Here is a 141,751-nt window from a genome sequence, read left to right on the forward strand (position 1 = left end):
AATTAGACGAGTAGCCGATCGGATCGAAGGACCTGATGACCAGCGGCCGTTTGCCACGGCCATGGCCAGCGGGCAAGGAGCCACGGGTAAAACTGAACCCGATACCGGAAAGATACTCATCTGTCTGGTCCACGGTCATCCATCCGAGTGACTGACCACTCAGAAAAAGTGTCAATCGACTTTGGTGCCGGTTAGCAAGAGGATGGCTCTTTGTTCTTCCCCTCGGAAGAATCGTGATTCGCGATTCGCGTATTGGACGAGTTCTGGAAAAGTTTCGTTGCTTGGATTTTCCCGACTGGAAAGGGGAAGATAATTGAGATCCCGGTTGGGTTCCCGACGCCAGTCGTCAAGGTTATCTAATCGATCCCGTAGCGGGTCAACGTAGCATCATTCCTTAACCCCTGTATCGGCGTGGCGGACTGGCTGCACCGATAATGGGTTATTTATGCCTAACAAGAGCGGAGCAAATGAGGGCGATTTCTCAGACTCTTCAGATAATATGCGCAGGGCGCTCCGTATCAAGAAACGTTCAAAAATTCTTGTTACCAGATAGCCGTTATCGGATGGAGATATTTATGCCTATACATAAACGCCAAGGAAGGAAGGAAGGAAGGAAGGAAGGAAGGAAGGACGGAAGGAGAGGAGCAGAGACAAAGTGAAGAGATAAAAACACTGGAGGAGAAGTATTATAACGATAAACCTATTACGTCTTACGAGAATATTTTAATGGCTCGAGTGTTCGTTAAAATTATTACAAATTCCGTAACGCTTGGGAATGAAAACCCGCTAATTCATTGTTCGACAAGTACATATGTATATGACGATTTCGCGGTTGTATCTTTCAGTTGTACTACGTATTCCCCGAAAGTGTTTATCGAGGCTCTTAACACCGGTATTAACATGCTGTTTGAAGATGCCTCGTAATTCAGAGGCTATATTTGACTAATCGGAAATTCTAATCTCGCCCCGGAACAAAACGTCCATTCATTCGCTCTTTTCAGACTTTCATTCAAGTCGTGTATTCACGGATGTGAACAATACCATTTATTCACGACGCGAAGTGACCAACTCGCCGGTATTTTTAAAAACATTATCGCCTTTCAACAGATATACATATGTGTAGTAGATATAGGCAATCCAACTGTGTTTCGTGCTGCTTGATTTTATCTCTTTCTTCATTTTTCTCCCTCTTTCTCTTTCGCTTCTCGCCAGTTTATATACCTATACGGGGGAGGACAAATTGGCCGAAGTTTCCTGCTTCGCCAGACGAGTTCCATTTAGAGTGGCGTCTGCGGAGACGCGAACGGGGAAGAAGAAGGCTAGACCGTCGTCGGTTTCCCCGCCCTAGTTATTTTTTTACCCTGTAATTTTTTTTCCTCTATTGAAGAAGCATTTTTGAAAATAGCACATTTTATATAACCACTGCTTACACGCAGCGGAGTTATAGCTATAACAACCAACATTAATACCAAGGACTTTTTAACAGCTGTTGTATAAATTAACACAGAGTTTCAGAAAAGCTCTGCGTCCTACGGCTTTTCCTGTCGCGTCAAGAAAAAAAACCGTTATTCAATCCCCTCCACTGCTTAAGGTCGACCAAAGAAAGAATTTCATCTCCCTTGTCCTTTTTCGTTCTCTCTTTCTCCCTCTTCTCTTCTCATTGGCAGTCGCACAGCCACCGCGACGTACTCGCACGTACGGGGTATATTTCACTCTTTATTAACTCGCCCTCGGGCATAAAGACAGAGAAACTCGTTGCCCGATCGAAGGCTAACTTCTGGGTAGTAGCTGCGCATCGGGACCCGGGACTCGTGGGCGGAGAACTCCAGGAACGCATAAAGTTTCCCAGCTCTCGAGTCTCGTTGTTCCCCGGAGAACAAGCCGGTCACGCTTCGCCTTTTTCGCCCGCAAATCCCAAAGTGGGAGGAGCAGCTGCGGTCGTTGCAAAGAGCCCCCAAAAATTGCCGGTAAATTTCACCTCGAAGAGCTTTTCCCGGCTTTCCACCTCTCTTAAGTTTCACCCTCATATATGTACAATGTACATCCATGTACCTAACGCGTTTCGTTTGCTAAAATCGAGAATAATTTTTTCTCCCCGAGATGTTGTAACCGAGACGCGTGTCGTCGTGACGGTCATACCTCGATCGACGTCCGTCCTTCTTCCTGCGCTAAGCGTGGGCTGCATCAGGCGCCAGGAAGAGGCCGTCACGCGAGGCTCGTGAATCACGGAAACAGGAAACCCCGGGCCTCGTGACGCCAATCGGAATTAGCCAGCTGAGACTCACCGCGACTGGTGATCGAGGTGCACGAGTGCCATTTCCTCATGTTTACTCAATGAAATTTACCCGCGTTAAAGCACTTCCTCGCAAGTTCAAAGTCCCTTGAGATTTCCTTATGACCAGCTGCGAGTTCGTCGATAATCGGCCTTTCGATTTCCCCGAATAACCGGGACGAGGATGCGGCAATATTACCCCGCGTCCGCACGTCGCAGGGAATCCGAACCTCGAGGAATTCCGCGCTCGATCGAGCCCGAAACACGCGTCCCCTGAAAAATCGCTCGGGACCGATGATCGGAGACCCAAAACTTCGACAGGCGTGCCCAGCCAAGCTGCAGAAGATCTTAATTAAGGATCTGAAGAAGCTAGTCGAGGGTGCAGCCTCGCTGCTGTTGGTCCACCTCGGATTCCCCGCGGAGCCAACGCGGGAGTCAAACCGGCACACGTCAAAGGATATATTATAGGTAACGTGTAACGTTAGATTTTGGTGTAGAATTCCGGCTCGACGTCCACCACTACCGGGTGGCGATGGAAAAATAAGAATTCAAAGACCAAGGAAGAAGAAAACAAAAAAGAAAACTACCCACGCTCCCCCAGTCGCTGCTACGCAGACAATGGAAACTGGACCCTTTCGCCTCCGGCTATAACTCGATTCCACCGACCTTCACCCTCCGCTAATACGAGGTGGCAAGTCCCAGGAACGCGGTACGCGGCTCTCGAGCCAAATTTGACTCTCTCGTATCGTCGCCTGGCCGAAGTCTCATTCAGAACTCTAAAATTTCTTTTCAAAGAAGTTTTCAAATAGTTTGCAAGCAAGCGAAGATACTGTAGAAGCCTAGAAGTCAGCGTTTCGAACCACGCAATGGTCATAGTTTTTCCAGTCATTCTGTAATTAAATATAACGAAAGAGGGAAAATTGATAGAGAGTAGCAAGAACCGACAAGTGTTTTGCCCAACTGCGAAACTGCACGTGCAATGGAATAGGAAAAACTATGTATCATAATCGAAGGTAGTTACTGATATATGTATATATATTCCTGCATGCTGGCATGAATTCAGCCGGAGGATAGAAGCGAGTACAGGGTTACACTGCACTCTGCGCAGTTTTTGGAAGGAAGGCAACTCCCTCGATTCCTTGTTCGCGGGCGTTACACGCCATTTACCCGCCGCTTACTCGCTGTAAATTGCCCGGTGCAACGGAGAGGATATGCGGAGGCTGTGCAGAACGGAGTCGGCGAAAGACCGGGTCGAGCTGCCCGCGGGTGCCGGTGTCATTCTTGATATACAACGCGGTAAGAGCGCGATAAGTAGAGCCCATAAATTGAGCCAATCAGACGCGCCGCTCGAAACGCGCCGTACCGTTCTCGAGCGTGCAACGTGGTGCCGTTCTGCCGCATCTCTCTCTCTCTCTCTCTCTCTCTCTTTCTTTCTTTCTCTCTTTCTCGAGAGAGAGAGAGAGAGAGAGAGCAAGAAAGGACGAAGACGCAGTGCCAGAGAGGAGAAGAGTCGGGATCTCGGAGGCTGCGGTCTCCGCTGATCCGTAGGCGGACACCAGGCGTCACGGCCGCCAAAGTGTCGCGTGCAGTACGTGAAGACATCTGGGCGTTATTTTCTCCGGGCTCGATTACATCGGAATATTACCAAGCTGTACGGGGATTTACCCAATTAGCGAGTCTCCCGCCTGCCGTGCTTCTTCCCGCATCGCGGCCGATGAGTTATTACCGCTATTTTTCATAGAACTTGACTTTTGTATTTATATTATTTACATCTGCATGTCTACACCACGCCTCCATGTTCGTAATCGTGCACGTTTGCCGATCTCGGGATATTTGTCCTCCGAGTCTGAACTCGTTTTCGGGAATTTACTCTATTTTTATATCCTCTGTCGATGCGGTTTATGATGGTGTGCGTTTCATTCATTAATTTTCGTCCCCGCAACGCGGCCCAGTTTGTTGATCAACCAGATGCAATTTCCCAGAGGAGATTGATTAGCCCGGAAGGTGTAAAGGAAACGGTGATTTTTTTTTTTTAGATTGAACCGACTCGTCGAGAGAATTTTAATTTTTAAAATATTTACGCTGGGGACAGCTGTCCTGAATTTTCGGAAAGTTTTACAATATTTCGGATCGTATAAATTTTACAGGTTCAGAAACAATCGATATTATATAAATCTGTGTATTCTTACGATATTCCTTATAATCCTCAACCTGTACGACATTTCCTATAGCGTATCCCATCTACAGATTAAAGCTTGGCAAAAGCCATTATAGATCAATATTCCTGATACAGACAGACTTATCCAGAAGCGCGCAAAGTGCGCGATAAAACTGCGAAAAATTCTTGGGAATAAAATTATGCCTAATCGGGATAAATGAACCGCGCAATTAACACCGACGCAACAAATTGAGGAATGTTTTGAAAACGGCGAAACGTGGCTCGGGGTTAAAAAGAAAACGGCTTGTTACTCCTCGATGGCAGATCTGTAAATGTATCTCTGGTGTGCGGTCGTGCCTAACGAGAACGCGGTGCGGTACAGGCGTTAAACCTGGCCTGATTGGGGGCGAGCATGCCTACATACGCATAGGCAATTACTCTCTGTCGGGGATTACTTAATTGCAATTAATGCGAAAGCCTGTTCGTCGAGTGCTCGTGCGTACATACGCGTGTGAAATTTCACGGTTCGCTTTCACGAACACCCGGGAGATTAACGATGCTCGATTACTTCTTTTATCGCCAGCTCGTGCGCGCGAAAGAATTTGCATTCTAGCTTTGTCCCCGTGGAAAAACCTCAGGACTTCCTCCTCGATACTCGGGTTTCGCAACAGACTTTGTAACCACGCGCAAAATGCGGAAAATATACATAATTCTTTATTCTCTCTTGTTTAACTTACCGCCCATAAAGAGATTTCATTTCTCAGAGTAGATAGAAGCCTATCTCAATGCTTACACAAAGCTAAGGATAATATCCTGCACCCATGCACGCGGTGAGGATATTCAGCCGCATATCGTGAGCTAAATTGAGAAAACCGCTAAGCTATTGGTTTATAACCTGCGGTCGGCGGGTAGGTTTGCTCAGAATTATCATCGGCCGCAGATTAGTTACTGCAGAAGTTTATTTGCCGCATTATTTGGTATTAGGCAGAGTATATTATATGGCTATGGCGGCAGCAGCTGCTGCTGTTATGCGATTCTAACAGAAACGAAACCAGAGACGCTGCACCCAGCAGTCGAACAATATTCCGCCAAACCAATCTTGCGGACCGTTTCAAGGGTCTAATAGCCATCAGTATCCCAGGGCGATCCTCATCTGGCATCGCCAGCAATCATTTCCAAACCTTTACATTTCAATATATGTAGAATGAATCATCCCGCTATAACGGTACGATACCTACACGTACGGATTGTAGGCTTTACAAAAGAGATTGTGCATCTTATCGAAAGGATCTGCGTGTGCGGTTTAAGCGGGAAAAAAACGCATTTACTTTAATCCTCCAGCTTTCGAGGAATAATTGTGTGTATATTAACTCGGGATTTGTGTCGTTTCTATTCTCGCGCTGCACAAGCAAACGGAAAGACTATAATAATTGCGAAACGAAACCGCAATTTTGAAGTGCACGATTAAAATATGCTGAAAAAGTCGTTTCTCTTCCAGTCCGCGTGTCACAAACGTCTCATTTCGGGTCCACCGCATTCGACTGCGGCCACGGGAGGCAGAGGAATTACGGGCTGTGGAAACACGCCTCGAGGCTCTTCGAGACGAAGAACAGAAGTTCCGTGTGCACGAACAATAAAGCACGAGCCATTAGACGCGTCTTTCGACAGAGCACGCGACCGCGGCCCTCGAGGTGTCCAATGTCTTCGACCCGATCGAGTCACACGAGACACTGACTTTTTTTTCACACCGCCTTTTGCCACGCTCGAGTGCCGTGCACTCGTATTGCAGCTGCGACTCCGGCACGTAAGACGCGCACGTGTCCGTCTAACCTGGACGAAAAAATAAAATGGAAAATGAAGAAAAACGCAGAAAAGAACCGACGAAGAAGATGAAACCGAGCGGGAATTACATGCGGGAAAACCTACTCAGAAATGCTCGGTGCAGTTTAGAATCTTAAAATCTTGAAAAAAGTTGAGTGCGCTAATCAAGCTCAAAATCTGTGATAATCAGTTATAACTTTGATTAACGCTGAATCAATGGTACCATATTTTAGCCGAATTTCTCTGCAGAAATACAGACATTCGTCCAGAAGTTATTAGGAATTATATTCTTAAGATCTTGAAATGTGAAGTCATGGAGAACGTTTGAATTCCTACCGATTGAAAATGCAACTTTTTTTCATTTTTCTTCGAGGAAGGAGTTAGAAACGGAAGAATATATAACTAATACATCGTATAACCAATTTTCCAACCAGCCATCTATAAATTCTGCAACGTGCGGATTTGTGAAGTGGCCTCCGGATACAAGCGGTTAGAAAGAATTCAGATGATAGAGAAAAAAGAGAAGATTAGAAACAATTTTGAACCGACGATGTGTCGATGAATTGTATCTGTACGGTATTTTTTGCCTTTAAGATTTATCGCCGCAAGATTCCACGTTGTCAGACAGCCATCGATATTCGGTCGTAAATTCGGGTTTGAGCACGTGGTCGGGTTGTACAGACGTGACGGCATGAGTGCGTGGGCGATAGAGATCCGAACGTATATTGGTAACAGACGTATAGATGTATTTTTCTCAGTCGCCTTATCTCCAGGATTTCCCGTCGATCGGCTCGGACATATCAAACGCTATCAGGGGGCGCGTCTATTCGGGTTAATCCACTTTTATTCCCGCCGCCTCGGGATGTCGAAACGTGGTTCTCAGCTGACGCTGAGAGCTGGTGCTGACAATTACCCCAGGATCGATGCCCACTGCCGCAGGTCACCGATGATCCCGAAGCGTGGCGAACAAGAAGAGAGGAGAGGAGAGGAGAGGAGAGGCGGCGTGAGGCATCGTCGACGGACCCAAGCGTCGGGCCCGATCAGCGGGCCTTACGCTCTGCTCGTATAAGGCAAATTGCTGGTAATTGGCGGGCATTTATTTGCAAGAGCACACACAGTACTGCTCTCCATACGCCCACGAAATTGCGACCCTCCGGGCGTTATCGATCGCACTGCGTTTTATATCCTCGTGGACGCGATTTAACGCCGCTCAAAAAATATTCGCCGTGTCGTCGAGGGGGCCACAATTTAATAAATAAGCACTTTCACTTACTTCAGTTAGCTCCGGGTAGGAATTGGTTATATATGCAATCCCTGATAGATATTATACCAGAAGTCGACGCAGCTCTGCAGTGCAATTCTTTTATCTCATTCCACCTTCAAGTTCGTTGGGATATATTAGGTGATTAGAAATTTGGTGCGATTGTAGTTCTGATCAATTTGCCGTATGAGACCAGGTATTTCTTCTTCTTCAAGAAACTCGGCGTCTTCGTCACATCAATTAAAAACCTTGGCTCAGTAAAAGACCGCAACGGAGTCAAATTCACAAACATAATACCGGAACTCGAGGGAGACCCGCAGTGCAGGTAGAATTCACGAACCAAACCACTTTCTCGATTTCCTTTTTCCTCCCCGGAAATTACGGGGAGTAGGATGAGAATCGGAAATTTCAGCCTGATCTCGTATCGTATTGCGCGACACGCGGATTTTCAGAGGCGGGCGATGATCGGAGGCAGCATAAAAACTCTGCTTTACGTTTACGGCGCAGATCTCGCGACCATTGACCAGCCCTGACCACTCGAAGCAGGCATTGCTCCGCTGCAGACGTGGACCTCGGCTATGGCTTTCTTCCTCTCTCGCTTTACTCGGGTCGAGCATGATAAACCGAGCAATGTGCACCGCACTGCCACCCACGTGTCCCTGAACGCGGGGTTGACGGCAAGACAATAACGCCGGGTGCCTCGCAGCTGGTGCGACTCGAGTGTCCCGTATCTCGGCCCGTTTTCTGCGACCAGTTCTTCTCGACTTCTCTTAAATCTTGGGCAAAACTACGCCCGTGAAGGGGACCCGGCCCCGCAGCAGCGATATTGCTTTATACCACTCGTTACTCCTTTATATTACCGGCACGGGTGGACGCGTATTGCCGAACCCATACCGTAAAGCCGTGAGACATGTGTATACCTACTCTCGGATTTATCGTGAATGCGCGTATCCCACGTAGCGCGAATACGTAGGTACGTGTTCATGGGTATGTATACCTCTATACCCATTACCCTCGACACTCCGGATTTATCTCACCTAACCAAATGACCGATAAAGAGATCACTTCTTACGAGCATCAATTTCAACTCTCAGACGTTCACATCTGTACTCATCTTACACGTGGTATCTTTTTTAGCGAACGAATGTTCAGGGGATATAACCGAGGAACTGTAAGATATTGGCGAATTTCAATTTGAAAAACCAAATACTCCAGTCTGAAAATCGAACGGAAACGACTTCCACTCGAGTGACCCTCCGATCCTATGGCTTACAGAAGAACCTGAGGTGCGTCCAATCGGCGATCGGTACAAAGTAGGTACTCAATGAATCGTACCCGGGTACAAAGTCACTGCAAGACACTCCGAGTATACGTTTCATTGAGAGTGGGTATAAGGTAGGTAAATGGAGTATCCGAGGAAACTTATTTCGAATACCCACCAACACCGTTTACAATGACCTGCACGCTCAGGATGAATGGGACTACCTTCGACTTACCGCCGAAACTTCACCCCCCAGTACCGCAGAAAGCTGCTAGACTGCCAGGCTATTCTACGATATTCAACGCGGTTAAACCACGATCGTGGATTACAATGAGACGGTGAAGTTCGAAATGGTTTTCAACGACGGGTGGAACACCTTCGATCGTTCGTGTACGAAATACGCGAAACCCTGCAACTCCTATTTTCATTAATTTATTCCGGAGTCCATGAAATTGGACCTGGCTACGATTTTGTTTGGCTACGAAGATCAGGAGACGACTGACCACATTTATGGCCAGAGTTTCTAGACACCCAACACTCGTGTTTCGAATGACCCTTGAAAGACGAGGACCGGAGAAGAAACGAGGCGAGGTGAGATGCGGGGGAATAGGAATTTCCTGAAAAAGCCACACCGAGGGCAAAAGGCCAATTTCCCAATTCGGAAACGAACAATTACTTAGCCAATATAATGGTAGTCGAGTCAATTGTAGACGTGGACGCCCCGGGCTGTATTTGTCACGGCTACCGCCGTCTTCCCCTGAGAATTGTTGCCTGTGTAGAAATGGACCGGCTTGTATAAGTGCAGCGTACTTTTAGTCCTGCAATAACGGCGTGGCAACAAAGTGGCAGCAGACTGCAGATGGGCGATTCGTCAAACGTACTGCTCAGCCTCAAGCATCAATGAACTTGAAAACGGAAGGCAGGAATTTTGCGATGAATGACTTTTATTGAGCTCGCTTGCCATTGCTCTCGGCACCATCGGTTCTCAATTTAGCATCCACGGTGACAAAAACCTACAAGGTGTTGCGTTCTTCAATTATGAAGGACGTTTTTACATAAAATTATTAACGGCATATTTAAATCGGTATATTTAATCAGTCAAGTTTTATTTTGATGTTGATTCACTGTTGCAATCCAACAGAAATTGTGGAAGTGTGGATTGAGCGTCACTGTTTAGACGCAGAAAGCGAGGTGAGAATCGGTCCAGGAGCATGACGCGCGGGTCTAGACTCTTGGCGACAATCCGAATTTGAAAATGGTACACAAAGGAGGGACCGTAACGCCTTCCTGGGTTCGACGAAATTCGAGTGCACTCAAGTTTAAATTTTGGGACAATAATAAGCCAATATGTCCCTGGTAAAATTGTCATTTATTAGCAGCTGAATACCGGGTTTCCTGTGCGGTGGGTCGGGCAAAGTATAATATCAAACGTTGGAGAAAATGATTCTGGACTTTCTTGAGCTGCAGGGAAATAAGAGGAAATCAAATAAAAACGTGATGCAACGTGTAAGCCGGATATGTTGACACCGAACACCGACGTGAAATGTAGCGTAATAAATTAATGTTGAGGATTTTTTTTTCAATTCTCTTCCGCGTTTCAATTGTTTTTCTCTTCGTTTTCCCTGTACGGTTCTTTGCCCCGCGATTTGCCCGTGCAGCGGTAGAATTTTCATCGAACTGAAGTTACGCAATTACTGCACCCGCGGAGCAAATTAATCTGACAAAAGTAATTAACTTAAGGAGATCAGTGAACGTGTTCCGTCTGTACGGGTAGAGATATAACCGTACGCCGTAAAAATTTTTACACTGATTTCACATTCCAATCGGCTTTATCTCCAAAAGAGAGAACGGTCCTTGTTCCTTGTTGTAATTAAGACGGATCGCTTGCAATTATCTGAAATCGCACGGAATATCCACAATTCGCCAGCGTTCGCTATTCACCGCCTGCAGCCTGTGCAATGGGCATTCACATTAATCTCTATTAACCACTCGAAGAGTAAACAATTCTTGCTCCCAATTCCCCCTTCGCACTTAGCACCGAGCGCTTCGACGATCGGTGAATCGAAAGTAACCGAATATGGCTAAGAAACGTGAAACGAACAAAGAGGAGGAAGACTGAACTGCTGCTTTGGTCGAAGCATAGGAGATAGAGACGTAAAAATAAATATCAAATAAAAGACTAATCGAATTCACCTAGACTTTTATTGTCTTCATTCGTGGGAATAAATCAACGGTCTAGATGGAAAAAAGAATGTGTCGAGAAATATAGTTTTTTATAATGAATATTTGTGGGAAAGTTCTTGCAGAATTTCCAGAACCATTGAAACTCGATAATTTCATTTAAAACCCAAGCAGAAGAGGGACAGAATTATTCAATTTTTTCCGAGTAAATCAATTTTGGCTCGGAGAGATTATGGAAATGAGTTTATTCACTTGTTCTCTTAATACACAGAAGTGAAACGAATCAAGGAACTCCTTGCTATATTTAAATTTTTTTATCATTTCAAGTTCGAGAAACTCGAGTGAGTATAAAACGCTGTTAACTAAAATCTTCTCCAAACAGATCTACGGAACAAGGAAACAAAACAACTTTCTCCCTTTTTTCAAATCTCCAATTCCATATTCGATATACCAGCTATTCTCACCCCGTCTTCATCTAGTTCTGAAAATTCATAAACATCCTTTGAACGATGAAATTATTCACAAACGCTTCCTTGGGTGCGGTTAAAAGCAATTTGAAAACGAGAAACTCCCAGTCCATGGGGTGTGCACGCGAACAGCGTGAATGGGAGGCTCGGGTCTCTTCTTCTGGGAGCGGCAAAAGAGGACTACCGGAGATATTTCGCACATTTGTCACATCCGAGTAATGCCTGGTTTGGCGGCGCGGCAGCCAGCCCTGCAATCCCCTGCAATCCAGCTCGATCCCCCTGCTGCACTCTCTGCACCTGCCGCTCGGCGAACCTGAGGTAGAAAACGCGGAGACCATAGCCATTCTTATTTGTTTGTTTCGGTCGCGTATCTTCCGCTCTAATCGCCTAAGCTAAAAACTCGCCGAATTGCGGAGGAATTTTCAGGCCAGAAGCACCAGAGTGGATCTTGATAAAACCCACCGCCCCTCGAGACGCCTTTTTCCTCTCTTTCTCCTTCGTTCTTCTATTATTTTCATCCTCCTCCTCCTTCGAGAAAGATGGGAAAACCGTCAGAGACGACGAAACGGGCGAAACGCGTCTCAGATGAAAACTCTCGATTATACCTTGCAACGCGTCCAGAGAAACGCAACCCTCTTGCAATCGCTTAACTGCAGAATGCACACCTCAGAGTCGACGGTTTCGACTACCGGAATTAACGGGCGGATGAGATTCAACCGCAGTTTTAAGCGGTTGAAAGACCCGCTTATACAACGATCGAATCGTTCTACGATATTTTTCGCGATTCGCATGCGTCTTGGTATAATAAAAGTATCCAACCTTCCCGATTCGGCGTACAACAAAGTTGAACGAGGGTTCGTTTTATCCCTGGGAATATCTCGGCGGACATCTCGTAGAGCATCTTCTCGTCTGAAGAATGCCGAATAATTTGCTCCGGTTGTTTCTGTCGTGCGTCCCGCCGTTCGCCCCCTGTGGAAAGATAAGGGGGAACCGCAGCGGGTATTCGGCCTGTGGAATCCGAGGGATTTGTTGCGATAAAGTCGTGGAATTTCACGAACACATAACGCATCAGTCACGCGCTAATTATTTAAGGGTAGGTACTTAATTCCGCGGTGTTTCTTCACGACGAATTAGACGAGTGAGATTAATTGGGGGATGTTTTTGCCACTTCCACAGTTTGTTCTAAACGCATTGCTGATGTAATTTTTTGCCAATATTCAGTCGCTTGAAGCTTGATTAAGTTGAAGTAGAAAAGTGAAATAAATTGGTTTGGGGTGAGCGACGCTGCAGTCTGGATCCAGCTGATGGAATGTTTTTTCTACCTATCGACGGACAAAACAGGGTGCGTGATTGAAAACTCTATCTGAATAAAATATCAGCCACATCACTTCCCGCGAGCTTGTACCAATAAAGAAACGAGGCTAAATGGGAAAATAAACAATGCAACCTCGTTAACCAACTCGGATTTAAACTTTTCGAGGATACGGTAGATCACCGCGTGAAATCTACTCTAAGAGATGAAAAGGACCCTCGAACTTGGGCCCGTTTACCTTACCGCACCGTGCGCCTTCTAGTTCTTCTCCGCTTTCTTTTTCGCCTCGGCCTTAGTTTCATCATATCCTTGATAAATGGTTGGGCAACTTACGAACCTCTTCTAGAGGAGATGAAGAACCTGATTTTATATTTTCACGGTGAAGCGATCTTCTTACACCGTCGAGAAAAAGAGAGAAAGAGAAGTCAGAGAAGGAGAAAGTGAGAGAGAGAAAAATTCGGTTTGAACAAAGTGTTATAACCTCGGGAATAATCAGGTCTATTTTTGAAGAGCCATCACCGCAGCCTCCAATGGGTCAAGAAACACGAACTTTCTTCTTAATTAGCGTCGAAACTTTGAGGCAGCTGCTTCTTGCCTGATTCGCGCCCCGTTATTCTCATCCCGCAAAATCAGTACAGCCTGGAAAACGCGCGGAGACAGTCCGGCTCTTTACTGGACACCCTTGACACGACCAACGCTCAATCACAGTCTCGTCAACCGACGGTGTGGACCGCAGCCGAGGGGCAAAAGATTCATCAAAGTCTCACTCCCACGCAGAGCTCAGTGTCACGGGTCGTCCGCGTAGAACATTGCGCGAAGCCTAAGGCCGCAGCTGGTTTTTATCCCCAAGATTGATCGGCGCCCCTGATTGTTTCAGACAGCAGACGCTTCTCAGGAAAGAATTGAGAAAGACAAAAATGCGCTGTTGGACACTGCAGGGTGTTAAGGGGGAAGGGGGATGGAGGAGAAAGACGGAGAGGAACTTTCTGTGTAAATTTTAATGAATTATAATGCGCAGGGGGTTCGTCCGAAGAGCCCTGCAAGGGTGTGTTCATATGTCGACTCTGTTACTTCCCCACTGTTCTCACCTTGCAGGTTGGTCAGTTTTGTTGTCGCATAACTTGTAATAACAGAGTTGTACAAAAGCTGCGGTGAAGTGACGCTGCTGTTCTCGGTGTGACGTGTTTTATTCTTTCCTTTTTCGTCGTACCCCCAGCAGGAGCGCGTGATCAAAAGCAGTCGATCCTGTATTATAAGAGAGCAATTCGTATACAAATGCGATACTCGAGTGCATGCAGTCCATAACAAAGCCATTCCGACCCGGACCAGTTCCTAAATCGTTATACCCACTCGCACCGTCGTCGTTTTTCCCCCCTACGAAGCAATCCCCAGCGACGCGAGCCCGCAGGGGTAAAAGTCTCCCCCTGCGATCCGCCTCAGACAAGGTGCTTGACTTCCTATTTGAAAATCATCTTTTTCTGACTCGTATGCGTCGCGTCAAGTGTAACGGACTCGAGAGCCGGGAGAGAGGAAAGTTTCGATGAGGGAACAATCGGGGGAAAGGCGAATGCAGCCGACAATCGGGTGCGGATCTATTTGTCTAGTTTTTTCCTTGTGTTATAACAATTGTCCGGTTGATAATGCCGAGGGAAATATCACTGTAATTGATGATTCAGCACGCATCGCGTTTGTGCGGTACGAAGACCGAGGAACGAGTTTCGTTCTTTAAGAGCCACAAGACTCAGAACCGTGGGGTAATATCAGGCTGACAAACGAGGTGTTTATTCAAATAATTTCAACCCCAATTGAGCGCGATGTATGCCGACGCCGGGTTACTCACGTCACCCGTTTGTTGATTTTTTTTTTGTTTTTCGTTTTTTTTTGTGACAAGTGTAACGATCGCGAAGCCACTGCACGATCCCTGAGTTTCGACGCTTTTAGCCACTTGATGGATGTTCTATTTATGAAGATCGAATGAAGCGTTTCAACCCCTCGATCGTTTCTGGAGCTCGTAGAGATCAGCATTAGCATGTTAAGTTCATTATCTCATACTCCATTATTTTTTTGTTCCTGTTAGTCAACCCTTAGTGTGTAAAAAAATTGCAGTATGATTATGTGGGTATCAAGGTATTCATGGTTATACGTACTTCGTATGGAAATTTATAATGGCAAGCCACGCACATGATGAGGCTGAAGTTAAGAATAACGATCAGTTGGTAAAGATTTGTGAAAAATTTGTCGATATAAGCAGAGTCAGCAGTGAAAAAGGATATTATATCTACCAGGAACGACGTAAAAGCCTCGCCCATGCAGAGTTAAGAGGTAATGACTTTTGGTCGAGAGTTCACCTCATACCAAAGTAATTTATTGAGGTCTGGAGCCATTCTCGAGTTGGATATATGTATGAGCTTTAGTTATTCAAACAATAGCGCGGCCTGAGCTCGTTTGCGTCACATAAACTTCGGCGTTTGAAGACCGTGCAGCGGGGATTAACTCCGGAATGTCTAATTTTTATTCTGAATTTTTTTGAATTCCTAATCGCGGTGTGGTGACCACCTAGCGAGTGTGCGGAGATACTCGACGGGTCGTGTATCTCTATGTACAATGAAACAATCCTGCGTATTTAACCAGCAATCGACGCGTGTTGTATTCCTGAATATCCGTTATTACGTCAGTTGGACTCTGAGAAATGACCTTCTCTAATTGACTAGTTTAAATTCAATTATAATTATTTTTTCCCGGAGTTTTGTGTCGTGTACCCCCTTTGCCCAGCAGCAGCAGCAGCAGCAACAGCGGTGACAGAAAATTCTCTTATATGCTGCCGGATCGTCACCGATTCTTGCATATTTAATTAGCCGGTAGTATAGTAGCATGTCTTTAAGTACCTTTTTTTCTCACATTTTATAATACCTCTACTCTTGCTTAATTAAGATGCCACTCAATTAAGCCGGGAATCATCTGCGGAGTGTCCGCCAGTCAAATTAACCGTAATTAACGATTCAATTATTTCCTAAATGGCTGGATATTATTAATGGCGCGAATATATCACTCGGGACTACTGCGCAAGTCCGGCTTATATTTACGAGAAATAAAAACAAAAACCATCAAATTTAATAAAACCTGCACCGCGGTAACTTTAAGGCGTAAAGTTGCGTGTCGCAACTAGGCGTTACCGGGGATGCAAAATCGGTGCGCCCGTTGCCGTTGGTGAGTTGGGAAAAAAATTTGGGCCCCCCGTCCGCCATCATTAAGCCTCATTTAGTATCCACACCTCATTACAATATTGCGGCATGCAACCGCACCGGCGCCGCGGGTTCGGATTAATCAACAAAAAGCTGCTAACGACGACGCGTGATACTTGCGCGACACGAAAAACCCGCAGCCTCTAACCCGAGGCACTCGTTCATGATCTCAACGCTTTTTGCTCGTCAATTCAAACGCCTTTTCCCCCGTAGGATCAGCTACCTGTACCAGCCGGAGGTCCAGGAAGCAACGAAAGAAGAGACGCCCGCTGTAGCGATGTGCAAACAGAAGCATCCCCATCGGTCGGTCAAAGGGGTGTTTCAGACCTTTTTTTCGTCCTAGCTGAACGCCATTCTTTGCGATCGAGGCGTCGTCGAGCTGCTGGCTGCTCGAAAAAGTTTTAATCCGAGTAAATGAAGATCGCACCTTTACAAGCTCTTTGCTGACGTTTACGAATGACCTCAATTAAACGGGTTTATCCGCGCCACCGGGGGGTCCCCGACGTCGAGAAGAAGCCATTCCTACATGACAACGTAAGATCCCCACGGGGTGACTTCACGCACCTAAACCCTGGGGCCCGTCGGCCAACCGCAGAGAATGCGCAAAGTGGTCCTTCGAGCAGGGAAGGGTTGTGGTCACTCGTTCCAGCTCAGGAACTGGGAACTGGCCGGTACTCTTCTCCCTAACACTGAGCTTAATTTATTCACCAAATAAAACGCAAGTGAACCGTTGGAAACTGTTGAAATTGACGACGGTACTCTGATAATATTTTAAGGTGTGCAAGTTCTTCTTTACCAGCAAGTTCGTATCAGGATTATCTTTTTTAAGGGGCAAAACAAAGATGAAAAATTGTCATTTATTCGTTTTCACGCACCTAACATTAAGTGGGGTAAACCAAAATGTGATTCATCAGGCCTAAAACTTCTTCCGCGTCACTAACGGATAATTATTCTGAGGAATCTGATTTTTTTACAACATAATTCGAAACTCCATTTGTTCAAGTTGGTTGATACCAGTACCTTTAGCCAGCTGAGAAGAAGAGATTGTTTCAAATCCTTCTTACACGACTGTTTTAGCCTTGAAGGTGAAGGTACATAGGCTATACTGTTTAATACAAGCATATCCTGATAGATCTATAATACAGTAACTCTCCATTTGCCTGGCTGGCTTTAGGTTCGTAGCCGGTAATGAGGAGCGAGAGGCTGCATATGCTATTGATGGAATGGTCACGGTGTTGATAATATGCAACGTTCATCAAGACTGGTATTGATCGAGTGAAGCCAGCCCCGACGTAATAAGGCCCATTGTGATCCACGAACGTATTTTAATAACACCGCTAGGGTCGAAGATACTCGGCTTCCTAAGTCTGACGTGAGTATAAACTGATCCAAGTTAGACTAGGTTAGAAATAAAAATTATTCTTCAGGCAAATGGTTCGGGCAATGGTTTTACATTCGGTGAGGTTGAAATATGTCTCATCATTTTTCTACAGGTTGAAATAATATTCGAGGTGTTAATATCCAGTGATCTTTGCAGAGAACCGTGTTCTTTTTCTTTTTTTGTCTTCTTCTCTCTCTCTCTTCTGGTTTTTCTTCTCAAACACCTATTACCTGCTTCAAACGAGAAGGGGGGAAAAAATTAAGTGGGAAACGTGGCCCTGTATATAATTCCTCGAATAGCATGTCAAAATGGCGCCCACGCGCCTCCGTATATTGTTAGCTTTTCATTATCGTCTCGTTTTTATTTCAACCGTCTTAGAAGAACCTTATTAAAGCGAGGGACTTGTTTGCATTGTCTAACATTCTAACAACCAGCCAGCTGCTACGCGAGGAAATCAGAATTTCACATAGATACAGACATTGGTTAGGTGGAGGTTCTTCACTTGCTCACAATTTCACTTGGGTGAAATAACTATCGTACACACCTACGCACACATACACTGATATAACGGTAAAACGATATCGTGAGCAACTATTTTCTACTTCTTTGCACTATTGTTTTTTCTATTATATACTATACATTCGTTTTCATACAGTCTTGGCTCTTTTGGAAAGAAAAAATAGGCCATTACGTGCCGCACGGTAAGAATAATATTCCCGTTCATCAGTCACCTCATACCTACTCTCCTTACACGTGCTTGATGATGGCGATAGCGTCGTTGATGCAAACGATGATGAATAAAAGACCCCGTTGTCTATATCCGTCCTCCGCAATACGTGCACATCCATCGATCCGTCCAACGCGACCCGCGTGTGTATTTCAGACAATTAAATGTCCAGACACAGGATATCCTCCCACCTCAAACGCGCCCTGCATGTTTTTAGGCACAGAAGTAGAATTTCCGCTTCCCTTACACAGTGGTCTGCATCAGACGCAGCGCAAATGCAAAATTCGCATGGAATTATCGCAGATCGTATGACTTAAACCATAGACCCATAGACAAGCGTTATCAGCAGTCAGATTGGACCCTACAACTGGAAATCACTTCCTCCTCAGTCGACCTCTGAAATTGAGGTTGACAAGGGGGGGAAGGAGAATTGGCGCAAATCCTTCCTGTCGCAAACTGACGGGATATGATGCACGTACCGTGGACGGATGGACAAACGGACCGACGTTGATTGGAGGAGTTGCGCATGTCAGGTTTGTCTAGACGCTGTCTCGTCAATATTATAATAGTAGTTCACAATCTACGCTTCACTACAGAGACAATAATAACCGTGCTGCGTTGTCTGTGATTTCAAACCGCGATGAGATGATCCTCCAGATGCTGGATGGTCGATTATCGAAAACGATATTGCGGGAGGGACGTAATTACAACGCGGAAGAATCGAAGGTCTAAACGATCCTCCGGCCACTAAAGCGTGCCTATACTTGTAGGTAGGCAAATTCGAGCCCATCAACTCTTTAGTGGTATTTCAAGGAACTATCAAACGAGTATCTCGAAGGTACGTTTAGTGTCTATAAAAGCCGCGGAATTCCATGATCAAATTGAATAACTTGGCCACAAACTTGTCGCCCGGTTTACGGCCCCTCGTTGTATATAACGTCATAACGTTTATGGTAGCCAGTGTGTCAGTCTCCACGCTCGTTGCTCATGTATGGGTTGTTGCTGGACTCGTCTAATACACTCGGTTTCACACGTGCGGTCAGTCTTCGTCTGCGCAGCTTCGACGGTAGGTATAGAAACGTCACAATCGCGTATATGGCCACGGAGCAATAAAACTTCTTTCTCGAACCGTTTGTGTACATACCTGCTAGCTGTCGTATCGAAGCATCGCTGTTTTTCTCAGCGATCACTGTTTCTCGATCCGCGATCCCTCCGGAGATTCCCATGCACTATCGCTTTGCCTGCACCAGCTCTTGCAGCTTCTACGAAATCGCAATATGCAACTTCTCGCTGCTTCGACAGATTCGTCGCACGCTGTACGCATACCGGGTGAAATAAAAATAGCGAGATACCGAGTTTTCTAGATCCACCAAGCTTCACGTTGACTGTAATAAAAGTGGGAGAGAATCATCCCAAGTCCGTATAAAGTATCGGGTAGCCACATTCGGCGAGTCTTGAAACCCTCCTAAAGCTCCAGGTGTCCACGTTCTCGAACTCGTCGTTTCCGAAATCTTTTCAGCCACAAGATCGGACGATTTCACGATTTTCAAACCTCCGTACAGTGGGCACAGAAAAGCTGCGCATGAGTACGAGGCCACTTTTATGAACATTGCATAGCCGTTAATCGAGTCATGCCCCACAATAGACATGAGCAGAGACTCGGACGTATCGGGCTGCAAGTATAACTTATGAGATCAAACTCACGAGAGGAGGAATAAAAAAAGACCGTGGCTAGTAGGTAGTACGTGTCCTGTATATTGGTCGTCGCGGTGAGCTGCAGAGAACGCTGCAGAGATCGATTAATCAGAAAAAGATCGGTCCACATGGGATCCGTGAAGGCATTTCAACGCTCTCGAGACAAGAACGCGTGCTCTTCGTTCTCTGTTTCGATTGCGCGAGTCGGTACATAAATGAGAGTATAGAAAGAGAGGAAGAAAGAGACAGAGGAAGGGAAAGATCGACGGAGAGGAAGGGGGACAGGGAGGAGGATACATCGAGGGGCAAATAGAAGAGCAATATCTCTTCTGGAGAGGCCGGATGAAAGGCGCTGGCGGAGGAGGCGAAGAAGCCGAAGAAGGCGACGGAGGCTGCGAAGGTCCGAGAAAGACAGAGACGTGTACACGAGAGGAGAGGAGAGGAGAGGAGAGGAGAGGAGAGAAGAGAGAGGATACACGGCAGGTAATCTATGCTGCTATCTCGTAGCGCGCGCGTGTCCATCGAGATTCCCATCCGCCGCGTTGCTCGCGAGTCGAGGCCACCTGCCGTCTCCCATTCGATGGTGGGGATCGGGATTCAGAATTCAGGATTCGGGGGCCCGCGGATTCGGGACACCGCATCCTGGCTGAAACCACCTCCCATCTCCACCGACGAGGGCGGATCTTTGACAATCGCGGGAAGAAAACTTGAAGGTCAAAGCGGCGCGACGGATCCTGGAATTGCGCGAATCCTGCACCGGATGCAGCGAATTGATCCAAGGTCTGCGAAACATTGTGAGATCTGTTAACTGCGCAGGTTTTCTGAACATATCCTGAATCGAAGTAGTACCTGTAATAAGACGCGTTTCGTGAAACTTTTCCGTTTATCTGCAATCGCGATTTTTTCGAAATTTTTGCAGAAAGTCTATCGCAGAGACGCGCGTACCATGATTATACCGCGTATTATATGTCCTTGAATAATTTATTGAGTAATGGCCCGCGGCTGTTATGCCAATTGAGGAACAGAGGACGGGGATTTCACTGGTCCATTCACAGTCCGGCTTTGCTATTCAAAGTGGCTTTTATAGCACCGCGGGACGCTCATTTTTCCCGAGGAGAGATACCTACTCAACTTGCAAATTGGCAGCGAACGCCGCGGGTAAACAGGCGTCCATGAGTGTCCACGTTTCCGCGGGACAAACTCGATTGAATTGTATAATAACCTATAAAATATACATGCGAAGCAGCGATCTCGCTGTACTCGTTCGATCGCGCAACAGATTACATTACACCTTTGCGTATATTCCCGACATACGTTTTACGCGATTCAATTCATTCCATTAACCGCCGGTTTCTCCTGCAAACACGTCGGAGACGTGAATGAAGCGCGGATGTAATATTCGTTGTAAATATTTATATAAAACGTCGCGACGAAGCGGATGCTGCAAGGTGGTTGTTTTGCCGGGGACGCAACGTTTATGATCTGATTACGGCATGCCAGTCGGCGAGGCCTTGCCGCTGAGCTTAATATAACTTTTCGCGCTCAGCGACGCCGGCGGCCGCGTTGAAATTCGGAAAACGACCGGACGTGGCCGGATCCCAGCCCGCGAGTCTGGACCCCAACTTCTCCGACATCTTTTTTCCCGTTTGTAGCACGAGCTAGTGACACGGTCGCTTGGGCTCATTACATTTTTCTCTGCAGCTGATTGTCTCGTGCCTCCCCAACGAATCCTCGGTCTAACTTCCCTGCAGCGTCGCGACATCGCGATTACACGGACTACTAGCCGAGGAGAGAATCCTCCGGCGATATCTCAGGGCGCGTGCAGGACTCCGCTGGCAAGAACCTCGACGAGGCGGTTGATCTTCGCCCGGTTCCCACAGGCTCCAGTCGACCGCGTCTTCGTCTCGTCCCCGATCGGATGTGCACTGCGGTTTTGTGGTGCTCCAAATGAGTCGTCGCCGATTCGTGGGCGAACGATTTTACCACTTTTCATTCGCACGACCTTTGGCGCTCTTTTACTTCTCGTGATTTTTTTACTCCTCCCTTTTTGTCCACAATCTTTTTGGTTTCAGCACCTTCTACTGCCAGATGGCAGAAGCTATGCGGGAAAATGCGATACTCCGTGCTGGCAGTGTGTTATGTTAATCTTCAGGCGCATGAAAAAGGAAAACGTCTCGAACCCTTCAACGCTGACTGATTGGCGTATGTAAATTTTTTAATGACGGATCAGCCCGGCCTGTTGGCAGACGTGTGACGTCATGCTGGGCCCGAATATCGAGGCAGTTTTGATGAATACGAGAAGGTTAGCTCTTCTCCCCGAGGGCATTAGGCCCACTGCAGGTCCCTGCGACGGGGTCCCGAAGCAGTGAAAGAAGCGCTCATCTATCAATATTATACCCACTCGCCGTGAGAAGAGCCGAGTGCGAAGGGAGCTGTTTTTATTAATAATTTTCATGAATTTCAATGGAATCGAAAGCGACAAAGTCGAGACGTTCTCTTCGTGGCCGTTTAAGTTTGGCCAAAGCTGGCACCGATGTTCCCTACGGCCGGAATCGGCCCTGCGGAGGAAAGAGAAAAGAGCTTCGGATCGTAAGACGGGGAATGAAGTAAGATAATAAGATAATTATTATTTTCAGTTTACGAGACAACGAGCCGTGTAGACAACACTACGGTCCTCGTCTGCGGTAACGCGCTATCGCGAGATCAGGGCCATTGTGATGCCCCATGGCCATCTTTTATTCCGAACATGAGAGTTATCAGGTCTCATACAACGGCGCTCCTCCTCTGCCGACTTGTGAATATATATCATCTCCGATAAAATCGAGTTGCGCGGGTCAAGAATCTCATACCCGGATACTCGTGAACGACCTAACAGAGAGACTTCTTGAAACGACTAGATAAAATATCTACTCAGCGCTAACTCGGTCAATTATTCACACCAATTACTCAATACAGTCTCGATTAAACTGATGCAAATCGTAAAGAGACGCGATTGTCCTACTCGCATTGAGTCTCTCGACTCGGCGTTGACTGCGGCAGGTGAGATCTGCTCCCCTTATCGTGTCTGATTACATATGTCTTTGAGTTATATTATACATGTATACACGCGGTGATCGTTGCTTCTCATCAACTCAAACTTTACATAAATACATATTTCTGTGTCACATACTTCCATCTTATACGCACAATAGGCTGGAATGGTATGAGGGAATTTTTACGAAGCAAAATACAAGAATTTTATCCATTCAAATGACAGCGGTCGCATACCTAAAGTCTCACATGGGAAGCGGCTGGTCTCCTACTATACAAAGCTGGATGCGGCTGATTGTGGTTATTTTGACTCTTCGGTACAAATATTTATCTTCATCCCTCTACGCATTCACACACCACATGTGGTATTAAAACCCCCGATCATTTTATTGGTAAAGGCATTAATCTTGATCAGGAAAGTTTGAACGTATAAATTTATTCATGCCGCGTACCTACACACACCGGCTTGGGGTTGAGTCAATATTTAAATTATTACTATTGACCATTCTTTGATTAATGGCCGGCTTGCGCGAAGCATCGATATACCTTTCTGCGGCCTACGCCACGTTCCTTTCAATCTTAAGATGTCCTAAAAATAACGACGCAAGAAAGGAGCTCATCGCGAATTTCCTCTGTCATGCTCGGCTTGTGTGCAATAAAATTTTGAACGGTGATAAAGATGTGGCCCAGTCTTGCGCGCGTGTTAGTAAATGTGCAGTCGCGGCTGAACAATGCCAAGCGAATGATACGATGAACTTGGTACATGCATACATATACGTATACATATAATGCAGCTGCAGAAGAGTATTTATCGCCGACGGTTAAAGCTCTTGGAGACAAAAACGTATCGACGACGAATCCGGCTCCGAAACTGTCAGCCGTAACAAATTGTGACTCCGGTTGTTGGACGCCCGCCGTTGTTCCGTGATTAATTGTAACGACGTTCGTATGCTAAAAGAGAGCTTTTTCTGTTTTTCTTTTTTCTCACTTTTTCATTCATTCCTCCTTCCCTTTTTTCCCCACCCCCTCACGTCGGAATATTTGCATGTCAAGGTGGATTGATGCCCGGGCGTTCGGTATATCGAGAAGAAATGCATCTGAATACTCTACCGCGGTCACGAAAACGAGTCCAGAAGCGGACTCGGCGCTACTTTAACTTTCAAATATCCTCTGCCATGCCGGTCCGACTCCGATTGAACGTCACCTGAATATCGAGTCCGCGGCACGTCGGATGCAGGAATCGATCCTGCGGCGTATAATAAACGTGCATTCATGAAAATCAAACGCGCCCGTGAACAGCGCAAATCCCCCTCCTCCTCCTCCTCCTCCTCCTTCTCCTCCGCCCCTTCGTCCACCTTCTGCTGGTATTTTTTGAACCTCAGTCTCTTATCCGATATCGAAGAGAGGTTGTAATGCATTCGAATTCCGCATAAAGATATTCCGGAAGTAGATTGCGCCGCGCGTCTCGAAGGTCTCAGATTTTTCCATCGGCGCGAGCCGTCGAATGTCGCTGCAGCTATCCTTATTGTCAGTAGACAAGACACCGATACGGACAATAGTAAGACATAATTTAATCGCTCCTTTTTTTCGTCCTCTTCCCCGCTTCGCGTTCCTTCTGTGAAATGTCAGAGATACATGGCGTGGCGGTCGCGTTTGCCCGCGTCAACATAACTCGGAAAGAAGAATTGAACGAACGGTTATATGTGGGGAGTCTTCGAAGTCTGGGACGAAGGACGTGCCTGTCCAACTGCCCGACCATGCCACGGCGAGACTGAAGAAGCTGGTATCCACCGTGCGGCAAGAACTCGGAGGGATATTTCATCACGACGAACATCTGCATATTGCTATATCAACTCGAAGAAACGTCGAATGGTCCACGGGGGCATAAAGCATCCAAGGAAACATCGTAAACCATGTGATATCATCTTTCAACGGTGGTAGACCCGCGCGCTTTCGAACTTCGGCTTTGTCTCCGTATCCAGCATTCGCTTCCTCAGACTAAGCCGGGTACCTCATACTTTGTAGGTATCCTATCGTTCCTCAGGACCCTCCCGAATACCCATACCGAAAATATTTTCAGGAGCAGAATTTGCGACTCGCCCCCAGCCTCTATGGTCCCGGGTGACAAGGATGCGACTCCACCAAATATTAATTGGCCAGATACCCGCAAGGTATTGTCAGAATCTGTTTTATTTCATTTCCCTGAATCCATCTCGCGGATCGAAATAAGGGTGTGCAATCGGCTGTAGCCGTAGACCATTGCAGCCAGTAGTTGCCACAAGTCAGGTCACGCAGTGTTTCAGGCTAGCTTCCTGCAGTCAAGAACTAAGGTATAAAGTGCGCTAGAATTCGAGGGAACGAGGACCGTTTCACAAGCATTACACCTACTGGAGCGGAACCGTGATGTTTGTAGAGGGACCTTGTGAAGTGTTCCGGCGCAACTCCATGCATCCAGGCACTCTATCGATGATGCGTACCGGCGGAACCTCGTAAAACACCGTAATTTTTGAATGAATGCTTCGTTTTCCGTGGGCTTAGACGAGAGGGATAGGATGTGTGTATACACTATATATGTATACATACGTGTAGGAAGGTACCGTTTTCGTTGTTAACCCCGCGCGTCTGCGGAGGCGCCTCAATATTCTTACGAACGTTCCTCGGTCCCTTCGAACGAAAGCATCTTTGTCTGCCCCCCAGCAATAACGAGTTTCGTGGCGGCTTGACACGACTGGGTTTCGACTCGGGTTGTGCTGAAGATAGCCGGGCCCATAGTGGTTTTTGGGCGTGTGTACCGTCTACCCACCTACCTATTTTGAGAGAGAGAGAGAGAGAGAGAGAGAGAGAGAGAGAGAGAGAAAGAAAATGGGAGGGAGAGAGAGAGAGAGAGCGCGTTACACCGCCATACACCTGCCTACGCGCGAGGGGGCAGTTTCGGTAATAACATATGAAAATAAATACACAAACTCGCGGTGTAACTGCAGAGGTAACATTATACGGACATAAGGTCTAGCTGAAAAGTGACTTTTTGTCGCTGGGTTATTACGCCCCGGGTTATCTGGTGCCCAGCTAGCCTGCAATGGGTTGCGGTCCGGCAGTAGGCGAGATCCCCGGCTCGAGCTATCATCGAAGCGTAACTTTTTAATACGGGGCAAGATTCTAGAATGTAATACACGCACGGGGCCCGCTATTAACAAATGCCTTACGTCTAAGTGCGCCGCGCGGTGCCCCGCGGGCGAATCAATTTAGAATCAATCTTGTAACCGCGGTCGAAAACTCTCCGCGGCTCCGCACCATGACTCGGAGAATCCCCTGCCAGTGTATACGATCAAGGATCGAGGATGACCGCTCCGGGCACAACAGATTAGTTTATTTCTATTCTATCCTTTCCGCCGAGTAGCTCGGATTGCTGTCTGCGCTCTGGGATCGTCATCCTGCACGAAATCCTCGACGAAATCGTCTCGCGTTTCAAAATCCAAGTCGATTAGGAACTAGAAAAACTTCGAAATTCCCGAATCCAGGATTCATTCGGGTCCGATGCGGCTTAACAAATCAAACCGTGAACCCACCCCTTTCACATTTCGTTCACTGAGGAAGGGTGAAAAATACCACCGCAGTGGGGTGGAGGATCGATCGGTGTGCAAGGGCACGACGAAAAGGACCGGGATACAGCACTTCATTGAATGAATAGAGGACGAGATCCTGGTCCCTTCGGAGTGTTTTACTATCCTGTTGCCCGATCCCCTGAGAGTTTAATTATGCCCGGCATATTTACACCTATTTCTCTTTAGCGTTGACACGGGCTTGAATTTTTCCGGCGATTGAATTGCCGATAAGACGTTGTACCGGTCGACACCGCGCGAACTTAAAATTACTTATATTTCTTTGAAGGAGTCCGAACGACGTGAGCAGACCGCTGGTCAAACGGAACATCGGAAACCAATTAAAGAAAACAAATAAGCTTAGGTCTGGACGGCCAAGCTGTTCGCTGCCTGAATCGGATGCTCCCTATATGCGCAGAGGGTGGGGGCGTTGTTAAATTCGGTTCGTGGAACACCACGGTATTCTCTTCGGTCTAACGATATCCAGCTCTTCAATTAAAACTCGGAATTTAAACGCTCTCCTCGGTTCTAGTATTGATTTTCGATGTATCGGATTCAACGCGGACTTCTTTCATCCTGGGATCCAAGGCCCGACGACTGAGAAGATCTTTTCCTCCGGCGATGTCGAAGCTTTACCTGATCTGTGGTGGTCTGGAAGTAAGAATACGAGAATGCAACGGACTGCACTGAAATCATACACCATCCAGTACCTACGCGTAACACGAACTTGAGATGACATTTATACGTCCGTTAAAGATTTTCGTCAGACCGCGAAACTGAACGAATAGCGTGAAGAATCGAACGAGAAGCATTGCGGAGAGCCTGAATCATCATCTCCTTGACAATGAAATTCCTGGGTAATATTATCTTGTGGGAAATACGGCGGGTACGTGTATGCAATACGGCAGGAGTATCGGGGAGATGTCGAACGTCCTTTCGAGGCTGTCGGCTATTGTATGTTGTCCAGACGTTCGCGCGAGACAAAGTGGTGGGAACGGGAATCGTGCTGGAATCCACTGCAACGCCCATTGTTTCAATCGGCTGCATATTACAATAGGTATGGGTATGAGAAGACGGTGATGAGGTGACGAAATATAGCCGAACAATCAACAACCTATACCGTGCTGCACGTCAACCATCGCGAGATTGCTTCAGAGCTTAGGCAGCGTTCATACTGCGCCTTAATATTAAGAATACGTATGGAAGGTGTGCGATCAACGGTTAATTCCAAGGTTCATTCGATCTAATCTTGTCTCAAAAACAAACCAAATTCAACACTTTCACACGTAACATTAAATTAAAGCAATCCAAGTAACGATTGTGGAGCATTAGACAGTTGTAGAATAAAGTGTATGTAACAAATTTTTACACCTGTGATGCATCAAATGTAGAGCTTATGCTGTTCCTTCTTGTCACAATGCTTCGAATTATTTTCATTTGCATTCCGCTCAGCACGTACACGACACTCCCTGAAACGTGATTTCGATTTCTTTACCGCCTGAGATATTCTGATCGCTGACTCATTTGATAAGTAACTACTTGTAAACTCTGAGTCGAGCTGACGTAACGGACCGTAAGATTGACAGAATATCTTATCGTAAGAGTAACTCAAGGTTTGTTACCCGCGCAACACGTGATTCGATCAGTATTACATAATCACGTATTGGCCAGAATTTGTCCATCGTGGATTCAACCGGTGCAGAAGATGTGAAGGACAAGGGAAACGGGATGTTTGGACAAGATTCCTCGGAACATAACCAGGAATGAGGAAATAAAAACAACTTGTACCACTTTGGCTCTCCGGCTCTCGCGTTAGCTTGAATAGGATGTGATGGAAGCGCGTGGTGCAGGCGGCGTCCGTCCTCCCGAAAGGATTCTAATTCGAAAGTCACACGTGGCGAGCGGCATGGCACACGTGAACATCCGACCTCGGAGTCGCCCTCCGCCTACATCTTTACCCTAATATTCTCCAAGTTTCTGGGAACCCTGCCAGACCCCAGGAACCTCCCACCCAGTATGCGTATGCAGGCCTAACGTTTTCCCGCCGCGAGTTTCCCTCGGGACTTAATTAGCCCTAATTTACAGCGGAACGTTGCCCTCCGGCCCCGGAGACCAGGGCCTCTTCAGCGTGCGTTAACGCGAGTGTTTATCCACGTGGTGAGATGCGAGGAGGCGAGTGAAGATGTCTAATAATCTCGAACCGGAGCGGAGTGACGAATAAAAGTGTACGTAGGTGCTTGAAGTGGAGACGGAGAAAACAACACCGAACGATCGCTCCGCTATTCGCTCGCTCCGCGCCGAGACGAGAGACATTCTATCACTTTTCACTCCATGAAGAACAATTCCTGGCTTGGGCAGGCAAAAGACGAAGGCCGAGTGGCGGACCCAGAGAGAGCACTCAAATGCGAGGACAACAATGGACCCTCAACGTCCTCTCGTGATTCAATATGCATCTGATGGACGTGAAGAGAGATACCCCAAGCCTTTCTACTACGGTACCCTCCGCCGAACTACCGCGAAGACGTGGAAGGTCGGTTTACGTCTTCTCTCAATAAGCGATCACCTGCCTCGATGTGCTGGCGTATCGTGAGACATTGAGAAATCACTCTCTGCTTTCTCCCTCTCTCTCTCTTTCTCTCTCTTTCTATTTCTACCTCTTATTCCATCGTGGAAAAGGTCACAGGCTAACCACGTCCGGGCATCACCTCATCGGGAGAAACTCACGTCTACGGTTTTAGGATGACCATATTTGAACCTCGGATATCTAGTCGCCCGATGATATGTCTCAGGTCCACGGTTGATGTCTCAAACTCTATTTCACGCTTACGGGTTTGAAGTCGATCTCGGTGACCTGTTCTTTAATAATCTTCAAGTATTGTGGAAAAAACCTTCTCAAACAAACTGGAGACACGTGTTTTCGAAACGAAACGTCATAAACGTTGCGTCGAAATCATGTTGCTGGCGTTTCTCCGGCAGAATGAGGTGATTAGCCAAGAATCGGTAACAACAAGAGGACGAATGACAGTGAGCTGGTACTGCAGCTTATTTCTAATACCAGAAAAGTAGTCGGCTAACAGGGTGAAGATGCAACATGGCACAGCAGACAGCGAACGCGGTTATAATTCGCAAGCTAGTTGTACCGTCTACTAATGTCAACGACTCCGGACACGCATTCGCGGAGGATACAGGATGCCATGTCGCACCTTGGAGCGCGTGATCCGCTCATTAGAAGCGAGGCTTGTCGCAGTTGCCCACGTGTGTTAAGAGTTAATACAGAAGCCGCGAGTAAGCGGAGAGCCGTGATCCGCCCACGCGGATAAAGCGCTTATACACAGCTATATATACACACATATGTATATATTTAATTCAAATCCATCGTAGCGGGTCCGAGGATCCGCTCGACGGTACGGACACGGAGCTATACGCCAGCTTCCCTCCCACAACCCGACTACCAATAAATTCCTCTCGGCTAGAACTACCCGCGCCTTTTTCACGGGATCTTAATCCTTATCTACGGTAGCGCGGGGCCCACGGATGTGAGCTTTCGGTTTATAGGACCCAATAAAAGTCCCCGTACCAGTTGCCAGAAACTAATTCCAATCTCACCATTGTGCACCGCGGATGGCGGCGCTAAGTATGAAGGGGCAACGCGAACGCGGTGGACCTTTGACGGGGGTACGTGAGTTGGCGGAAGGGGGAGGGGGTGAAGGAGAGACGGAATTATAAATGCACGGTTCGTTGATAGAAAGGTTGATATAACCACAACGCAGCCATTGTCGCTCGGCGTCTCGGTCGCCTGTCCGTCCAGACGTCTCGCTCTCGCGGAGGAGGCAACTGAGATACGAACCCAAAGAACCGTGCTCGATGCATACAGATAAAAGAGCCAGCCGTCAATTGACGCGGAGTGTCCTTTTGTCCGAGAGACGCTGCCAGCAGACTGGTGCCATCCTCGAGTCAATGTCAACCGCGCCCGTCCCGGGCGTGTCAGAATGTCAATTATCAGTTTGTGTACCTCGTTCGAGAATGTCCTACCTGTGTAGGATACATCCATGTAGATGCATACATACTTCTATATGTGCATATACCACTGCGCGTAATGCGGTAGCGGCCAAAAATATATGGAGTCAAGGAACGCTCTGAGAGCAATTGTGTAATTTTAACTTGTTTTTCAACCTATCGAAAGGTTTCAACATCTCCTTATTCCAACGGTGTGGAGACACGTTTAGCGCTAGTCCGCGCACAATTGGTCAAAGTTTACTCTTCAAGTTGATAGGCGTAGAAGAAGTAGCCTCGAGAGGGCAATATTCATGTACCTATACCAAATCCCTAATTCAGGAAACGCTTTCAAAATATTTGACAAAAAATCCACTCAGCTGCAAGGGTAAGTTATAGGTACTATTGCTGCTTATCCACTCGGTCTGCAGTTAATTATTATTAATAGTAAGCAAATGAAGAGCAGCAGCAGCCACTTGAGTGGATACATAATTAGGCGTGTGGTACAGTTCGATAGGTTAAAACAAGCCGGTATAGTCGCCGAAAGAGCATAAATCCCCATTTACAATGCAGTCAGAAGCCCCGGGGGCACACGTGTCCGCGGGTGACTGAAGTTCGCCGCAAGCCTCGTCCCTGCCAATGAATGGAACTCTTTGACTGACGGACGGAGGCCGCGTTATGCTCCGTCTGCCAGGCTGAAGTCTGTTTCCTGTTTTTGGCTGTGCCTCTTTTTTTATCGAGCTGGCACAGAAAGCCAATACGAAGTGTTATTAACGAGGTTCGGTCGTGCCACCAGCAGCGGCCTGAATGCATCGCCAGTCGAGAGTTTATATAACTATATGTATTTTTTCTCCTAGCCCCAGCTCACATCCCTCTACTCGACGTTTTTCTTCTCCTTTTTTTTTCGTACTCTTTTTCTTCTTCTTCTTCGTTTTTTGCCTCTTATTTTCTTCCTCTTCTCTTTTTCTTTACCACTCGCTACAGTAGATATCCTCGATGACGCGATTCTCACTTCCACTGCACTGTACTCACACATCTTTTATTCATCTCACGAGAGCCTCTTTGACTTTGGCTCCTCGCTTCGCACTCTGGCTTCTGTTTTACGCCCGCGCTCGCCCACGTTAAACTTCCGGTACTTGGAATCCTCAAAAGTTGCAAGGGCCGTTTATTTATCGCGATTTCCTGTCTGCGATCTGCTTCCACTTTTTCTACCTGCCTGACACCCTCGCGTCAAACTCCACGACGTCTTACAGCTTGTCGGTGCGGGAGTTACGTCGATCATCGTTCAACCTACCATCCCATAAACACGAAAAATAGATAAGAGTAGAATATTTTTTACACTAAATCCGGAGATATTATTTCCACAAGACAGAGAACAACTAGGAGTGATTTTTCCTCCCGTGAGCAAAGTGAAGGGGCGATTTCAAAAAACTGCTCCATGCCATTCGACTTCAAGACCTCCGGTGGTAATTACAATCTTAGAAGAAAACCAAACGACAACAGTCGATTAAAGGATGGCATGCAGACTTGCCCCTCCAGTTGCTGTCGTTGACGTATACACGCGGCATTTAGTGAAAGAAGCATCTAATCGAAGGGGTGGTCCAATTCTCAAGTGACATCAGGATCGGCAACGTGCGAGGAGAAGCGGCATGAACTGGCATTAACGAGGCGTTGACGAACAAAAGTTAATGGGGGTAGAGTGACAAGGGAAAGCCTCGACAAGTACGAAGACGCGAAGGATATGGAGGACTCGATCGCGGGGTTCACACGCACGCGTTCCGGTTTCTCTTGTAGAGTATAATAAGGAATGCCGTCAAAGATGTCTCCACGGCGCAGAGGGCGAGATCACCGCCAGGTGCAGCCGCGGCGCTCGCGTCTCGACGGCCGAACGATTTTGGCAAAATCGGTTTCTTTTGCTTCGAGAGCGGCGATCGGATTGATGCGACTGACCGCCGACTGCCGAGGACAAAAACATGGCGGCACGCCGGCAATTAGCACCGGACACGACCCGCGCATTCCATCAGTCTCCGGTGGCCTCCGCGAAGGTCCAGTCCGGTCAGGAAACCGCGACACTCATGGCGGCCCGGCAACCGGTAGGCACAACAGATCGACGAATCGCATTTCTCGATTGAAAAACCGATCGCGGGGGTAAACGTTTCGACCAAAGCTCCTTCGCTCCGTCGCCGATTTCGTTCCAGTTGACCGCGGAAGCGGAACAGCTGTTGGCAGTTTTTTTAACGTTTACCTTCGTTATTATCCCACGGCTGGAGGACCCAGTTCGCTATTCTCTCGCCGCCCTCGAAGGACTATCGCGTGGGTGAAGCAAAGCACCGAATTTTTCGCGTGCACAAAGAAAGTCTGAAGAATCCTTATTATACTCTGTACGTGAAATCCAAAGCGCAAGAAGCCTTTGTGCACCACGCCAATTTTACCCCATTCCGTTCGTCCGCCAGTTATATATGTAGTCAGGGGGTGATTCTCGAAAGCCCTTATACCGTGTTATACCGATTTTTTCGTCAAACCTCGGAAATCGGAATGAAAAACCTGAACGCACCCATTGTACGGAATGCCTCTCACCGTTGTGCAACCTAGTCTTCCAATCCCACCCTCCCTCCCGAAAAAAACATCCCCCTATTCCCTGCAGGTGCTACCTAGCCAACATATCAACAGGTAGATTTCATCCCGAGGTCTAAATTCTCTCGGGTATAGATATATTCAACAGATTTTTAACTTTAATACTTGCCCCGGTTGTCGAGCGAGTCTGCAGTGAAAGGCTAAAATAATTTCAGAAACCCAACTCTAGTGTGATATCCACATGCGCGTTTACATAATAATTAAATTGGTCGGGATTGATCTCTGAAGGAAAAACGTATCTGTGTCACGACGAAATAATATTTCTATATAAAATCGATTAACTATGCATTCTACACTTTAATCACTGTACGATTCCAGGTCCATTCTATCCTGTACCCGATTTAAATTGAAAGTAAAATTTGACATCGTCCCCGATTACTTTCACGTCAGAGAAAGAATTATACGTACATGAAAGCCTGTATCCTGTGTGTTGTGGCAGCCTTGTACGGTGTGATTATATCCGCTTCCAGCTTCCTGAATATAATACAACGTGAAAAAACAACACGCAGGTAACGATAAAACGATTACCTAACACCATCGTTTTAATCCCACCGGGCACCTTGCAAACAAGTCGGCCTGACTTTGCCGAGGTGGAATATGGAGAATGGTCCTGGAAACTTGGGCGTCTGGTTCCCACGTAATCAAGTGGATAGGCCGGACCGTGAAACAATCGTACAGACCAGAGCACTATTGACTGGCTTGTGGCGCATTGTTTTTGCATCGGTGGAATGTCTAGGTGGCCGTGGAATCAATGCGCTACAGTTATGGGATTACGAATCGTGTCGAGCATCCTTTGGGGGGCGGATACGCGTGGCCGGCGACGATCTCAAACGGCGGCATCCACTTAGACAACGCAGCCGTGCATAATTCGGGTAATCGAATATACAGGGTTAGTTGGAATGAATCGGGTTAGACACAGTCGATATTATAAAATTAACCATCCTTCGAACGCCTGCAAGCCATATCCCTTCACGGCTTTGCCAGCAGCCGCGCTGCCAGGGTTGTTTGGTGTATTCATACCTGTTTATAATATATAATTCATAAATTCATCCCCACGGATATGTAGTATAATTAATTGAACGGTGCATGCCTGTTTAACCTACGACGAAAAAAGCAAGGTAATAAACAAACAAAACCACACATAATTCAGCTGCCGTCCACGGTGCATCGTTAATTTCGTTTCAGCTCATCAGGAACGCGCGTCCTGACATCGGAATTACTCAGTTTTTGAGCCCAGGCGCTGAGCTCTAAGCTCTGAAATACTATTCGAACATTTGTTCCGCGGAAGGAAGTTAACCGTGAATCAATATTTGGACCGACCGAGATCGAAGGCCTGATAAATATTTTCAAACACGCATGCCGGGTGAACAAATGAATGAGTGAAAGTCCCTTTCAAAGGATGCTTCTATCGCGAACGAAGGAAACTCCTTCGGCATATAACAAAAGCCTTTTTCTGCCTCGTGTCATTGCTGGCATAAGGCCGACAGTAATAATATAAGGCCTCGCCTTGGTCGACGCCTGCGTCCGCGTAGAGGTATATTGAATTTCCAAAAATCTGAAATTCCCTTGGCAGAGATTAAAATCGACAGCCAAGATTCCACAAGGGTTTTATAAGGGTTCGTTGCTTTTCTGGGTTATACACCTCGATTCGAAAGGGGCGAAACCTACGCGCCGGACTCCCTCTGTCCCACCTATACAAAATCCTGCCGACGCACATGGCATGTTTTTTTTTTTTTATTTTTTCCCTTTTTTTATCCTGATTCTTAACCCAGTGGGATCAGAGAATTCAATCGTGTACCGACTGCACAGGATTCTCACGCTGCCCCATTTCGAGAACGAGAAATTTCGTCCGCACTGAAAAATTGACAAAAAACGTTTTGAAATGATTGAGAAATCAAGAAACGCGGCGTGACCTCGAGCTCTCCAATGCGGAAAGTTTGTTATTGCAACTATTGAAGGATCCTTTTTTTCTAGCAATAAAATAATTAATTCACCGGAATCCATTTCAGAATGCTGTTGCAAGATTCATGCGTGGTATGCAGTAGTACACTTAAGGTACCGCGTTATAAAATTTGGAATAAAGTGGCAAAACATCGTGGAGGAATTTTACAACGAGGTACGCAGGAGCAGCAACAGCATCTCGTCTCATTTCGCGACGCCCCATAAAAATTAATCCCGATCGTTAAACTCGCATCGTAACTGTCAAAATATACGGCCCAGATCCTGCGCGAGAAATCTTTCCCAGTACGAGGCTTGTGTACCGCCATAAAATAATTGTTCGTCGCGAGCACACAACTGTCAACTGTGCACAGTGATGAGGAACTGATTCACCCCTCGATTCCCAATTCCAGTTCACTTTTTACAACACTATATAATATGACGGGTGAAATGTCGCTTTTTCTTCCATCATTGCTGAGTATTCAGCATTCTCAGTAGCCTGAAATATTTGTAAAAATTTTAGCAAGACTCGGAGGACGAATAACTAGCTAATAATTAATGGGGGAAACTGGGATTAATCAATTATTTTGAACCGCAGTTTGAATGGAAAATAGTGAGTCGTTGAAGAGAGACACCCTGTATGTGCGTGGAGATACAAGGTATGCCGGGATGCGCGAACCTTCCACGACTCGTCGGGGCTTTGTCTATGGCACAATTTAAACGTAACATATACGCACCACTATCGTAAAGGGGGATAATGGCCCTGAGGGAGCATTAAACCGAGGTATAAAGGAGCTCTCAGCCATACGCCATAAACTACCCTGCGTGCAACGAATTTGTAACATTTTATTTGCGAGGAACGAAAGAGCTCGAGCCAAGTGGGGAATAAGGTTATAGGCCATAGGGTACCCGGAACACGTGAGAGAGCAGATTTGCTACTTTGTACGTCTGTTTGACGACTGACATTTTTTATACTTATTCTCATTTTTACATTTACTTTTATTCCTTTTCGGACCGCTTCAGCCTAACCCGGGGGCTGTTTAGCAGCGGTGAAAAGCCCGGCGTTCATCCGGCTGCCAGAGTACAGATTTATACCCGATACCCATATGAGACACGAGGGCAGTTTTATGATCGGTTCCGTTACAAAGTTTACTCTTTGTGAAGCATCTTACCTGCAAGTCGCAAGCCACCGGCTTAAGCCTGACAAAAGCATCGCCAAGTCGTTAAACGTGCAACTCTCGTGCGGTAATACCTCCGAAATGCACTGTGCCTTTTAATTTGTCGGCTTCACCCAATCGCCTTTGCTTCGCGGCCGTAAACCGAACTCTTTTCGCGATCAAATTCGAGCCAGGTTCCTCCTGGTGAAAATAAATATACCTCGACATCCCGTTTCATCGTGATTGTACCGACGCGACGCGACGCGGCGCGACGCGCATTCGCACCTTCGTTAACCCGTTTTACACACGGCTCAAGCAGCAGTCCTCCTTAAACGCGCGTCGATTTCTTCGGACAACCGTCTATCCTTTTCTCACAATAAGGGTCTTATCTCATTAACGGTTGCTTCTCATCTAAAGTACCCGCAGACCTTTTTCTTGCCAGCTAAATGGCCATAGAGTCAGAGGGTAAAGGGCTGCAGCCGTAGAGATACGAACAAATTATGCTATCGGCGCGATGCACATGTGCACTTCGAGTCGTTGGAGGAAGAAAGTGGAGATTCGGATTGAGGATTCCCAGTAAGAGGGAAGAGATTTAAAGGAATTGATTACTTTACAGACTTATAGCACGATTCATGAGGCTCCCATTCCTCGAAATTTTTCATTCCTTTCGTTTCGAAAATTCATTTCTAATTAAATCGTTTGTAATTATAGGATTCTCGGAAATTCCCACAATTACCAGTTAATCCGGTGTTAATTTCAATTAACATTAAATTAATAGAGAAAAAATGTTTTTTTTTTCGTTCGCTTTCGTCCACGTATCGGATAAGAAGAATGGCAAACCTCAACAAAGATCCTGAGATTTGTAAGTACAAATTAGCCGCGAAGTTGGAGACGATTCTTTTCCTCGATGCATTCCGTAAAGCCGGGTTTGAATATTTTTTCGCTTGGTAAAAATCCAGTAGATAGAATCGACAAAGGCGCGATTCGAAGCCGGACATTATTGTATGCGTATGCGTGTATAAGATACACGCGGTGCAAGGCAACGCATCGCGTCGCCAATCGCGGTTTGCTAATCGGTAACCCCTGGCCAGAGAGCGAATATATCGAGCCGAAAGATACCAGGGTCTTATTTATGTAGCGTCAGCGTTGGTTGGCCAATTAGGCGAGGGGTTGGAGTAATAATTGGCGTCGCTAATTACGGTTCGGTTGCGCTCCTGCAGCCGATTTATAATAGAACCGCGTATGCAGGGTGGAAACTGCAGCGATGATCCGAGCGTGAGGTCTAGGCAAAGGACGTAATGACCGTTTGATTCAGCTGGACCAATAAATATAAAGATGGTACGATCGGCACCGATGCGCCAGCGCAGCGGAGCGCGGTTTATGCAGACATTCGCACCTTCCCCTGTAATTATCAACCTAAAATCAAGGATGAATTAACCGCGAATTAAGGAGCGTATAAACGGCCCTCGACCGTTATATACCCGCTTTGAACGCTAACCTTGTAATCATAATCACGCGATAGGTATACAACAGTTTCACCCAGAGTACATAAGCTTATATACCTACACATATGTAATACATACATTTTACAAACGCGGCAGGAAAATCTCGTGTATATACATCAAATTTATTACCCTAATTTACTCACGGGCGTTAGCAGGATACGTGCAGCGTGGCCAGAGAATTACCTTAACTGGCTCCTTATCCGGGCCATTAAGAACCTCGCGTAATATTCGCTCCGGATGGAATAATATTATCAAGCCAAGCACAGTACAGAAGCTCTCCTGCAGATAACACTTGCGGTATTCTGCGACAAAGCTAAGATAGGTACGCTAATTTCGTAGCGAACACTGCAATCTGGTTACTTGATAAGCAAAAATAAAAAGTAAACATTATTTTCAGTCACTTCTTACGAGTGATCATTGAATTCCAATTCCTTCTCGAAGTGAAGATACGAGGCGAACGGGTGCAGATGGTAATATATGTACATACGTGTGTACATGTCAATGGAGAATTTAGGGATCGATTCAGTTTTTTTCAGAGGTATTGCATCAGCGATGAAACTGCTTTTTTGAAGATTTATATCTGCTTCTTATTTGGCCGTATTGTCTTGCCGGGCAGAAAACAGTTTGTTGTTCGCATCGTTTTTTGCGGTATAATTGCAAATTCTGCAGCCCGCTGATCGCAGTTCGCTCTTTCTTTACCCAGGGGCAAGAAACGTTGCACACTGCAGGGACCGTCGAGTCCTTCGTGTTCGGTCTTCCTTCTTTCGATCCTCCGCTGCCTTCTCTTCCTCGCGCCCAGTCGGGTCCCAAACCACCTTAGGATTCTTTCTTTCTTGCCGTATTTTATCGCGTCGGTGTCTGCGGCTTTTTTGGTCTTTACTTACAACGAACCGCTTAAAAATCAGTTAGTTTTTGCCCCAAGAAACCATCGACTAATACGACAGCCCCATTCTGTTGTAGGTATTTTTGCAGTCGAGTAATTCCTGCACAGTGAAGGATAAGATTGTATGTGTTTATAACGTTTTCATTTTTATTATTCATTAATTTTTTTCGAGCTACCTTGTATTATATATATTATATACGACGCACCAGCTTTCGCGATGCGAAAAAATTATACGATTTTATTGCTGCAGTTTTGATTATCTTTTCTTTTTTTTTTCTCTTTTGGTTTTTTTTTTATCGTTAATGGATTTTTTTCAACGTACAGATAATTCGCGGCGATTTCTTCAAAAGACATAGATCTACTCAGTGCCGGAACTGGCACACTTTGCTTGTTTTAACGACCAGATAATTGATACTTACTTAATGACCCTCGATGTAGGTTGTACAGATTGAAAATATTCTCGCGAATTTATGGTGGCAGATGCGGTCACGTTATTAAATTTCATCCGTACGTTCGCGACTCTCTTAAACGCGTACGTAGGTATCAGTGCATTTGTGAAGCGATATCTCGGCACTCTTTACGAGGTGTGCACAGGTCGTCTGTTAATTATACGCATTAATTGCCCCACTGTTATATGCTATAGACGTTGTGGACCTGGGACGATAATTATTAATCATAAATTATTCGCATGAGCGGATACGGACGTATTGCTGCGGTTTTCTCGATCCTTTTCGATCTGCGCATCGCATATGATATTCGAGTCCTCGTTTCAGTCCCAATTTAAACGCTGCATCTTTGATGCTTATATATTTATAGCGACAGTTATAAATAATTGCTCGAATGGAAGAAATATGCCGTAATGGCAAAGTGCATTTCGATGATTTAAACGTTCAATTTGTTTGCCAAGTGCAGCGTGGTCTGTCGATTCCCGGTTATGCCATAAAAGAGCATGAGCAGAAACTCATTAATAAGCAATAATATCCTGTCGATGCATTTCTGATCGATATGGACATCCCGCTGAGTCCGATCTCGCAACTGCAACCGCAGTCTGCTGGCAAAAAATCGTGCAACGAATAAGATTCGGACTGCATGCATGCGAGTATCGCTGGTGATATCGGATCGGCGATTTCTCAGGGTGCGCAGAGTTGACAAAAAACAAATAACCTTTTTACGGAATATAATCGCCCCGAGAATTTGTCGCATTATGCAACTTCATATCTGCAAGTAAGTTTGGCGCGAGAGCTGCTGCATCTCGATCGGCTCGCTTATTCCCACGAGATCCCGCGAGATCAGAATCGAGATCTCCAAATAGCTGCTGTGGCCTCTGGAAGACTGTACGACCGAAGCTTTAAACATATTCCGAAGAATTGAGTCCCCCGCAGTCTCTTCGAAAAAGACTTCTACCCACAGCTGGTTGCCAGTGGAGAGAGCACTTCGCGAATTCAGACTACGGCGCCAATATTTTGCGATGCAATGAATTCGGGAGTCACGCGACTCCGCCACATGCAGAGATAACTCGGCAAAAATTGCACTCTCTCGCAATTTTCTTCTCGCGTTTATGTCTATATACATATTATGTCCATACTCGCCAAGTATAAATAATACGAATATCCCTTTTTCGAGATATATATCTATACACGTCTATTATCACTAATTTGTCAAATTCAACTCATGTTGACTTCGTTAAAACTATTTTAAACAGGAATAATTTTCTCTCATAGCTGTGAGACTTGATGGAATGTTCTAACTTGTGGAATAATTAAATGCCGCCTACCCGTACTGGATACCCTTCATTACCCCAAACCATATACATAGGAGTCTACCAACTTCCCCTCTATTCATCGACTTTCCCTCAGCAAAGGATCCTTTCATCCAATATTTGGCCAGACATCCCCAAGTGGGACATGTGTTTAGAATCACTCAGCGACAGCAGGTGCGACCTGCCTCCCTCGAGTGTAGTACACACATTATAACACTCCACACGTGAATTTACGGGTGGTCCATCCCCAAAAACGTGCGAGTGCTGTGGCGGCGGCGGCAACGGCATGGCAGCACGACCGTGTGTTTGTTGTCTCCTACCCCTATGTACGACGCAGCAGAGCGGCGAGCAGGTCTTGGTGATTGTTTATTTTGCTTTCCAATATTTTTTAGACAGAGGTCTGGTTTTCAAAAGAGCAACGGAGCCATGAAGAATAGCCTGCGATGCGTGAGTGCCCTGGATGGAATATACCTATAACATACGTGTAACGGATATGCGACGATGGAGCTGCTGTCCAACAGACACGAATCCACGCTTATGTACATTTCTCAACATAGACTGAATGAGGCAAATTATTGGGGTAAATAATATTCACACAGAAACTCCCTTTCAATATTCACTCACTAAGGTCCCTCTAATGATGTACGAAAAAGAAAATTCCGGTCTTCTCTGTAATAATATTTGAATACATATATATATTTATATATAATATATATTCACCGGAATATTCTTATATATTTTATATACATACATAAGCAGTCGCATACAGGAATATACAGGCTGTTGGTTACTGACGAGTACTCGATTTTAATCGTATTTGTGTCTTTTTTAAGAATTGTTTAAAGATCAATAAAAGAGCAGTTCCTCACTGTACTCGTATAAAAAGATGAATTGAAAGTGAAATTTAATTACTCGCAATACCACAAACCGTACCGTACTGTTACGGTATTAAGAACATATCATGTAGAATATTTCGAATTGACAACTGTTTTAGTACATTTTACAGTTGTAATACTAACATATTGCACAAAAAACAACACAACTCAATTTCAGACTCATAAAAATTTACATGGAACGAAAGCCAATTCGGTTAATTATAGAATGTACGATGAAACATTCGAATATTTGAATACCCATCTTCGCAGGATTATTATTTGAAATATAACCGAAAATAACCGTTAAATGGTATTACAGTAATAAATAAATAAATTTCTTCAGCAGGCTTTCGGTAAGCAATAAACTGAATTTAATGTACGAGCACATTTATTCCTAACGGAAAAAAAAACAAAAAAAAAAACAGAAATATGCATTCACAGCCGTGTCTGTATTCTCGCGAATTTGAGAAGCTTTCGTGTGAGGGAAACAGCATACGGTGCTGCAACATTTGAATTAGGGAATTTATATTAAGATAATATATTATCTTAATTTGTATCAGAAGCACGCTCTATCTATATCAATACGAATCAACTAGGAATGACAGTTAGTCTCTTGGTAACACACAAACATCGGTAAGGTAAGGATCTGTTTCACCTCTGACGCTCTGCAGTACCAACAGATGCAGGGAATTTTGTTGGATCATGTTGGGTAAGGTTAAATCACGCAGTTGCACATTCTGCCACACGTAGAGGTGAGGTGAGAGGTGACATTTACACCATATGCACCCACGTTGAGTTTAGTTTAGTAGTGAAAATATCGCAATTTAACACGATCCAGAATGGGGAACAAACGTGGAGAGACGCTGATACTCGAGAACAATGAAAACACACAATTTATTGGAATGCTCGTTGCTGTGTTTACCATATTTATCACGCTAGGTATAATATTACATCAAACACATTAGTCTTAGGTTATGATTTTTAACAAATTATTGTGCTTTGTTGTGCACCGTTCTCGCTAATGCACCGCATTCGATTTACATAAGTACATAACATTTGAACATGTGAATATGCGCATTTTGGTACTAATATTGAAAAATCTCGTTGCTGCACGAATTTATGCAATACGATTATCTATATATGGACAAATAATCTCAGAGAGATAAGGAGCAACAACATGTTTATGCATAATGTATGTACATTACATATGGCATATGGTAGATAAATTTGCATTTCTTTCAAGGATGCAGGCTATTTTAAGCGAAACCAATATTGTGCCATTAAAAGCATAGATCTCATATTAAAATTATATCATAGAATTTACAATAGTTATAAAATAGTATTAAAATAGTGAATAAAAAGAAAACAACTCTAGCTTCATGATTGTGTACATAATAACAAAATAGATACATTATTGGAAATCGAAATATCGATTTCTTCCACAGAGTCAAATTAGAAATTGACTGCACACAGTTTCTAACGAAATTTCTTTTTTACAAATCCACAGTTTTATAACAACATCAACTTGAGCAATAATCATGTAAAAATATATATACTTGCATTGTTCTATTCAACCTAACTAATGATCTACATACTTTTAAAAATACGTGGCATCATTTTATTATTTCAGTTGTATTTGCTGTATGGCGTAGGAGGAGATCCGTTGGCCGAAGCGTGATCTTGGCAGGGCTTAGTAATGCTGGAAAAACATTGCTGTACGCTCGGCTCCTTCATTCCAAATATGTCGCGACACACACCTCTGTTAAAGAAAATATCGGAGACATTACCATCAACAATGTAAATTTGAAACTTCAGTTATTTCATAACTACAATTTTATCCAAATTTTTAGACTGTCCAGTTTACTATACTGTGCAAACATAAAATACTAGACAGAATAAATCTACTCCTCTCTGTTTTTTTTTTTTTTTTTGCAGAGCACTTTGCGAATTGTTGACATTCCTGGTCACGAGCGACTGAGGCAAAAATTTTTTGATAATTACAAATCTTCGGTAAGAGGATTAGTCTACGTCATTGATTCAGTGACCATACAAAAAGATGTCAGAGATGTTGCTGAGTAAGTAAATAGTGAATTACCGTATTGTTCCGAGTATAAAATGACCCCCAATTCTGAGACAGTATTTCAAAGTCGTTTTTTAGTTACCCGCACATAAGACAAGTCTGCATAAAAGACAACAACAATTTTGGCAGGTGCTGTCAATGACAAAAAAAACCTCGGCTTATAGTCGAAACAATACTGTATATCATCATTTTCAACTAATTTCTGACGATTGTGAATGGATTTCTGTTCAACATTAATCGACTGATCTAAAACTTCATTCTAGGATTCGTTTTTTGCCATTCCTTTACAGTTTAAATTTCTCATATGTTACAGATATTTATATACGCTCCTATCTGATCCTACGATTCAAAAAAATGGACCCCCTGTTCTAATTTTATGCAACAAACAGGATCAAACAACAGCCAAGGGATGCAGTGTAATTAAATCCTTACTCGAGAAAGAAATTAATTTGCTTAGGGTAACAAAGACTAATCAATTAGAGGCTACGGATGCCTCGTCATCAAATTTTTATCTTGGTAAACAAGGTAAAGACTTTGAGTTTATTCATCTCGGCTCGAAAGTTGATTTTGCTGAAGCTAGTGCATTCGATAAAGATTCTGATACTTCTGCTGACATTGAACAACTGGATATCTGGCTACAAAAGATAGCTTAGTACCTAAGATCTCATAAATCATGCGTACACCATATCGTTTCATTGTCTGTATCGAATCTAAACGATTATTTACACAATATGCACATGGTCATATACATATTTTGCAACATGAATAATAATTTTTAACTTTTTTCTCTATTCATTATTATATCGCTTTATTTCAGAATACATACTGCGTTTCTTACTTGAATATATCATTACTGCCTTTAATTTGATATGAATCATTTTCTCTGTAAGTTACGATTTTTACTCTAAAAATGAAAATTAAATAAATTACAAAAAAAAATTATAAAAAAAAAGCGTTACGTTTGCAATGGTAAAAAGAAACTTTGATCTAGGGATGAGAATCAATTTGTATACTATGCCGAAAATTTGTCTACATTTAATTTTTTATAATTTGCATGGAAGTTATTAAATTATTTCAACTTTCGAGAACCATCAGTTCTTAACTTTACCAAGCCTCAAAGCCTTGGCTTACAGCAATAGATTATACAAGTATTAAATCTCTGATAAATACATGAAAACTAGAATGTTTATTACTTTAAGGAAACTCATCAAGCTGTCAAGGAATTTTGAGGGTAGAAAATTTGTCATCCAAGATCGCTACGAAAAAATCCGAAAATCAATTTTCACGTGGTATATCGTCAGTCACATGTACAGTTGATATCCACTGTTTATCACCGCATGCTGCGATGTTGCCAAATTTTCTAACGTCAAGTTGACGTTTAGGTTATTGCTTCAATAGCAAAATTGTGGCCAATTACTGAAGAGTTAAACTTTATTGATAACGGAATACCTTTGAAGTGATGTAGAAGATTCGTATTTACATAACTCAACCCGCGGTCCACTCAGCTTACCGCCGTGTTTATGTTTCACGAATAAACGTTACAGACGCTAATATTAAGTCCACGGACGAACCTGCGGTCAGTATTGTACACATGTCACTAGCCATGAAGAGCCCGAGAAGGCACGGCTTAATTTTTTCGAACATCCGTGCGCTCTTATTCTTTTCTGAATTAATAAATCAGCCGAAGTATTAAACATGATATCGCATCTTTCGACAGACGTATCAACGCTCCGGCGTGCGACTGCAATCTTGTCTCAAAGCCGACAATCAGCTGTTCAATACGGTACAGCTAGATGACAACACACTTTCCAACGTGAATATGATCGATATTCTCGAAAGCTTACCGACACGAAGTAAGGTGATGTTCCCTGACATGTTGACACAAAGATTGTTCGAATACCAACTTGAACATGATCGACAGTGTATTCTCAGACACTCCCAATAGGGTGCATTTTGTCCACTGTCATGTAAACTGGAGAGATCTATGCGAGAGAAAAAGGTAGTAAAAAGACTTCGGTTGTAACCCTGTGAGTCTGTAAATATAGGGCGCTGCCCTTACCTCTGTGATCGTAACTCCGTATCGCCTGCTTGATGCTTCAGAGTATTACGCCTAACGCCAAAGGCGGCGGCAAACCCCTAGACTCAACTCACATTCGCGCAACTCGATGCAATCGGTCGGGAAATGCAAGCAAAGCGTGCTCGGCTTTATTTATGGCTAGTCAAAGCTCACTGGCACAACCAACTCACTGGTAGGTTCTTTCTAGTACTGTAAGGAAGATACATGCTTTGATATTTAAGCATTCAGATCGAAGTGTTCATGCTGGATCAGATGATGTGATCACTGCATTCCACTGATATCTAGTTACGCAATAGAAATCAGTGGAAGTATGATTCAGAGAATAAATGGTTATTCACATTAAAAGAGTCTGCGAATGTATTGAAGATGAATTTAATGGACCGATACATTTGCAACTTTGACGGATACATCTCGCGTTCTGTTGAAAATTCTCAAGTGGAATTCACGTGGAACTTCATATCAGAACCTGGCGTGAGTTTATACAGTAAATTAGGATAAATTTTCATTTGATGTAGAACTTAAAATTCAGGTGAAATCTCATGTTGGTTACTAAATAGATTTCGATATTATACATTACACACCCCCAGTTACCTAAAATTGGGGGCCCTTATGCTGCGTATCCATGTAATGTCATGTTATGTATAGAGTCCTATATTAATTGCTGTAAGACATATTTTTACCTATGTGTTTCCTTATAATCATATGTGGGATGCCAATTTTTCGTAGCAATTAGTATTCTCATCCTCAGTTTATCAATTTCAAGTTTTTGTCATGTTTATCAATCAAATTTTCAAATGTTATCACATTATACTTTCACAAAAATGTCAGGATAGGATATGGAATAGATTTCAATGTTTAAAAACTTATTCCAAAGTATTTCATCTCAAAATTCTTAAAAAAAAATCTTTAAAACATTTTTATCACGTTCTATCGACCGTACAAGAAATTTGAATTGTTCTATAAAATTCAGCTTCAATTTCAATTACCTAACATATCTACATTCTTCAAATAAATGTTTTTATCTAATATTAGTTTTTGGAAATTTAATTACTATTAATTCTTCTTCATGAAATGGTGCTTGAATAGGAATAGAGGTAAATTTTTTATCTTTCATTCCTTTATCAATAATTTTAGATCAGATATTAGAGTTCCTACAAGACCGGCATTAGCAACGCCAGCGCCTCTAGTGTAAAAAGATCTTTCTCCAAATTTTCGGCCGTCTTTTATACAATACGATCGTTCTCTCATATCTAGGCTCCGTGCCAAGCGCACTCTGGTTTTCGCAGCCTGAACATTCCCACCGCAAACAAAGTCCCCCCAATTTTATTCCCTGCTAGTGCGTCTAAAGTTAAGAAGTGAAGGTTATTTTCTGTCTATTTTGATTTTCACGTAGATTTTTATCGGTTTTCAATATAATCTAACCACTGCTATGTTATCCAGTGAAAAAATACCGTCTAACGTAACTAATGACTACTGAAAATACTGAGATATCTTTTTTACTCCTATGGCTTTCCAGTGTCAGCTGAAAACATCCCAGCTTAGATATTCTTGCTCTTTATTAACTCAATTATTTTACATTTTCACTTGGAATATTTTGAGTTAATTATCTCACCCCCCCACTAAGGTCTTTCCAATAAAACATCTAACCTTTTTCTGTAATTAATCTGTGCTTACATTTATAACATTGAATTGGTATTGAAATTTATCGCATCATCTGTGCTCCTTCTCAGCACAGCTCCGGCAAACTTGGTAAAAAGTCGCATCCCGTGGCGTGTACCAATCACCACTCAGTTTTAAAGAATTATTCATCTTTTGAAAGAGAATACTTTGTGTTGAGGGTTTTTTTTTTTCTCAATCATCCGCCACTTAATCAGATTTCCTTGTTTTCCTCAAACGTGCAGGCTTCCTTAAAGCGCAACGTCTAGTGTGTAACTATATGACATGTATCTGGGGTAATTCCTTAGAAGTGAACTTAATTTTGATTTTACTCATATTCAGATAGCTCGATTGCAAAATGGCACAGCGTTTTCCTGTGCCAAATACAGGAAATAATGGCCCACCATCACAGCGATATCCTCCTCCTTCCGTACCACCAAATCTGAGACAATATTCTGGCCCCAACTTCCCGGTAGGCAAGGTTAATTTTGATTCTTTATTATTTACTAACTACTAAGTCTCTCTTTCTCTCTCAAACCACAGCGAGCAACTTCAAATTCACTCAAATTATTAAGATCCAATACTTTAATTGAAAAAAAAAAACTGTTTTTTCATGCCAACTAGTATAAGAATACGGCGGCTGAGGTTTTTCGACCTGTAATGTTTTTAAAGTTGAAAGAACTCCCTTGTTTCCAAATTGTCTACTGTTCTTTGGGTGAATGTCTCTTTACGCAGATGCAGCAAAGGTCAGGTTTTACCCCACCTCCACAAATGGGCAGCGGAGGCCCAGGACCTGGAGGAATGATGAGGCCAAACCAACCATACACTAATATGCGCCAAGGGCCTATGCCCACACCTCCAGGAAGTAAAAGATCTGCTGAGCAACGGATACCCATATCTCAGCAAAAACCGTAAGTCCAATTTACATTAGACATGATGATTATTATTGCTCATTTTGTGAACATATCATATAATTTACAACATTTCTTCGTATGCTTGTAACATTTTAAGGCAAGTGACTGCTCAATTTGTCAATTTGCAAAGTTACGTGATGCTTATGGTTCTGAAATTCATTGCTGTCTTTTTCGTTACTACGTTTTTTTGTGCGTTTTTCATGGTACAAGCCTACACTGTTCTGGATTAGAGCTCAAACTAAGGTACAAAGTTTTTACCAGGCGCTGCAGCCATCGTCATAACTAATTTGTACGAAAATCTTTTCAAAATTAATTTTGATTTTTGAGCTATGATTTTTCACGCAAACTCACTAGGTATTTTTGGAACAGTGATTTCTCACATTCCACGTCTAAGAAGAAGAAGAAACTGGCAGACAAAATTCTACCTCAAAAAGTACGCGATCTGGTGCCTGAGTCACAGGCATACATGGATCTGCTTGCTTTTGAGCGTAAACTTGATGCTACCATCATGCGCAAACGTTTGGATATCCAAGAAGCCCTGAAACGTCCTATGAAACAAAAACGAAAGTTGAGAATCTTTATATCTAATACTTTCTACCCAGCTAAAGAAGCTGGCGAAGGAGAAGAAGGTTCTGTTGCTTCGTGGGAACTTCGGGTTGAAGGAAGACTCCTAGATGATACGAAAAATGACCCTAACAAGGTAATAATGTGCCCAACATATTTGTATTATACTGGAAAAAGCAGCATACATGTTTTGGGTTATTTCATAGGTCAAGAGAAAATTTTCATCTTTCTTTAAAAGCTTGGTAATAGAGCTAGACAAGGACTTGTATGGGCCAGACAATCATCTAGTTGAATGGCATCGTACGCTGACAACTCAGGAGACTGATGGTTTTCAAGTTAAAAGACCTGGTGATAAGAATGTTAGATGTACAATTCTGTTGCTGCTTGATTATCAACCACTGCAGGTAAATTTTGTGATTAAAACTCATTCAAATTGTATAAGGGTGGTGACCGACCGGGAAAATTGGAAAATCCAAAAATTGTCAGAGAGTTTCATCTATCGGGAAAAGTCAATTTTATTCCAACAAGATTTTTCTCCACCCCATGTATGTGAACATCTAATTATGTGTATAATATACAACTCATTTCCAATTTCACAGTTCAAGCTCGATCCTCGTTTAGCTCGCCTACTTGGTGTTCACACCCAAACTCGGCCAGTCATCATCTCGGCTCTCTGGCAGTATATAAAAACACACAAACTTCAAGATGGACATGAACGTGAATTTATAAACTGTGACAAATATTTGGAGCAAATATTTGCTTGTCCAAGAATGAAATTTGCTGAAATACCTCAACGCTTGAACCCGTTACTTCATCCACCGGATCCAATTGTTATTAATCATGTCATTAGTGTAGAAGGTACGTACAATAATAATCATTAAGCACCTTCGCAAGTGAATACAGTTTTATTGAAAGAATTGGTGTATGGAGTATATCAGCTTTTAATTTATCGAATTTTCCAGTTGATTTCATCTTTAGTTGTTACTCAATTTCAGCAATATGAATCCAGATATAATACTAATTCTTGCTCCATTGACATTTAAATGTTTTCATTTAGGTACAGAGACAAAGCAAACTGCGTGCTATGATATCGATGTTGAAGTAGATGATACTCTCAAGACCCAGATGAACAATTTCTTGTTGTCGACTGCAAGTCAGCAGGAAATTCAAAGCCTTGATAACAAAATTCACGAGACAGTGGAAACTATAAACCAGTTGAAAACAAATCGAGAGTTCTTTTTGAGCTTTGCAAAAGATCCACAGCAGTTTATCAACAAGTGGATTATATCACAGACTAGAGACTTGAAGACAATGACAGATGTTGTCGGCAACCCTGAGGAAGAGCGTAGAGCTGATTTCTACTATCAGCCTTGGGCTCAAGAAGCAGTATGTCGATACTTTTACACTAAAGTTCAACAAAAGCGTGCAGAGTTAGAACAAGCTCTCGGAATTCGCAATTCATAAACCTCAAATTATCCCATAATTGCCAACGGTATCGTCAGTTAGGCATGCACTTGCCAACCTGTACACTTTCCTGAACTACACGGTTTATACGATACTTTTTTATGTGCTCATACGTAATCAAAGCGAACGATCCAAACGATTAAGGAAGTTCTGTGAATTTTATTACATGATTATAATAACTAAAATCAAATCGAATGAATTGTAGCCAAAATTACCCAAATATAACTTTTAGTGGCACGGCATTACTGACTTATTATAATACATCGGCGGAATATATGACTATTGCCTCAAGTAAAAGTCAAGCAGTTAAAAAAAGTTGATACGACTATAAAAAAATGGTATCAGACTTTATAATTGTAATAAAATCCATACAATAGATAAAGTCAAACTTTTAAATTTCGGTTATACTGCGTACTAAATTATCACAAATTGCTAATGATTGATGCTATTCAAAGTAAGAAATACATCAACTGGATCTGCTGCACTTTTCAATCATATTTAACAATCATTCAGAAAAGTATCATGAACATTGAACAGTATTTATAACATTTAATATTTTTGCTAATTTTAATTTTCCTCCGTTCATTCAATATTAGATTCATCATCAATATAGCCACATTATTGCAAGCCAAACCTTTGTGGTACGTTCACAATAATAATTGAAGTAAAGTACGTGAGTCTTTCATTGGGTATTGAAAAAAAATCCTAAACAATAAGTCATGATTATACACATTATAACAAATAAATAATATTGAGATACAGCCGATAAATTTTTGCGTTTGAAACCATCCTTTGACAACGTGAACTCATTTTTTAATTCTCATATTTGATGCTGCTGAAGTTTGTAGTTCTCTGTAATTACTGGGAAGAAAAGTTTTAATGAGGTGAGCACATACAGTTTGGTTTTTCAAACATTACCTATTTCTGTCATGTTTGTATAACAAGTAGTTTTACTGGTTCAATGTAGCGTATCAGAATAATCTACAGATTTCCACGAAATTTTTTCATACATAGAGGATCTCTCGGAGGGGGTGGGGTCAATTTAATCCGGTTAACATAATGCATGGAAGGACCTGTAGTAGCTTGGAAGGTCTGTTTGAAGATATTCTGTATATCCAGTAAAGCAAGGATAACAAATCATTTGTCACTTGGGGTAATTTTAGGAGATTCTTGTGTATTTTTGCATACATATGTGTGACATTCGAGAATCTGCTGCAAACCCGGGTTTTTTTCCTGTAGGCTATATTTTTCTTTAAACTAGGTATTTGTGAATTACAACTTGGATTCAAAACAAAAAATGCAGAGTTCCAGAACATACACATTGTGATTTTATTTATTAGTTTTGATACCTGTCAAATGACAAAAACCACAATGCTTTCTTAATTCTATTTCATATTTCAATACAGATATACAGAATAATATTGAAATAATATATGCAGATACTCGCACAGGTTCATAACTATTATCGAGAGCTCGTTATTCAAAGTTATTCAAAAAGTTTATCTTGGCTTCAAAGCATCTGTCTAAATTGTTATCGTCGAAAGATTAAAAATTTCGAAACCATTGTAGGAATCTGGATTGAATTTACCTGATTACAAACGTGAAACAGGATCAGGCTAATTCTGCACTTTTCTATTGGAAATATGATTTTATTACCGACTCAACCATAATGTTATCTTTTTTGACCAGAAAAGCGGGACGAAAGTGGCATATTTTTCCCTCTTGATTTTTTGCCCTCATTTATGGGAAAAAGTGGCACTTCTCTCCCACAAATACGATAGAATATGTTACAAATTAATGTGTAACATCTTTGCTCTCGGTATGTGGCATTGAGTGGGACTAATTTCACGAATGCGACGTAAATATGTAGCGTTCGCGCTGCCCGTGAAAATCCAGCCTTAGCGAAAGCAGTGAACTCCAACATTTTCATAACATTTGAAAAGAGAGAGAGATAGAAGACACAGCTGTCAATCGTTCCTTCTATAAATGCCAGACAATTTATACTTTTATTGTGTATTCAAATTTTTATTTTCAAAAAAGTATATTTTTTGGTGAGAGGGGGCTCTACCTCCTACATCTCCTACCAGGGCCAGCGGCCTGCGCTCCCTCCCCTAGCTACCGCCGACCCACACTCATATACTAATTGCATGCATTTTTGAGAATTAATTTTTTTATTTTTAGTCTATGCTCTCAATTTTACACCCAATATTGCGAAAGATATAATCGAGTCCCTCTTTTCAAGTCAATAATGTGGCCAGAGTTGAGTCGAAAATAAAGTCCTATATGTAACGCAGGAATAAAAGTCGATTATCCCATGTTACATAATGTACTATGTTACATTACTAAAATTCTGTTAAATTGTTATAAAAAATCATCTAGTCGTATATATTTCTATTAAAGAATGAGGAAAGGTATTTTCTAAGCTTCCTAACTGTGGAAACACGTGACAGTACAGGTTTCACCAAACTAGCAATGGGAAATTAATGTAAAGTGAATGATTTCAAAAGTTGAATCGATAAGTTAGCGATATTTTTTCGAGCTAGACGTATTCTAAGAAAATTATGAAATCTTACATTGCAAACTTGATGAATAGTTTGAAGTGCGGAATACAAGAAATTTCATCTCGTGTGAATGAATTGTTTGAAAATAATATTCTAGATTGTTATCATTATTGATTTCTTATTTACTGTAAGAAATAAAGTATTACATGGGTCCACATAGATCTGCTCCCAGCGCATATTATTTTCATGTTACATACGTGAATTTGCTATGTATTTCTAGATGCTGTCGTTATTCAAGGTTAAGCTACAAGCTGATACCAATTTTTCTAATTGCTATCCTATGATACGTTGGTAGGAATCTTCATAGCTAAAAGCTCCTATCTTATTTATCACAGCAGTAAGTAATTAGTGCAAAAGTAGGTATTCGACTTGTGATGAATCTATTGATTGTTATAAAACTGTTATCAGTTAATTACTGTAATATGTATGTAAACTGTTTTTCTCATTGCAAACAAACGGATCGTTCACTGCTTCAATCAAACCTATACAGTCATGAATGATTTTCTTGAAATCCTAGTATTTATATGTATGTGTATGTAACAGTGCTTAACTCGTAATAGATTAAATGCGGATAAACTGATGACTCTGAATAATACATTATTTATATGCAGGTTTTGCCAAGAAAATAGATGCCACGATAGGCATGCACATTGTGCTGTATATTTGACGATAAAGGTCAATGATGTGATCCGCACTGTTGGTTTCTTGGTAAGTTGCAAAGTTGTAAATCTTATCCAAAATTTTAGTAGTTTTGACTTAGTTAAAAGTTAACGGCTTCAAAGTTGAAAGCTTAGCCGATATAAATTAACTGAAAACAGAGTTTTGCAATATAATTAAAAAATTAACATCACAGTATTGCAACAAATGTTCCGTAAGATTTTCAGTTGAGAATATTTGCTAGCAATATCAAAGATCTGATATAGATTGTAGAATTACTCTGTTCATACGCAAATAATTTCCTAAATCATTATTCTCAAGATTTCCAATCCCATTAAGATCTTTGTGTAAATGGAATCGTGGGCTGAAAAAAAAACCCTTGAGATTCTATTAGTTCTTGCAATATAAATTGCTATATTTTGTATAAAGAAAACCACGTACAGGATATATCTGAATTGTCTGCATTGGTATTTTAAGGATCTTTTGCTCAATAACCTAATAATGTAACATTCAAGACTAGACAAGAGGGATATCTTGAGATTAGTTATTGACTGGATAAAGAATATTTTCTGATATTTAGCTTGAATAAATAGTCTGTAGTTAAAAATATATCATTGATTTCGCTTCTGTGCAGGAAATTCAATAATATGTTCAATAACAACACTACAAAATCAATCGTTAAATGAAACCTGCTCATTTTTTCAGTCTTTGGTACTTTGGTCAATGCGGTAAAAACAAAATCTGAACTCGAAAACAGTAATTCCATCTTTCTTCTATAATAGTGAAAACAGTGGTATTTGGTTGAAATTTTTTTTACATATTTGAATTCCTGTCTAGTCTTGAAAATGTGCCACATATTACGCCAAAGAATACTCCCTGTGTTATTTCCTATCTTTATAATTCCGCATAGAGTCATGCAGCTATGCTTGAGAAAATGGGATATCATTCCAATATAGGTATAAGAACATTAACTAAATATAAATAATTTGTCTTTTGCACAGCACAATCCATACATTCTTGAAATAAGAGATATTATAGTGTTTTTACTATAGTGAGACTATAGTTGACTAGAATCAAAAAGGTATATCGTTATAAAGGCATACATTTTTTCGGTGTTGGGTAGTAACTGTTCATTTACTTGGCAGTGAAATCTGGCCAGTAATTTAAATAGTAATGATGCGTTGACCCTTCGAACAACCGATCAAGCCACATTGGTAACCCGTCAAGTAGTTTATCTTGATATAAAACATCATTCTTTACCTGTGGATGCAAAGATATTACATAGAAAACAAAGTTATGCATTAGGCCAACAAGTTACCATAATATGAACACGAACCTCCTCATAGGATCCCTCAGAGTCACTGGAACTGTCAAATCCGATAAAAGCACCAGCTTCTGCATCATCTGATCTCAGACTCAACTGCTTGGTCATTCGTTCCATGCGCTGCAACAATAATGAGCGTAAGTCAAGAGCTGACAAGAATATAAATCAATAATATATTTAGAATGGAACAATCATTGGGCGTGCATTAAATTTCATCCCAAATTTTTGCAGTTATTCTTACCTTAAAGCCTTTGCCTTTACTGCATTCCGGATGCTTTGCATGGTACATACAAAAATATTTTCGATGGCCATTTAAGGATAACACAGTTCCGACACAATTCTTAGGATTTATGTTGAGCTCTCTTTGTTCAGGTAAACTTAGGGACAAAATTTTTTTGTACCACTCTAGTCCACGTTCCAATGACAAGTGTCCAAACATTAAGGTCTTATTTTTTCTGGATAAAAATGACGCACGGTAAAAGTAAAGTACAACCATGATGAAATTGCGACGAATTAGAACAATGATGATAATTTATATTACCTATAAGGCCAAACAGCTTTGTGAAAAATTGGTAAGAGTTTCAGTCTACTCTGAGCATCAACTAGTAGTATGATAGTTCGACAACCTGGTTTTAAGAGGCGAACAAGACCATTGTACTTTTCAGCTCTTACTTCGTGCAATCTCAGCTGTGGCTGTGATGAAAGTGGTTTTGTGTTTTGCTTGCACTCAGCACGTTTTGCTTGAACACTAGCCTCTTCCAATGTCCTGTAAATGAATCTAGTTCTTAAAGAGGCGAATAACTTCACACTACTTAATTTTCTGCTCAATATCACTTTTTGATCTCAGATAAGGCAAACTATAAAATGTATTCTCAATTTAGCTTACAATAAATAAGACATTCCATAACCAGCAGCTCCAATCAGCAACAACGTAGCCACCACTGATAGTAAAGGTAACAATTGCTCCTTGCTCAAATTGTCTGAAAGATAATCCACTGCCAATAATGCTCTACCAATCAGTCTACCAACAGTACCCTGTAATTATAAATACGCGTTAAATTTTGTACAATATGTTGTAAATAATGTTTGTTGATACTTGTTAATGTATTTTTTTATATCCTTTCATAGATATCAACACTAGAATGACTGACAGCGAGAAATTTGTCCCTTTTTAGGTTCACCACCCTATAAAAATAGCAGAACCTTGTTGATCTACTATTAAATGATTATTGAGTGGTTAATCAATATGAAGATACTGGTATTTTGGTTTTCATAATCAGCATATTTGGGAAAATACCTGTGCGTGTTCATCAGTCAATTCTCCTACTTCCGCAGCATACGGCAATGCTTCAGAGTTACGTAGTAATCTTTGTATGGTCTGTTCCAAGCCCTGTCGGGTTTCATTCCACTGTGCGTCACCTTGGGTTGTTACGAACCATCCATTTGGTAACCATTCATATTTCAAATGGTTAGCGTCGCGTCTCCAAATTATAACGATATGCAAGAGCGGCTCCAGCGGACTGCCTTCCCCACTAGACAATGCCGAGACAAATTCTGGCTGTGTCTCCTTGTAAACGTATGTATATCTTACTCGTTCTATGCTGTAGAAATAACATGATCAATTTACGCTATTTCATTATCTGAACTATTGTCCGATTACGCAGCTGTAAAATTGAACTATCTGCTATTGCTCACCTGTAGGGCGATTCTAATGCTGCCTGTCTAAATTTATGCCTGGCTGCATCATGCATAGGACTGTTTTGGGAGATTAAAATGGCACACAAACGCTTGCGAGGTTTTTGCCATTCTGGAGGACAAACTGAGTCTAGCATAGCCTGATTAGAGAGCCTGGGCAGTGTTAGAAACTTATTATTTGCAATGACATTGTGCATCGTTTCACTTGGTATGTCTTTCATGCTAACACAAGCGACTGGCTTCTCCGAATTTTCATTGAACAGCAACAGTGTGTCAAGGTCTCCTGAGACTTTATATTTTAATGTGATCGAGGTAGTCTCAGATTTCCCCACCTTAAACAATTGAAACAAAAATAAAAATCGTGTATCACTACTAGTAACTTTTAGAGTAGTCTTATTTAAAGAACAAAAAAAATTTATATCAAGAATAATAGGTCCGAATGTACCTGAACAAATCCAAAAGCAACTCTATCTCTGTGATGAAAGGCCATGAGAAGATATCGCAGTCTGACAGACTCTCGCCTCTCAAATACCAGTGCTCGAATCCTATTATCCAACCACCCAGATAGAAAAGTGTCTACGTTATTCTCATTTATATTCTGCACCAACTTGTATGGAAATTTGCTCCTCAGGAATTCTAGGTGAAAACATTGAACAAATCAAAAGTGAGATATAACAGATTTGATAGAATCTTGAATTTAATTGTTATAATCTCTTACCAACAACTTTTTGAACACTGAACAATGACTCTTTGTAAACACTTGCACGTCCATCAAAGGTGACAACTAAACATGGCAATGAATGAATGCCAAGTTTTCGAGCTAATGCAGGTTCTCTCTCTGCATGAGCTGTCGATAATCCAACACCCAATGGCTCTAGTTCATCCATTAATCGACGCCACGTAGGCTCCACTTGAAGACAGGCAAAACACCAATCGGAGTAAAATAGAATGAACTGTGGGTTTCGATAACTCTTTGGAACTATCATATTTTCAAATGCCCTAAAAAGGAACAGATAAATACATTCCAAAGATTTACTGAGGAAGAGATAATAAACACAAAATAGAGAATCTTCTGAAAGGCTGAAGTATTTTGTCACCAAGTAGAATTTGTTTCGAAGCATATTGACAGCAGAAAATTCTTGCCCACCGATAAGTGATGCTCATTTTATGGAAGAGTGTGATATCTCGACTCTGGTAATGGAATTTAAAATTTCCTCCAAATAAATCTTCCAGTGGATCAGGCATGTTGAAGTGGCTGGTGTCACGTCTTTGCCGCGGCATACCTTCCTCAGTGATACCATGATTGTCATACTTTTTTCTCCTCTCTGGATCAGTTAATAGCTGTAATGAATATGGACAGATATGAAAACTAATTGTCATTGGATTTGAGTAATACTTTGAATTAAACTAAATGAAATTTCTTCAGTTACACACCTCATAAGCCTTGATAATTTCAACAAATTTATTTTCCGCAGCTGGATGATCTGTTTTGTCGGGATGCCTATAAAAATATAGATCTAGTCAATGAACGGAAGCAATAAATCATCATGATTTCTTACCATTCCTTGACGAGGTGCTTGTAGGCTTTCCGTATGTCCTGTATGGTAGCGTGTCGAGATACTCCCAAAATTTCATACGGATTACCCAGGGGTTCAGCGGCCTCAGTCAAAGGTAGCAATTGGATAACAATAGAGAGCGTGGCTAAGACTAAAGATAGTCTAGCCAAGGATACAATGTTCCTTAAATTTTTCTTCATCATTTCTATCTTGTGGTCAAACAATGTGAAATCCACAAAGAAGAAATTAATGACACGAGCCACTTTTGACACATTTAAACACTTTGTTTCGTAATTTTCGTTCTTCTTATTCCTTGCATCAATCCTCCCTGCACGTGATCGACGATTAATACTCAATGCAATTATCTTTTCCAGAGGGTTTCTTGAAACAGTAGTTGCGGAAGATTTAAACGGACATTTGTCGACAGTTTCAATACGGAAATAATTTTTGTTCGGAGTATTAACCATCAAGGGGGTTGACACACTCGTAAGATTCGACATTTCATTATATTTTCGTGTACTTTCAGGTTTTGAGTCAGTTATAAGTAACGGGCTGTATTACGAACGAATGAAAAAGTCTATTTATTGTGGGAACCTAAGGGGCGTGTTCACTACATAAGCAATTATCCGTATATAATTATAAACTATATGTATGGATACTTGTGTGCACATATATCTAACAGATCTATCGTTCTGCTACCTGTGCTAGGTTTGAAACGGAATGACGGGATTATCTACAAGGAAATATTACGCTTCGTTCACTACCCTTGGTCTGCGCAACGTCTGATTGTCGTGCACTGCGATTATTTGAAGATTCGAAATATTCTTGTTCGGATTCTACCGCGATTTATTCTTCTAAAATGAGGTTATGTGTCAGTGATGTATGTTATTACTTTACAATTTAATATACACGCGTCGCACGACATTGTTCTTTTATCGTCTGCTCTAGCAAGTTATTCCTGCTCTTATCCGTGCTCTACTAATAATAACTCGACGGTCGACCCTACTTTGATCTTTATGTAGAATTTTCTTCAATATTTTTCACATGCCACTTATTACAGTGACGCCAACATACTACTCACCGACACCTAAAATATTCCTAGATGGTTATCGACCCTAAAATACCTACCACCAACAAAAATCACGCCTACACAGAGCTTGCAGCAAAATATGCACATATACATATCGCAATATTGATCCCTAGCATTGAAGGGTTATTTTAAGCAAATCCAAGCTATGGGCGAATTGAATAATATCAAAAATATATTAATGTAAAGTCATTTTATTACATTTTTTGAACATAATTTACAGTACCATTATCCTCTCATAATAATTATATGTATATACACTGCAAGATTTTTATTTTCGTATTAACGCGACATTGCGACATAATGTTATAAATTCAACTAATATGGTGCATTACCACATTACTGGACTTATCGCCTATGCTAGTTGACGATTTTCCATACTTCCTTTCTGTTCTAAATCATAAAAGAGTCAGTTTGCTACTTCTTCTTCTCTTCGCATTTTCGACCTTGTGGCCTGTTTTGTGTCACTGTTGCATTTATATCCTTTTCACAATTCGAGTAAGCCATACCTAGGCCAAAACCACCTCCTGTTATGATTGGCCACTTCTTTCCTGTGAACACAAGTAAAACGATGATTGTATTATGACGGATTACATAATTACAAAATGTCATTCTCATGACATCGTGAACTTCACCGTTCAGTTTTACTTTTCTTAAGAACTCAATAAAACTTGATAAAAATAAAACAAATCCATTCTTCAGGATATTTTACATATCGCACAACAGCGACAAGAGTGACACAACTCAAAAATGGTCATTTTTCAGGAGAATTAAGTAACCGTGAGTAAAAGCATTGCATGCTTGTGAAAGATATTTGTGTTTCTCTGCTCCGTGACGGCTAATTTTTCATCTACAGAAATGTCAGAATGAACTTCGCAATTACAAATATAGTCTCAACTTGAAAATGACAATTTTTGAGTTGTGTCACTCTCGTCGCCGGAGTGCGATATGTAATATGCCAGTGGTCATAACTCAGCGCTACTGTAAGACCGATTGGCATGGCAAATAACATGATACAGGTTAGGAAACTGGATGGCTTGAAAATTTATCGATTATTAATAAATGGTATGACGAAAAGCACACGTCACCTCAATTATTGTATAACGCTCAAAAAAGTATATGACAAAATATGAATTTCGGAAATTATCAACTTACTTCTGAAGAAGAGAAGGGAGAATACGGATCCTAGGAACACACCACCGCCTGAAATCCGTCAAAACATGAATTAATTTCTTCGAAATATGGAGTTTTGTGAAAGCTTTCACGGTTTGATAATAATAGAATATAAAAAAACCGTTCGTACCTAGTTTAAGAACAGCGTCCGTAAAGCAACGATCCCATTTTCGCCCAATTTCATCCTCTGCCCATGTTCCAGCCATTTTTCCTGCCACCAAAAAAATCGTTACGTCATAAGCATAACCATCTTATTCAACCAGCTAAAAATGTTGAAGTTGAGTACTCAATTTTTAAATTACTTATTTGATCTTCAGAGCTCTTCGAGTTGCTGTACTGAAACTTCGTTATTACTTTTGAACACGTGTAATAATGAAGTTACTTCCATTCAGACAGATTTGATCAAAAATCTTGCGCAAAATCAAACGCAGCCGTGTTCGCAGCCGCCTGATTTTAGTGTGGTAAATTCGAAGAGTTAATTTTTTGCTATTTCATAGATGACGCCACCTCTGAACAATCTATTTAGAGCTGAACTTTCAGGAGCAACTGGGAGCAATATAATACTGTCGCAGCCGCGTGTTATCGAAGCATTTCAAGGCGGTTACCCTTTTACCCCAAAATATTGTGACCATTGCTGTGCGGGTAAGTGGGCTAGGCTGCGCCCAGGGCCGTAAGAAGCTGTGTTGTCAATCCGGTAGCTTCCTTATCGGCGGGAGCTATTCAAGGCACAGTCGGCGGCAAAAAGCCACTCATGGAACCCACGTGGTAAGGTCACTGGATCTCAATTACATTTCATATTCGAAGAATTTAAAAAACTAAGATTGTTAATTGAAAATGTGAAAAAATAGAAGAAGAAGCGAGATGATGACGTATTCCTTTCGCAAAATTACGTCGATACAGTGCATCAAAGAATTGATTCAATGTATTTCATTTGGCTGGAAGTCACAAGAACATTTCAACTGACGCCTGGCGCTGCGTCCAACGGCAATTTTTCGAACATTTGACCGCGTTGTGCGCAGTTCAAATGGATTTCCGACCGGTCGAGAATTGCTTCCGAGCGTAGCGCTTCGCGGCAGCGTGATCGCAGTCGCTTCCGAGCAGCCGTAGTGGAACTACGCAAGCCGCAAGTCGAGAATTCAAATCGCCATGTACAGGCTTTGACTATTCGGGACATGGCCAAGCAGTGATACCTTACGGTTAAAAAAAAGCTGTGTATCGTGATTCGATCAGTGTATAATTCCCACAAAACTCATTGTGAATAATATACGAACGGTGCAGAGTGTGAGCCATAAAAGAGCTGAGTTCCTGAAACAAAAACAGCCGAGGACTTCGAGGGTGAGTTACCGTGTCTCAAAGTTTCATTTTTTGTGCAAATTCAGCTTCTAGCGATTTCGATTCTCGACTCTCTGTGTCCGGTGTCGCTTGTTATTGTTTGTGCGGCTTATTTTCGGTAAGTGCGTAGTTGCATTGTTAACAAGTTTTCTCTTAGTCCGTTTAGGCAGCCAGCTATAACACAAAAAGTGTAAATGGGCTTAAAATCGAGTGTAATTACGACGCTGCATATAATCACAAGGTTTTCGTGACAAGAAAGTGACCTGATAATCTTCCGTTAAATTGTCATTCTCTTTTTGACATTCTGAAAAAACGGACCTTGCGGAAGGTGACCTTCATGCGAGTTGTGTCTCAGATTTCGGTTCGCGGATCGCGTCTTTCACGTGGACACACGTTCTTGAAATGAAAATTTGATTGCGTCGTTGGTTTTGGCGTTGTTTCTTATGTAAGAAAAAACTGTAAGCGAGTACATCTGTTTCCGAATTTCTTCCTGGGGACCGATCGATGGAAGGGTCCTCTATCTCGTGATCCTTTATTACGGTTGAACAAAAGGTAACGCATCACGGCGTTATTAATCGTTTCGAAATTTCGAGTGATAATCAAAATCGTCAACTGTTATTGATTTCTGATACACACCTATTATGCCTTGGATAACTATGGTGAATTTTGGATACTGTTCAAATCGTTGTTGAAGATACATCAAGTACTAACAAGATATTGTGTTATCTTACTTGATTGCAGAAAGAGACTGCAACAACCTTGATTGGCATTAGCGATTACCTAGATAGAAATGCCCCGTCAATAAATCTTGGAAGACATCACTCGGTAACGGAACTGATGAATTTATTACATACAAACAACAGGTATAAAACAATCCCAATCATTTTTCACCGATTCATGTAATCGGTAAAATTTTCCAAAACTTGATATAACGCATTATCTACAAACCTGAGTATATGGATGTTAAATTAGATCAAATATTTAAAAAATGGTATGGTTTTGTTCTTCACCTGGTTATAGAATTGAACTACCGCCGGAATGGAACGCGGTTAGCAAGTGTCCGCATTGAGTCAAAACGAAATGCAGAAGCTGAACAGCTCACAAATTTGTGGAAGGCTAGAACACAGGTACACATTTGAGATCATTCTTGATTATACCTTTGGACTACTCTCAATCGGAGAAATCTGCCAGTTAGCTAAAATTGATTGGTATTCATTTCTTCATTATATTTACAAAAAAAATAAGGGTGATTTTTCAACGTTTGTCTATTGATTTTGCAAAACAAATACTAATAAAATGTTTTTATTCCTGACCTGTTAACAGGTGCACACTATATTGCGACACTATCGGCCACATTTAGCGATGATCCAAATGACGTATCCAATCAACCTACCTCTGAAAACAAACTAAAAATTGAACCACCCGCTACGCAGTGAATAAAACTGAAAGGTACATATTCGATATGATTTTTAATTACCATCTACCCTTTGATCGTAAATGATTGTGGCTGCTCACTACTTTTGTGCATTTATCAAATACTTGTTCTTATTTTATTATGATAGTTTATTATATTCTCATTGTAGTATAACAAGTGTCACCACCATACAACCTGAGAAGCCACGAGGACGACTACACATACATGTAAAGTGTGGAGCAGCCCGGAGGAGGTAAGAAAACTTATTTCAATTATTGTTTGATAAATCAATGTACTGCAGCTGAAACCTAATTTTTGTCATTGCGTAACATGCGGCAAACAAATATGGAAGTAGACAACAGTCATAATGGAAAATCTAGTTTGCTAAATTAATTCGAGCTTCCTGTTTCGTTTTTTCAGAGTTAAGCAGAGACATCCGAATGACTTCTCCATTACTCAGCAACGTTGGTGAGTTTGCACGTGTTTAGGTTACGGGTATAATTCTCTGGGACTCCTTTGTCACGTGGCGTGGCGGTAAAAATTGTTGCACAAATCTTCGATTTCTTAGCTGCATGGATAGGCTCATTCGCGACCTCAACGGTGCTTGCCTTTCAGTCGATGCATTTTCTTTTTTTCCTTTCTCATCAGAGTTGACCTATTTTACTACAGTCACTCAAAGTTAGAAATTTTGCACGTTGCTGAAAGTGGAATGAGCATCGCGACAGGTTACCATCACTTACTCAGCATTCACGAAAACAGATTGTGTTTAGCTACAGATTATACAATTACAATGATGTCGATTAAGTGGTGGATAAACCTGAGGTTTGAATATATTCCAACGATTCTTTAATTGATAACGTTTCAAAGTCTGGCATAACGTAACGTAATCAGCTTGCATGATATACCTAGAATAATTTTCAATTCTTTAATGCCCAGTAACTATCGAACAACCACAGGCTTAGCTCGCTTAGAAAAATGCTGATAAGCATGCAGGATGTTTTTAATCCATCTTACAAAAGGTTGATGTACCGATAGTCCGCCAGCAATCACTAATGGTAAAACAATCCTCTCGCTGACTATGGTACAAAAACGTTTTGCTCCCCACAGGTAATGAAAAAGTAAGTCACAGTGACCACGGCGCAAATGAGGAAGAATGATGTGTGTTGGAAAAAATGGAGAATCGTTTAGAGCGAATATAGGTAATCGGGTAGGTAGGTGGTCGTTGTGGGATCCGTAGCGGGGTTTGATGTGGATGTGCGTGTGAATCTCTTTTCAACAGTTCCGTTGGGTGGGTCCGTTGGGACTCAGGCGAGGGTAGGAAGGTCGGGATGCACCGCGATGTTATTAACTTTTGTAATCCACAGCGTCAAACGCTCACAGTGATTTTCATCCAGAAACACGTGAAAGACCAAGTATAAAAGTTTCCGAACTATTTGTTGGTAAACTTTGAAATTGTAACGAGGTTCAATTTCCCATTTCTTGTCACTTTGCTACCATTTTTCAATCCTAATTGAATTCAATTATTTAGTCATTATCTATAATTACTTCACTCAATTGATCTCTGTGATCGTCTGACTGGGCAAAACGCATCTCTGAACCATCTATCGCGTTCCGTGGTACGCTAGATGCGGAGAGATGCTGAGCTCGAAGACTTCGCGTCGAAGAGGACCGCCGACCGTCACGCCACACAATAATGCATACCCTCCAACCTCCCTCCCGGACTTGACTCGCATCTCGGAACAACAATTCGCATCGCAATGTGTCGGATTCAAAAAGACGCAGATGCGAATTGGTTTTCTACAGAATTTTGCGACAAGTTCTAGACATTTAACATTTTTTGACGGATTAATCGGCCGCGCCTTTTTGCGCGTAGATTAATCATTGGAATCAGCCGCGTCATTTGCGCGACGATTCATAATCAGGGTGGCGATAGACCGGGACAACCGGGGATTGTCGGGGAGTTTCGTTTATCGGGAAAAGTCGGGGAATTATGATGGATCCTAAAGTAATATGGACAGTTTTTACAAATATTTTTCAATCTTTAGCTATGCTTCGTAAATTCAGTTGAGCTAACTTTCGGAAATGGTATCGCGTTCGATTTCTAATTATTCTTGTGAAACAAAGCAATACTATGTGTTTCTTAGATTCAAATTTATATATTCAAGTTGCACAACTTCTGGAACTTTTGGTCATAAAAACTGCGCAACATTACCTAATTTAAGTTTCTTGGGAAAATGTCAGGGAATTCTGGATGTTTTGTGGGGAAAAGTCAGCGAATAGTCAAGAATTTGAGGGAACTTGTCGCCACCCCGATAATGCAAGTCGATCGATCACCCCCTTTGTTGACGATTTCGTAAACGATACATAAAAAAGTAAGTTATGCTCGATATCTTAAGCCTTCAGCTTTTCAAACAATCTTGTTACGAACAAGTGAGTTTTCAAGTTCAAATTGACTGCGCCTTCTGCGCGTTGACTTAATACTTTTTGGTTCTGAGAGAAAGTACGGCATTTGCAAGCCAACGGTCAATTCACGGGAATAAGAGTCGTGGAGTGTATAGTGATGATGAAGACTCTTGCCGTAAGTATTTGTAAAACATATCGTAGGTATACAAAAATATTTTTTAATCATTGTTTTGTTTTCTGTTTCAGGGTAACGAACTAATTTTTTTCCAAAATATACCAAGAAATGTCTTCATACGAACTAAATATTCATATCAATAACTCCGGGTAGAAAATGGATTTTGATTAAAAAAATGTGTAATTTGCTCTTCAAGCATGGGAATAATAGATTAAAAGACTGTTTTCGCAAATTTTGACGTTGGGCACGACATGGTTTTTGTCGGTGCACGCACTTTTGTCATTCTGCTAATCGTAACTTCGTCTGTTGTAGCTAATGCAATCTTTTGTCTGTTTCAGCTAACCAAAATTTTTGTCTGTTTCAGCTAAACAAATTTTTTGTCTCTTTCAGCTAACCAAATCTTTTGTCTGTTTCAGTTAATCAAACCCTTCGTTTATTTCAGATAATCAAATATTCTGTTTCAGCTCACCAAAATTTTTGTCTGTTTCAGCTAACCAAAATTTTTGTCTGTTTCAGCTAAACAAATTTTTTGTCTCTTTCAGCTAACCAAATCTTTTGTCTGTTTCAGTTAATCAAACCCTTCGTTTATTTCAGATAATCAAATATTCTGTTTCAGTTGATCAAACCTACTGTCTGTTCAGCTAACCAAATTTCTTGACTGTTCCAGCTTATTAAATATTTTGTCTGCCCCAGCTAACCAAATCTTTTGTCTTTCCGATGAAACTATGTTAACTAACATCTGAAGCGATCTCTACTACGATTTCCGGATTCATCAATAATGCCTTGATAAATCCTGCTAAAATCAAATCGAGATCTGTAAAATTGCTGATTGGAGAAACATTTCACCTCAGACGACTTGGCAGAGTTTCATTTTTGAGGTGTAATATTTTCCTAATCAGCAATTTTACATGGCACATCCCAATTCGATTTTTACTGGACTTATGAAGGGTCTGTTGGCAATTATGAGGAATGTAGCAGAAATTGATTTGATGTTGGTAACAAAGGTTACCTCGGAATTACTTCAGTTCGTATTTCCGTTGCATCCGGAGTATTTCCAACGTAACATCTGTTACCAACATTAGTTGAGGTAATTTGAGTATTAGTTTAGAAGAATGACGCGATTGGTTTATTCGTTGCATATGGAGAAGCACTTATACAATGGTAACCAATGAAAGTTTTGTAGTAATCTTTTTTCTCAATCATTTTGGCTCCAATAACATTAGCTGTTAATTACTTGTGATTTATTTCGCATCACCACAATGGGACTTCAGCATGGTAACCACATTCTGTTCTATCGACTGAGCTACAGCAAAGCCGAAAATTAGTTCTAAAAACTTATACGCCGTCGGCGGCAAAAAGACGCTCATGATCCTGGGTACCAACGTTACCGACAAAAGATTAAAAAAGTTCCACAGTCTTCGGTTCGTGGTTTTCAAATCTACGCGCGCTACCGAACATTTGTTCGCGTTTTGCGCAGCTCGGTTTGACCAGGCGAGAAGTGCGAGCACTTAAACTATCAATTCGAGAAAATGTCGCGCGGCAGCGTCACTCATTTCCAGTCAGTGGTTGACGGCGGAAGAATCTACTCGCTGGCAGTTTCGTTCGGACAGTCCAAATTGTAGAATCTAGATCGCATTGTTCACGCAATGTCGCATAAGTAAATCAGTAAATATTCTTATCAAACTTGAATACGATAATTATTACATAATGTGCAAAAGTGTGGCTCAGAGAACAAATCAAATCAGCCTGCGAATAGTAGAAGTGAGGTTTACACGTAAGTTTCACCATCGTAACTGCAACTTAGAGAATTGGCCTCTCTTCGCGAATATTGCATTTTATTTTTTGCTTGCGCAACGATGAAAAAATTTTTAGTATGAAAAATTGGAAATTCTAAGTCACATTATAGATCCAAGCAGTTTGTAACGGTCACCGGCCGCCAAAACCGAATGCACAAAACTGTGCGAGTCGTACAGTCTACAGACATTCGTTTTTTTCGAACGGTAACTTCAATGTTTCTTCGGTATAATCGCACATGTAGTTGTTTTTATTGCAATCAAAAGGTACTTTGGTTGGTAAATTAGATTTCTTGAAACAGACTTTGCGAGATGTAATCTCAGTTTGAATCAATATCAAGTTGCCGTCCCGGATTTGATTCGCATCTCAGAACAACAATCCAATGTGGATTGGGTTTTTACAAAATTTTGCGACAAGTCCTAGTTATTCAAGAATTCTTGATTGATCAATTTGTCGCGCCTTTTTGCCCGTAGAATTATTACGGGAATCCGAAGCGTACTTTTTACGCGACGATTAATGATGCAAATCAATCGATCGCGCCTTTTGCGCGTAGTTTCACAAACGACACGTGGGAAGCACTTTTGATGTACAATATTTGCAAGCCGGCACTCACAACATGCGGGGCTGAAAATCGCGTAGTGTGCAGTGATAGTACAAAAGTATTTGTTTTACTAATCGTATTATTTTCCGTTTCAGGGCAACGGATAAATTTTTTTACGAGTACACTGAGAAATAAAGAGTGCTCAGTCGAACGGAAAATTTATTTCAACTATGCTTGGTAGAAAATTGATGTAGATTAAAAAAATATATAACCCGTTCGAACAGTAAAAGTGATCTAGCTAAAGTATGTATATTGAAGCAAATATCATCATGTATCAAGATAATCATTTCTGTAATTGTGCGAATCTTACCTTTGTCTGTTTCAGCTAATTAATTTCTCTCCTATTTTGTCTAATTACAGTTTTTTCCTATCCAAGCGAATTACTTCAGTAATTTTAGTATTATTATAATTTTACTATTTAGTAAAGTGTCAGCTCATCACTCACTGCACTGAAAAAAACAAAACATTGTATGCAATAATATGTTTGTTTTATTATTCATCGGCAGATAATTTATGGATTAATCTGTAAAATATTCTTTTTGTTACTTGTTTTGTTGTGAGTGACCTACCAACGGCTGTTAAAATGAATATTTTCTTGGGTTTGAAATATTTCTTTCAGTGTAAGTTATATGTAATTCTGATTTCACTTGTAAATTTTTATTTCCCAGCCCTGATGCTATATTTCACATGCGCTAGTTTTTACTTCAGGAAAGTAAGACTAGATGTTGACTAAAATGAGAAAGAAATGTTGATCCCAGACAATGTTGATTTGAATTTATTCAGCCGATAATTTGATGTTTTGTATTTTAGCCATTTTTTTTAGCTTCTCATCGTGTGGATGACGTTATTAATTAAACCAAAACGTTTAGTCAAAACAAACAGTCAACGTGTACGCAAAGTTCGGTCACACTTATTTAGATTTCTTTCTAACGTTTTCGTAGTATCGATGTTTTTCACTTTCAAAACGAAATGCTCCTTCATGGGTTCGGTTTGAATTTGACTGCAGAATTCTGAAAATCTTTCGTTTTCTGGTTTATGATTTTTCTTTCTTGTTTACCGTTTTCGAAAATTACTGTATAGCTTTCGAGCGTGTAAGTGCCAATGTTTTTTATGTATAATTCGGTGTTTTTACCCTCAATTTACCAGTTTCAGTATTTTCCAAGTTCTCCACTCACGAACAGTGTGTTTCTCATAACTTGTGACGTAAAAACTTCTTTGCTTAATACTGATAATGAAAACAAAACTGTGATCATCTGTAATAAAACCAATCACCTTTCATCCACAATGAACAAACCATGCGTCATTTAAACTATACATACCGAAAAAAGTAACAACATCGTTAAGATTAATTCGACACTTCTTCTTCGTATTAATATTTCTAACGAAAATTAGATTTTTCCCAGCCGAATTTTAATATTGTTCGAAACTTGTTCTGTTCTCAGCAACTAAACTTCTTCAAAATAATTATCTTATTCTATTAAGCTGACAAACGGCTGCTGCTTGATGTTCCATGAGCAATTCAACATACATTTTACCGATCAACATAAATCACTCAATGATTAACCATTAATCTCATTGTAACTAAATTAGATGCGTACTTGGACTTGAATTTCTTTAGAAGATACTTATAAGATAAGCACAATCCATGCTCAAGATTAATATCAAAGCTCTATTAAGCTTTCGAAACCTCGCAGAGTGTATTCAGAATGCTTCTCTTTATCAATGTTTATTTTAGGCTTATTGATCGACAAGAATGAAGAAGAGAGCTGTGAAAATTGCATGAAGAATTGTGTTACTGCTAAGTATACTGAAATGAAGGAACCAGTAATGTTGAAATGCAGTGGCTGATAAGCTTAAGAGCTTAGTCTTTTCTTCTAATGCTTGGTATTTTTGGTATCACTATCAGTTAAGTAGATTCTAAAGTAAATTTTAAATACTCAATGCAGGGAGAAATTTGGGGGAAGTGAGGTTTTTTCAAAGAGAACTGCCAAGAGAGTTTTTGTAAAAACATAATAAAAATGTTTGATAAATATAGTTTATATTTATTGACTCTTTACGTGTAGTAAATATGATTACATCTCCAAGGCTTTATATTTATTCATACACATAAAAATAGAATTTAATCCACTCGAGTATATTAATATTACAATTGTGTAAGGTGTATTTGGTCTGGGTATCTCCCAGGGTACAATATAAATAATGATAGTTGGAAGAGCGATAAAACACAGCCTAGAAAATTTGGTATTACAATGAAACCATCATTCAATAAGTATCCGTACAGTAGCCACTGGAAAGATACTATCAAAGATGACAATATTATCGGGAATGGTAAAGTTTCGGCACTTTTAACCCTCATAACATGAGCCTGAAAAATATTCACATTAGATTATTATTCAGAAAAAATATTCCAGATAGGTATATATAAATCGGGATTCAATTAAACCGTACAAGCATAGACAATGGTGAAGCAAAAAATGCAATCGCAAGGCCAGAGCTGAGGAATCCAACTATCTGTCTCGCCTGAGCTTCGTCAATTTCATACTGGCTGTAGAGGTAAACGGATGTTACAAATATAACAGCTGCGCTTAGCTGTTTCAACGTCAATGATTTCTTCATACTGTATGACATGAATACAAGGACGTATAGCAACTGTAGCGAAATTCCAAAGATATTCACAACAATTATTGTGTGATCACCGATCAGCATGCCATACCGAAGCGCCAAACTGCATCTAAAATTAACAAAAATTCAGTTTTGAAGTTTATGTAACAGGTTGTTGATTTTACAGAGAATCCATTCATGTTAAAGCGAAAACAGTGAAACGACTTTTGTGTCATAACATTACAGCTGCGAAAAATATACAAAACTTGTGAATACAAAGTTAACAGACTCGTATCTTTGATTCATTATATATAATATTATCTTACGATGTAAAACATGTCACAAACGCGAGTCCAGAGGCCTCGCCAGTTGTTCCATTGCGAATGTATTTTCGGCAAACTAATCTGCAATGACAACAACCAGTAATTATTTCCAAAATTATTTGAACAAGAAACCCATGTTTATGTTTCCCGTTATTTTCAACTGGTAATAAATCAATCGTTACAATGCCTTAAGCAGAAATATAGATGAAAAAAAAAACTTATTTATTTGATCCAGCGATGACATCGTCTATTACGATAATAGGCACTCATGAAATATATTTAAAAAAATTCATATAACTGTTTTTTATATTTGGGATAAGTAGGTTTTGTCTATCAAGGTTATGTTTACCTTTACCAACATTAAGGTTAAGGTTTCACTTACATGCCTGCTAAAAATTGTAGGATCGTCGACACTGAAGCTGTCACGGCGATAAGTTCTTTGAATTCTAACCCTATCATATTATCCTAGGACACATTTTAAGCATGTATATACGTTTATCTGTAAGTACGATTTGCACCCAGACTGTTGAAGAATCCAGCGGGAGTAATCAGTGACACGATGCTGTAAATTTGTATCGACGTGTAACCACGTGTAACAATCAATCCTACAGTACTCTGCCTGCGAAGATGGAATTGTCAGGTTCAAGATGGATAATGCAGATATTATCTTGAACTTACTTAATCAAAAAAAGGTTATAGTAATGACGAATAGAAAATTGAATGATGATTGTTAGGCATAATTCGTAAACTGATTTGAATCTAATGGCGACTTTAGTCTGCACATCTGAAACGTTACTATGACTCACTATGCGAGTTAGAATTAATTTTGATGCAATTTTTACGAGAAATCTTAGAATTTTTTAATTATCATATTCTGCGCAATCTTACAATGCTATAATTAAGGGGGTGCCCTGGTCGATTTTAACGTTGTCGTACACATCTCCAGATATCGAATTCCACGTGTTTTGAACGCAATAAGGGCTCAACAGCCCCATTCTATACACAATTTTGAAGAAAAAGACTGTAATGAATTTTCATTTGATGCATCAATAAAGAAATGACGAGAAAACTACGAAATCGAAATAGTAAATCCGTAGTTTTCGTGCCATTTCTTTATTTCTGCATCAAATAAAATGTGTTGGAGTCTTTTTGTTCAGAATTGTGCATAGAATGGGGCTGTTAAGCGCTTTTTTGCGTTCAAAACACGTGGACTTCAATATCTGAAGATATGTATGACAACGTTAAAATCGACGAGGGCACCCCCTAAGTACATTTTGGAAGTGTTGTAATTTTGCGATAATTATTCGGTGCAATCATTATAATAATCCCGAGTCTTTCCTTGCTTGCTGTAAGCGAAATTGAAGAAGCTGAATATCAAAATACGCAAAAATCAGACTTGCGTCAAGAAAACAGTCACGGTTTATTTTTCCTGTTAGCTTTCTGTTGAACACGACATCACGATTTAAATTAGGAAGCATTAATAAGCACTAATAAGCAATTCTCTGAATAAATTCGAGAGTTATTCGGCCGTCACTTGGTGACGCGATTGATTGAATTGGTACTCATCACAAGAAATTAAGGTAATTACAACTGACGTCAAGTGCTCGTAATTCGCAACGCGCGAGTTAAACGTTTTGAATCACAAGTAAATAAAAATTCTTACGTTCTATACCGCTCTATTACGATTTGACCCATTGATTGACTCTATAATAGAGTATTTAGAGGACGGCTACTGTTCGTCATACAGTTAACTGCGTTTCGTAGGAAATAACCGATAGTTGGCACTTTTACGGGAGAAGGATAAAGTCTAGTAGAATGCGGCAGAGTGAAATAAGAGATCTCAACCAGCTTCGTCAACAAAATATTTCTTATTATTGTCAGTTGCAGATATTATCAAACATAATATTAGCTGGTTGAAAATTAATTTTGTATGCATAAAATACATTTGCCTCATCAAAAACATACCGGTATACCCTACATATTTACAAATAAAACAATAACGAGTCTTTAACGCCTATTATTAAATATCTTGTGTGTATATATATATATAAATGTATATCTTATATACAATTGGAACAATGACGTGCATTTCAATACTTGTTATGGAATATCAACAACATTTTAATAAGATTTTTCCTTGGAATGTAGGAAGACGTTAGTTTTTCTTCTTTTCTGGCACAGATTCCGATTCCTTTGTCGATTTTGACGGGTATATCACAAATAAGGACAGTTGTGCCGACAATAGAGTAAAAGCAACTGCATTCTGAAACTAATCACAAGCAGATATTCTCAATGAAATTATTGAACATATTAAATAGTTATAATATTCAACAAAATCAATGAATGTAGCCGTTGTTCACTCATCAATCAGAAAATGATCAATTTTTTTACCTATGCAATTATGAATATAGTAAGCTGTTATTACTTTGCATACTTAAAGCGAACTTTCTTGGTCGACATTTTGCATTTTAACTTACTATTAGAAAGCCGTTGTCGATAATCAAGCCGTATAAGAGCCACTGAGAGGTCACCAGAACACCCATGAAAATTAGTGGGAATGGCAACCCTTCTGTGCTTTTGGTCTTTATGATCGTACCCTGTAAGTAGAAAAATTATTATGTGATAAGTTAGAATACTGTTGAAATTTGTGATATTTATTAAAGCAGAACTCTGAGCTATTCCAGCCAACTTTAATTGGACCTATTTCTTCATTCATACAGGAATTTTTGAAAATGACTAATACTCAAGCGATGAATTTGCATTGAAGCTAAATATTGAATAATTTTGTATGCTATTTTTGGCATATCTTTGACCATTTGCAAAAATATTTTAATAAAAAAAATATAAGTGTGGACAATTATACTTACGATATTGAAGAGTGGAGCCGAAAGGAGAAGGAATAACACCACAGTCAGGATAATTCCAAATCGGTAGGCTATTTTGTCCGGGTGTTCCATTTCCGCATAGGCTAAAATTGCTACTAGTAGAGCAATTACCTTACCTGCTAAAGCAAGTGTACCAGTCTATAAAAATATTAAAATTTTTAAATAAACCATTGCAGTTAAATAAAGCAAGGACTGTCATTATTTGCTGTTATACATCTATGTGTATGTTTTGGTAAAATATGGAGCATTTTTGATATTTCACATGGTTGCAAATAGTTATTCTTATCAACGAACGATGTAATACAATTTCAATGTTATGAAACAATAAGATTACATGAACAGAAGGTAGACTACCATATGAGATATGAAGCCTTCTTATAGTCATCGTGAACAGTGTAAAGCAAGTATGGATATGTATGTGTGTGTGTGTGTAAATATGTCATACTATTATATACTGATATACCTTATCAGGGGAATAGGCATAGTAGAAGAGGAAGTATCCAACGTTCAATAGAATACCACATATATTAACACTTATCGTTGGTGTGTCGCCTAAAATGTAGCCATACTTGAGTGTCATGATACCCCTATTGATAATAAAATATTCAATTAGTTACAAAGGTAGATATAGTAAAAATATTAACAATATCATCATGTTTTATGTAGATTTTGCAAGATTTTGTAATACTATAAGCTAGAAGAATTTACAAGACACTAGCTTTTAAAAAAGATCATTTTTATGGCATGGATGTGCAAACTTATATAACAATTGTTGAATTAAGTGTTCTTACATTCCAAATCCACCAATGAATGGCATCGCTGGAAAGCCTTTGGCCGATCCTTTTTTGTATATATCTTTACACACAAACCTATAAAGAGAAAAGAAATTTCAGCAATTTGTGAGAATGTCTTTGAAGCCTAAATAGTTTTAATATGTAAATGTTTTCAATTTTTGCCAAGATACCTTCCTTTCTTTTACATTTATTCTAATCAGGAGAGGTGATCATGATTGAGATATTTTCAATGAATATCATTTTCTTAAATGAAATATCATTTTGTATATTGAAACGTAATGCTGGGTCAGTTGCGAGGTATACAGTTTGAAGGATAAACGGTTTAAAAATCCGCAAAATTCTTTTGCAAAACCCCTACTAATGAAGTATTTGCAACAATTGATTAATTTAATTACAACAAGAAGACTTACACGCCGGCAAACATTTGTGCCAAGGTTGTAAGAAAAGCACTTGTGGCTACGATTTCTCTGTAATCTTCCAAAGCCATTATGAAGTTTGATAGTTATATTTTTTGTTAAACTTTCTTTTGATACAGGAGTAATCTTCAACCACGACCCAATCTCTTCGGCCGTCGGAACGTAACTGTGCGAGACCGACTTGTATCTGCCTACAATCGTAGCCGTATTGACGGTGCACTTCTGTTTAAAATGAGATCATATTAATCAAGCGGAACGATAGCGGAGACGAGAGATAAAAATCTCCAGATAAACATGGTCGCGAACCAATTATGTCTTTCTATTAACCTTCGAATTCATGAGGCGTTTTCACAATCCCCAATAACCTATACTCTTGCGTAGCAAGTATGTTTTATGTAACATTGCTATATCATATTATTGTAAACATTTTGGATGGTTGGAACATCACGACCTTTACATGCCCTCCGTAAAAGCGTTGATAAAAGGACTAAGCGAAATACCACGAAATTGCACGAAACCAAGTCTCAAGACTCTCAAGGACATGAAACCGCAACACCGCGAGACGAGAGAAAGCCACGTGATTAGTTACACGTGTGTCGGACTCACTCATCTTTAGCCGCTATCTGTTGACTGCTAAAGACAAGTAACATAGGGTTATAACTTTATGGACATATAGACCAGTAGCAGTGACTGAACACTGTTAATAGGCACGATTGCCCTAATTTATATGTCATGAACTATACTCATTATATTCTTCAGTCAACTTTCAGTTGTTTAGTGTACAGCACTGATCTCTGTCGTTGACTGAAGAATTTTATTTTTGAAAATACCGCGCAAACCGCCATTGCGAGAAAGGCCAGACACCTGATGAGTGAAGTGTCCAGAGTGTCCATAACGACGTGACAAGTCTTCCATCTGTTACTGGTTCGTTGTTTATGCCCCAACCAGAGAACTGAGATCAGCGGTACTCAAATTGAAAGTTAGATGCATAATGAATCTTAGGTGATTTAAACGGACAAAAGTTTCAATAAATCGTAAAAAATAACTAACATTTATTAATATGTTACAAATATTAGTTAAATGCGTGATTGTTGACAATTAGAATCAACGAGAGTTGTGGTTATACAGAAATGTCACTCTATGTCTACTCCGATAAATTTCTACACTCATAATCCTAAGGAAATATTCCATACACATGATAACTTATGTTGTGTACTGTAATATCTAAATTTAAAACTCACTTGTCATCATGTTGGAAGGCCTTGTTGCTTGGATACTGAACAATTACTTGGGAAAGTATGTGGAAAATTTAAACACCGATCAATTAAGCATCGCTCTACTGTCAGGTAAGGTTACGATACTCTAACAATTAATTCTGTTTGGATATATTGAAATCAATGAATCAATCTTTAAGAGTAAATTCCTAAGATTTTGGGTCATCTGTGTATACTCTAACACGATTATTCACTAGAAAAAACATTGTCGTCAACAATTTATGCTTGGTTATCTTTCCACAGGTGAGGTGGAGTTAGAAAATTTGCCTTTAAAACGAGAAGCTCTACGACATATCGGATTCCCAGTTGAGGTCAAAGCAGGATTCGTTGGTAAAGTTCGCCTGCATGTACCAGTAACACAAATCCGTACTGCACCATGGGTGATAGTTATAGAACAATTATACCTAGTCGCAGGGCCAATATGCCTCGACGAGGTTAGTTCACACATGCATATAACATTTTTTCTGATATTAAAAGGACTATTAGAGCATTAATCATTCTATTAATTTCATAGTACGACAACGAGGCAGAAGAACATGCCGCCCAAGAATACAAACTCGGTCGATTAGATATGCTGGAGGCAAGGTGGCGGGCAGATACAGAACGAGAACCTGGATATTATGCTACCAGTTATAGTTCTTGGCTAAACTATGGTACATCACTAGTCACAAATATAATCGAAAACCTGCAACTAAATATAAAGGACGTACACTTTAGGTACGAAGATGATGTTACGCTGTCCTCGCATGATGGTGAGTAGTGCCCAAGACATGAATGACCTCAATTGTCTTCATAAATTTGGTATGCGTTACAGGGACAGGAATTGCATTTGGCGTCACAATAGGGGCATTAACAACGCAGAGCTGTGATGCTAGCTGGATACCAGGCTCGACATCTTGGAATCTCGGGGATGCTTCATTTAAATTAATGGAACTTGGGGGTCTATCTGTCTACTGGGATCATGTGAAAAAAGAAGAACTCCTTGGTAACTTAAATCTTGGTGACTTAGCTGTGAGTACCTGGATGCGGATCAACATCCTTGGAACAAATCATTAAGACCTAGACACGCAAACACTTCACACATACATAATTACAAATAAATCTTGGTGATTTCCTTATGAAGCAAATTTTTTTTTGAACACTGTTTGGGTTTGTTCACCTAAAAATCATTCTGATAAATACTTCGTGTATAGTATTCTTGTATAATTAATGATTTTTAGTAGTTTATGCAGGGAAAAAAGAGATTTATATTGTTAAATTAATCTAAATGCGTCTGTTCGTTCATCTATTTTTAAATTGTTTTTTTTTTTTGAAGTTTTGAATTGAAGTTTTGTGTCCCAAAGTGAGTATTTGTCTCCAAGTTCATTTGCATTATTTTCAGATTGCAATGAGTGAGTCCAAAAAAGGAAAGCATAAACATATTTTGTCTCCTGTAAGTGCACGGGCGCATATCAAGCGAGACAGATCAGAAAGACCTTTACGATCCATAAATAAACCAAGATTGATCGTTGATTTGCTGTTGGATCAGGTTCCTCTGTCTGTTATTGATGTGAGTATTAAAACTTTACAAATGTGTTTAGCTTACTATTAACAACTAATGTAATTATTTACAGTGGCAGTATGAACAAATTGTTATGTGTATTAAGAAATTAGAATATATTGATCGTCAAAAGCAACAAAGACGTTGCAGGCCCAATGTCTCGATTAGTGATGCTCCCAAAGAATGGTGGAGATATGCTGCCCGCTGTCACATAGGCAGAGAAGCTCTCAAAGTGAAGATGTCGTGGGGAGATATCATTGAAAGAGGCAAACAGAATGTCCTATATGTTGAGGTGTGCGCAAAGCTATTAGGTAAGTCTTTGTAGATATCATTTCAATGAAACTTTGAGCATACTTTGATGAGCATGCGGCATGCTAAATCACGGTGTCTAGCTGTTATGGAAATCTGGAAAACCCGGGATTGTCAGGTAATTTGCATGTGTCTTGAAAAACCGGGAATTGTCAGGGAATTTGATTTGTCATTGACACTAGACATCATGTAAATAGATACCAGGATATAGCAAATATCAAACACGGTATTGTTTCGATACACTTTGACTCCTACAGAAGATGCTAGCCAAAAAATGCCTGTTATCACACAAATGTAAGGTAAATGTGTTGTGTATAAATTATAGCAAAATTGGCAAAATTTCAAATTCAAATTTATTTAGTTTTCTAAATTTAATGCTTATTTATTTAACATAGTTATCACTTGGTGGATTTTTGCTTCATATTACATAAAATAAAGAATGTGGTTTTACTTTTCAGACACTCCTACAACAATCCTTACTCCAGAAACTAAGCAATTTAAAGATACTATTGAAATGGAACGCAGCTTTGATGAGTTAAGGATTTTGAGGGAGTTGGCAATGGCAAGAGTGAGACCACCGAAAATATCACAGGCTAATACACCTGCGTCACCACAAGGTCGGGGCATGCTTGTGCAGTGGTTTCCCCAGTGGTGGGGCTGGTATTCGAAAACATCCAACAATAATATTCAAAGTTCATCCACATTTGAAGGAGAACTTTTAGATGCACTAGCTGATACTATGGACGATGATACTTTGATACGAAGAGATACTATTTTTGGGCAATTCAATTTTACATTATCAAAGGGTGCGGTACGGCTCTGTACATGTAAATGTAACACAGAGGATACTCAAACTGTTATGGAATTGCAATTCGAAAAAGTTAATCTTAATTATGAGTCCCGACCGAGATATGGGTCACACAAATTTTCTATAAGCTTAGGAGCTTTGTTTTTGCATGACTATTTGACGGAAAGTTCTACTTTTCCAGTGTTGGTACAGCCACAGACTGCATCTGTTGCCACAAATAGATTACGAGGCTCTGCAGATAAGTTACCAATGCAGCCAACACAGCCCCTTTTCGAACTAATTTACGAGAAAAAACCATTTCATACAAATACAGATCATTCTCTGCATGTCAATTCCAAATCACTCGATATTGTATATAATCCAGTCGCAATGCGTTGGTTAATTGACTTCACTTGTAAACCGTACAGACATGCATCGAACCAAAAATTACAAGCTATGAAACGCAGAACACGTAAACAACTTATGAAGAATTGGGAACAAATTTTAGAGGGTGATCTAGTTCATCGAACCTCGTGGGATTTACAGTTTGATATCTCAGCACCACAAATTTTGTTAGTCGAGAGATTTACAGATTCAAACGCTGCAGTCATTGTTGTTGATTTTGGAAGATTGCATTTGACTAATGGTGCAGAAAAAGATGAAGTGGTAATCAGACCTGGGTCATCAAACAGTGATGATGATGAGAAATTCGCAACACCTTGCTCTACTCCACCTGGAAGCAAAGAGAATGGCTCATTGCAAGATCTTCAGGGTTTATCAGATGCAGTATTACATCAGAAGCTCTATGATCAATATTTTGTAGAATTATCAGACTTACAAGTTTTGGTTGGTAAAGTACGAGATCATTGGAAGCACGCACGCACCAGGGGAATGTCTAGTTTACACGTTTTGGAACGATTCAATATTTCACTTCAGATTGAGAGACGTGTAGTAACAACTACAGATCCCCAGTTCCCTTCCATCACCGTGTCCGGCAATTTACCCAGACTGGTTGTACATGTGAATGAGCAAAAAGTTGAAGCCATACGTTCGATGTATAATTTATTGATACAGTTATCCAATATATCTGAAAATGAGAAGAGTAACACAGAAAGCTTGGAACCGGGAAGTCCGAAAAAAGAGGAAAGTCCTGACAGAACATTATCCCGGTTAATGATGATTCAGTTTATAATTGATCAAATGACATTTGAACTACAATCAAGGGGGCGCAGCGTTGCAGAACTCCAAGTCTCTGGAGTTAGAATTGCATTGAGTAAAAGGCCAGCTGACCTGAGTGCATCACTGTCGGTTCATAGCCTGCTCCTTGTTGATGCCCTTCAAGAATTTGGACCGGATTTCGAACTATTGGTTGCTAGTCACAAGCATGTAGGAATGGATAGTGTATCAGGTAGCCTGCGAGACTCTGAACCGGTTTCTCCAACATCACCAGTGTCGCCGGGATCACCAGATCCCACTTTACCTAGAAGATTAACGTCTCCCGTTGCTCTGACTCGAGCTTTATCCACACTAGTTAGGGACTCCAAGACCTCCAGTCCTCCAAAAACCAACTCCTTTATTGGACTAGATCAGCTAGATTCGGAGGCTTTAATTACCATTGAGCTAGTCCTAGTAGATGATATCTCAGAAAATATACGCGTTGCTAACATACAATTCAACAACTTGGATATAATTGCCAATCAAGAGACCATAGTAGAGCTGATAGGCTTTGTGAGAAGAGTGTTTCCTACGCATAAATCAATTTCGAAACGCGTAGAAAGACTTGGTTCTTTAACAAGTCAAACTTCCGAAATGAAAACATTGACAAGAACAGAAATCACGTTCGATTTTCACAGATTAAACGTATTACTTCTACGAGCTGTTATGCAAGACAGTCAACTGATTGGTCAGAAGATAGCTACAGCAACTATGTCGGATGCTAGAATACAAGCAACTCTAGATAGTAACGCTCAAGTTTCGGGATCATTAGGAGGCTTACAAGTACTGGACCAGACTCTGACAGGAAAAATGCATCAAAGAATCTTGAGTGTTGGCAGAGATCCGATCGCCGACCCACCCCACCACCCATTGGAGCATTTTGCAAATTTATCTAGCCAACCAGAAGCCTTTCGATTTTCCGTGAATAGAAGCTATAAACAACTATCTCAGTTGGACAGTTTTGTAACATTAGCTGAAGTAACCATCCGCATTGGAAGTGTCTGGTACACGCATGCTCCTCATCTAATTTCTGAGCTACGTTCATGTGCAGATGAATTCAAGCAATATTTTAGTAACTTTGCACGACAAATTGGAGCGGCTGCTACAGACATGGCTATTGGATTAGTCCATGCAGATGAATGGGCAGCACCGCCTCGAAAACGTTTACCAAGCTTATCTCTAGAGGGTACAGATAATTGTGGATCACTGTGTTTAAAACTCGATGCTGTCTTAGACAGTCCAGTTCTAGTACTACCACGATCTTCTCATAGTACCCAAGTATTCGTTGCCCATCTAGGCACAATGGCTTTGCAACATGATCCGCCAATTGATTTGACTGCGAAGCAAAAATTAACTTTGGAAGTGCGTGATATGAATTTATACTCCTTGGATACTTCATTGAAAGGTAATTTGGTCACTGGAACTTCTCCAATGAGAGCTGAAGAAATGTATTGCTGCAAGGAATATGGTAAACCCATTTTACATGATACTGGATTGAGAATAGCTTTGGAGAAGGAACATGCAAGTGTAGTCATGACTCCAAGTTTTCCATTAGAATCTGAGCATTCAAATAATCCTGTCATCCAAGTCCGTGGCACTGTGGTAACTCCTTTAAAAGTATCATTATCTCGAGGACAGTATGATCAACTTTTAGACACAGTTCATAGATTGGTAAACACTTCTAACGTAGAGCTAGTTCCAACAGAGCAAAAGAGTACAAGCGCCAAAGTATCTAACTATTCTGAGAGATTTGACCTTTCAATAAAGGTTTTGTTTGAACTGCCTGTGCTGAGTGTAGAATTAAAGCAAGATCACTTGGAACAACCTCTAGTGGATTTGTCAATGCAAGACTTTGTTGTCAAGTACGAAAAGCTAACGAAATGTGAATCGATAATAGAAGTAGCACTCAAATCCTTACTCATGGAAGACCTTTTGTGTCCAGTTGGATCTAGACATAGATACATGATGCAATCCTCAGCACCTATTCGAGCAAAACTACCAGCTGGTGTCTCAAAGTCGTGTCCTGATTTACCGTTTGTGCAGAGGTGGAAACACGAATTTGGCAGGGGTAGTTTACCGGATAGACTTGAAACAGATACTCTTTATGGAGCTGTACCTGCACATTGGCGGAGACAACCTATTTCACAGCTGGATACACCAAATACTCCACCACCTTCACCTGGAGCAATAGTTACTGAAGGAAATTTGGTATTGATTAACATAACTATGACACAAGTAGATCCAATGATTGCAGATAACAAAATACAACGGAAATCTATCTGCGTTGATTTTAACTGCTTGGATCTGGTGGTTAGTGTTGAATCTTGGATGGTTGTACTTGATTTCCTAGGAATTGGATCACCAGTTATTTCGGATCCCCATGTAACTTTACATGAAGAGTTTTCAGACGTTGATCAAGTTGACGGAACTGAAGAGTTTCCTTTATACTCTGAAATAGAAGTTGAAATAAAGTCTCTGACTCTAGTTTTAACACAATTGGAAAGGGAAATTGCAAAAGCAAATATATCAAATGCAAGTGTGCACATTCTAAAATCAAGCGACAGAACTAAAACATCTGGATCACTTGGATCCATGTCTTTATTGGACTTGACTCCTCATGGCAGACTTTATCGTGAAAGATTTTTGTCATCTGGTAGGGAAGCGCTTAATTTTCAGTATTCGAGTTACACAGATGCTCAAGATAGACCCTATGACGCACAACTGAAGTTAAAAATGTCAGCAGTACATTATGTCCACACACAAAGATTCCTAGCAGAGTTGCAGGCCTTTTTTGCACACTTTTCTCAACTAAGAACTGTCATGGTTAATCTTCGAAACGACGGAGGAACTGTACTAGATGTGAACAAAAGAGATATGCGCTTGTCCTTGGAACTTCATGCTGGTGCACCAGTTATATTGCTTCCTGTTAGCTCACGATCAGAGGAATTGATTCTTTTGAACCTTGGAGAATTGAGTGCTCACAATTCTTTCAAATTTGCCGATAAAGTGAAAAGTTGTCTTGTAGATGTAATGCTACTGGAATTAGTCAACATGGATGTTTATATGGCAAAAAGAATAAAGTCTGACAATCATAATCACAGCATAGACGTTTTAACCATAGGTAGTTTCTTAGTGGAAAAACTAGGTCCATCCTTACTAACAGAAAAGTGCCACTTGAAGCTAGAAGTAGAAAGAAATTTAGACACATACATCAGCAGGGATTTTCCAGACTGGAGTGTCCATGGAATTTTGTCTACAATGGATTGTGCACTAGATCCAGCCCAGTATATGTTGATTCGTGGATTACTTTCTTATAACATTGGTGAAAATTTGGATGACTTGCGGTTGTTGATGGAAGATCTGAATAATGACGAATATTTCAATAATCTTGAAGATACGTCTGAGAAAGTATGGACTAAGTCATGTATTAGCCTAGAATTGGTTAATGTTACTGTTGCATTGCATCCAAACCATGGTTTAGCTGCTCTGGCATGTGTTAACTTTATAAAATCGAGGCTTACTTTGGATTCGTTGAGTGATGGCTCACAAGACATAGATTTGGTTTCTCAAGAAATTTTGGTAACTGATACCCGATTCCAAGATGAACCTGTCAACCACCGATCAAATGTTTTCACGAGTATTCTACAGCCTTTAAGGAATTCAGGGAGCATTGAGAATCATGTTCAAGCCGAAGTACATCATAGAAGACGAAGACATAACGTAGCTACTACAATCATATTACATAGTATGCGACTTACTGCAATACTGGATTGGTGGGAAGCAGTTAAAGACTTCATAGTTTTGAACGCACCCGAACCTGATCCAGTAATTGGAATTGTTTCAACGGTTGTTCTACAAGACAACGATGAGACTAATATAGCAAACAACATACCATTTGAACTGAAACTCAATATTACAGATTCTGAGTTAGTCATTGTTGAGAATACTGCACTCTGGGATACCAATGCGGTCATATTGAAGTCAACTACAGTCTTGGCGTATAGATCAGCACCCCAATTTGGGGAAAAACCACTGTCTTGCAATTTATCGCGTTGCGAATTATTTTCTTGCATTTTGGGGCTTGAAGATGAAACAGCATTGTCTATCATTGATCCAGTTGGAGCGAGCTTTGACTTGACACAAGACAAGTGTTTGGAGATACAACTGCAACCTTTGAGTGTGAGATTAAGTTACCACGACATTACAATGTTCACTAGAATGCTCCATTCACTTCCCAAACAAACTTTGTGGGCTAAGCAACGGTCTAATGGACCTCCAGCGAATGCGAAGAGCCATGTTATGAAACTTTCTGCTCTTGGATTTACAGAAACTGATTGTGAAGCAGCTCTAGATCGCTGTAATGGTCAACTTGACGATGCTGCTCTATGGCTAACACAAAATGCTGTCCCAAATACTCAAGCCACTGCAAGTAACGTACTTTTTGTTCAAGATATGGAGCTACAAACTCCATGTTTGAGAATTTGTATTATAGATGATTGTAGAGATGCTGATGTACCTCTGTTAGAAATTACAATGTCAGAACTATCTCTGAGACAATCATTACCAGGACCTGGGGTAGCATCAACGAATTTCAGTGTGGACTACTACAACCGAGTCTTGAGTGGCTGGGAACCATTTATAGAACCATGGAGAGCTACGTTTCAATGGGAACAAACGCTCACAAATTCATTAGCCTTGAAGAGATTCCAAGTTTCAATTAATTCTGAGGATTCAGTTAATGTTAATATAACGTCAACTTTGGTAGAACTTGTAAAATTGGTTAAAGACAATTGGATGCAAGATTATTACTTGTCTAATAAAGATTCAGCATTGAGCAAGTCATTTGGAAGTCCTCCAGGATATCGCAGACGATCACCCTTTGTTCCATTTGCACTAAAAAACGAAACTGGGTCTAAATTGTGGTTTAAAACCATTATTGCAACAGCAGATACCGTCAGCGATTTTACTGGTACTTCAAAAGCAAATAATATGCTGGAACTAGACATGACTTGGGTCGAAGTTTCTCCAGGAGAAACAATTCCCTTCACATTTGAAGGTAGAGGAAAGTTGAGGCACCATTCTACACATATAGTCAGACGACATCAAGTATCTGTTCTAGTGGACGGTTGGAGACCAGTGGAACCTGTCACTGTTGATAGAGTTGGAGTTTACTTTCGTCATGCAAATGCAGATATTATTGGTAGTTCACAGGTAACACAATGAAATCTTATTACATGACTAGAATCAAAACAAGTCTAAATAACTATTCTATTGATTGAAATGAGTTTTCATAAAGAACTGCACGGTTCTTTTATTCTAATATATTTTTTTCATTGTTTCCAGTTACAATTTATGACCCCAAAAGCTAGAGTTGTTTTTGCAGTTGAATTGGAAGGATCAGCACGCAAACTTGTGACTGTTAGATCTGCTCTACAAGTTATCAATAAACTGGACTATGCTGTGGAAATTAAACTGGAAAAACCAGTCAATCACCATGGAAGTCAGTAGATGATTACTTTTGGAATTTTAAGCATAGGAATTTTATATATATATTTTTTTATAGTTCCTTTGGTGGGTCCAACTATAAATGGAAAAATATTGCAAGTGGCTGCGAAAACAGTGGTATCAGTACCACTGATGCATACGGGAGCACATATGTGGCTGAGGCCAATATATCCAAACCGGTTGTTTCAGTTTTGCATAGAACCAATTGATTGGTCAATTGTGAGGAAACCATCAGAAGTAACTGAAATTCATACCACTTGTAAAACTAATCAAAATCATGTATTCAGGTACATCAAAAGATTTGGAGTTAACTGTAAAATTGTACTATCTGGTGGAATTTGTAATATATATCTATAATTGTATATCCATTTCAGAATGTGTGTTGCTATAAAACGGGATAACTACCCCCCTGATGCAAGTCAAACAGCTCCAACAATTCCAGCACATACCATTCTATTCCTGGCTCCTATCACTTTAACTAATTTACTTCCACACGAGATAGCATACACTGCTGGATCCGAAAGTAGTAGAATTCCTCCCGGCAGCAATGCTGATCTACATATTTCAAATAACGATGGACCATTGGAAATAAACATTCAATTGGAAGGATATCCAGGTGTTGGAACGGTGAGATATTAATTAGAGAGGAACTAATATGAAAAAAAGACAGCATCCCACTAATTCTCATGCTCATTTTGGTATATGAAAATAAATTTTTTTTACAGCTGTTACTGCCGCAAAACAGTACCTCTTTTACGGGTCGAATGAGGCTGACGGATTCTTCTGGCAGAATACTATTTTTGTATGCTGCTGTTGTCGTGGAAAAAGGCTCGGCATTGCGAATTAATATCACTGCGCCATATTGGATCATAAATAAAACAGGATTACCATTGGTTTTTAGACAAGAAGGTGTAGGTGTAGAAACAGCTGGTCAGTTTGAGGAACATGAAAGAGCTAGAATGGTGGCTCCATTATTGTTTTCATTTAGTGATGACGAAGCAAGCAGAACATTAGTTGTCAGAGTCGGAACTGGTGTTCATCCATATGGATCTCCGCAATGGTGTCAACAATTCCACTTGCAACTCGGTGTTCAAGTCAGTCCAATATTGACTTCTAAACATATTAGATACATAAACAATTCTATGATAGGTGGTAGTGAAGTTAAAACTAAAAACTACGTATACATCTTCAAACACTGAACTACCTTAACTTTTTAGGTACACCGCCTGAGGGTCAGCTTACGTGATGGAAGACCAGACATTGTATACTTAATTGGTGTGGCAACTAGAGCTGCACGAGGCAGATATAGTGCTACTACCGTTGTTACACTATCACCCAGATACCAGTTGCACAATAGATCATCCTGTACCTTGGAATTGGCTCAAAAGTGCTTCACTACTACAGTGGTAAGAAAATCGTGCTTAATAGCTTTACTGCTGCTGGCTCCAATCGGATCCACTCGGCAGTGTCATCAACTCTGATAGTCATTATTCTCTGTTTTATTGTAATGCCAGTTGTAAGTTGCCTCTTGAGGTGGGTCATGCCTTACCATGTTAGTCTCAAAAGTGTTAGTAAAAAATGAGGACTTTGGAATACAGCCAAAGAAGATATTTCCAAGCTAATTATTTATGTTACAGTTTTCAATTCTCATAGTACATTTCTACAGTTGTAAATTTGTTGCTCATAACTTTATATATTTAATCATTTTTCAAATTCGCAGAGCCACCCAGACGCACAAGCAACGTATATAACAGCAATGCCAGACTGTCATATGCCGTTCCACTGGCCCAGATTGGATAAAGATCAACTTTTGTGTGTGCGAGTGATTGATGTAACCGACTGTATGTGGTCTGGAGGGATTAGATTAGATGGTAATCATTCGCTGACAATCAACATCAGGGATGCTGCAGGAAAAATGCATTTCTTACGAGTTGATGTAGTCCTGCAAGAGAGTACGTATTTTGTTGTATTCACGGATGCCGACACCATGCCGCCACCAATCAGAGTTGATAATTTTTCTGAAGTACCGCTGGTCATTAACCAAGTAAGTAAAATTCCTCAAAATCTTCAATTTTGCAATTGACTTTGAACTTATATTCTATTTGGTAATGAGAATTTTTTGACAGGGTTACAATGTAAGTATGCAATGTGCTTTTATGTTTCTTTACAGACAGGAGTAGCAGAGAGCCAACAGTGGACTGTCAGGCCGCACTGTTCCGTGCCTTATGCATTAGACGAGCCAATCCATTCAGCTAGTTTAACAGTAACTGCCCCCGGAGGTGTTACAGCATCATATGATCTAAATATTCTTGGAGAAACTGGAGGATTGACATACGAAAATTTCATCTACATTGCCTTCACAGGTAATTGATTAGCTTGTGTCTGGAATTTTAGCAGTAGGTTTCATGAGCAACTTTAAAAAATATTTTGCAATTGGACAGGGACTTTCAAAGCTGATGGTGATATAAGTTCAAGAGAAAATGGTGTCGATCCTTTGGACGTAGAAACGCAGAGCCTTGTATTAGAAGCTGGCCCTGGAGGTTGGGTAGCTCTGCGTCGAAAGCAATATGGAGCAAGATCCCAACTTTGGAGAATGACTAGCGACGGCCAGCTGCAGCATGAAGGTAAACATACCGCAATATTTCGATAAATTTCTGTCTCCTTCTTTGGAGCTCTATTCAGATGAAATTTTCTTGTCATAATTTTGAACAGGCTCTAGTCCACCTAGAGATAAACATGCTAGAGCACCAGACACAGTACTAGTTTTGGACATAGCTGGGACCGCACCTCAACCATTTTCGTATTGTGCTCTCGCATTGCGGAGGCCAGATCCACGTCGGAGATCCACTCAAACTTGGCAGTTCACAGATGACGGAAGATTATGTTGCGCTCATCAAAACATGTGTGTTCAATCTAAAGATGGGTTTATGGGTTTGCATGAAGGTACGACTAGAAAAATTTTTCCGAATTATAATTGGGATGTGTTTTTCATGAGAAATAAATTTTTCAATCTAATGAATTATTTAGGACGATTTATGCTATCGATTTATTCATGAATTAGTTCAAAAAATGAACAACAACGTAAAAACCTTGTGTATTACATGGAAATCTCAAGTATTTCTTTCAATCATGTGAAATTTTAATTACAAGCTTGCTTTTTTTCTCACATTACTCACTTTAGTAATAAAATGTTGCAGGGCGCGGCGTTGCCCGCTGGCAAATGTGTACGTATAGTTTTAGTATATCACACAGGTGCTGATTTTTTTCTCTAAAGTCTAAAACATGTTTGCACATAGATTTGCTCCTATTTCAAAACCTCACATTAAATGAAACAACATTTGCTATATTTTCTTAGATAATCTGTCAATTATATTTCTACATTTGAGTATCTCTGAGTAAGGAAGATAGAGTTGGCACTATTTGTTTTAGTTAGTATCCCTTATAATTTATGCATTTGCAGACATTTTTTTCCAATATCTTTTTTTCTGTAGATATATCATTCAATTGAAATAATTATTGTTTGAAAGTTCAATTTTTTAGATAGTTACAAAAATTATTGATGTGTATAAATGATCCACCTGTGTTTTGAAAAACATTTTCTTGATTACCTCGATGTTGCTATTTTGAGTTTAATTTCGTAAACTGCGGTGTCAACTCCAGAATTTTATCACTCCAGGATAACTCAACACTGTATATATTCTAATTCATCTACAGTTCAAATGTTGCCTTAACATGGTATGCAAACAAATTTTTTTTGTAGGGAGTGAAGCTGTTCTTGGTCCGCAAATGCATGTAAGCCCACCCCCAATTGAACAATGCGTTGGTAGGCAAAGATTGCGCCCTGGGTCGGGCTTTTTATCAGTTAGAGTTTCAACTGATGGACCTACGAGAGTATTACAAGTTTTGGACATCAAAGAAAGAGTGAGCAATTTATCAGAATGGGTTCCAAGTTTTAGAAATCCCAATAGTACCAATGGTGATTGACAAAGTCCAATAATTGAATAAAACTGTAAAATATTTTAAGCATTGAAACTTGTGACAAAATTTCTTCATTTTAACGTTTTATTTACAGAAAAAAACTTTTGCGCTACTCGAAGAACGCGATTGGTCGCATATTGCAGTAACTCAGCGACCGACACATATTGGTCAAAGTGCTCCAAATGCAGATACTTGGGAATTACAGCTAAGTGTCAGATTACCAGCTGGATTAGGTCTGTCCATAGTATCACGCAGACCAGCGGAGGAATTATTATTTGCTAGATTGGCTGGTATTGCATTGGAGCTTATGCAGACGCCGGCGAGTACTGCATTGGAATTAAGTGTGGAAGATGTTCAGGTTGACAATCAATTATTCGAAGCCCAATGTTCAACTGTATTGTACATCACAAGATCATCTCGCGCTGATATCGATAGTCGACCAGCGATTCATGTAGCATCCGAAAAATTACCTTCAAAAAATCAAAATGCTGAGATTTATAAACATTTAATAGTTAGCATCAAGCCGCTTTGTATGCATTTAGAAGAGAGATTACTGCTGAGGCTCGCCGCATTTGTGGGGGCTAGCAAATCTGAATTAGACGCACCAATGGATGAAAATGACTTCAAAGCACAAAGATTTATTTCAGAAGTTTCTGCTGCACATGCCACAAGATATTATTTTGGAACGTTGAAGCTGGTGCCCAGTCAAGTAAGTGACACATATATTAAAAATTGACAGTTAATTCATCGCAAAAATGTAGAATAACATTATATAAAAACCTAATTGTATACATGTTTATAAAATTGAGCTAAATTGAACTGAAACTGTACTGTCTATTTCTTATTTTTCTAGGTGAGATTAAGTGTTTTAACGACAACTAAACTACCTGCACAACTTCAAGCTATTAAAAAGAAATTGGGATTGACATTAATTAAATTTGAAGATGCCACAATTGAACTAGAACCATTTATTAAGAAACATCCCTTTGAGAGTAGCCAATTTCTTATGCATTCTATACTAAAACACTATAAAGATGTAAGTTGCTTTAATAGTAATAATACAATTATAAACTGAAGTCAATGTAAGCATTTATTTACCATGCTTAAGTGGAAGAGGAACAGTTTCAAGTACTACAAAAATAATAACTGAGTCGAAATGTAATTCAAATTCATCGACATCAAGTAATTTCTAGTTTTGTTCCAGGAGTTAAAATGGCAAGCTGCTGTTATCTTAGGATCAGTGGACTTTCTGGGGAACCCATTGGGTTTTGTAAATGATGTCTCTGAAGGAGTATCAGGACTTATATACGAGGGCAGCGTGAAAACATTAGTCAAAAATGTCACCCATGGTATATCAAACTCAGCAGCCAAAGTTACGGAATCTTTGTCTGATGGGTTAGGTCGAGTTATACTTGATGAGAGACATGAAGAAGCCAGACAAAGAATTCGGGCTAATACTACTGGGAGTAGCGACCATATAGTAGCCGGCTTAAAAGGTCTTGGATTTGGTTTGCTGGGGGGTATGACCAGCATTTTCAAACAAACATATGACGGCGCTTCTACTGAAGGTTTCCCTGTAAGTTTGTTAATGAATAATAAAGTTTTTCTGACTAGTTACCGTATTTATACGAAAATAACATGCCCCAAGTACAACGTGCACCCCATTTCCAAAGGGGTCATTTTAGGAAACAAATTTTAACACTATTACAAGATTCGGCACAGTGTGCAGAATTCAAAACGGCGTAGTACTAACTAAGAATCACCTATAATCAAAGTTACAGTTATTTACTATTCTATGAAACCTAGATATAATTTTTTTTATTTTAATACATGTTGAAGTGCTGAAAATATACAATTAGTACACTGATTGTTGTATTCTCGATAAAAAAGACTTGATGCTGTATTTCTATCATTTTCACTAAATTATCGCTATTCTTAAACACACTATTCTTAACTATAAGTCATCCTTAGCCATGCCGTGCATTACTGACTGTAAAAGGGTGTTTTCTAACAATTTATTACGATTCTTGGCATTTGAAACCCCAAATAAGACGCACCTGGGTTTTGAAAGGTCATTCATTTATAATGCTAATTTGTATTTTAGGGATTCTTCACTGGTTTTGGGAAGGGTGTTGTTGGAACAATTACAAAACCAGTTGTAGGAGTGTTGGATCTGGCAACGGAAACAGCTAGTGCTGTTCGAGAGACTAGTAGAAGGTATCTATTGAACGTATTTAAATTTTTCATTACTTATAACTCATCAGCCAGGCGTATTGTGAAAAGATAAATATGTTTACACATCCTGTAATATATCTGTATTATGTTTTAGTGCGCATCGTGCAATACCAAAGCGAGATAGACCTCCACGGGTGGCTTCTGGTCCCGCTGGCCTTCTCCCTCCATACAATAGTCATCAAGCAGAAGGGCAGGAGTTTCTTTACAGTATAAATAATCATAATTATTCAGAAATATTTGTAGCCTACGAATGTTTACGTAGTGGCAGTGAAGACTTACGGGTTTTGGTATCGAATGAAAGAATCAGAGTTATATCTGGTGGTACCAAAGGTGTCGTTACTGAAGTGAGTTTAGCAGACTTGGTTCATTGTCAACCGACTCATAAAATCGAAAGTAATGGGACAACACTATACTATATTGAGTTGACATCGCGCACTGAATCTGGAGCACTTCTTAATGTGGATGGGCCTGAATTACTGAGAAGACCAAAAGTTAGATGCGACAGTGAAGAAGTTGCAAAATGGGTGGGTTGTAGTTTTTTTACTTCAGTTTCTTAGGACATAAATCATTACATGTGATACATGTCTAAACTTGCATCTAAAACTGCAGATTGCACAATTATATTGTTGCTCCAATAATGCAAATACAATTTCAGATCAATCATCGGTATTAATATGAACATTGTGATTTTCAGGTCTCTCAGCAGATAAACTATGCCAAAGGAATGCACGAGGAACGAAGCTTGACTTTAACTTCCTCGGACAATATGCTAGATGACATGAGAAGTTATAAGTGATTTCATATGGCAATAAGTTTTTTATACAGTTAGAGTTTTTTAGTAATTCTTTCTATTCTGCTATTGTAAATTATTTCTTAATTTATTAAAATTATAATATATAAGAGACTGATCTAAAACTGGAATAGTATTGTGTGAAGTAATAAATTTTTATTTGAATAATGTATGTTAAACTTCACTAAGTAGAATTTATTAATTATTAACACCACGAGTAAATTGAAAGCTTGACGAAAACTAGGTCGTACTTTGTCAAGATCATGGCTGCAAGTAAAAATCCATATTTTTTTATTTCATCTTATTTATAATGTTAGCCTATCAATTGCACTGAATTCTGCACTATGATACAGTTTACTTAAAGTCCCGTAAGTTGAACTCTACTTGTTTCAACCGTGGTTTCAATACTACCGACGCTTGTGAAATATTTCAATCGGATTATAGATATGTATTATTTTCGGTCGTGAAATATTACGTTTTTTATAGTTCTACATTACTCTTCAACGAGCTTATCAATATTGTGAAATCGAAAATTTCGTACCTGATTGCAGTTGCACTGTTTTCAGTAGTTAATTCTCATTCAAGTCAAGTAAATTTTCATTAGAGATTATAATTTTCGTGGTCAATCGTAAACCTGACATCTGGCGATACCATGTTAGATCACAAGAGGGTGTTTTCCGTATTTTCAGTTGATGTACGGGATTATCGTAAACTAAGTTGGGATCATTTGGAAGACGATTATTACAAGTTGCAGTGTATAATAATAATTAATATATTTCTCTCGAAAGGTTTATAATATACACATCATCAGGTTTGGCCTCTTGTCCTTGTAAGCTTAATTTTTCTCAATTTTTACGAACCTAACCTCGAAATGGATGACAGCTCGCTAGATGAAGGCCCGTCAGTAGATTTTGGACGTGCGACTTTAGAAATTGCAAAAGAAAATGAAGCTTCTCACCAAAGTCAAGGAGAGTTTTCCTCCAGTAATACTGGTAATAAATTATTGACTGATTAATCAGACTTACGTCAGTAATACTTTGTTTGATGGACAGACTAACAACTATACATATACTTACTTGAAGAAAATATACTGTATTCAGAGCTTGCTAATTTTTATACTGCACTTTCATTACACAAATGAATTGCATCCTTTGAAAGAAAGAAATCAATTTCTATGAGAGTTCAAAGAATCTACTTTAATTTCTGTATAAATTACAATCTCAATGTCAAAATAAATCAATGAGCTGATTGTCGGCCAGAGCATCCTTTAATTGTGTATATTCTCTTATAATATGCAATGAAAAATAAATGTTAACATTGAAGAGGAATGTAAATTCTAACCCTTGAATAAGTTGATTTATATATTAAATTGACAGGTCTAGTTCTAGGCAATTAAATTGACAGATTTAGTACTTTCAACAAATTTTACACCGCAGAATTACACCTGTTCTTCACTGTTACTTTTAGCTCCAGAAATTACAAGTACCAATAATGTGCATGGAGCAGTGCCAACACCAAAAAATGTCACCACTCTTCCATTCAAGCGTCTTGATGCCCACACTTTTTTCTCAGATAGAAATGATGTTGTGGAAAGAGCTATTAAAGATTGCACAAATACTCTGACCAAAGATGTAGATGGAGAAATCATTGGCTGCTGGCTTCTGACACAGTTTGTAGTATTTACATTGCAATTTTATATTTTTGTTCAAAATTTGAATATATTGTTGAACTAGAAGCGACTTTCAAGACTATTGGAATTAAGTTTTGAATGTTACTATTAAAACATTTAACTGACAGTAATGAAATGTGATTTATTCTTTTTTATCTAGGATCAGTCTCTGGGATACAGAAAAAGAAAGGCTTGTCTTATTGACACAGAATGCACTTTTTTCAGTTAAATATGACTTCATATCACTTAAGACATTGGAATTTAGTAGAGTACCTTTGTCAGAGATCGATACCGTTGTGAACGGAGAACTTGTTTACCCACCAACATCACTTGTACCGTAAGGGCTTCTATATTATACTCATTATAGTCATATAGAATTTGATAACTAAATCATTTGCAAGCAACATTTATAGATAGTAAGAAGAAAATGTAATGTAATTCTATTTAAGTCTTCTATATTACTGAGAATGTCAAATTGCGTTTTACAATATTCACATGCTTGGGAAACATTCTTTCGTCGTATATTATTCGTGGTTCTCATTTTTTAATAATCTCGTGCAGATTGGTTTACATGTTGCATCTAGCATTCCTTTTAATCATTTCTAGGCGATTAAATGGGTTAGCAGAAGGTGTATCGTCTATCTTTCATAACGCTGTTCGCCAACAGTGGTCATCCTTCGCTGCACGGTCCAGTTTTGGGGAATTCGAGTCTAGGTACATCCATGGGTTGGATGTTATATAAATCTGTCCGTAGCTAGAGCGCTCTCTTGAGAATGGCTTTTACCTTCCATAATTCACCTATCTCGATATTTTTTATATTTTTCTCTATAATCTGTGTAGTTGCAGAATATTGTCAACCGCTAAGCAGCTTCAATCCATTTTTTGATTTACTGAAATGCACAATCCTAGCTTTCAGACTAGTTTTGTAAATAATTTATTACATAATATGACAAATACAATCTCAATGATAATGTATTAAATATAATGTTGCATGTTTCATTTGAATTTACCAATGATTCGGTTTAAATCGTATCTAGTAGTTTGCGTATGTTGTTATTATCATAGCTTTCCAAAATGTTATTCCAAATTAAAACATCGTGTATCTAGGTAGAGACTTGCACCCATTAAATATTAGTTGATATTCAATTTATTTTATTTCGTACTATTTGCATTGGCATAATACTGCCCTACAGACGAAAATTGAAAATGCTCCAAGCTGAATATTTTTCCACAGAGGACGAAATATGGTTGGGTTACAACTTATGTGGAATAAAGGAAAGCCTTTACCTTTAGAAAAGAAATGGAACCCATTCGTTAAAAATATTCCATGGCTTACATTCGCCAGCCATCCGTTATTCTGGCATAAGGGTAAATAAGCATGATATTATCGATTGTTTTCATGAATTTTTTCATAGTTATATAACATAATCATACATTTCTTTTTACAGGTACAGATCTAGAAAAAATGAAGTTTGATGTGGAGGGATTGCATGCGTCACTAGTCAGTCTAATAGGAGAACATTGTGATGTTGTTTCTAATTCAATTGTACTAGAAAATTATTTAGGACTAGGAGCCCTGTTGCATAATAGAAATGCTCTAGGGTTTTTCAAAATTCGTGGAAAAGTTAGTTTTTAAGCGTATCAAAGTTTTTAGGCATGTAAAAAATATATTTTTTTTTCCATTCAATATATCGATTATATTTTAGATAGATATGCAAATGCGTAATGTTAATACATGGAAAAAAAGATTCCAGTAATTTATTATCAAATTTTCTATTTATCAATATAAATTTATCTTGTGTTATAAATATATGGGAATAATAATATCAATGAAGTAATGCAAATGCAAAAAATTTGAATGGAGCACATGATCAACTTTAAGTACCTAACGTATAAAAATAAAACGTAGAGAAATTTTAACTACTGTATAATCATGTTTTTCTCCTAATTCTATATCATCACATTGACTGTTGTAACTGATACATATTGAATATGTTTAAAAAATTTTATTATTATTGATATAATGCACACATAGGCCCGCGTACTGTGGCAATGCTTGTCGATATACTATTTTTCAATTATGTAATATCGCATGATGTAGTGCAAGTTTACAAATAATATGAATAAAAATCAACGTCTGAAATGTAAATATTTATTTAGATGTGTAGTTGTCATTTAATTACACACCAACTTATCTAAATCAAATACTACGGAAGTAATACGAGACAATGATAGTCTGTGAGATATTTTGTTGATATTTAGCTGCGATTTGATAAAGCGTGTTCATAAAAAAAAAAAAGAATGCAGAAATTCATTGTCAGAAATATTCTCTTCGCCTCGAGAAGTTAAAAAATTACGCAATATAGGTGATTTGGGTGATTGTCATTTAATTAAATAAACTCTATTGCACCGTGGAAATATTTTTCAATAATAAAAGTGCGCGCAGTAAGAATTTCGAGCACCCTGAAGAATAGGTTTGAAATATAGATTTGAATCTACTGATGACTAACGCGACTTCATCGGTAGTGGGGGTTAAGGACCTCCATTGAGATTGATCTGTGTAGACGTAGATCTTCGAATTTCAATGGTGAAGCAATTTTATGGCGATAAATGTTAGCTTAATCGGAGACAATGGTATCATTTGAAGGTATTCAACGATTTTTATTATATTTTCAATTTCAATAGAATAATTTAATTGTATTTATTATCGTCTTCTTATCGTCGTTATCTTAAGGTTAGTCAAGATCATTTTCTTCAACAGGTGTTTTTGCGCACGTACTATATCTTCATAATCGACGCATTTTTCCGTGATTTGAATATGCTTCGTTAAATACCAGACAAAAGTAAGTTACGTAAAAATAATAATTCAGGGAATTTCAAACTCGAAATATAACTGGAAGCTATATGAAAATATTAGTATTAATCTATACTTTTATATGTGGTCTAAATAACTGATGGATTTCTTTTACTCACGCTTTGTAGTACTCAGTTATTTCTTCTGTTTTCAGGGTGAAACCTTGAACATTATACATTCTCGGCAATCATTAACTCGCTGACCGGATGTCGTCTGTAGATTTTGCAAGTAGGTCAATCAGATAAAGACACGTATCCGGCAAAATGGTTTTTCTGCTGGTGAAAACTAAAGCTGTATTCTTTATCGGCTTTACAATCGGTGGGATTCTTGCACTAATCTTAATGTTAGCCGATGATTTAATCAGTACGAAACCCATTTGCAATGTGAGACCATCGAGATTAAATAGAAATATAGAGGAAAAGGAGAATGAGGTAAAGAGAGCAAGCTACCAAAAGTGGCTGGATCTTCAAAATGTAAAAATCTCAAAAGCTGACATGGATGAATTGGTGTATGCCAAAAAATATCACGCAGCAGCAACAGATAGTCCAATCTTAGAGTCAGATTGGCTGAAATCGAAAATTCATATTACCTGTGTAGTATTCGTGGAAAAGATCAAGCTTGCCGAATCCATCAAATATACTTGGGCACCACATTGCAACAGCATATATTACTTCTCAGCTGCAAAGGAGGATAAACGAATTCCTATAATAAATTTTGATGTTAAATTTACATCTTCTTGGCAACTTCTCTGTGAATCAATAAGATATATATGGCAGGACGTTTCAAACTATAGAAGATCCTTAGACACTCAAGCTAAAGACGAAATAGAATGGTTGATTTTCGTGAAAGACGATACAATGGTTATACCAGAAAATTTAAGATACTTTGTAGCTCCCATGGATTTTGAAAAAGGCTACTACTTGGGTCATCCCATTACTCTGTGGCAACAAGCGTACAATGTAGCACAGGCAGGATATGTCCTTAGCAAGGGCTCATTTCTGAAAATTGTCTCCAACTTCAATACCACGGAAAAGTGTGCCACCGGTGGGAAATATTGGAAGAAAGAAGATTATGATCTTGGTTAGTATCAGGAACAGAATATGTTTAATCACACAATAAGACCAGCAAAGTTTAACATCCTAATATCTCATTTCAATTTTATAGATAGACTTAGAATTTATGTTTTATTCTACAGTCCGCAGTAAAACTAATTATTCGAATTTTTTTATATGCAGGCAAACATTTAGGGTCAATGGGTATTTATCCATTGGACACTAGAAATGAAGATTTGAGTGGGATATTCCATGGCTATTCGCTACAAAGTCTTTTATGGGGCGTAGCTAAATCTGGTAGCTATTGGACACATTCCTTATATCCTATAGGGCCTAATTGCTGCTCGCCGAGATCGATAACATTCAATGCGGGAGTGCCGGATGAAATGTATAACACATATTATATGCTTTACCGCCTTAACGTTTACAAAGGGGATGGTACTTATGGTAATCAACCAGCTGCTACAGAAATTCCGGACCAAGAGGTAAAACATTAATTTTTTTTTCCATCTCAGTAATATTTAAAAATGCAACGGTGGAAAAATTTTGTTTCCACTTAGTTTTGTGCAACTACACAGTCACAAATGTTACGTAATACCAAATATTTATGACAATTATTTTTTGTAACTGAGTGTTTTAAATATAATTTTCCAGATGTGGAAGATTATACTTGAGGAAGAGTTCAATATCACTAATTTAAATCAAATATCTAGCCAACAATATTACAAAATTTGGCGTGATAGATACTCGGAACCAGAACAATTCATTATGAATAATTACAAAAATATGCCTGATGTATTGAGCTCGCTACTCACAGCTTATGAAGCTGAAAAAAAAATAGATAAAAATACTACCCCGATATAGTGATGTCTTCTCAAGTTGTGGATTTGATTTACTAAATTCTCAGATGCGTGAGGTAAGAAACATTATTCCTAGTCAATGGAATCTGAGGTGCTGAAAATATAATGCAAAATATTTCAAGAGTCTTAATGTTGATTAATACCATTTGAGTAATTTCGTATTGTTTAGGATGCCTTGGGTTTGAGTTTTAATTATTATACCTCTTAAAATATACACTGTTGTTCCCCGCAGTAATTGCAGGAGGTTTATTGCTTTGTGGTCTATTATCTCACATATGTGTGGTTGAAATTGCCGGGTAAGCTGTTTTCTTAATACTAAAAAAGACTGCACAGTTTGAGCCCTAAGGTTTGAATATTACAGAAAAAAAGTTCAGGCCACAGATATAAGAAATGGGTGTACTATAATTGAGTTAGTATTTATTATATTACTGTTGAACAGCGGATGTAAAACGTGGAGTTAATAATGGGACAAGTCACATTTACATTACTGTACGTCTCAAAGCGTATATTGTATCTGATGAGTTTCAAGAAATATTTGTTTGAACAGAGTTTATTTGTTACGAATCTCTTAATTTTTATTGTTGACTCCATACTCAGCTGCACTGAGAAAAAACTTAATTTCTGATTCTCTGACATAAATTACCACTCTGTTCGGCGTGATGCGTTATGATATTATAATACAGAATGAAGTTGAGCCATGTCAAGCTTCCAAGAAAAATTCCTGGCGTGTGATATTACCATACTTAGATAATATTTATAAATTTATATAGCCATGAAGAATGGAGGATTTCATGAATGTTAAGTTTTATTTTTATCAATGAGCATTTTTCGTGAATGAGCTACTATTAAATAAATGGACGTCAACAACATCCTTTTTAATCATATCACATTTCCGGTGGTGTTTGATTGTATTTATCCTTGAAATAGAAATATTTTTCAACCTTGAACTAACGTTGTATAATTTTACCACAAAATGTTTAATCTTTACAGAAAGCTCTAATGCTTGATAACTACTTCTCTCTACAGTTGTCTCATTAATTAGATTTTTATTGGACTCTACAAAAATTCTGCTATTCTAATCAAGACAAAACTGACAACTGGAATGAGTGGCTGAAGACACTAACTCTGATTTAAATGGGGCCATTAGCACTAAGATTCTATTTTATGTAAACTCTCAGTTAGATTTAATATTATTACAGAATTGTAGCGTGAAACTAAACTGTCTGTTATACCAAAAATGGTTCAAGTGTACAATAATTGTTAAACTGTTAGAATACATTGCACTGTGTGTATAGAGAATATTGATATTGATATATTAATATCATGCAGAGGCTAGTATATCAGCTGCTAGTTGATTTTTGTTGCCAATTTAAGCCCAGTTTCAAATTCCTGATTGTGTATCAAAGAATCGAAACATTGCTAATTTACGTGGGGAAAATTTAATCACTGTAGATTTGCATTTCGCAGTGAATGACCTATTTTTACAATCTCCCGGAGCTGTTGGTTGTCCTTACCATTTATCAAAAGTCTCTTAGTTTTATCAGCTCACCATTTCCTCTTATGGAAAGGTATAAAAATCCTCCGCAGGGCGAATTCCCACACTCTGCTCTTGTTTGTGAGAATGGAAGAGTGCACTTATACGTGTTGACTTGTGTTACTCAAAGAAGAGCATATTTTCTGAGAAATTAAAATACTTGTGAAAATAACATTTGTTTCCACCAAACTCCTCAATTGTAATCGCAATGTTTTCGGTGAGATTATGTCTCACCGTTATTACATTGTCTATAATTGTCCTAGTTTTGGCAGATGAAGACTTAAATCCTGTCAATGCAGATGTTGCAGATGAAGAACCGTTAGTATGATATTATTATAACTTTCTTGGTTTCACATTTTTTTCGATTGTCAGAATATAATTGCATAGAGAAACTTATGCCAGTTTGTAATCGCAGTTAATCATTTTTTCACATTTCCTATTCTGTTTTTGCAACAGTTTAGCAGATAGTGGCTACTCTCCTGGATTCCCCCGTTCACACAGTGTCAAAGGTGGCTCAAGAGTAAAGTGAGTAAAGTTTTTTAAGATATTCACCTGTAAGCTAGGAGTCGCTTTGTAAAAAATTACTGTAATATTCAAACCCACTTTTACAACTCCACTATAATTTTATTTTTCTGGTTCTATTTTTTAACATCCAATCACAGTATTAGTAGATATTAAATTCGGGAATATATTTTAACCAAAAGCGAAAACCCAGCTTTGTATATTATTAATATAGTTGTGCCCAACGTGACGGGGAAAAAATATGAATAATGTTTGTACAAGTGAACGAAGATTCTATGGAAATTGTATAATTATTAAAGATTTCTTGATAAGTTTTAGAAAATAAAAGAACAACTTAGAAACTGATCTTCAATAAATTCTGAAACTCGTATAGTTCAATTAGGAGGTGAAAAATATTTGTCTTGAAATTGCCTAAAATTTTCTGTGAATCCTTATCAAACCTGAACAAATAAACTTATAATCAGACGAAATTTAAGTTATTTTCAGAATACTTGCAGTAAAATTCGAAAAATTAGCTTATGTGTTGCGATAATAACATCAAAGAATAGTAAAGATAAGTGATGATGACTACTTAATACTTTCAGAGGAGGCCGTTTTCGAAAGATACATCAAAAATCTACTACCTACTTGGGTCGTGAGAAGAGTGGCAAAGTAATAGTTAACAATGAAGCGAAAGCTGAATGCAGTCCTCTACCTGTCCATCTTATGAATGGATTATTGGAACATTCCCTATACAAGTGAGTCATTGAGTGCAAAATTTATCACTAGAAATATTGCGATTCTGTATTATTTGCATGTTAATCATTTATTTTAGTAGCGGGAATTGGGCATCATGTAACCCAGGCTACATGTTTCTAAATGGTAAAAAACAAATGTTTATCACCTGCCGAGAAGGTCAATGGATGGCCGATGAACTAGAATGGAACAGCATTTCTACTTGTATACGTAAGCTTGATTTTGTTACATTTCATTTTTACTAATAAGCGTAATCCATTGAAAAATTCCACCCTTATGGGTTTCCCTAACTGCAATCCATTTCCACATACATTTCATCATTCTTTAAATAAACTATTATTTTTTCTCTTCCAGCCGAATGTCTACCCGAGTGCCAAAACAAGGGTATTTGCATTGCACCAAATCAATGTCACTGTCCAGATAATTATTCTGGGGCACAATGCCAGTTTAAAGACACACCATGTTATAATCGGCCTCGTCCGCCATTCAATTCGATGATGAAGTGCATTTCAAAGTACGTATTTCAAAAAGAATTAACAATCATTGTGCTGCAAGATAGCTGTTCATACTTTGTTACCCATTTACGACGACTTCAGGATCCGAACCACAACATAATTTAATAAGCCTTGAATTACCATAATTTCTAAGCTTTAATTACACCCAACCACATACTTCGAGATTTAATGACTCTACCACTTTAAACAACTTTAAACCACATCCTGAATCGAAGCGTTCACATTACTTACTGCCTCAGTGTGTAACCGCAGAAAACTTCCTGTCATGAGCAATTACAACATTCTTAAAATTATAGTAGGGGCCGTTCAAGTACTAGCTAACGCATTTTTCACAAATTCTCGCATCCCAGCCCTAGTGATAACAATTGGTAACGTTTGCCTGTTTTGTCCACTACTGGTTTTCAACATTAGCTAATGCGTTTTGAAATGCTTATTATAAAATCTATTCAAGACCTGGGAATGGCTGAAATGCCATTTATAGTCACTTCCTGATCAATTTATTCCTACTTATTTGAATATTTATTATTAATAATTATTAAAACACATTACCATGTTCAGTAAAACATGAATTCATTATTCATTCAGTATTAAATACATTATGTATTGTCTTTCTTCTTAAATGCGTGCAGTAAATATTATATTTGCTAAGATATTATTATTGAGCAATTTAGGCATTATCCTTTTAAAGAAAATTTTGTATTATTTTCGTGCAAGCGGCGTGTTGGCTTTCAGCACACACTTCGAATTTCCTACGTTAGATAACACTTGCCTGGAATGCCCACTACTATAGGGTAATATTTGATAACATTTCTTCGAATGGCCTATCCCAGTTTTAATGTTAACTGATACTTGAATGGCTCAATGGCACAAAATCATATTTGTGTGATATTACTACAAAATTACCTGCTATATATATTTTCATTCATTTTGGTTTTCGTATTTCAGATCGTGTACCATAACATGTATGCCAAATCATGCGTTTCCAGATGGTTCAGGTATCACAAATCTTGTTTGTAAAGATGGAAATTGGTTACCAGCCAGAACTGACTGGGTGTCCGTACCAGACTGTGAAGGTGAATATTAACCATTTCACTGATTTAAGCGGTTTATATATTGTATTAATTTATAAATGATGTTACATTATAATAGAATTCAAAATGATGACAATATTAAATATTTTTTCAGCCGTTTGCTCTCCACCATGCCAAAATGGTGGTAATTGTCTCAGTCTTAATCAGTGCCAATGCTTGGATCAATTTCGAGGCCCACAGTGTCAATACTGTAAGTTGAAATATTGTATGGTTTTTGTTTTCTCCTTAGTTTTAAATTATTGTTCAAAATCTGTTGAGCATATTGGTAAACGATTTAAACATCGAAATTTGATTTAATTCTGATTCCAATTGTGCTTATAAGAATATGATTTTTAGCTATTGATGCATGCAACATTGGGAAACTGGGTTTCAATGGCAACTACAATTGTTCCGGCGATGCACTTCATTTTTCTTGTACCTTGAACTGTCCTGATGGAATAGAATTCGAATCTCCACCAGCAGCGGTTTATACTTGTCTTTACAGCGAAGGGATTTATAAACCACAACCGATTCCTCAATGCAAATATGCTAGCAATATGGTTATTATACCACTCGGTAATTCTCGGAATTCCTTCTTGCAAACCAGCAATCAATCTGCATGGTCAACGCAAGATATATTTGGAGCAATTTCGGGTAGCAAAAATCGACAAGGTTCTGAGTTCAGGTGGAATGCAGCCAACAAATTAGGCACCTACAATAACGTTGAGTTGAATCAAGTAAGCAATTGATATGGTTTAGAAAATTATGTATGCAGTATTTCTTTGAAATTCAATTTTTTTGTCAAAGAGTATTTTTACACATCGCCGCCCCGTACTTAGCTATTTTTTCAACCAAGGCTTATTCGTTTGTATAAACTTGATATCACTGCAATATTATGAAATCCTATCACGTCATATGGAAATTTGAATCTTTCCCAATAGCCCAGCAGAAATGATGAGTATCACATCATGGAATCAAAAAACACTGGTCGAGACTTAAACGGTGTGTTTGGAGAGAATGCCAATGCAATTGTCATTGTCGAGCAAAAACGCCCTGAACCTGGAGTCTGTTTTACGTGGGGAGGAGTGCATTATAAAACTTTTGATGGGAAAATATTCAGCTTTGAAAGTGAATGTGCCCATACATTGGTCCGTGATGCACAAAACAATTTGTTTGCCATTACAACAAGAAATAGCCCTGGATGTAGAAATGGTGATGCATGCTTCAGAATTGTCAAGATTTTTATTCATGGAAAGGAGTATACTCTTTCGCAAAACGAAGAGGGAGTAGCAGAATTCAGGACCATCAAAAAGGTTAATCTACTTTTCTTGTTGCTTTAACTATATACGCGGGTTTGCTTCCGCTGATCTGAAAAGCCTGTGCCCTGACTATAATGTTTATTTTTAATATTTTTTTTCTATAATATCGTCACAGACCATGGCTATACCAGCTCAACTGTCAGGTTTGCGTGTGGAAATGTCTGCACAGTTTATGATTGTAACATTGGATTCGATTGGTACTACTATAAAATGGGATGGCGCACTACTGGTTGAGGTGAAAGTAACCGAGAGTCTTTGGAATAATACTGCGGGTTTGTGCGGTAACATTGATGGAGATACTGATGATGATTTGACAGCTAAAGATGGAAGTCATCCTAAAAGTATTGCCACTTTAGCAAGCAGTTGGCAATCCCAAAACCTTGGCGGTACGTTAATCACTCCAGGAAAAAAATTTGCACATAATGATCTAGTTATTTTTTTTTTTTTGAGAACCTTTCAAGTACAAACTACTTACAAATAAACTATTTTATTTTCAGAAACTTGCGATGAATATCCCAATATACAACATTCTTGTCTTAACAAAAACGAGATAAACAATGAAGCTTTGGCATTCTGTTCAAAACTGCTGTCTGATCACAGGTTTGAAGCTTGTGCTGGGGTAATTGATTTAAGTATCTTACAATCCACTTGTAGATGGGATTACTGTGCTTGCAAATATGAAGACAAGAAACAGTGTGCCTGTGACACAATGAATGTTTACATCAGACAATGTGCTCACAAAAATCTTATTACAAGGTTGGGATGGAGGGACAACAATACTTGTCGTAAGTAATTTGTACTGAAAATATTACAAAAGTAAGTTCCATATTATATGATGTTGGTACCATTTTCACCAGTTTTGACTTCTCTGGAATAGCTATGAAATGTACGGGAGGTCGGATTTATATGTCTTGTGGTCCAACGACACAGGCATCTTGTGGTGTTGCCACTGAAGTGAAGAATGAAAAAGGCGTTGTTTGCGAAGAGGGTTGTTTCTGTCCAGAAGGGGCTGTCTTACACCGTGGACAGTGCATTTCAGCTGAAGAATGTCCTTGTAAATTACGTGGCAAAGTGTTTCAACCAGGTGGTACTGTAAAGAAAGGGTGTAACACTTGTACCTGTTCATCTGGAAAATGGATTTGCACCCAGGCAAAATGCAGTGTACGATGCGCAGCCATTGGGGATCCTCATTATATAACTTTTGACGGCAAACACTACGACTTTATGGGGAAGTGTACCTATTATTTACTGAAAGGTGATAGCTACAGTATCGAAGGAGAAAACGTTGCTTGTCCTGGTGCTGTGTCTGAGGTAAATATAAATTATTTATTGTGAGACGAAATGGTTTCCTCTCATTATTTCGTGAACCAACTTCTAATATATATTTCCAATACACAGTCGTTTATATGTTTTACGATAACCAGATACATATATATATGTGGCCTTTATTTTCAACACATGAAATATTGCACCATTATTTTTTTCACGCTTCTTTCCACTATACCATCACTAATATCTGTAATTTAATAGAATATGGGTTACACGTCAGCATTGTCATCTGAGGCGCCATCGTGCACTAAAACTGTAATAATTCGAGTGAACGATATTACAATAAAACTAAAACAAAATCGTAAATTGTCAATTAATGGAGAGGAAGTGACAAAGTTACCTGCCACATCGGGAGGAATAAAACTTCGAGTAGCCAGTAGTATTTTTCTGATTGCTGAGCTGCCGAATGGAATAGATGTATGGTGGGATGGAATATCTCGTGTATACGTTAACGCACCACCTGAATTCCATGGTATATTGCTTTATAATATTTAATGATTGAACTTGAAAATGCTGCACGATTTATTTAATTGTGGTAATGATTTTTTAATATTTATCAAAGATATTCGTAACAATTTTATATCTTCATCTCTCTATGAATACTTTTAGGCAAGACGAAAGGGCTGTGTGGAACATTCACATTGAACCAGAAAGACGATTTTGTCACACCTGATGGTGATATTGAACAGTCTGTAGTTCCTTTTGCTAATAAATGGAAAACAACTGAGTTGTGTCCAGATGCTATTAAGGAGCCGGATCATCCTTGTGATGCAAACCCTCAAAAAAAAATTCAAGCTGAAAAGTACTGCACCAAATTAAAGTCACAGTTATTTTCTGGTACGTATTTTGATAGCTTTCATATCTCCTCGAAAATTGGTGATCGATCATGGATATTTTGTTTTCTTACAGCCATTTGAAATAATCCGATATATTACTTTTCAGACTGTCATTGGCACATTGATCCAGAACCATACTACAAAGACTGTTTGTATGATATGTGTGCATGTGAAACCGATATTAGTTTGTGCCTTTGTCCAATATTAGCAGCATATGCTAAAGAATGTGCACATGAGGGTGTAAGATTATCATGGCGGCAGGATATTGATCAATGTAAAATTCATTGCCATGCGGGACAAATTTACCAAGTTTGTGGCAACAGTTGCACAAGGTAAAAATTGAAATACTTTTATCAAGAAGTACAAACTTTGGTATAAACTCTAGAACTCTAATGAATCTTGCAGGTCCTGCAGTGACATATCATTCAATCCATATTGTAAACAAGATTGTGTTGAGGGTTGCAACTGCCCTGAAGGTCAAACACTCGATGAGAAGAATGAATGCGTGCCTATAGGCCAATGTCCATGTCAACATGCAGGCTTAGAGTTTAAAGCTGGTTATCGCGAAGTTCGACCTGGAACAAGGAGCCAGGAGCTGTGCACATGTGCAGGTACCCTTGGAATTTCAAATCGAATAATATTCTGAATTGATGTTAGTGATAAACGCAATTTACTCAAAGCTCGTAGTCTTTGTGATGGCTTTTTATCATATTTATAAAACAACATGATAAACTATGTGACGACTTATATGTATCTGATTAAATTGTGGCAGGAGGTATTTGGAACTGCAATCCAGCTAGTCCAGATGAAATACGTGATTACCCTGCTGCGGCAGATTTAAAATCAATATGTAGCGCAGCTGCAAACCAAGAACTCTCAACTTGCATGCCAATTGAGCCAAAAACTTGTCGAAATATGCGTCATCCTATTTCGCAAAGCCAATCGATTTGCAAACCAGGTTGTGTTTGCAAGAAAAATCACGTTCTGGATGTGCCAAGTGGTAAATGTGTCAAAGAAACAGAGTGCCCATGTTATCATGGCGGGAATAGTTACAAAGAAGGCTCCTCTATGCAAGAAGAATGCAATACATGTACATGTAACAACGGAAAATGGAAATGTACTGATAGAATATGCGACGGTAATTGATCACACAGTAAACTATTTTTAATGTAGTTATATTAACTCGAAAAAAGATTAAATCATTAAAATTTGCTAAACAATTTATTTCATTTTGTTTTCTTACAGGAGTTTGCTCAGCATGGGGTGATTCGCATTACACAACATTTGACGGGAAAGTGTACGAGTTTCAAGGAATTTGCGATTACGTTTTATCTAAAGGAAGTTTGAGCCCAGAAGAGGCTTTTGAGATTTCTACACTAAATGTCCCATGTGGGACAACCGGTGTGACGTGTTCCAAATCAATCACTTTACGAGTTGGCACTGGAGTAAATCAGGAAACTGTCACTTTAACAAAGGGCAAAGAACTACCAAAAGAAAGTTATAAAAGGATTGCGATTCGACGAGCTGGATTATTTGTGTTCCTCGATGTACCTGATTTGGGTTTGGTATTACAGTGGGACGAAGGTGAATAAGTCTAAATAATTTTAAGTCTTCAAGGTTTCTTCTCTTAAACATTTCACAGAATTTGACTCAAATTCAATTCTCGTCATTTATCTATTCTTTAGGGACAAGAGTTTATCTAAGATTGAACCCAAAATGGAGAAGCCGGACAACAGGTCTCTGTGGTGATTACAATAACAATGCAGAGGATGACTTTAAAACTCCGTCTGGTGGTGTATCCGAGGTATCTGCTACTCTTTTTGGAGATTCATGGAAGACACAAAGTCATTGTCCAGAATCCACGGAAATCGCAGATACTTGTGCAATTAATCCAGATCGCAGGGTCTGGGCTGTTCAGAAATGTAACATTTTGAAATCTCCAGTATTCCGAGATTGTCATTCAGAAGTAGATGTGGAACCCTACTTAGAAAGGTGTATTTTCGACACATGTGGCTGTGATGTAGGTGAGTAATTAAAAAAGAAAAGAAAGGATCTTGAGAACAGATATTCAGAGCTTTTTTACGTTACTTGTATTTGTTCGAATACTCAAATTTTTTGCATTCATAGGTGGGGATTGTGAATGCTTGTGTACAGCACTGGCTGCTTATGCCCAAGAATGTAATGTGAGAGGTGTACCAGTCAAGTGGCGTTCCCAAAAACTTTGTCCCATGCAGTGCGACGAAGGTTGCAGTACCTATTCTCCATGTATCTCAACTTGTCCTCGTGAAACGTGCGATAATATAGTTGTTCTGGGCGATAATTCACATTTGTGTTCTCTGGATTCATGTGTAGAAGGATGTTTGCCCAAGCCATGCCCAGAAGGAAAAATATATCAAAATTCTAGTTACAGCGAGTGTGTTCCAAAAGCATCTTGCAAACCTGTATGCATGGTCGTCGATGAGGTAATAAATTTTCCACGTTTAAAATTGATGTAGGAGTTATAGCCAAATTTCATTTCAGAGATGCCTGCAATGAATTCTTTCAGTGGCCAAGAATTCAGTACACTCCGTTCTAATTGTAACATGACGAATTTACGACTGAAAATATTTTTATTTAATTTCTTTCATAGGTAACATATTATGAAGGAGACCAAATAGAGAGTGATGATTGTCACAGTTGTTACTGTAGCCGATCCAAGAAAATTTGTCAAGGACAACCTTGCCCAACTACTTCTGAACTTATTCCAACTGTTCCCATGGAAGAGAAACATGAGTGTATTTCTGGATGGACTGCCTGGATAAATAGAGATTTGTCTGTTAAAGGAAAGAATGTGTCTGATATTGAGCCGCTGCCTTCAACTTTAGACCTAGTGAGCTTCTTATCTGACATCATTTGAATAAGTGAGAAAAGTATGTCGTCGTTCTAACTCTTTTATTTTCATCTTCTGTGTTAGCTTGGCATAAGAGGATCGGCAGTTTGTACAAAAGATCAAATGATTGACATTAGATGTAGATCCGTACAGAATCATATTACACCAAAAGAAAGTGGACTTGACAATGTAGAGTGTAGTTTGGAACGAGGCCTTTATTGTCAAGCGCTGCCTAATCAAAAACCGTGTATAGATTTTGAAATAAGCGTCCTTTGTCAGTGTACTGAAACTACAGGAACCACAGAAACTACACCCTGTAAGTTTCAAGAAGTTTTATTCCATCAAATCTAAACAATATTTTGTTTAAGTCGTCTTTATTCTATAACCATTTTAAAACTATAGCAGCTACAACAACAACACCCAAAAGTACAAATGTCACCAAGTATTTGCCTTGTGACCTGGCAAAGCCCTATCAAGCACATCCAAGAGATTGTCGTGCATTTTTCCAATGTGCACCTGGATTAAGTGGACCTGAGTTAGTTGAAAAATGGTGTGGCCCAGGCACGCTCTATAACCCAATAAGTCAAGTTTGTGACTGGCCGTCAGTGGTGATTTTACAGAAACCAGAATGTGGTATTGAGACCACGACAACTATATTACCTCCAACAATTGGTGTCACACCTACTGCAGGTTCAAAATTATTTATTGTCAATTAGTAGAACACTTTTCCACTACTCTGCGCAATAACTGTCGTAAAAAATTACCCCTCACTATTTGTCTTAGCCCGATGTAAGGATGGAGAAATTTGGAGTGAATGTGCTGTACAATGTAGCCGAGCCTGTCAGTACTACCGATACATGTTAGTGAAAACTGGTGTATGCGATGAAAGTACCGATTGTGTTCCAGGTAAGTTTGTAATATGTCAACTTTTGCACAAGTACCAATACCAATTGATGGGAAATTTATGGATAGTTAAACTTGATTTTTCAACTCATCTGCTGAAAATCTCGTTTATTTCATGTGTCTCTATAGTTGCATTATTAGTTCAGTTAAATATAATGGAGTTAAATATAATGAAGTGAAATATTTTGGTAAAAAAATGCTACCATTGGGCTAATAATACGTTGTGAACAAAAACGTATGTGCCATATGAGCAGCATTTAAGGGCTTCTCAAATTTCTAAATTATTATTGTTTTATAAATTTTCAATTTGTAGGATGTGTACCAGCCGATAGAATAGAATGTCCATCGCATAGGCTTTACAGAGATTTTCATACTTGTGTTGACATTCGTGACTGTACATGCAAAACACACGCTGACAAAGCCATCAAACCAGGATTCCCTGTAAAAGAATCTGAATGTGAATTGTGTCAATGCTTAAGAAATGTTTACACCTGCGATTATTCTGCATGTACAACTACTCCATCACCAACAACATCAGTAACAGTAACAACTACCCATACTGAAGTCTCCTCAATTGTGGAACAAATAGGGCATTGCAAAGAATCTGATTATATTCACCTAATAAATGGAGAACAAGAGCCCCTATCAGATCAAGCATTTGAAGCGAGCAGTTATTCCACTCGTTTATCTAAAGCACCAAATGCCAGATTGAATAACCAACCGTCAAAAGGTTCCGCAGGTAATATGTTTCCTTTCAGCATTAAATCATAGGTATATTGTATTGGATTCAACTTAAAAATGTTTCTCTTTGTATTTTAAATCATGATTACAGTAATTGAATTGACTTTTACTAAATAGGAAGCTGGATACCAGCAAAGATGGATAAGAAACAGTGGGTTTCCGTGGACCTAGGTCAGCCGAGAACAGTTTATGGCGTAGTTTTGCAAGGCAGTCCATCGTCTGATAATTATGTTGAAACGTACAATGTGTATTATTCTCCCGATTCAAATGATGAACTGTATGAGCCAGTTACTGCATTGGGATCTGATCTACCACAGATATTTCATGGACCTTGGGATAAGAACTCCATAAATCGAGCAATATTTGATAAGCCATTGGAAGCTCAAAAAATAAAAATTGTTCCACAAACCTGGCGCAATGGTATTGCAGTGAGGTTTGAAATTATTGGATGTGATAATCTAACTGATGACGCTGCACGAATGACTTCAAAACCAACCACGCTTATAGGTGGACAACCTACTTCTACTGGGTAATTGTACATTTTTGCCTGGTCTCACATTGTCGCATATTTTGACCAACTGATCTGTTTTGAGCCTATACTTGTATTGTTCTTCCATTTCAGTAGCTTAACTGCAACAACTCCTGCAATCCCGGATTATACTTTTATTGTAACCAGTGAGATGCCAATGCTTGGAGAATGTGCTGTAGATAATTACATTGAATTAATGATCAATTCTGAACCAGGTCGCATTACTTTAGATGCAAGCAGTGGATTACACCCTAAGTTTTCTGCAGAATACGTTTTGCTGGATAGTGAAATATCTAGTAGTGGTTGGGTACCAGCAATTACGGATAAAGAACAATGGTATGTTATTGAATTATAATGTAAACCTAATTTTTAAAACTTTCTTTCGTGCAAGTTCTGTCCACTTGTAACCAGTTATTAATTATGAAATCTGTTGCAGGTTGGGTATAAACCTTCCGGAACCAGAACCTATTTATGGTGTCATTCTGCAGGGAAGTCCATTAGATAAAAAATTTGTAACAAGTTATAAAGTTTTGTATTCCGAAGATGGTGTAAGGTTTTCATATATTATGGACAAAGATGGGACAGATCAAATATTCAGTGGACCTGTTGATCAAAATGAGCCAGTTGTACAAATTTTTTATCACCCGGTTGAGGCAAAGGTTATTAGAATCAATCCACAAACTTGGCATACTGGTATTGCAGCCAAAGTAGAACTCATTGGATGCCAAGCTAGTGAAGAGGCTGGGGGATCGTTAATAGGCCGCAAAAAAACAGAAAAAACCAGTGCCAGGAAAGGAGAGCATGCACATGAAATTGCAGAAGCTAATCAACGTAGAGTGAAAGTTATGAGACCCAGTAAGTATTTGGTCTATACCCTCAACACAATGTCAATTGTTCGCATCCATCATACAATACAGAAATAAATCGTGTTTCTACATGATTCTTTCCAGTCTGTGATGATCCGTTGGGATTAGATGAGAGTGTGATGTCTGATCAACAAATTACCGCATCCTCTTCATATGACAGATTATTACCAAACCTTCGATTATCATCTGATGGCATATGGCGTGCAAAGTTGGATAATCCTCATCAATATGTTGAGTTCGACTTTTACGAACCACGAAATTTAACTGGAGTAGAAACTAAAGGCTACAATAATATTTGGACCATTACCTACAAGATATTATATAGTCACGATGGGCGTCAGTGGAATCCTGTAACTACTGCTGATGGCACTGAGAAAAAATTCTTGGCCAATTTTGATGATGAAACGACACGAATCAATTATTTTGAACGTCCAATTCAGGCGAGATATTTGAGAATTCAACCAACCACTTGGCACGAGCACGTTGGACTGAAGGCTGAGATTCATGGATGCTATTTGCCATACCGTAAGTAAAATTACTTGTGTAATTGAAATTTTTCACTGTATTTGCTCATTTGATTTCAGCTGTTACTACAATACCCTCTATTGAGGTAGAAGTTCCACGTCGCGGAGATATCGAAGTTCCTATATCCCAATTATATTGTAATGTTTGTGAGGGAATCTCTGAACCATTACAGGAAGACTGCAAGTGCGATTTCGGTTGGTGGAACGGTGAATCCTGTGTAATAAAACAGGAATGTCCTTGCGTCGTTGGACATATATCGTGAGTAATTAAGTGAAATGAAACTGCATTCTACTGATCATTAATTTCTATGTACCCTAGGACAAAAAAATTTTACTAAATTATTATCCTAAACTGAGGTCTCCTGTGAGAAATCATTTTTGAGAGTATCAAGTCTGAATGCAATCTAATATTCGTCATTCAATACACGTTTTATATGAATGGAATTACATGCAGGTATGCAGTAGGAGCCATTTATGATACAGAAGATTGCCAACAGTGCACTTGTACACTTGGTGGTGTATCAGCCTGTCATAGAAAAGAATGCGAACCCTGTAAGACATCTGGCTTACAACCAGTCTTGACTGAATTATGTTCGTGCGTTTGTAAACCATGTCAAGATGGAACTAGGCTATGTCCAACCAGCGACATATGTATAAATGAAACATCTTGGTGTGATGGTATAGAGGATTGCCCAGACGATGAAACGAACTGTACCACTACTACATCGATTCTAAAATCCCAAAAGGAACCTGTCTCTCGGAAGCAAGCATCTATAACAGTACACACTGCAATAGAAGCTGAACAGGAAGAACTGGAAACTACAAGCGTTACTTGGTCTAAAATGGCAGAACCTCTAACATCAACTACGCCTGTAGCAATTACTACAGAAGAAATTCTGAATTCCAATTATACAAAAGGTTAGTCATAAAGTGTGACAATTTTCATTGTGATACGTATAATATGATTAGCCCTATTTTAAGAGTCTTCATTTCAAAGTACTTAACATTGTTTTTCTGTCATAGTTGCTCAAGCTCTTTGCTCGAAACCAACTTGTCCTTCTGGTTATAAAGCAGTTTTGAAACAGAGAAGATATTCAGAAACGTATAGCATGTTAAAAACAGCTCTAAACCGTGGTATTAAAGGAGGTACCAAAAGTGGCATTAAAGGAGGTTTCAAAGGCGGAGTTAAAGGCAGTCTCCCTAATGGTGGTTCATCTATTAAAGAAGAGTTCAGGTAAAACTTTTTGTGTCCTTATAAATTATATACACGTTGATTTAGGCTTACTGAAGATAAATAACCATCTACTGTCCGGTTCTGCGACATTCAAATGAAAATTTTATGTCAATGGGAAACATTGGAAAAGTGTCGTAGATTTACAGTTACTAAGTGATACAATTAAATTGATATTATTTCTGACAGATCACCTGACATAGTGGCTCCAACTGAAATCGAATGCCCCGAGTTTTCATGTATATCAGCGAAGCCTCCACCTCCACTATGGGGTGTAAAAGGACCAGTGGTAACATCGTGTCATAAAGAGCAATGTCCACCAAACTATAGATTGATATTTGAAAAAATGAGCTTTGCTCGGCCAGAAGCCTGCCCTAGATACCTCTGTAAACCCCCCCCTCCCAAAGAAGCTGTGTGTACGGTTACTGGCAGAACATTCAAAACCTTTGACAACTTAGAATACAAATATGATATCTGTAATCATATTTTGGCAAGAGACTTGCATCAAAATAATTGGTATATTACATGTAAGTTTATTGCAAACTGCACTTAACTTTACAGATGTAGTTGAATGCAATAACCACATCTATTGAAATTATAGTCATGGCTACTTAGGCTCGGTATTCATGAGATTCACATATTTTTTTCCAGTGGTGAGACAGTGTAATGAAATCGGTATGTTTTGTGAAAAGGTCCTTACCATCACATTTGACAATCACGTGATATTCTTATATCCTGATATGCATATTGACTTTGATGACTACACATTTTTACCGCATCAAGTGAACCGCTTCTCAGACAAGAACAAGTCATTCAAAATAACGCGAGTCGGTGATGCCCTGCACTTTGTGTCATATCGCTATGGATTTTGGGTAATCTGGGATACAAATTCGAACACTAAACTTGGAGTGACAACTAAATTATCAGGTCATGTCGATGGGCTTTGTGGATATTTCGACGGACATATTGCTAACGACAAACGACTTCCGAATGGTCAACAAGCCAGAAAGACGGTGGATTTTGGTAATAGCTGGGCTGTAGACGATACCCCCGAATGTGAACCACAGGTGATCATTATTTAAGAGTATATTCCCATAGTAATTATACAGAGCTTATTTCAATAATACAATTGTGACTCTTTATTGAAATCATTCGATTTTGTGTATGTATTTTACAGGTTTGCCCGCAACATGTACAAGAAAAAGCTTGGGAAATATGCAATACTGTAAAACAGCGATCATTATCAATATGCTCAAGTGTTGTCAATTTGGACAAGTTCATATCTCGTTGCTTGGAAACTATGTGTAGTTGCTTGCGTGGAAATTTGTCAGACGCTGATTGCCGATGCCGTGAATTAACTGCATTTGTATCAGAGTGCCAAGCTGCAGACCCAAATATAGACTTGTCCTCTTGGCGTGCAGTACATGATTGTCCAGTGTTTTGTCCAGCACCATTTGTTCATAAAGACTGCTTCAAGTAATCTTTTATAGAATTTATTACATTCCTCGAAAATATCTTGAATAGTCGCTTACGATGAACACTTCATTTAATGAATAATATGTTTTTCTTTTCACAGGTATAAATGTGAATTAACATGTAATAATTTACAAGAAACTGATCCTTGCCCTGTGATGCCAGGTGTTTGTTTCCCTGGTTGCTACTGTCCAGACGGAACAGTCCGTAGAGGGGATGAGTGTATCTTACCTACTGAATGTAGAGACTGTCTTTGTGATGGATTTGGTAATTCAAAATTCGTCACTTTTGATAGGAAAAACTTGACCTTCAATGGCAACTGCACCTACATCTTATCCAGAGACATAGCCAAGGATATCAAGAGTGGAAAAGGCGAACATACTTATCAAGTAAAACATGCAACATTTATCACATTTTGAAGACTATAAGATAGATATACAAATTGTTCTTTTACTACTTACGTATTTTTATTCTTTTTAGATACTAGTAACTAATGCAGCATGCTCCGAAGGGGTGTGTACTAAAGCAATTACAGTTCTCTATAAAAATCATTCCATACAATTGAAACGAGGACAACAATTGAATGAGGTATTCAAAGTTGACATTAAATTCAACTCCAATAAACAACATACAACATAGAACATATTACTTAAATCTCGACAGAAAGTTGATAACTAGAGTTTTCTGCTCTATTTAGGTAGTAGTCTTTGTTGATGGGCACTTGATGGATAAGTTCCCATATAAGACCGAATGGTTAATTCTTGAAGGGATACCAGGGAGAGATGTTTCACTTCTTATTCCTGCAATTCAATTAGAAGTAGCCAGTTATCAACATAATTTTGCATTCATGGTAAGATTACCATCTCATACTTTTGCTGGAGCAATGGAAGGCCTTTGTGGAGATTGTAATGGAGATCCTTCTGATGACATGAGAAAAATCGATGGGAAGGTACGTTTTAAAATATTGCAATCCTAGTAATCGATAATGAATGTGACAGGTATAAGAGCCTGGTAAGTGAAAATTTTGATTTTTTGCTGATACAGTTCATATAATGATATTGTAACATTTTCTTCTAGCTCGTCAATGATGCAAATGATTTTGGCAATAGTTGGCTTGCAACGAACGTACCTACTGAACTAAACATTAGCAATGATAAATGCGCTTCTGAACCTGAAAAAGAATGTCTGATCCCATCACCCAGTGTAAATCCATGCAACAGGCTTTTAGATCAAAAACTATTTGGTCAATGTCATGAATTAGTCGATCCAGAACCATATTTTGCTACATGTCAGCAGGGTTTGTGTGACGGCAGTAATATTTGTGATGATTTAGAAGCTTATGCAAGAAGCTGCTTGCGAACTGGATTATGTCTGAATTGGAGGACTGAAGAAGTTTGTCCTTACAAATGCCCCTCACGTTAGTGTACTTTTAAATTCTTTTAGGAATCCAACAATTCAAGATTCTTCATAAATTAATTCTCGAATCTTAATCTTTCTCATTTAAAGTGAGTGATTGATGAGCAACGTTTAACTCTGCCTTTGTAGTTATGAATAGTATAAGTTATTTTTGAATTTTATAGCTCTTACATATCAGCCATGTGGCCCAAGTTGCCAAGAAACGTGCAGTGATGTTGAAGCAGTTCAGAAAGTGAAGTGTCCCTCAGGCCCAATTGAAGGCTGCTTCTGTCCAAAAGATCATATTCTTATGAATGGAACGTGCATTTCTAAAAATAAATGTTTGGTTTGCGATGAAGATGGACACATAGAGGATGAAATCTGGTATCCTGATAAATGTACAACATGTCATTGCGAGAAGAAGATAATCACTTGTTCAAAGACAGAGTGTCCTACTTTGGGAAATATTTGCTCCACGGGCCACACTCCGATTCTAATCCCTGAATCTGAGAATGAATGTTGTCCTAAATACCTTTGCAGTGAGTATCATTTGTAAATACAACAGGCAGTATAATTGTATCGAAATAATACAACTTCAAACCATGTATATGGTTCTCATAATATATGGATGCTTTTTTAATATTTATATGCATTTAACACCCATTCGATATTTTGATAAATGTTTAACATAGTTCCAGTCACTACTACACCTCCAACATGTGTGGATCAACAAAAACCGTCATGCGGGTATGGACAGACTCCAAAATCAATCATAGGATCAGACGGGTGTTTGAAATTTGTTTGTGGTGAGTGTATCATCTATTCGATTCTGTACCGTGAGAATTCGTTCAAAATTTGTTAATTAACAAACTTGTATTTATTTCTAGAATGTATTCCGCCAGAAGAATGTAAATTGTTGACATCAGAAGAACGAGTCATTGAACCTGGAATGGTTGAAGTAGAGTCAAATACATCTGATTGTTGTCCACGGCCAGTTCTCGTTTGTAAAACTGAAACATGTCCGTTACCTACAAAATGTCCAGCATTTCATGATGCTAAACCTGTCCAAGAAACGGGACGGTGTTGCCCTAGCTATGAATGCAGTGAGTATTGATGTTCACATTACATGCAAAATAGTCCGAAACAATTTTACATTAGTTGTGCATTTCACTTCAACATTCCCAGACAACACAACGTTTGCACATTGCATGCAAATTAGTTAATTTTACTTTCGCATATGTAGTTAGTTTTGCAATCACATATGTATAGTAGCTATTATTCAGCAAAGACTTACGCACAACATGGTGCTGATTTGTGTATTTATTCTGGACAATCATCTCAGTTGAAGTGTGATATCATATATGGTAATTTACTTACTGCTTATTTGTGCTCCGTTTATGACAATCAGATTGTTATCGGTAATGTAATAGTTATTTTCACCCAATCTTTGTTGATGAAAATACTCCAAGTGATGAGGTTCCGACAATTATTATTAGGTTACTCAGTAAGAATTCTATTATATTTCTGAACACCTTCACCTTATTTTCATTTGGTAGAACTCCAAGAGGACATTTGTTTGTACACTCCTAAATTTGATGGCAAAGCTGATACTCTCCAAATTGTATCACCGAAACGTCTTGGGGAAAAATGGCAAGATGGTCCGTGCACAACGTGTACATGTGAAAAAGTAGCGGATGAAAACGAATCAAAATGTGTTACAACTGAATGCACATCTATCTACATACATCCAGATGTCAACGATTTTGTGCTCGAAGTGATACAACCCGATAATCAATGTTGTCCTAATTTCAAACGAATAGCATGCAAAGATCAGAATAATACATATTCTGTAAGTAATATTGTATTTAATAGGATTCTTTTGCCTAGATCGAAAAGTAAATGAATGGAATAGAATATTGTATTCAATTCCGTATAATTGATATAAATACTAAGTAAATCAAAACCTATTGAATATTTAGTATGAATTTCGTACTTTCACAAATGTACAGATTGGTGATGTATGGCGGCCTAACTTGGCGGATGCTTGTGCAACAATGGAATGCATTAACAATACGAATGGAGTTCAAAAGCAACTTAAACTTGACAAATGCGATACTGATTGTGAAAAAGGCTACGAATATAGAGAACCAGAAAATAAGGGTGTAAGGTGTTGTGGACAATGCGTTCCTATTGCTTGTGTGGTTAATGGAGAAATTAAGAATATTGGAGATAAGTGGCAGTCTGATGATCATTGTACAAACTATTCTTGTTTGGCAATGGATGGTTCGGTGAGTCAGTGAATAGAATTTTTTTCCCTTACACCAAGCCTTATTTATTCGATATTACTGTAATTTTTTGCACATATATTGATTGAGTTTTTTCTAATTCATAGCTTCAGGTCCAAGGTGTTACAGAAACATGTAAACAAGTTGATGTGCAGGAATCACAAGAATTTGAAATAGATATTCGTCCAGTTGGCGGCAAGTGTTGCTCCGAATTTATCAAAACAGGCTGTCGTTACAATGGTACAGTACACAAGCCAGGAGAAAAATGGATATCATCCTATGATGCCTGCCTGACTGAAATGTGTATTTCATCTGTGGAAGGAATTGTTAAAAAACAAGAAAGAACAACTTGCAACAAGCAGTGTGCTCTGGTAGGTAATTCACGATGGTCTACCCTGTTTTACAGCACTGTGACATGCAATCGTACAAATTTTCAAGTTACAACAAAGAAATCCAAGATTTTCACCATAATAAGGTTCAGTGGTCACCTCCGAGTATTCCGTGTCCTGATTAGGCGAAAAATACTCCCCATCAGATGCTGCTTCTCAGTATTTCCCTTCAACATTAGGTGTCAATGGTCTGGTACCAACAGCAATTTCAAGCCTCATTTGTCCACGTAATAGGAGAACTCCTGTGTTCTTTTACCATTGCTTATGTGGGTCCCTATCACGCAAAGGATATAGGTCTTGGACTGCCCCATTCCATAGTAAAGAATATGAATATAGTATCAAAAATTTTCATAAGACACTAGAAAGTCCTTGAGAAAGTTGATCCCGCAAAAAAACTCCAGTATGGATAAAGTTTTCATGATATATTTTATTTTTTCAGGGCTGGGAATACCAAGAACCACAGTACGATGAATGCTGTGGAGAGTGTAAGCAAGTTTACTGCATTATTGAAGAAACCTTGTATAAACCTAATACAGTATGGCATTCCAGTGACAATTGTACAAGATTTGAGTGCAAACAGGAAAATGATCAGGTACGGTGTAGCACGAATTCATATCAATCACTGTTCTACACCTATCAAAACGTCTCTTGACTTTCGAATACATGTAATATATGCACGAAATAATCGATGCGTTGTTTCAGTTTGTAATAAGCAGTTCCTCTGAGACTTGTCCTGATGTAGCAGATTGTGCACCAGAATCAGTTTATAGTGATGGCTGCTGTAACCGTTGTAATATAACATCACTCAATGCAAAGCGTAAGTTTACCCATTATGTAACTTGGTGTTCTTATTCGTTTATAGATCAAAATGTAAAGCTTCTTCTTTTCAAATTCTCTACAGAAGATTGCATCGCTACAAATTTTACATTGAGTGCTGGAATTATGAAGGTGCCAGGTATGCATGGGCTCTGCCAAAATCTCAGTCCGATTGAAGGTCTTACCGAATGCCGTGGCAACTGTGATTCATCAACGTTTTTCAATACAAGTAAGTTATACAGTATATTTAGTTTTAGTCTGTAAAAAATAAAGATAACATTATTCAAGTATGAGTTCAAATGACTGTACAGTATATATTAAATGATTTCTGATATTTGTAGACACCTTGCTACAAGAAAGCAACTGCCATTGCTGTTCGCCGAAGAAATACAAAGGACTAATCGTTGAACTATCTTGTGAAGATGGGAAAACTATAACAAAGCAAATACCTATACCTGAATCATGTGCATGTGAATCCTGTGCATCTGCGAAGAAGTCAGTAAAAGGACGAAAGTCTATCAAGGGATAGTGTTTTAATCTGTTCAACAGAGCCATTATGACGTGGTGCGAAAGAAGCTATATTTACTAAAAATGTGTAAGGATTAGTATAAGGATTAATTACAAAATGAATTATTTTAAATTGATATTTGAAGTACAAATAATGTTTAATCTTACTATTTTTAAGTCTTGGCACTGTATGGATTACGAATATTGTAACAAGCTGGATTGAAAATAAAGGTCAAGTCATTATTTTAAGCAGGAACAGTCTTAATCGCACTGTAACCACATGTCATTTACTTGAAAAAGGACGAAATGGTGACGAAAGTAGATAACGTCGAATGAAGATATAAATTATTCTGGCAAGATTTAACGATCAACTGAATAATCTAAAGAAACGCTCCTGTTGACGGGATAATGTCTGTATTTTCCAAGTACATAACAATTGCTGGACGAGTGTAGCCGATCTGAAGAATCGGCCGGAAATCTAGCAATGTTCTTGATATTTTTACTACACTTTCTCATTTGTTGATCCTACAACGAAGTGGTCATCTGTAATGATATCCTGTGGGTCCAGTTAGTCAATAACGAATTATATACAAATCGATTTGGGATGAAAAAGTTTTCGGTCGGGAAATCGTAATTCGAACGAAACCGTAACAGAAACCTCCTCTGTCATCTAGTCGAAAATAAAGGGGTAATTTTTAGAAAAAGGTCTGATTTTTTCAAATAATGGTAACTCTATAAATTCCTAAAATTTGGAGTTACCTGACAGGAGCTTCGTTGTGAATGGCAGCCCACTCTTACCGATGATGATTGGATTATCAGGAAAAAGAATGTTACACACATACTGGTAATCGTATGTGTAATAGATGTTTGGAAGAATAACGTATGGATACCCAAAAATATAATTCAGCGTTGATCATAGGGATCCTCGGACGACTATCCAGAATAACAGATTAAGTAGGGCCAACTTGGATTGATATATTTTCAGAAATATTTGGCCATTTTTGAATAGTGCTATAATGAATTAACTCGGACACTCTTTCCATGTATTTTGACAAGACTAAACGATTACGCGCTGCAGTATAAACTCGCTGCAAATGACGGATCAAATGTTACAGTTAAAAATCAATGAATGTCTACAAATTTTCTTCTTATCCCTTCAACTGTCGATTCTACGATATCCCCGATCTATTTTTTTTTCTTGCCCGGAGTTCAAGTAGCCTAATTGAGGTGACTTGTCATCGATTCGGAGAAAAAAAATGTTGAATTGAAAATCTCAGAAAAGCACGGCTGATTTCAGAATTTTTCAATGAAAATTAAGCCGATTTCGTATGAAACTGGAATTAATTTATTAGTGCACCCTATGATCGTAAACACGCCAGAGGATTCGATCGCGCGGAGTCCAAACACGCTGTTAGCAGCGGGTCAGGGTTACAATAAAAAACGAAAGATTTTCTTCGTAATTTCCCTGCTGTTCGTCTAACGCTCTTCATGATGAAATTTCTGCGTTCCTGAAGTCCAATTAGGCAAGAAAGGATCACACAAATCGATCCAGACAAAAAAATATCGCTCAACAGAAAGTGAGGCTAACCCCTTTGGATTTTTTATGGCAATTTCGTCGACTTTGGAAAATGCTGGAGTCGTTTCATTGATGCACTAGGTCGACGTTTTTTTTTCGACAGAAATCGACTGCGCCCAGTCCGAGTACGCTGCAAGCAATGGATCAAGAGTTGCTGCCAAAAATATCAAAAACTGGGTTTTCAGATCGACGGGAAAAGAAAATGACAAATTCAGAACGACAAAATTTGGTTTCAATACAGTTACAGTTAATTCAAACAAACCTGAATTCTAATCCAAGTATTTATGTGCCAGTGTATTACAGTACGTGAACAATTGGTCAGATGAAAATAAATATACAGAAAATACGAAAAAGAAGATTGTATGTACATTCCAGGAAACAGGGGATCATTGCATATTAGGGTAGAAGAGTACAATACATATTGCCTTCAGTAGCCCATAAAAAGCGATGAATGGGATATTGATTGATATTGTTCGTAGATATGTAGGTATATTAAATTACGCCCTGCGCCTAGGTGCAATGTACAATACCTTCTCAAGCTACGATATGTGTAACATTGCGTTGTTTTGTCCAACCTGAATTTAAATAAATGGAAAAGTAAATGAATGGAGATTCATGTGTTTGCTTCATATATCCTCGGCTGCCCGTCAAACGCTCGATCTCGTATCTTTGCTGCGTTGCTCAAAGTCGAATTCGTCTGAATGGGGTCGCGCAATTCAATTTGAAGACGAAAGGAATCCCTTCCATGAAAGGTAAGGCTACCCCGTTGAGATATTTGGTGATGATTTCGACGATTTTGTTGAATTGTGCCAACAGTATTTTTTGCGCTATTCAGACGTAATTTTGCGAGAGAAATCGATTGGTCGCAGTCCTAATACGCTACGAGCGACGGATCGAAAGTTACAGCCGAAAAACTGCAGATTTTCATCGTCATTTCTGTGCTGTTGGTCCTACGCGTTTTTTAATGTGTTTTTGAGTTCCTGGGGTCCCAATTAGCCAGGAAACGGTCATACAAATCAATTCGGAGACCAGAAATTTTTAGCTCCAAAAATCGCAAGAAAAGTAAGGCTAACCCCTTTGGATTTTTGGCGAAAATTTCGACGACTTTGAAAAGTGCTGCAATTAATTCTTTAGGGTACTATTCCGACGTAATTTTGCGAGAGAAATCGATTGAGCGCAGTCCCAATACGCTGCGAGTGACGGATCGAAAGTTACAGCCAAATAACTGCAGATTTTCATCGTCATTTCTCTGCTGTTGGTCCTACGCGTTTTTTGATGTGTTTTTTGAGTTCCTGGGGTCCCAATTAGCCAGGAAACGGTCATACAAATCAATTCGGAGATCAGAAATTTTCAGCTTCAAAAATCGCAAAAACAGTAAGGCTAACCCCTTTGGATTTTTGGCGAAAATTTCGAAGACTTTGGAAAGTGCTGCAATTAATTCTTCAGGGCACTATTCCGACGTAATTTTGCGAGAGAAATCGATTAAGCGCAGTCCCAATACGCTGCGAGCGACGGATCGAAAGTTCCAGCCAAAAAAACTGCAGATTTTCATCGTCATTTCTCTGCTGTTGGTCGTACGCGGTTTTTAATGTGTTTTTCGAGTTCCTGGGGTTCCAATTAGCCAGGAAACGGTAATACAAATCAATTCGGAGACCAGAAATTTTTAGCTCCAAAAATCGCAAAAAAAGTAAGGCTAACCCCTTTGGATTTTTGGCGAAAATTTCAACGACTTTGAGAAGTGCTGCAATTAATTCTTTAGGGTACTATTCCGACGTGATTTTGCGAGAGAAATCGATTAAGCGCAGTCCGAATACGCTGCGAGTGACGGATCGAAAGTTACAGCCCAATGACTGCAGATTTTCATCGTCATTTCTCTGCTGTTGGTCCTACGCGTTTTTTGATGTGTTTTTTGAGTTCCTGGGGTCCCTATTAGCCAGGAAACGGTCATACAAATTAATTCGGAGACCAGAAATTTTTAGCTCCAAAAATCGCAAAAAAAGTAAGGCTAACCCCTTTGGATTTTTGGCGAAAATTTCGACGACTTTGAAAAGTGCTGCAATTAATTCTTTAGGGTACTATTCCGACGTAATTTTGCGGGAGAAATCGATTAAGCGCAGTCCCAATACGCTGCGAGTGACGGATCGAAAGTTACAGCCCAATAACTGCAGATTTTCATCGTCATTTCTCTGCTGTTGGTCCTACGCGTTTTTTAATGTGTTTTTTGAGTTCCTGGGGTCCCAATTAGCCAGGAAACGGTCATACAAATTAATTCGGAGACCAGAAATTTTCAGCTCCAAAAATCGCAAAAAAAGTAAGGCTAACCCCTTTGGATTTTTGGCGAAAATTTCAACAACTTTGAAAAGTGATGCAATTAATTCTTTAGGGTACTATTCCGACGTAATTTTGCGAGAGAAATCGATTGAGCGCAGTCCCAATACGCTGCGAGTGACGGATCGAAAATTACAGCCATTTAACTGCAGATTTTCATCGTCATTTCTCTGCTGTTGGTCCTACGCGTTTTTTAATGTGTTTTTTGAGTTCCTGGGGTCCCAATTAGCCAGGAAACGGTCATACAAATCAATTCGGAGATCAGAAATTTTCAGCTTCAAAAATCGCAAAAACAGTAAGGCTAACCCCTCAGGATTTTTGGCGAAAATTTCAACGACTTTGAAAAGTGCTGCAATTAATTCTTTAGGGTACTATTCCGACGTAATTTTGCGAGAGAAATCGATTAAGCGCAGTCCTAATACGCTGCGAGCAACGGATCGAAAGTTACAGCCGAAAAACTGCAGATTTTCATCGTCATTTCTCTGCTGTTGGTCCTACGCGTTTTTTAATGTGTTTTTTGAGTTCCTGAGGTCCCAATTAGCCGGGAAACGGTCATACAAACCAATTCGGAGACCAGAAATTTTAAGCTCCAAAAATCGCAAGAAAAGTAAGGCTAACCCCTTTGGATTTTTGGCGAAAATTTCGACGACTTTGAAAAGTGCTGCAATTAATTCTTTAGGGTACTATTCCGACGTAATTTTGCGAGAGAAATCGATTAAGCGCAGTCCTAATACGCTGCGAGCAACGGATCGAAAGTTACAGCCGAAAAACTGCAGATTTTCATCGTCATTTCTCTGCTGTTGGTCCTACGCGTTTTTTAATGTGTTTTCTGAGTTCCTGGGGTCCCAATTAGCCAGGAAACGGTCATACAAATCAATTCGGAGATCAGAAATTTTCAGCTCCAAAAATCGCAAAAAAAGTAAGGCTAACCCCTTTGGATTTTTGGCGAAAATTTCGACGACTTTGAAAAGTGCTGCAATTAATTCTTTAGGGTACTATTCCGACGTAATTTTGCGAGAGAAATCGATTAAGCGCAGTCCCAATACGCTGCGAGTGACGGATCGAAAGTTACAGTCAATTAACTGCAGATTTTCATCGTCATTTCTCTGCTGTTGGTCCTACGCGTTTTTTAATGTGTTTTCTGAGTTCCTGGGGTCCCAATTAGCCAGGAAACGGTCATACAAATCAATTCGGAGATCAGAAATTTTCAGCTTCAAAAATCGCAAAAACAGTAAGCCTAACCCCTCTGGATTTCTGGCGAAAATTTCAACGACTTTGAAAAGTGCTGCAATTAATTCTTTAGGGTACTATTCCGACGTAATTTTGCGAGAGAAATCGATTAAGCGCAGTCCCAATACGCTGCGAGTGACGGATCGAAAGTTACAGTCAATTAACTGCAGATTTTCATCGTCATTTCTCTGCTGTTGGTCCTACGCGTTTTTTAATGTGTTTTCTGAGTTCCTGGGGTCCCAATTAGCCGGGAAACGGTCATACAAATCAATTCGGAGATCAGAAATTTTCAGCTCCAAAAATCGCAAAAAAAGTAAGGCTAACCCCTTTGGATTTTTGGCGACAATTTCAACGACTTTGAAAAGTGCTGCAATTGATTCTTTAGGGTACTATTCCGACGTAATTTTGCGCGAGAAATCGATTAAGCGCAGTCCCAATACGCTGCGAGTGACGGATCGAAAGTTACAGCCAATTAACTGCAGATTTTCATCGTCATTTGTCTGCTGTTGGTCCTACGCGTTTTTTAATGTGTTTTTCGAGTTCCTGGGGTCCCGATTAGCCAGGAAACGGTCATACAAATCAATTCGGAGATCAGAAATTTTCAGCTCCAAAAATCGCAAAAAAAGTAAGGCTAACCCCTTTGGATTTTTGGCGAAAATTTCGACGACTTTGAAAAGTGCTGCAATTAATTCTTTAGGGTACTATTTCGACGTAATTTTGCGAGAGAAATCGATTAAGCGCAGTCCTTATACGCTGCGAGCAACGGATCGAAAGTTACAGCCGAAAAACTGCAGATTTTCATCGTCATTTCTCTGCTGTTGGTCCTACGCGTTTTTTAATGTGTTTTTTGAGTTCCTGAGGTCCCAATTAGCCGGGAAACGGTCATACAATCCAATTCGGAGACCAGAAATTTTTAGCTCCAAAAATCGCAAGAAAAGTAAGGCTAACCCCTTTGGATTTTTGGCGAAAATTTCGACGACTTTGAAAAGTGCTGCAATTAATTCTTTAGGGTACTATTCCGACGTAATTTTGCGAGAGAAATCGATTAAGCGCAGTCCTAATACGCTGCGAGCAACGGATCAAAAGTTACAGCCGAAAAACTGCAGATTTTCATCGTCATTTCTCTGCTGTTGGTCCTACGCGTTTTTTAATGTGTTTTCTGAGTTCCTGGGGTCCCAATTAGCCAGGAAACGGTCATACAAATCAATTCGGAGATCAGAAATTTTCAGCTCCAAAAATCGCAAAAAAAGTAAGGCTAACCCCTTTGGATTTTTGGCGAAAATTTCGACGACTTTGAAAAGTGCTGCAATTAATTCTTTAGGGTACTATTCCGACGTAATTTTGCGAGAGAAATCGATTAGGCGCAGTCCTAATACGCTGCGAGCAACGGATCGGAAGTTACAGCCGAAAAACTGCAGATTTTCATCGTCATTTCTCTGCTGTTGGTCCTACGCGTTTTTTAATGTGTTTTCTGAGTTCCTGGGGTCCCAATTAGCCAGGAAACGGTCATACAAATCAATTCGGAGATCAGAAATTTTCAGCTCCAAAAATCGCAAAAAAAGTAAGGCTAACCCCTTTGGATTTTTGGCGAAAATTTCGACGACTTTGAAAAGTGCTGCAAATTATTCTTTAGGGTACTATTCCGACGTAATTTTGCGAGAGAAATCGATTAAGCGCAGTCCTAATACGCTGCGAGCAACGGATCGAAAGTTACAGCCGAAAAACTGGAGATTTTCATCGTCATTACTCTGCTGTTGGTCCTACGCGTTTTTTAATGTGTTTTCTGAGTTCCTGGGGTCCCAATTAGCCAGGAAACGGTCGTACAAATCAATTCGGAGATCAGAAATTTTCAGCTCCAAGAATCGCAAAAAAAGTAAGGCTAACCCCTTTGGATTTTCGGCGAAAATTTCAACAACTTTGAAAAGTGCTGCAATTAATTCTTTAGGGTACTATTCCGACGTAATTTTGCGAGAGAAATCGATTAAGCGCAGTCCCAATACGCTGCGAGTGACGGATCGAAAGTTACAGCCATTTAACTGCAGATTTTCATCGTCATTTCTCTGCTGTTGGTCCTACGCGTTTTTTAATGTGTTTTTTGAGTTCCTGGGGTCCCAATTAGCCGGGAAACGGTCATACAAATCAATTCGGAGACCAGAAATTTTCAGCTCCAAAAATCGCAAGAAAAGTAAGGCTAACCCCTTTGGATTTTTGGCGAAAATTTCGACGACCTTGAAAAGTGCTGCAATTAATTCTTTAGGGTACTATTCCGACGTAATTTCGCGAGAGAAATCGCTTAAGCGCAGTCCCAATACGCTGCGAGTGACGGATCGAAAGTTACAGCCAATTAACTGCAGATTTTCATCGTCATTTCTCTGCTGTTGGTCCTACGCGTTTTTTAATGTGTTTTTTGAGTTCCTGGGGTCCCAATTAGCCGGGAAACGGTCATACAAATCAATTCGGAGACCAGAAATTTTTAGCTTCAAAAATCGCAAGAAAAGTAAGGCTAACCCCTTTGGATTTTTGGCGAAAATTTCGACGACTTTGAAAAGTGCTGCAATTAATTCTTTAGGGTACTATTCCGACGTAATTTTGCGGGAGAAATCGATTAAGCGCAGTCCCAATACGCTGCGAGTGACGGATCGAAAGTTACAGCCAAATAACTGCAGATTTTCATCGACATTTCTCTGCTGTTGGTCCTACCCTTTTTTCAATGTGTTTTATGAGTTTCTGGGGTTCCAATTAGCCGAGAAACGGTCATCCAAATCAATTCGGTAACCAGAAATTCTTGGCTTCAAAAATCGCAAAAAAAGCAAGGCTAACCCCTTTGGATTTTTCATGAAAATTTCGACGACTTTGAAAAGTGCTGCAATTAAACCTTTAGGGTACTATTCCGACGTAATTTCGCGAGAGAAATCGATTAAGCGCAGTCCCAATACGCTGCGAGTGACGGATCGAAAGTTACAGCCAAATAACTGCAGATTTTCATCGTCATTTCTCTGCTGTTGGTCCTACCCTTTTTTCAATATGTTTCTTGAGTTCCTGGGGTTCCAATTAGCCGAGAAACGGTCATACAAATCAATTCGGAAACCAGAAATTTTTGGCTTTAAAAATCGCAAAAAAAGCAAGGCTAACCCCTTTGGATTTTTGGCGAAAATTTCGACGACTTTGAAAAGTGCTGCAATTAATTCTTCAGGGTACTATTCTGACGTAATTTTGCAAGAGAAATCGATTAAGCGCAGTCCCAATACGCTGCGAGTGACGGATCGAAAGTTACAGCCAATTAACTGCAGATTTTCATCGTCATTTCTCTGCTGTTGGTCCTACGCGTTTTTTAATGTGTTTTTTGAGTTCCTGGGGTCCCAATTAGCCGGGAAACGGTCATACAAATCAATTCGGAGACCAGAAATTTTTAGCTCCAAAAATCGCAAGAAAAGTAAGGCTAACCCCTTTGGATTTTTGGCGAAAATTCCGACGACTTTGAAAAGTGCTGCAATTAATTCTTTAGGGTACTATTCCGACGTAATTTTGCGGGAGAAATCGATTATGCGCAGTCCCAATACGCTGCGAGTGACGGATCGAAAATTACAGCCAAATAACTGCAGATTTTCATCGTCATTTCTCTGCTGTTGGTCCTACCCTTTTTTCAATGTGTTTTATGAGTTCCTGGGGTTCCAATTAGCCGAGAAACGGTCATACAAATCAATTCGGTAACCAGAAATTTTTGACTTCAAAAATCGCAAAAAAAGCAAGGCTAACCCCTTTGGATTTTTCATGAAAATTTCGACGACTTTGAAAAGAGCTGCAATTAAACCTTTAGGGTACTATTCCGACGTAATTTCGCGAGAGAAATCGATTAAGCGCAGTCCCAAGACGCTGCGAGCAACGGATCGAAAGTTACAGCCGAAAAACTGGAGATTTTCATCGTCATTACTCTGCTGTTGGTCCTACGCGTTTTTTAATGTGTTTTCTGAGTTCCTGGGGTCCCAATTAGCCAGGAAACGGTCATACAAATCAATTCGGAGATTAGAAATTTTCAGCTTCAAAAATCGCAAAAAAAGTAAGGCTAACCCTTTGGATTTTTGGCGAAAATTTTAACAACTTTGAAAAGTGCTGCAATTAATTCTTTAGGGTACTATTCCGACGTAATTTTGCGAGAGAAATCGATTAAGCGCAGTCCCAATACGCTGCGAGTGACGGATCGAAAGTTACAGCCATTTAACTGCAGATTTTCATCGTCATTTCTCTGCTGTTGGTCCTACGCGTTTTTTAATGTGTTTTTTGAGTTCCTAGGGTCCCAATTAGCCAGGAAACGGTCATACAAATCAATTCGGAGATCAGAAATTTTTAGCTCTAAAAATCGCAAGAAAATTAAGGCTAACCCCTTTGGATTTTTGGCGAAAATTTCGACGACTTTGAAAAGTGCTGCAATTAATTCTTTAGGGTACTATTCCGACGTAATTTTGCGAGAGAAATCGATTAAGCGCAGTCCTAATACGCTGCGAGCAACGGATCGAAAGTTACAGCCGAAAAACTGCAGATTTTCATCGTCATTTCTCTGCTGTTAGTCCTACGCGTTTTTTAATGTGTTTTCTGAGTTCCTGGGGTCCCAATTAGCCAGGAAACGGTCATACAAATCAATTCGGAGTAAAGAAATTTTCAGCTCCAAAAATCGCAAAAAAAGTAAGGCTAACCCCTTTGGATTTTTGGCGAAAATTTCAACAACTTTGAAAAGTGCTGCAATTAATTCTTTAGGGTACTATTCCGACGTAATTTTGCCAGAGAAATCGATTAACCGCAGTCCCAATACGCTGCGAGTGACGGATCGAAAGTTACAGTCAATTAACTGCAGATTTTCATCGTCATTTCTCTGCTGTTGGTCTCACGCGTTTTTGAATGTGATTTTTCAGTTCCTGGGGTCCCAATTAGCCAGGAAACGGTCATACAAATAATTTCGGAGACCAGAAATTTTTAGCTCCAAAAATCGCAAAAAAGCAAGGCTAACCCCTTTGGATTTTTCATGAAAATTTCGACGACTTTGAAAAGAGCTGCAATTAAACCTTTAGGGTACTATTCCGACGTAATTTCGCGAGAGAAATCGATTAAGCGCAGTCCCAAGACGCTGCGAGCAACGGATCGAAAGTTACAGCCGAAAAACTGGAGATTTTCATCGTCATTACTCTGCTGTTGGTCCTACGCGTTTTTTAATGTGTTTTCTGAGTTCCTGGGGTCCCAATTAGCCAGGAAACGGTCATACAAATCAATTCGGAGATTAGAAATTTTCAGCTTCAACAATCGCAAAAAAAGTAAGGCTAACCCCTTTGGATTTTTGGCGAAAATTTTAACAACTTTGAAAAGTGCTGCAATTAATTCTTTAGGGTACTATTCCGACGTAATTTTGCGAGAGAAATCGATTAAGCGCAGTCCCAATACGCTGCGAGTGACGGATCGAAAGTTACAGCCATTTAACTGCAGATTTTCATCGTCATTTCTCTGCTGTTGGTCCTCCGCGTTTTTTAATGTGTTTTTTGAGTTCCTAGGGTCCCAATTAGCCAGGAAACGGTCATACAAATCAATTCGGAGATCAGAAATTTTTAGCTCTAAAAATCGCAAGAAAATTAAGGCTAACCCCTTTGGATTTTTGGCGAAAATTTCGACGACTTTGAAAAGTGCTGCAATTAATTCTTTAGGGTACTATTCCGACGTAATTTTGCGAGAGAAATCGATTAAGCGCAGTCCTAATACGCTGCGAGCAACGGATCGAAAGTTACAGCCGAAAAACTGCAGATTTTCATCGTCATTTCTCTGCTGTTAGTCCTACGCGTTTTTTAATGTGTTTTCTGAGTTCCTGGGGTCCCAATTAGCCAGGAAACGGTCATACAAATCAATTCGGAGTAAAGAAATTTTCAGCTCCAAAAATCGCAAAAAAAGTAAGGCTAACCCCTTTGGATTTTTGGCGAAAATTTCAACAACTTTGAAAAGTGCTGCAATTAATTCTTTAGGGTACTATTCCGACGTAATTTTGCCAGAGAAATCGATTAACCGCAGTCCCAATACGCTGCGAGTGACGGATCGAAAGTTACAGTCAATTAACTGCAGATTTTCATCGTCATTTCTCTGCTGTTGGTCTCACGCGTTTTTGAATGTGATTTTTCAGTTCCTGGGGTCCCAATTAGCCAGGAAACGGTCATACAAATAATTTCGGAGACCAGAAATTTTTAGCTCCAAAAATCGCAAAAAAGGAGGGCTAACCCCTTTGGATTTTTGGCGAAAATTTCGACGACTATGAAAAGTGCTGCAATTAATTATTGAGGGTACTATTCCGACGTAATTTTGCGGGAGAAATCGATTAAGCGCAGTCCTAATACGCTGCGAGCAACGGATCGAAAGTTACAGCCGAAAAACTGCAGATTTTCATCGTCATTTCTCTGCTGTTAGTCCTACGCGTTTTTTAATGTGTTTTCTGAGTTCCTGGGGTCCCAATTAGCCTGGAAACGGTCATACAAATCAATTCGGAGATCAGAAATTTTCAGCTCCAAAAATCGCAAAAAAAGTAAGGCTAACCCCTTTGGATTTTTGGCGAAAATTTCAACAACTTTGAAAAGTGCTGCAATTAATTCTTTAGGGTACTATTCCGACGTAGTTTTGCGAGCGAAATCGATTAAGCGCAGTCCCAATACGCTGCGAGTGACGGATCGAAAGTTACAGCCATTTAACTGCAGATTTTCATCGTCATTTCTCTGCTGTTGGTCCTACGCGTTTTTTAATGTGTTTTTTGAGTTCCTGGGGTCCCAATTAGCCAGGAAACGGTCATACAAATCAATTCGGAGATCAGAAATTTTCAGCTCCAAAAATCGCAAAAAAAGTAAGGCTAACCCCTTTGGATTTTTGGCGAAAATTTCAACGACTTTGAAAAGTGCTGCAATTGATTCTTTAGGGTACTATTCCGACGTAATTTTGCGAGAGAAATCGATTAAGCGCAGTCCCAATACGCTGCGAGTGACGGATCGAAAGTTACAGCCATTTAACTGCAGATTTCCATCGTCATTTCTCTGCTGTTGGTCCTACGCGTTTTTTAATGTGTTTTTTGAGTTCCTGGGGTCCCAATTAGCCAGGAAACGGTCATACAAATCAATTCGGAGATCAGAAATTTTCAGCTTCAAAAATCGCAAAAACAGTAAGGCTAACCCCTCTGGATTTTTGGCGAAAATTTCAACGACTTTGAAAAGTGCTGCAATTAATTCTTTAGGGTACTATTCCGACGTAATTTTGCGAGAGAAATCGATTAAGCGCAGTCCCAATACGCTGCGAGTGACGGATCGAAAGTTACAGTCAATTAACTGCAGATTTTCATCGTCATTTCTCTGCTGTTGGTCCTACGCGTTTTTTAATGTGTTTTCTGAGTTCCTGGGGTCCCAATTAGCCAGGAAACGGTCATACAAATCAATTCGGAGATCAGAAATTTTCGGCTCCAAAAATCGCAACAAAAGTAAGGCTAACCCCTTTGGATTTTTGGCGACAATTTCAACGACTTTGAAAAGTGCTGCAATTGATTCTTTAGGGTACTATTCCGACGTAATTTTGCGCGAGAAATCGATTAAGCGCAGTCCCAATACGCTGCGAGTGACGGATCGAAAGTTACAGCCAATTAACTGCAGATTTCCATCGTCATTTGTCTGCTGTTGGTCCTACGCGTTTTTTAATGTGTTTTTCGAGTTCCTGGGGTCCCGATTAGCCAGGAAACGGTCATACAAATCAATTCGGAGATCAGAGATTTTCAGCTCCAAAAATCGCAAAAAAAGTAAGGCTAACCCCTTTGGATTTTTGGCGAAAATTTCGACGACTTTGAAAAGTGCTGCAATTAATTCTTTAGGGTACTATTTCGACGTAATTTTGCGAGAGAAATCGATTAAGCGCAGTCCTTATACGCTGCGAGCAACGGATCGAAAGTTACAGCCGAAAAACTGCAGATTTTCATCGTCATTTCTCTGCTGTTGGTCCTACGCGTTTTTTAATGTGTTTTTTGAGTTCCTGAGGTCCCAATTAGCCGGGAAACGGTCATACAAACCAATTCGGAGACCAGAAATTTTTAGCTCCGAAAATCGCAAGAAAAGTAAGGCTAACCCCTTTGGATTTTTGGCGAAAATTTCGACGACTTTGAAAAGTGCTGCAATTAATTCTTTAGGGTACTATTCCGACGTAATTTTGCGAGAGAAATCGATTAAGCGCAGTCCTAATACGCTGCGAGCAACGGATCGAAAGTTACAGCCGAAAAACTGCAGATTTTCATCGTCATTTCTCTGCTGTTGGTCCTACGCGTTTTTTAATGTGTTTTCTGAGTTCCTGGGGTCCCAATTAGCCGGGAAACGGTCATACAAACCAATTCGGAGACCAGAAATTTTTAGCTCCAAAAATCGCAAGAAAAGTAAGGCTAACCCCTTTGGATTTTTGGCGAAAATTTCAACAACTTTGAAAAGTGCTGCAATTAATTCTTTAGGGTACTATTCCGACGTAATTTTGCCAGAGAAATCGATGAAGCGCAGTCCCAATACGCTGCGAGTGACGGATCGAAAGTTACAGCCATTTAACTGCAGATTTTCATGGTCATTTCTCTGCTGTTGGTCCTACGCGTTTTTTAATGTGTTTTTTGAGTTCCTGGGGTCCCAATTAGCCAGGAAACGGTCATACAAATCAATTCGGAGATCAGAAATTTTTAGCTCCAAAAATCGCAAAAAAAGTAAGGCTAACCCCTTTGGATTTTTGGCGAAAATTTCGACGACTTTGAAAAGTGCTGCAATTAATTCTTTAGGGTACTATTCCGACGTAATTTTGCGAGAGAAATCGATTAAGCGCAGTCCTAATACGCTGCGAGCAACGGATCGAAAGTTACAGCCGAAAAACTGCAGATTTTCATCGTCATTTCTCTGCTGTTAGTCCTACGCGTTTTTTAATGTGTTTTCTGAGTTCCTGGGGTCCCAATTAGCCAGGAAACGGTCATACAAATCAATTCGGAGATCAGAAATTTTCAGCTCCAAAAATCGCAAAAAAAGTAAGGCTAACCCCTTTGGATTTTTGGCGAAAATTTCAACGACTTTGAAAAGTGCTGCAATTAATTCTTTAGGGTACTATTCCGACGTAATTTTGCGAGAGAAATCGATTAAGCGCAGTCCCAATACGCTGCGAGTGACGGATCGAAAGTTACAGCCAATTAACTGCAGATTTTCATCGTCATTTCTCTGCTGTTGGTCCTACGCGTTTTTTAATGTGTTTTTTGAGTTCCTGGGGTCCCAATTAGCCGGGAAACGGTCATACAAATCAATTCGGAGACCAGAAATTTTTAGCTCCAAAAATCGCAAGAAAAGTAAGGCTAACCCCTTTGGATTTTTGGCGAAAATTTCGACGACTTTGAAAAGTGCTGCAATTAATTCTTTAGGGTACTATTCCGACGTAATTTCGCGAGAGAAATCGATCAAGCGCAGTCCCAATACGCTGCGAGTGACGGATCGAAAGTTACAGCCAATTAACTGCAGATTTTCATCGTCATTTCTCTGCTGTTGGTCCTACGCGTTTTTTAATGTGTTTTTTGAGTTCCTGGGGTCCCAATTAGCCGGGAAACGGTCATACAAATCAATTCGGAGACCAGAAATTTTTATCTCCAAAAATCGCAAGAAAAGTAAGGCTAACCCCTTTGGATTTTTGGCGAAAATTTCGACGACTTTGAAAAGTGCTGCAATTAATTCTTTAGGGTACTATTCCGACGTAATTTTGCGAGAGAAATCGATTAAGCGCAGTCCCAATACGCTGCGAGTGACGGATCGAAAGTTACAGCGAAATAACTGCAGATTTTCATCGTCATTTCTCTGCTGTTGGTCCTACCCTTTTTTCAATGTGTTTTATGAGTTCCTGGGGTTCCAATTAGCCGAGAAACGGTCATACAAATCAATTCGGTAACCAGAAATTTTTGGCTTCAAAAATCGCAAAAAAAGCAAGGCTAACCCCTTTGGATTTTTCATGAAAATTTCGACGACTTTGAAAAGTGCTGCAATTAAACCTTTAGGGTACTATTCCGACGTAATTTCGCGAGAGAAATCGATTAAGCGCAGTCCCAATACGCTGCGAGTGACGGATCGAAAGTTACAGCCAAATAACTGCAGATTTTCATCGTCATTTCTCTGCTGTTGGTCCTACCCTTTTTTCAATGTGTTTTTTGAGTTCCTGGGGTTCCAATTAGCCGGGAAACGGTCATACAAATCAATTCGGAGACCAGAAATTTTTAGCTCCAAAAATCGCAAGAAAAGTAAGGCTAACCCCTTTGGATTTTTGGCGAAAATTCCGACGACTTTGAAAAGTGCTGCAATTAATTCTTTAGGGTACTATTCCGACGTAATTTTGCGGGAGAAATCGATTATGCGCAGTCCCAATACGCTGCGAGTGACGGATCGAAAATTACAGCCAAATAACTGCAGATTTTCATCGTCATTTCTCTGCTGTTGGTCCTACCCTTTTTTCAATGTGTTTTATGAGTTCCTGGGGTTCCAATTAGCCGAGAAACGGTCATACAAATCAATTCGGTAACCAGAAATTTTTGACTTCAAAAATCGCAAAAAAAGCAAGGCTAACCCCTTTGGATTTTTCATGAAAATTTCGACGACTTTGAAAAGAGCTGCAATTAAACCTTTAGGGTACTATTCCGACGTAATTTCGCGAGAGAAATCGATTAAGCGCAGTCCCAAGACGCTGCGAGCAACGGATCGAAAGTTACAGCCGAAAAACTGGAGATTTTCATCGTCATTACTCTGCTGTTGGTCCTACGCGTTTTTTAATGTGTTTTCTGAGTTCCTGGGGTCCCAATTAGCCAGGAAACGGTCATACAAATCAATTCGGAGATTAGAAATTTTCAGCTTCAAAAATCGCAAAAAAAGTAAGGCTAACCCCTTTGGATTTTTGGCGAAAATTTCAACAACTTTGAAAAGTGCTGCAATTAATTCTTTAGGGTACTATTCCGACGTAATTTTGCGAGAGAAATCGATTAAGCGCAGTCCCAATACGCTGCGAGTGACGGATCGAAATTTACAGCCATTTAACTGCAGATTTTCATCGTCATTTCTCTGCTGTTGGTCCTACGCGTTTTTTAATGTGTTTTTTGAGTTCCTGGGGTCCCAATTAGCCAGGAAACGGTCATACAAATCAATTCGGAGATTAGAAATTTTCAGCTTCAAAAATCGCAAAAAAAGTAAGGCTAACCCCTTTGGATTTTTGGCGAAAATTTTAACAACTTTGAAAAGTGCTGCAATTAATTCTTCAGGGTACTATTCCGACGTAATTTTGCGAGAGAAATCGATTAAGCGCAGTCCCAATACGCTGCGAGTGACGGATCGAAAGTTACAGCCATTTAACTGCAGATTTTCATCGTCATTTCTCTGCTGTTGGTCCTACGCGTTTTTTAATGTGTTTTTTGAGTTCCTGGGGTCCCAATTAGCCAGGAAACGGTCATACAAATCAATTCGGAGATCAGAAATTTTTAGCTCTAAAAATCGCAAGAAAATTAAGGCTAACCCCTTTGGATTTTTGGCGAAAATTTCGACGACTTTGAAAAGTGCTGCAATTAATTCTTTAGGGTACTATTCCGACGTAATTTTGCGAGAGAAATCGATTAAGCGCAGTCCTAATACGCTGCGAGCAACGGATCGAAAGTTACAGCCGAAAAACTGCAGATTTTCATCGTCATTTCTCTGCTGTTAGTCCTACGCGTTTTTTAATGTGTTTTCTGAGTTCCTGGGGTCCCAATTAGCCAGGAAACGGTCATACAAATCAATTCGGAGTGAAGAAATTTTCAGCTCCAAAAATCGCAAAAAAAGTAAGGCTAACCCCTTTGGATTTTTGGCGAAAATTTCAACAACTTTGAAAAGTGCTGCAATTAATTCTTTAGGGTACTATTCCGACGTAATTTTGCCAGAGAAATCGATTAACCGCAGTCCCAATACGCTGCGAGTGACGGATCGAAAGTTACAGTCAATTAACTGCAGATTTTCATCGTCATTTCTCTGCTGTTGGTCTCACGCGTTTTTGAATGTGATTTTTCAGTTCCTGGGGTCCCAATTAGCCAGGAAACGGTCATACAAATAATTTCGGAGACCAGAAATTTTTAGCTCCAAAAATCGCAAAAAAGGAGGGCTAACCCCTTTGGATTTTTGGCGAAAATTTCGACGACTATGAAAAGTGCTGCAATTAATTATTGAGGGTACTATTCCGACGTAATTTTGCGGGAGAAATCGATTAAGCGCAGTCCTAATACGCTGCGAGCAACGGATCGAAAGTTACAGCCGAAAAACTGCAGATTTTCATCGTCATTTCTCTGCTGTTAGTCCTACGCGTTTTTTAATGTGTTTTCTGAGTTCCTGGGGTCCCAATTAGCCTGGAAACGGTCATACAAATCAATTCGGAGATCAGAAATGTTCAGCTCCAAAAATCGCAAAAAAAGTAAGGCTAACCCCTTTGGATTTTTGGCGAAAATTTCAACAACTTTGAAAAGTGCTGCAATTAATTCTTTAGGGTACTATTCCGACGTAGTTTTGCCAGCGAAATCGATTAAGCGCAGTCCCAATACGCTGCGAGTGACGGATCGAAAGTTACAGCCATTTAACTGCAGATTTTCATCGTCATTTCTCTGCTGTTGGTCTCACGCGTTTTTTCATGTGTTTTTTCAGTTCCTGGGGTCCCAATTAGCCAGGAAACGGTCATACAAATAATTTCGGAGACCAGAAATTTTTAGCTCCAAAAATCGCAAAAAAAGTAAGGCTAACCCCCTTGGATTTTTGGCGAAAATTTCGACGACTTTGAAAAGTGCTGCAATTAATTCTTTAGGGTACTATTCCGACGTAATTTTGCGGGAGAAATCGATTAAGCGCAGTCCCAATACGCTGCGAGTGACGGATCGAAAGTTACAGCCCAATAACTGCAGATTTTCATCGTCATTTCTCTGCTGTTGGTCCTACGCGTTTTTAAATGTGTTTTTTGAGTTCCTGGGGTCCCAATTAGCCAGGAAACGGTCATACAAATTAATTCGGAGACCAGAAATTTTCAGCCACAAAAATCGCAAAAAAAGTAAGGCTAACCCCTTTGGATTTTTGGCGAAAATTTCATCAACTTTGAAAAGTGCTGCAATTAATTCTTTAGGGTACTATTCCGACGTAATTTTGCGAGAGAAATCGATTAAGCGCAGTCCCAATACGCTGCGAGTGACGGATCGAAAGTTACAGCCATTTAACTGCAGATTTTCATCGTCATTTCTCTGCTGTTGGTCCTACGCGTTTTTTAATGTGTTTTTTGAGTTCCTGGGGTCCCAATTAGCCAGGAAACGGTCATACAAATCAATTCGGAGATCAGAAATTTTCAGCTCCAAAAATCGCAAAAAAAGTAAGGCTAACCCCTTTGGATTTTTGGCGAAAATTTCAACGACTTTGAAAAGTGCTGCAATTGATTCTTTAGGGTACTATTCCGACGTAATTTTGCGAGAGAAATCGATTAAGCGCAGTCCCAATACGCTGCGAGTGACGGATCGAAAGTTACAGCCATTTAACTGCAGATTTTCATCGTCATTTCTCTGCTGTTGGTCCTACGCGTTTTTTAATGTGTTTTTTGAGTTCCTGGGGTCCCAATTAGCCAGGAAACGGTCATACAAATCAATTCGGAGATCAGAAATTTTCAGCTTCAAAAATCGCAAAAACAGTAAGGCTAACCCCTCTGGATTTTTGGCGAAAATTTCAACGACTTTGAAAAGTGCTGCAATTAATTCTTTAGGGTACTATTCCGACGTAATTTTGCGAGAGAAATCGATTAAGCGCAGTCCCAATACGCTGCGAGTGACGGATCGAAAGTTACAGTCAATTAACTGCAGATTTTCATCGTCATTTCTCTGCTGTTGGTCCTACGCGTTTTTTAATGTGTTTTCTGAGTTCCTGGGGTCCCAATTAGCCAGGAAACGGTCATACAAATCAATTCGGAGATCAGAAATTTTCGGCTCCAAAAATCGCAAAAAAAGTAAGGCTAACCCCTTTGGATTTTTGGCGACAATTTCAACGACTTTGAAAAGTGCTGCAATTGATTCTTTAGGGTACTATTCCGACGTAATTTTGCGCGAGAAATCGATTAAGCGCAGTCCCAATACGCTGCGAGTGACGGATCGAAAGTTACAGCCAATTAACTGCAGATTTTCATCGTCATTTGTCTGCTGTTGGTCCTACGCGTTTTTTAATGTGTTTTTCGAGTTCCTGGGGTCCCGATTAGCCAGGAAACGGTCATACAAATCAATTCGGAGATCAGAGATTTTCAGCTCCAAAAATCGCAAGAAAAGTAAGGCTAACCCCTTTGGATTTTTGGCGAAAATTTCGACGACTTTGCAAAGTGCTGCAATTAATTCTTTAGGGTACTATTCCGACGTAGTTTTGCGAGAGAAATCGATTAAGCGCAGTCCCAATACGCTGCGAGTGACGGATCGGAAGTTACAGCCATTTAACTGCAGATTTTCATCGTCATTTCTCTGCTGTTGGTCTCACGCGTTTTTTAATGTGTCTTTTCAGTTCCTGGGGTCCCAATTAGCCAGGAAACGGTCATACAAATCAATTCGGAGATCAGAAATTTTTAGCTCCAAAAATCGCAAAAAAAGTAAGGCTAACCCCTTTGGATTTTTGGCGAAAATTTCGACGACTTTGAAAAGTGCTGCAATTAATTCTTTAGGGTACTATTCCGACGTAATTTTGCGAGAGAAATCGATTAAGCGCAGTCCTAATACGCTGCGAGCAACGGATCGAAAGTTACAGCCGAAAAACTGCAGATTTTCATCGTCATTTCTCTGCTGTTAGTCCTACGCGTTTTTTAATGTGTTTTCTGAGTTTCTGGGGTCCCAATTAGCCAGGAAACGGTCATACAAATCAATTCGGAGATCAGAAATTTTCAGCTCCAAAAATCGCAAAAAAAGTAAGGCTAACCCCTTTGGATTTTTGGCGAAAATTTCAACGACTTTGAAAAGTGCTGCAATTAATTCTTTAGGGTACTATTCCGACGTAATTCTGCGAGAGAAATCGATTAAGCGCAGTCCCAATACGCTGCGAGTGACGGATCGAAAGTTACAGCCAATTAACTGCAGATTTTCATCGTCATTTCTCTGCTGTTGGTCCTACGCGTTTTTTAATGTGTTTTTTGAGTTCCTGGGGTCCCAATTAGCCGGGAAACGGTCATACAAATCAATTCGGAGACCAGAAATTTTTAGCTCCAAAAATCGCAAGAAAAGTAAGGCTAACCCCTTTGGATTTTTGGCGAAAATTTCGACGACTTTGAAAAGTGCTGCAATTAATTCTTTAGGGTACTATTCCGACGTAATTTTGCGAGAGAAATCGATTAAGCGCAGTCCTAATACGCTGCGAGCAACGGATCGAAAGTTACAGCCGAAAAACTGCAGATTTTCATCG

At 39.7% G+C, this 141,751-nt stretch overlaps 10 protein-coding genes and 2 long non-coding RNA genes across 22 annotated transcripts; 6 read left to right on the top strand and 6 right to left on the bottom strand.

Moving 5' to 3' along the window:
- Positions 1-41,897: 41,897 nt before the first annotated feature.
- LOC124405501 (signal recognition particle receptor subunit beta) lies at positions 41,898-44,076 on the top strand. The gene is made up of 4 exons (XM_046880443.1): positions 41,898-42,090; positions 42,782-42,948; positions 43,087-43,226; positions 43,545-44,076. Exons 1-4 carry the CDS (start codon positions 41,991-41,993, stop codon positions 43,882-43,884), a joined length of 747 nt encoding a protein of 248 aa, XP_046736399.1. The 5' UTR covers positions 41,898-41,990; the 3' UTR covers positions 43,885-44,076.
- Positions 42,027-45,056, bottom strand: LOC124405502. The gene is made up of 2 exons (XR_006929115.1): positions 44,681-45,056; positions 42,027-42,910 (listed from the first exon to the last, which is right to left on the bottom strand). It is a non-coding gene; the product is annotated as an uncharacterized LOC124405502 (long non-coding RNA).
- A 1,514-nt stretch (positions 45,057-46,570) lies between these two features.
- LOC124405366 (brahma-associated protein of 60 kDa) lies at positions 46,571-50,667 on the top strand. 6 transcript variants are annotated; one of them, XM_046880197.1, is made up of 8 exons: positions 46,571-46,669; positions 47,307-47,445; positions 47,700-47,875; positions 48,089-48,121; positions 48,233-48,578; positions 48,649-48,846; positions 49,042-49,300; positions 49,500-50,667. In XM_046880197.1, exons 2-8 carry the CDS (start codon positions 47,323-47,325, stop codon positions 49,904-49,906), a joined length of 1,542 nt encoding a protein of 513 aa, XP_046736153.1. In that variant the 5' UTR covers positions 46,571-46,669; positions 47,307-47,322; the 3' UTR covers positions 49,907-50,667. The 6 variants fall into 6 exon arrangements, with proteins under 6 accessions (XP_046736153.1, XP_046736152.1, XP_046736154.1 ...); XM_046880196.1 differs by having other exon boundaries at positions 46,635-46,767; XM_046880198.1 differs by having other exon boundaries at positions 46,635-46,767; positions 47,307-47,436.
- A 3,152-nt stretch (positions 50,668-53,819) lies between these two features.
- Positions 53,820-58,758, bottom strand: LOC124405233 (dnaJ homolog subfamily C member 16). The gene is made up of 12 exons (XM_046879950.1): positions 57,703-58,758; positions 57,578-57,644; positions 57,291-57,484; positions 56,862-57,142; positions 56,589-56,779; positions 56,144-56,475; positions 55,746-56,049; positions 55,335-55,483; positions 54,990-55,214; positions 54,690-54,903; positions 54,461-54,568; positions 53,820-54,384 (listed from the first exon to the last, which is right to left on the bottom strand). The coding sequence occupies exons 1-12, from the start codon at positions 58,197-58,199 to the stop codon at positions 54,259-54,261; spliced, it is 2,688 nt and encodes an 895-aa protein (XP_046735906.1). The 5' UTR covers positions 58,200-58,758; the 3' UTR covers positions 53,820-54,258.
- A 284-nt stretch (positions 58,759-59,042) lies between these two features.
- LOC124405234 (MICOS complex subunit Mic10-like) lies at positions 59,043-60,439 on the bottom strand. Of its 3 annotated transcripts, none has more exons than XM_046879954.1 (4): positions 60,314-60,439; positions 60,090-60,222; positions 59,942-59,989; positions 59,043-59,337 (listed from the first exon to the last, which is right to left on the bottom strand). In XM_046879954.1, the coding sequence occupies exons 2-4, from the start codon at positions 60,163-60,165 to the stop codon at positions 59,204-59,206; spliced, it is 258 nt and encodes an 85-aa protein (XP_046735910.1). In that variant the 5' UTR covers positions 60,166-60,222; positions 60,314-60,439; the 3' UTR covers positions 59,043-59,203. The 3 variants fall into 3 exon arrangements, with proteins under 3 accessions (XP_046735910.1, XP_046735907.1, XP_046735908.1); XM_046879951.1 differs by having other exon boundaries at positions 60,090-60,170; positions 60,262-60,423; XM_046879952.1 differs by having other exon boundaries at positions 60,297-60,420.
- Positions 60,440-69,721: 9,282 nt separating this feature from the next.
- LOC124405665 (sugar transporter SWEET1) lies at positions 69,722-71,349 on the bottom strand. The gene is made up of 4 exons (XM_046880755.1): positions 70,985-71,349; positions 70,606-70,683; positions 70,127-70,409; positions 69,722-70,043 (listed from the first exon to the last, which is right to left on the bottom strand). The coding sequence occupies exons 1-4, from the start codon at positions 71,059-71,061 to the stop codon at positions 69,822-69,824; spliced, it is 660 nt and encodes a 219-aa protein (XP_046736711.1). The 5' UTR covers positions 71,062-71,349; the 3' UTR covers positions 69,722-69,821.
- A 1,105-nt stretch (positions 71,350-72,454) lies between these two features.
- On the bottom strand, positions 72,455-75,092 carry LOC124405972 (sugar transporter SWEET1). Its single transcript, XM_046881246.1, has 6 exons — positions 74,692-75,092; positions 74,279-74,356; positions 73,951-74,074; positions 73,470-73,625; positions 73,080-73,199; positions 72,455-72,871 (listed from the first exon to the last, which is right to left on the bottom strand). Exons 1-6 carry the CDS (start codon positions 74,766-74,768, stop codon positions 72,758-72,760), a joined length of 669 nt encoding a protein of 222 aa, XP_046737202.1. The 5' UTR covers positions 74,769-75,092; the 3' UTR covers positions 72,455-72,757.
- A 653-nt stretch (positions 75,093-75,745) lies between these two features.
- On the top strand, positions 75,746-92,498 carry LOC124405971 (vacuolar protein sorting-associated protein 13D). Of its 2 annotated transcripts, XM_046881242.1 has the most exons (24): positions 75,746-76,043; positions 76,215-76,405; positions 76,486-76,723; positions 76,786-76,982; positions 77,353-77,520; positions 77,585-77,824; positions 78,281-85,033; positions 85,166-85,322; positions 85,386-85,614; positions 85,702-85,954; positions 86,053-86,421; positions 86,545-86,733; positions 87,048-87,371; positions 87,498-87,690; positions 87,769-87,951; positions 88,040-88,270; positions 88,525-88,551; positions 89,088-89,248; positions 89,400-90,014; positions 90,159-90,341; positions 90,510-90,881; positions 91,410-91,522; positions 91,635-92,064; positions 92,235-92,498. In XM_046881242.1, the coding sequence occupies exons 1-24, from the start codon at positions 75,947-75,949 to the stop codon at positions 92,334-92,336; spliced, it is 12,015 nt and encodes a 4,004-aa protein (XP_046737198.1). In that variant the 5' UTR covers positions 75,746-75,946; the 3' UTR covers positions 92,337-92,498. The 2 variants fall into 2 exon arrangements, with proteins under 2 accessions (XP_046737198.1, XP_046737199.1); XM_046881243.1 differs by lacking the exon at positions 88,525-88,551 and having other exon boundaries at positions 75,747-76,043.
- Positions 92,499-92,940: 442 nt separating this feature from the next.
- On the top strand, positions 92,941-95,726 carry LOC124405663 (tumor protein p63-regulated gene 1-like protein). 2 transcript variants are annotated; one of them, XM_046880749.1, is made up of 6 exons: positions 92,941-93,322; positions 93,798-93,999; positions 94,160-94,336; positions 94,606-94,713; positions 95,234-95,367; positions 95,448-95,726. In XM_046880749.1, exons 1-6 carry the CDS (start codon positions 93,202-93,204, stop codon positions 95,633-95,635), a joined length of 930 nt encoding a protein of 309 aa, XP_046736705.1. In that variant the 5' UTR covers positions 92,941-93,201; the 3' UTR covers positions 95,636-95,726. The 2 variants fall into 2 exon arrangements, with proteins under 2 accessions (XP_046736705.1, XP_046736707.1); XM_046880751.1 differs by lacking the exon at positions 94,606-94,713 and having other exon boundaries at positions 92,960-93,322.
- A 784-nt stretch (positions 95,727-96,510) lies between these two features.
- On the top strand, positions 96,511-99,447 carry LOC124405614 (C1GALT1-specific chaperone 1-like). 2 transcript variants are annotated; one of them, XM_046880646.1, is made up of 5 exons: positions 96,512-96,646; positions 96,761-96,842; positions 97,008-97,933; positions 98,089-98,390; positions 98,560-99,447. In XM_046880646.1, the coding sequence occupies exons 3-5, from the start codon at positions 97,117-97,119 to the stop codon at positions 98,767-98,769; spliced, it is 1,329 nt and encodes a 442-aa protein (XP_046736602.1). In that variant the 5' UTR covers positions 96,512-96,646; positions 96,761-96,842; positions 97,008-97,116; the 3' UTR covers positions 98,770-99,447. The 2 variants fall into 2 exon arrangements, with proteins under 2 accessions (XP_046736601.1, XP_046736602.1); XM_046880645.1 differs by lacking the exon at positions 96,761-96,842 and having other exon boundaries at positions 96,511-96,733.
- Positions 99,448-100,507: 1,060 nt separating this feature from the next.
- On the top strand, positions 100,508-121,179 carry LOC124405230 (hemocytin-like). Its single transcript, XM_046879948.1, has 49 exons — positions 100,508-100,617; positions 100,756-100,824; positions 101,406-101,558; positions 101,636-101,766; positions 101,911-102,070; positions 103,017-103,144; positions 103,257-103,352; positions 103,499-103,878; positions 104,083-104,454; positions 104,576-104,846; positions 104,958-105,245; positions 105,338-105,771; positions 105,991-106,261; positions 106,399-106,626; positions 106,732-106,957; positions 107,031-107,236; positions 107,398-107,763; positions 107,871-108,209; positions 108,311-108,649; positions 108,753-109,087; positions 109,255-109,494; positions 109,579-109,810; positions 109,900-110,184; positions 110,278-110,400; positions 110,711-111,136; positions 111,256-111,667; positions 111,761-112,003; positions 112,104-112,522; positions 112,618-113,058; positions 113,118-113,316; positions 113,512-113,975; positions 114,081-114,291; positions 114,478-114,815; positions 114,940-115,355; positions 115,466-115,764; positions 115,865-116,150; positions 116,242-116,349; positions 116,459-116,710; positions 116,839-117,178; positions 117,342-117,695; positions 117,849-117,962; positions 118,044-118,259; positions 118,713-119,005; positions 119,166-119,444; positions 119,549-119,812; positions 120,270-120,422; positions 120,533-120,647; positions 120,732-120,875; positions 120,988-121,179. The coding sequence occupies exons 1-49, from the start codon at positions 100,508-100,510 to the stop codon at positions 121,173-121,175; spliced, it is 12,756 nt and encodes a 4,251-aa protein (XP_046735904.1). The 3' UTR covers positions 121,176-121,179.
- On the bottom strand, positions 105,895-107,049 carry LOC124405231. Its single transcript, XR_006929072.1, has 3 exons — positions 106,932-107,049; positions 106,130-106,249; positions 105,895-106,042 (listed from the first exon to the last, which is right to left on the bottom strand). It is a non-coding gene; the product is annotated as an uncharacterized LOC124405231 (long non-coding RNA).
- Positions 121,180-141,751: the final 20,572 nt, after the last annotated feature.

Source organism: Diprion similis, chromosome 4 (genome assembly GCF_021155765.1).
Source record: "Diprion similis isolate iyDipSimi1 chromosome 4, iyDipSimi1.1, whole genome shotgun sequence".
Lineage (NCBI taxonomy): Eukaryota > Metazoa > Arthropoda > Insecta > Hymenoptera > Diprionidae > Diprion > Diprion similis.

Excerpts from the sequence above, each read along its gene's own strand:
- LOC124405501 (XM_046880443.1), top strand. The coding sequence starts at position 41,991 with ATGGGGAACAAACGTGGAGAGACGCTGATACTCGAGAACAATGAAAAC. Across the intron at positions 42,949-43,086 it reads GAGACATTACCATCAACAAT|AGCACTTTGCGAATTGTTGA; the intron begins GTAAATTTGAAA and ends TTTTTTTTGCAG. Across the intron at positions 43,227-43,544 it reads GATGTCAGAGATGTTGCTGA|ATATTTATATACGCTCCTAT; the intron begins GTAAGTAAATAG and ends CATATGTTACAG.
- LOC124405366 (XM_046880197.1), top strand. The coding sequence starts at position 47,323 with ATGGCACAGCGTTTTCCTGTGCCAAATACAGGAAATAATGGCCCACCA. Across the intron at positions 48,122-48,232 it reads GGATTAGAGCTCAAACTAAG|GTATTTTTGGAACAGTGATT; the intron begins GTACAAAGTTTT and ends CAAACTCACTAG. Across the intron at positions 48,579-48,648 it reads CGAAAAATGACCCTAACAAG|GTCAAGAGAAAATTTTCATC; the intron begins GTAATAATGTGC and ends GTTATTTCATAG.
- LOC124405233 (XM_046879950.1), bottom strand. The coding sequence starts at position 58,199 with ATGTCGAATCTTACGAGTGTGTCAACCCCCTTGATGGTTAATACTCCG. Across the intron at positions 57,485-57,577 it reads AAATTATCAAGGCTTATGAG|CTATTAACTGATCCAGAGAG; the intron begins GTGTGTAACTGA and ends TATTCATTACAG. Across the intron at positions 56,780-56,861 it reads CAGTGTTCAAAAAGTTGTTG|AATTCCTGAGGAGCAAATTT; the intron begins GTAAGAGATTAT and ends GTTTTCACCTAG.
- LOC124405234 (XM_046879954.1), bottom strand. The coding sequence starts at position 60,165 with ATGGCTGGAACATGGGCAGAGGATGAAATTGGGCGAAAATGGGATCGT. Across the intron at positions 59,990-60,089 it reads GGACGCTGTTCTTAAACTAG|GCGGTGGTGTGTTCCTAGGA; the intron begins GTACGAACGGTT and ends GACGGATTTCAG. Across the intron at positions 59,338-59,941 it reads CTCCCTTCTCTTCTTCAGAA|GAAAGAAGTGGCCAATCATA; the intron begins GTAAGTTGATAA and ends TTGTGTTCACAG.
- LOC124405665 (XM_046880755.1), bottom strand. The coding sequence starts at position 71,061 with ATGATAGGGTTAGAATTCAAAGAACTTATCGCCGTGACAGCTTCAGTG. Across the intron at positions 70,684-70,984 it reads CTACAATTTTTAGCAGGCAT|ATTAGTTTGCCGAAAATACA; the intron begins GTAAGTGAAACC and ends TTGTCATTGCAG. Across the intron at positions 70,410-70,605 it reads TTTGTGACATGTTTTACATC|ATGCAGTTTGGCGCTTCGGT; the intron begins GTAAGATAATAT and ends TGTTAATTTTAG.
- LOC124405972 (XM_046881246.1), bottom strand. The coding sequence starts at position 74,768 with ATGGCTTTGGAAGATTACAGAGAAATCGTAGCCACAAGTGCTTTTCTT. Across the intron at positions 74,357-74,691 it reads GCACAAATGTTTGCCGGCGT|GTTTGTGTGTAAAGATATAT; the intron begins GTAAGTCTTCTT and ends TTCTCTTTATAG. Across the intron at positions 73,200-73,469 it reads CGGCTCCACTCTTCAATATC|GGTACGATCATAAAGACCAA; the intron begins GTAAGTATAATT and ends TTCTACTTACAG.
- LOC124405971 (XM_046881242.1), top strand. The coding sequence starts at position 75,947 with ATGTTGGAAGGCCTTGTTGCTTGGATACTGAACAATTACTTGGGAAAG. Across the intron at positions 77,825-78,280 it reads TGTGCGCAAAGCTATTAGGT|ACTCCTACAACAATCCTTAC; the intron begins AAGTCTTTGTAG and ends TACTTTTCAGAC. Across the intron at positions 87,952-88,039 it reads CGGCCAGCTGCAGCATGAAG|GCTCTAGTCCACCTAGAGAT; the intron begins GTAAACATACCG and ends AATTTTGAACAG.
- LOC124405663 (XM_046880749.1), top strand. The coding sequence starts at position 93,202 with ATGGATGACAGCTCGCTAGATGAAGGCCCGTCAGTAGATTTTGGACGT. Across the intron at positions 94,000-94,159 it reads GGCTGCTGGCTTCTGACACA|GATCAGTCTCTGGGATACAG; the intron begins GTTTGTAGTATT and ends TTTTTTATCTAG. Across the intron at positions 95,368-95,447 it reads TCCGTTATTCTGGCATAAGG|GTACAGATCTAGAAAAAATG; the intron begins GTAAATAAGCAT and ends TTCTTTTTACAG.
- LOC124405614 (XM_046880645.1), top strand. The coding sequence starts at position 97,117 with ATGGTTTTTCTGCTGGTGAAAACTAAAGCTGTATTCTTTATCGGCTTT. Across the intron at positions 97,934-98,088 it reads GAAAGAAGATTATGATCTTG|GCAAACATTTAGGGTCAATG; the intron begins GTTAGTATCAGG and ends TTTTATATGCAG. Across the intron at positions 98,391-98,559 it reads CAGAAATTCCGGACCAAGAG|ATGTGGAAGATTATACTTGA; the intron begins GTAAAACATTAA and ends ATAATTTTCCAG.
- LOC124405230 (XM_046879948.1), top strand. The coding sequence starts at position 100,508 with ATGTTTTCGGTGAGATTATGTCTCACCGTTATTACATTGTCTATAATT. Across the intron at positions 114,292-114,477 it reads TCTATTAAAGAAGAGTTCAG|ATCACCTGACATAGTGGCTC; the intron begins GTAAAACTTTTT and ends TATTTCTGACAG. Across the intron at positions 117,179-117,341 it reads TCCTTACAAATGCCCCTCAC|CTCTTACATATCAGCCATGT; the intron begins GTTAGTGTACTT and ends TGAATTTTATAG.